This window comes from Puma concolor, chromosome E4 (genome assembly GCF_028749965.1).
Source record: "Puma concolor isolate L17-30 chromosome E4, mPumCon1.1.hap2, whole genome shotgun sequence".
Lineage (NCBI taxonomy): Eukaryota > Metazoa > Chordata > Mammalia > Carnivora > Felidae > Puma > Puma concolor.
In genome coordinates this window covers 21635383-21736678 of record NC_141683.1, presented here as the reverse complement: position 1 = coordinate 21736678, position 101296 = coordinate 21635383, and the positions used below count along the sequence as shown (strand labels likewise).

Here is a 101296-nt window from a genome sequence, read left to right as displayed (position 1 = left end):
TGAAATCAGACGTTTAACAGACTGAGCCACCCAGGCACCCCCGTCTATTTAATTTTTCATGTTACGATATGAAAAATAAACTGTTTGCTGTAGCCTACCAATATTAAAAACATGGGCCATTTGTTTATCATTTTATCACTGATCAATTTATACTTGAATCAACAACATAGCTACTAGGGAAGCTGGAAAGCTGTTAAAAAAAAGGGGTATTTTGTCTTAATGTATCTGGATTGTTTACTAATATAAAAATTAGCATTTGAACAATATTTTTTAAGTCATGTCTTCTTGATAAGGTTTAATATTGCTAATTCTTAAGTCTAGTTTTCTCATCTGTGAAGACATGTATAACTTGCGATCTTTCTTCATATAATGACAGTCATCTTGAAATAGAGAACTATAAAGTCAACAAAAATGTCCAAATTCTTCGTAGGTGCATTCTGATGTAACTTACTCTTTGCATAACCTACAGCTCAGATCTTAGCAGAAGTTTTATGGGAATTCAGAGAAAAAATATATGTCTGCATTGGCACTAAAACAAACTTTTTGCTGGCATAATTGATTTTTGGTGTTAACATCACTTTTCCCAAAGGTAACTCTGAGTAATTTTTTCACGAAATAAAACTATTTTAAAACTCCTTTAGAATGTGCATTTTGGTTAAATCCAGGGATCTACAAAAGAATCCTCAACCACATGTATCTTAAATATAATTATATACAATTAGAGGCATTATAAAGCCAGTGTTAATTATCAAACTTTAACTTCATCTTATTCAAGTATTATAACATTACTAAGTGCCTTAGCTTTTATAAGACATATAACCTTAAAATTCTTAGTTCGTTGAAGAAATAAAGACAATTATTTGAGGTGCATAGAGTTTATTTGGTGTGTCTATCAATTTCTACAATACAGTTGACTAGAAACCGTTCCCGCAGTGTGTGTCTGTACCCCATGTCTAAAATGATGTATTCAGTATGGCATTTTGCAAGGCTAGAAAAGGAGAGAAAGTCAAAATTTCACAGTATTGGTGAAAACTTTTATCATGAAATAAATTTAATTCTTTAGTATTTCATCCATTTTCTATCAGAAAAACAGCAAAATTACATTGTTAGGTATATTATTTACAGTGAAAACCTGGAAGACTCAACAAAGCATCAGTAAGTTTATCAACAGAGCTAAGAACCCTCCCACCCCCCTTTCCAGGGTCCCTTCCTTTGAAATGAAACTTGTATAAATCAAACTTTGTATCCTTAAGCACCAGCTTGACGATTTAAAGTTTTCTTTCAATTTTATAAAATATTCCTGCTTTGAAAGGCAAAGTGAATGTAAAAATGTGAATGTAATTAAACAAATCACTGGCCTGGATGCTCTTTATTGCAACAATTGCAATGTTTTACAACTGTATTCACTTCTTTGAATGAATTTGCTTATAGGCTTGAAACAGTATTTGCCTTTTGTTTTCAAAAATTCCCTCAAAAAATTAATCATTTTTGAAACTGTACACCTGTATTTTTCATTCATGGTGTTTAAATATGCAGCTTGGTCCTTGGAGATTATGTTACATAAAGTCCAGCTTCTTGGATAGTTTGTTATACCAAACAATAAAAAACCTTAAACTACCACAAAATATTAGTGATGTTAACAGTCATGTATGTAGAACTTATCAGTGTACCCAGATTATCCTATTAATAGGTGCTTAAACTACTAATGTACAATCAGGTTATGAAACTCAACCGTTAAATTTCCATTCATTATGCAATGAAAGCTCTAAAGACCCTCAGAGTTCCTGTACTTCAGAAACACTAACACTATTAAGGCATTACTTAATGAACAGACCCTATGGAAAGTAACTAATATGCCTGTTGGAGAGCTAGTCATATTTTAAGGCAGTCAGAAGATTCATTTTTTTCACTTTAAGGCTCTTACATACTTAAATGTTATTCTATGCAGGCATTATTCTGTGTAATTTAAATAGTAAGTGGTCATTTATGGAAATCAAAGCCTTTATATAAAGCAAATGGACAGTTTCGAACTAGATTATAACACCCTTCCCCCAACCAATTTTTTTTAAAAAGAGGATTTCAATCCCTTTGGAGAATTTCTTCATTATCAGAAGCTGGCAATAAAGTTAGAAAATGTAACTCAAATGCATTACAAAAGCTTTGTTTAGTCATACCAAGACACATTACGTATAGTCCATATTTAAAATAGAGCAACAGAAACATTTTTGATTACTATTCATTGTATAATATTTTAAACTTAATTTGGCTGTATATAGATTCTAAAGTTTACATTGCAAATAAAGCCTAATAAGTATTTTAAACATAAGTTTCAATATTCATCAATTTTATGTGGTAATAATACATAAAATAGCAAGGTTTTACCTCATTTACTACCTCAACCATCCAAGTGTTCATTAAGTGAAACCAGCAGAAATGTAGTTAACTTACCATTTGTTTTGTTCAGTTTTCTTACTGAACTTCTAAAAGTACAGAAATCTAAATATATTTTAAAATTAAGTATCAATTGTGTTCATAAAGTTAATATGATACATGGTGGTGCTAAATTAAATAGAAGCAAAGGGAAAAATCTCTTTAGGCTCAGAAACAGCTCTTGTGTATTTCCATTGTATTTACAAAATTCATAATCATTGAAAATAAATGCCTTAATTGTAGTAATAGGATGTTGCAATGTAACTCCTTCAGTTTATTTTTCTACCAATTTCCAATATAATTTGACACTTTCAGGGTTTAGGAAAATGTGTCACATTATAATTTTATTCAAACAGTATGCTTAACTACATTAAATTTCTACATGAAAAAATATTACCATAGAATTTTAAATTAACTTCCTAATTTTTCAAAAGCAAATAAACTTACCAATTAAAGAAATGTTAAATGTGAATACAAGTTATTTACAAGATCTTTTATGCTACAAAAGATGTATATATAAGCTCAGTGAAGTACTTAGATGAAAGATTTGAAAGTGATCATTATATGGAAATATGAGCATGGAGATGTGCTCAGAGTATTCAGTTAATTATTTTTCTAAGAGCAAATTAGATCTATAATTGCAAACAATGGCTGAATAATCTTACCCAAAGGCCACAAAATTTCTGCAAACATCTAACACAAAGGATATACAATGTAACTTGATTTGGGGAGAAAACATACTAATCCAATTATTGTTCCTAGAGACCTGCCCATTATTAATTTGAAAAAATATGATCTTAAATCTATATTGAGCAAATGGAGATCTGCAAAAAGATTCATCCCAAACCTAACTATGTGTGATTTTTGTGTCATTCATTTTATTACCCAGGTGAGAGCAGGATGAGAGAGGACACAAATGTGAGAATAAAGTAATTTTAAAAGAAAAAATGAGGTATAAAAGTAATTTTCCAACAAATAAGATTAGGGAGCAGATAATAGGAAAATACTAAATAAAATCTGTACAGTAAATACAACTAAATTCATAGTGTTATCTTTTTTTTTTCTTTCTAATTCTTCCTTGTGTATGTTTACCATGAGCTCGTATGACATTTCTCTAGAGAGGATACTGCCTTAACCAGTCACCCCAAACCTGTGGTATACAAGAACAGAAATTCATTTTTGGTAACTTACTGTAAGGGCATCACTTTTTAAGACATTTTTCTTTGTGGGTATGAGATCTTTAGGTCAAATTACGGCACTTCCAGTAAGTGATCACAATAATTTCCCTTCAATTACGGTTTAGATGTACTTTTAAAAATGTTCTGCACTGAAATGTCAGATCCTCTGACTCATTCAGGAATTGTGCCTTAAATTTCCAGAACGATCTTATATTATTTCTGCAAAATCTCATAAAATGAGGGGAAAAGCCTGATGAAATTATATTCTATCATTTGTGGATTTACCTGTTAAAAGATTAATCAAATGCTTATTAATAGTTTCTTCACTTAGACTATAAGTTTTTCTTCTAGGTCTATCCAGGCGGATCTGAGACTCGGAATATGTTCTTTTCTCCTGACCAGAAAATACTGACTTCTTAGTCAACACTCACCTTCACTATAATAAACGTTTTTCTTTCACATTTTCCCATTCAGAACAGGAAATTTGTTAAAATGACAAATTACTGAGCCTACTGAATATTTTTCTAAACATTTGTTCAAAATATGTTAACTCCTGTGAAGAATGCTTTTAATTAAAAAAATTTCTAATTTGTATTGCAAGCCCTCCTCCTAATTTAAACTTCTATATAGATATTAAATAGTTGATTCTTCTAAGATCCAATCATCATGTAGGTTACATTTTAAAGATAACAAAATTGGTAAGTTAAATTGGTTGTCTACATTCACATAGTAAGTTAGATAAAGCAAGAGGTTCTAAAGAGGTAACACTAAATTCCACTCACTGGCATCTTCCTCACTAATGTTCCCATAAAACTAAACTAAACAATATATAATAGTGTTAATGGAATTTTCAGGAGGTTTCAACTAATAAGGAATGGTAGGATTTTAAGATTAGTTTTAGTTTCACTAATTACAACTATATCCTGAAAATATTTACATATTTTCTAGGAAATAAAGTTTAGTTGTTTTTCTTAGGATTGATTTTAAAAGCAACATTTCCATAAATGTTAATGTAGCAATAATCCTAAAAGTAACTCAGAAAATAAAACTTCTTTATCACTTGAGTACATTTTACTCATAATGAGGTAAAGTTTTAAATTTTTTTCTATAGGACTATGTTATATATAGCAACACAAGTTATTAATTAAGACATTAATTGTGCTTGAGAGTTACTATGAACTATAAAAGTATACATGTTCACAATTTGTGTTTCTACTACTAAACCAATCATATATATACATTATTTCCTAATACCTAAAAAGATAAAAGTCTTGAATAATTTTATGTCACCCATTTTGTAGGGAGATGAATTCTGGAATGGGAATGAAGAGCCCAGATTGCTAGATTTAGTGCTCCAAAGCCATACTCTCTTAGACCTTGGATCCCTAGGCTACAGATAAAAATTAACTTTTAAAAATTTCTAAGGTTTCTTCCAGCTCTAAAACTTCATGATTTGAAAATAAAGTTACCTTCTATAATGGCCTCCTTTATATTTTTTTTCTTCCCTAAATCTTACCCTAATCCAGTTAATTGTATGTATCTAAATATTTCAAAAAGGTGACATCTAATCTTCTCTGATGGACTGAATATTACTGTTAGCTTGTGAACACCTAAAAGCACTATATGACCAGTACATAACTGAAGGAAAGAAACTTTTATGCTTTATTCCAGTTAACATTTCTATTAGGAATAAAGTTAGATCATGTTGTCATTTTTAATTTAAGATCTTGGGTTTACTTTGAAACTCCAAATACTATTATATAATAGGCTCTTTAAACTTTAAATTCAATCTGAACATATATTTTAATGTATCAAATGTAGCTAACACCTTACATCCAATGCTTGGCAGAGTGACACCAGAAGCAAAGTATAGAGGTGGTGGTGGGGTGTGTGCACTACTTTGCTGACCAAAAAAAATCTCAGATAAATCATACTTGCAAACTGCTACCAGCGGAATGGCTACGTAATAGAGCCAGCATTAGTATGTCAAGTAAGTTTGAAAGGGACCATTTTCTTGTCACTTCCAGAGCCCAAATTTCTTATAAAACAGAAGATCTCTTCACAAATTCTAACACTACTAAAGTTTCCCCTTGGTGCTCCAAACAAAACCTGTAATTCCTAAGTACACAAAAGGCCATAATTTACATTTACTAGTCTGACTTTCCCATCACAGTGAGAAGAGCATTATAAATCCTCAATAAATCATTATTATGAAAAGTACATAAATATTGAAGTTTTATGTTCTCTTAAACAACCATGATATAATTCTGAGCAGAGATATTGGCATTTCAATAGGTTAAACCACCCCAGAAAGAAGGGACATTTGCTTAAGAAAATAATGCACTTTAGTGTAGTGAAAAGGTTTATACACAAATAAAATAGAAAAAAATTTTCTTACAGACTAGAGATAATGTTACTCAAAAGTTGACTTTCAAACCTGAAAGACCTAGCTTGCTTTATTATTTTTTTTACACTGTCAAAAAAGAATGTTTTGTCACAAATGAATGGACAAAAAGATATGTCACTGACATGTTTACAATTAGGAAATATCTAAAACCCATTTACAATTGGCTAAAAAAATAAAGGTAATTAGAATGATATTTATTTTAAAGGAAAAAGCTAATCTGGTTATAGTTGAGAGTCTAATGGTCATACTTTCAGATTTATGAGTGGGAGAGTTAAATGATTAAAACATTGTATGTCCTTTTCATTTAAGAGTGTGAGAAAAAAGTGTGATTACATGTGGATATGTTACATTTTAGCAAAAATTGTGAAGTCATGCCCCGCTCACAGCAATAAAATGCACCAAAACAAACAAAACGTAAACCAGATAGACCCTCACCTGACACAAACTTTATAGTCTCTTCTCAGGGGTCTCCACCATGTTTCTTGTTAATGTTAACAATCCTACAAGTGTAAAAATATCAGATTCAAAGTATCTTTTTCATTGAGTATGAAAGCTGCTATTTATGTGATCTTAGAAAACTCCAAGGAATCTGTAAAACTCATTCATAATTTAATCAAATGTCTTTTTTTTTTTTAAAACCCCTTGGTATAAAAATTTACAGATGAATTTCATATTCCATCACAGTTACATGGTCCAGTGCATTTCAGAGTATTTGGACATTACCAAAGCTGTCCTTTTCCAATGCAAACATTGAAGAAAATTTTAAGCACTTCTCAAACAAGTGACATGATGTGGAACTACTTACACTTTTGGCTCTTACTTCTTTTAAGTATAAATGTAATTATTAACCACAGCAAAACTGTTTGACTATTTTATGGTATCTATCAATAAGAAGTTCTCTGTTAGACAGAAGGAGCTACAGTGTATGCTGAAGCTATTTCCCAAGAGCTAGTTTAGTAGACAGAACTTTGGGCTCATCTTATTTTTCCTTCCTTTTTGTTTTTGTTTTTTGGTAACATACGCACATCCTATACTATCATCTTATCATCACTGGATTAAGTAAGATCAGTTGGGAAGTAGCTACATATTTTTAGCGAGATCACTGATGGCAATGGACCTCTTAGATCATGCTGGTGCTTATGGTTAAATCACATCTAATGTGAAATTTCGAATTACATCCAGAGCTCCAGTATCAAAGCCACACATATCCAACATGCCTCTATCATCTGGGTCTGCAATGGTAAAACCATTTGATGTCATTCCACAAACAATCAATTTAGCTGGAATGTCCATTTTCTGTAGGAAGATCAAAATACATATTAAAAAATTGTATGCAAGCAAAAGCAAATAACCTCCAAAGTTAAAACACTTCAAATTCTATCTAGCTTTTCATTACAAAGTCAATCTTTTTTTTTCTCCATAAAATCTGTTCATCTTTCAGTCAGACTCTGTGATTTCAGAAAAACAAAAAATAAAGTTGTGTGAACAATCTGCCTGAAATTCCTGCTTCTGTTCTGTGGGCCAGAGTACATTCCTGAGCAGCCTAGAGACTTTCTACTTATGAAACCTGTCAGGATTACTTGGGGGCATCAGATATTTTTACCAACATATCAAACAGTGGGGCCAATGTGTGTGGGTATATGTAAAGAGGTATTTCCTGATGATTAACAATGTTAGATCTATGATTTTATTATATATATAACATACACATGTCACATGTAAGACCCTGTTTTCTATAGCTATAACTTAAGGTTAAAATAATTGATTTTTGGAGAAAGCCCAACAATCACTGAGTATGCACTATGTCAGAAACTATAATTAGCTCTTTAAGTAATTTATCTAATTGTTTTAACAACTCTAAAAGGTAAGTAGTACTACTTTTTTTAAAAGTTTATTTATTTTGTGGGGGGAGGGGTAGAGACAGATGGAGAGAGAGAATCCCAAGAAGGCTTCACACTGTCAGCACTGAGCCTGACGCGGAGCTCGAACCCACAACTATGAGATCATGACCTGAGCCGTAGTCAAGAGTCAGATGCTTAACCGACTGGGCCACCCAGGCACTCTGGTGAGTAGTACTATTAACTACTAAGACCTATACTATAGTAGTAATATACTACAATGACATACATCAGTTAAATAATTTGCTTAGATCCACAATGGGTAAAAGAGACTCAAAACCCAGGCTGCCTTGACTCCAAATTCTCTTCTCTCACTTGTTCTCATACTTATACATCAGAATCCCTAGGAGAGTTTTGTTAAAACACAGTCTGACTCTCCAGTTTCTGATTCAGCAGGTCTCCTATAGGGTCCAGGAATTTGCATTTCTAACAAGATCCCGGGCCAAGCTGCTGGTAGGAAAAACACCTTTCGAGAACCGGAGCTCTTCAGCAATTTGTTTCTTTTTCCAGTCACATTAGCCATAATTCAAGTGCTCAACAGCCACATGTGACTAGTAGCTACCACAATGGATACTGGAGATAACATTTCCATGATTTCAGAGAGCTCAGTTGGAGAGCACTGATTAGAACAAAGAAGCAACCATAAAACTTAAAACAGAGATTATAGCTTTGCTTTAATTTTATGTCATCCTTTAACAAAACTCACAAATGATACTTTATTTTGATTGTTACCAAAAGCAGTTTAAAGAGGATGTTTTTAGTAATGTATAGAATTGGAATTAGTTGAAATAAATCATGTATGTATAGCCAATACTTTTTATTTCAAGAGCTGCTGCATTCAGAACTGGCGTGTATTCCTATACAAAGCTATAGACTTATCTTTGGTATCAGTTTTTGGAAAAACAGTGAATATTTGAGAACTGTGTCTTATTTTGGGATGAAAGAATACTTAAAATGTTACCTTTCGATACTCCCTCAGAGCAACAGCAGGATGGACACTTCCAGCAAAGGTCTCATTATCAGTGAAGACAATGAAGACATCAGCAGCTGTGTTTGTCATTTGAGCCCAGATCATCGGAAGAGAGCAATCAGTTCCACCTGCTGGGATCTAATGCAAAACAAAAACATGGATTAGAATAAAAGTGCCCTAGTTTCCATACTGAGATGTCTGAAATAATTAAATATTTAAAAATACTATTTTTTACATTATCACTTTACTTAGAGCCAATACACAGACCTTCTCAAAGTGTGTATTTTTATTTTGTGCTCATGAGAAATTGAGATGAAACAATTTGTTCTCATGAATTTACTAGTATCAGTCACGACATCAATATAAGGTTATTATATAACACATGTTAAGTAAACTTAACCAAACTGTTCTTTACCTGATTCATAGCCATTAAAACCTGTTGTAATGTCATATCTGTAGTCACTGGACAAGGTACCATTTCATCTGAAAAAGCAACTACATAAGAATCTTTTTCTGTTCGTGTGACAACCTGAAAAATTCAAAGGTGGTAAATTTTAGCAGATTAGGGTAAAACAAATACAGTATCTTGAATTTCTTAAAATTCATCTTTGAAAGCTTTATAAATATACCTACATTACCATATGCATACAGTATACTCAAAACTTTATTTTTAATTATATTTAGATATGAAGTATTTAACTGAAATAAAAATGTGCCAGATAAAATGGAATGACAGAAACAAATGAAAATATAATCCTTGATCATTATCTACCTTCACAGTTTTGTCCCACATTAAACATTTTTTAGGGTGGCAAAAATCCTGAAATGGCCTTAGGGGTTCTCACCATACACATTGCTGCTGCAACTGTGCTAGCGTTGAGCACACTGCCCAAAACTCTTTGGTTCATCGATGCACTGACGTCGACAGCCAGCAAGAAACGCTTTCCAGTAGGCTCCACTGTCTAAAGAAAACCAAAACAAATAATCATGAAAAACAACCATAGAAATTAAAATTAAATTTCTAAAACTCGCATTTACTTATCTTTCACTCAGACTTCTAAGATAACAGGTCTTATTTTTGATTTACCAATTGACAAGTATTTGAAAATGTCTGGCCTTTTTTTTTTTTTTTCTTTATTTATTTTTGAGAGAGAGCAAGAGGGAGACAGAATCCGGAGCAGGCTGCAGGTTCTGAGCTGTCAGCACAGAGCCTATTGTGGGGCTCGAACTCACAAACTGTGAGATCATGACCTGAGCTGAGATCAAGAGTCAGATGCTTAACCGACTGAGCCACCCAGATGCCCCTAGTTGCTACTATTTTGCTGAATGGCCAGAATATTTTAAAACCAAAAATTTTAACTTATGGCTTTAATGTAGGATTTTCAGTCCTAAAAAAAAAAAATCACTTCCCATAAAGACAGAAGAGATGCCCTACTGATTAACAGAATGACAGAGGACCAAGTCAAAGGACTCTACAGGAATAAAAAAATTTAAATTTGGTATTTCAAAACTTATCAAAATGATAAGATAATTGGGTATCATCCAAAGGTGAGGAGAAATTCTTAAGCTTACAATGTTAACTATATATCCACATTTACATGAACTATGGAAAAACACATGAATATCTAATCAAAAAAGGTTAAACTGTAAGTATCATCTTTAAAATGTGCTTTTATAAAATATATGAAGTCCAAATTGGGTCATTTGTTATGAAATGAAAAGTCAAACCATTACCTTAAATGTTTTATAAAAAGCAGTATCCAGAGCTTTTAAAATTTCTTCATCAGGGAGCCACTTCAGTTTTCCTCTGAGCCCATGACCTGTTTTATAAGTTTCTGATGCAATTAAAACATGAAATGGATGTATGCGAGCCTAGAAACAAGACAGAGACAAAAAGAAAATCAAAAATCAAATGAAAAATACCCATTATGTCTTTAGGTTTTGTTATTGTAGCTAATAAATAAGTTTCATAAAGAAAAAATGAGGACATATTAATCTTAGATTTCAAAGTCAAAATGAAATTTGGTATGATAAGTTTCAGAACACCTAAAACTCTACTGACTACAGTTCCAAAACTTAGGTGCTGACTTTTTCAATTAGTAGTAGCTAACAAAGGCAATACTTACCTTTTTTAACAACTTTTCATTACACAGTTTTTCACATACTAAAGATACTTCTGAATTTCCTGGTTCAAGCACTGAATTAGCAGTCATCTTTCCTAGATTCCTTAGTAATGCAGTAAGAGGCATTTCTTGTAACAAAGCCTTCCATACCTATTGCAGTAACATAGATTGAAATGTAAGGAATTGAGAGGAAATGAATCAATATGTTAACTGTATAATATTAAGAATATATTCTTTAAGGTTTTCTTATGGGGTTCAAAGTATTTCTAAAATAAAAATTTGTGTGCATTGGTCAAAGACTTATCAAATTAACTTGCTCTTCACTAGAGTAAGAAAGTGAAGTCTATTTTACGAAGGAATCACATAGAAGAATTTTATTTCTTTTTAATTAACAAGGCAAATTAACCAGCCTTTCTGAAGCAGAAATAACACTTAACAGAATGCAAACTCCATCTGGACATTGTATTAAGTGTTTTAAATAAATATTAATCTCAAGATGTATTTTAGATTTTTGTTAAAAAGAACTGAATGTATAGTTATCCATATAAATCACATGTCATAAATTATTTTTATAAATAGCATAAATTATAATACCTGATACATATCAAATTACTCATGCTTAATCACATGCATACTATAAGCCACTTACCTCTTTAGACTTTAAATGATTTGTTAGAAGATGTTCCCTAACTAATCGATGCTCTTCTATTAGATGAATGACTTCCAGTTCATCTTTTGTGCGTTTCACTTTCTCTACAGCCTCCAGATACTTTAATAATTTTTCAGTCTCCACAGAAAGTGCTTTTTCTTTATACAATTCATGGACTTCTTTCCAGCCCTTTGTAATATATTTGGTTACAATAGCAAGTCCTTTAAGAAAATAAAGAAGTCAAACAGCATGAGAATATGGTATGGGATATACATAACTAGACACAGAGGAGCTTAACCTTTTAAGCTGTGAGGCTGCTTTCTGTGATATAACAAACACATTCAAGCCAATGGAGTCAAATGATTTTGCTTATCCATCATAATTGTTTTAAAAGTAGCTCTGGAGAAAAGTCTCTTATACCATTAGTCATTTTATGATAAACCTTTTTTTTTCTTTTTGAGACACCAGCACTAGAAACTTGGGTAGACAATACCTATCTCAGGTTCACAATCTCAGAAAATTCACAAAAGTACAGATCTGTCTCAGTTAATCTCCTTTCACTTGTCCCTTTCTGCTGCTAAATAAATAAGCATTTATAAATAGCAGAGGTAAGTGGAAGTGGACAGTTAGGTAGGTAATTTGTAATTTTTTAAAGATAAAGTATTACAGTCCAAATTAAAAAAAGGAAAACAATGTGTTCATTTCTTCTATAAATTCTTAAAAAAAATTTTTTTTAATGTTTATTTTTGAGAGAGAGAGACAGCGTGAGTTGTGGAGAGGCAGAGAGAGAGGGAGACACAGAATTGGAAGCAGGCTCCAGGCTCTGAGCTGTCAGCACAGAGCCCGACGCAGGACTCGAACCCATGAGCTGTGAGATCGTGACCTGAGCTGATGCTTAACTGACTGAGCCACCCAGGCGCCCCATCTTCTATAATTTTTTTTTTTTCAAATTTTATTTTGTTTCCATTTTCTGATTTTTATAAATTTTTTTTTTAACGTTTATTTATTTTTGAGACAGAGAGAGACAGAGCATGAATGGGGAGGGGCAGAGAGAGAGAGAGGGAGACACAGAATCGGAAGCAGGCTCCAGGATCTGAGCCATCAGCCCAGAGCCCGACGTGGGGCTCGAACTCACGGACCGCGAGATCGTGACCTGAGCTGAAGTCGGACGCTTAACTGACTGAGCCACCCAGGCGCCCCTATAATTTCTTTTAATAGTTGAAAGAGTTCTTGATTGCGGGGCTGAGGAAATTTGGGTTCTAGCCTACATTCTGCCAATAGATGGCTGTGTGATCATTCCAGGTCTTAGGTTTTACTTCTGTAAAATGTGGAAGGGGAGATTTGAGTTATCACACTCAAAAAGGTCTATGGGGTAAATGTTGGTAAAATAAACAAATGGAACAGGTTATATAATAAAGAGTGGTTAAGACTATGGGACTAGAGGGGTGTCTGGGTGGCTCGGTCAGTTAAGCGTCCAACTGCTGGTTTCCACTCAGGTCATGATCTCTTGGTTTGTGAGTTCGAGTCCCACATGGACTGATAGCACGGAGCCTGCTTGGGATTCTCTCCCTCTCTCTCTACCCCTCCCCTGCTCACGCATGCTCTCGCTCTCTTTCTCAAAATTAATACATAAACTCAAAAAAAGAAAAAAGACCGTGGGACTAGTGAGTATGCCCTACAAATGTTTTAGTGAAGTTTTGGCTTAGTGCTGCCAAAAAGGGTATTTTCAAAAGTATCCAGGATAGGTATTTTTATGTATCTTCTGATTTTTTAAAAGTGATATTAGCAAAGAACTCATTTTTTTTCAACGTTTATTTATTTTTGGGACAGAGAGAGACAGAGCATGAATGGGGGAGGGGCAGAGAGAGAGGGAGACACAGAATCGGAAACAGGCTCCAGGCTCTGAGCCATCAGCCCAGAGCCTGACGCGGGGCTCGAACTCACGGACCGCGAGATCGTGAACTGGCTGAAGTCGGAGGCTTAACCGACTGCGCCACCCAGGCGTCCCTCATTTTTTTTTCTAAAATATTGTGCAGGCCAAGTAAAATCCATCTCTAAGGCAGATTGAGCTTATGTGTTGTCCCTAGTCTCTAATTTAAATAATTTGATCAAAAGTCAACATTAGTATGTAGAAACTTGTAAAGTACTGTGACTTGTTACCTTCCAGATTTTAGTACAAAATCTTATATTGCCTTAAATTACTAAATGTTTCATATGTAAGCATGTCTTCTATTTTGTCTTTCCAACTAAAATAAAACTTTCTTAAAGGCAGTCTTCTTATTTTTATCATACCCAAATTCTATGGTGGCCACACAGTTAAGTACACAATAAATACCTGATTAATTAAATCATATTTTGACTTGTTTTATCTGTTTTAAATACACATTTCGGTCAAAATATTAAAATTTTACTTATTTGGGGGGCGCCTGGGTGGCTCAGTTGGTTAAGTGTCCGACTCTTGGTTTTGGGTTGGGTCACGATCTTGTATTTCCGGAGTTCAAGCCCATCCATGTCAGGCTCTGTGCTGATAGTGTGGAGCTGGCTTGGGATTCTCTCTCACCCTCTCTCTTTGCCCCTCCCCTGCTCACTCTCTCTCAAAATGAATAAACTAAAACTTTTTTTTTAAAATAAAATATTACTTACTTGGTGGCTTAGAGTTTGATTCTAAATTCTTTTCACTCTGAGAAGCCTAGGGATCTCTTATGCCTGAACATTCTGTTATGACCGCCAGATTTTAAGTATGAGTTCTGCCCTCAAAAAATTTAGAATTAAAGAATACTGTCTGTGGGAACAAGTTTAGGAAACATTTACTAATTCTTCAATTTATCAACCAAGAATTCAAAACCCAGTATAACCATTTGCACAAATTCAGAAACCAATTTTTCCAATTAGAACTAGCACTTAGGTCCACACCACCATCTCGTGTCTCAACAGACAAATAAAGCTGGATCCCTACATTCTTCTCATACTGAATCAAAAATTTAAAAGTAAAAAATTAAAGCATGAATATTTTAAGGAAAAAAACACAGGTAAATATTTTTATGACTTTATGTTGGAAAAGGCTGCTCTAAATCTAACAGAAAACAAAAATCTATGAATAAAAACACGTAAGTTTCATTACATTAAAATTCCAAACTTTAGTGTGCCAGAAACCCCAATCAAAAAAATTGACAAAGAAAAAAAGGGGGAAAAGTGCATGATAACATGTTATTAATTCCTAAGTGTCCCAAGTTCTTAGAACAGTGCCCATCCATAGTAGGTGCTCAATAAACATTTGTTGAATGAATAGTGACTATCAATATTAAGAACAGCAACTCAATGGGTAAAAGGGCAAAGATACAATATGCTCTGCAACAAATTACAAATCAGCAGCAGCACATGGAAAGATAAACTTTTGCCCACAAACACAAATTCAAGTAAGGTATAATTTTTCACCTATCCTATTGGCAAAGATTAAAAACCACTGGTAATAGTCACTGTTCAAATGTCAGGAAACTGGCCACTTCTACATACTCTTTGTGGGTTTAGTCTTTATAAAAATATTTACGTTATACACATTTTTTCTCTGTATTTTTGTAATAGTATGAAAACCCAGAAGCTACTTAACTGTCTTCAAATAAATTATAGCGTATTCATTCAATGGTATATTTGCAACTATTTCTACTGACTTGAAGAAATACCAATCTGCTTTTAACTGAAACAAGGTCTAGGGGCACCTGGGTGGCTCAGTCGGTTAAGCATCTGACTCTTGATTTCGGCTGAGGTCATGATCTCACAGTTTGCGGGTTCAAGGCCCACACTGGGCTCTGTGCAAACAGTGCAGAGCCTGCTTGGGATTCTGTCTCCCTCTCTCTATGGCCCTCCCCTCCACCTCAAAATAAATAAACATTAAAAACAAAACAAACAAAAAAACCCAAAGGAGGTCTATAAAAAAATTTTAAATAAAACAACGTATTTTAGGAAAAATCTGGAGTAATATACAATGTATATAGTAATTTCTTTTGAGAGGCAGGATTCTACTTTCTGTATTATATTTTTATGTATTATCCAGCTATTTAAAACAAGCATGTAATTTCTAATAAAAAAAACAAAACATCCAGGTGTTTGTATATGTAAATATTCGCAACAATTTACTGCTTAAATTTCATTTTAAAAAGTCCACTCATAATAAGAAATGATAAATTAGGAATTCATGAGGAGCTGTCTTTTCAAGTTTCATTTCTGGTATTAAAAAAAGCAAATTTTGGACATGTTGATTTTTGTGGATGCTTATACTTTACATTCTTCTTGCCCAAAAGTTTTTATTTCCCTTCTAAGAAGGACTAAGTAATTACTGTACATCCAACTAACTTCTCAAAAGTCTCTTCCCATAGACATAGAAAACTGCCCCAAGTTACCATGTCCCCTGGCTGACTGCTTGGAGACAATTAACATCCTGAATTGTTAAGTTCAGCACTATTTCAGGCAGCCTTTAGGTTCCATGGAACATATGTCCTAGGAAGACAGGGAGGGAAAGAAAAATCTTAAGGGGCTGGAACAGTACAGCCTGGCTATCTGCTGTCTACTGGCTAGGAGCCGCTTTGCTTCCTACAGCTTTCATCACGTCCATGCTGCTGTCATAGTCCGTAATCACTTGGGTAAGCATGCTAGCTAGCACAGTGACACTGTGAGATCTAGAATATTAAATTAATGTGTAAATCTGTCATTTGATTCTTGATTAGTAATGTCCAGATTGCCTGTGGTAGGTGTTTAATTCCAAGGTAGTATTAAACATTTGAATTAGTCAACCAATGTGTTTTGAGAATGAAACACAGGCTTTTAAATGAAAGCCTGTTTCAAATAAAATTGTTCTATTTATCGGTATTTGCAACTTCCCCCAACCCAAAGGTTGTTATGCTTACCTTCATTGGAAGGTTTAAGATGTGACAATCTTAATAGATCTTTGTGAGACCAGCCATTTCTTTGTTTATACTTTGTAACTGCCAGAGCAAGGGCCATGCCCCCCTTTTCATTGTACCAGTCTGCTATAGCCTTCCGGAGGGCACGACCCCACATGCCACATTTCATGCTTTCCTTTAGATCTTTCTTAAACTGGATAAAAGTAAACAGATGTGTAGGAATGCGACAAACTTCAGAAACAGCTTTGAATGCCGCTTGTTTTGTGCTTATGTCGGAACACTGGGAACAAATGGCAAGTGCGAAGAGCATAGGCTCTTGCTTTGCCGTTCTGCCTTCTTGACTAAATGACTTTATTTCCTGTATCACTTCACATCCTCTGCCGTCTTCAATCAATCTAATTAAAGCTTCAGCATTTTCAAGGCCCAACTTTTGTTCTTTGATATAATAAGTCCCACCTTCAGAACCAAAACATAAGAACCGGTGTAGTCGATTCATATCAGTGACTTGCCATACATATCCATCTTCAGAATTGGTTATCTGCTTCTCATTCAGTGGTTGCATTTGGTTCACTGATTCCTCCATTCTTCTGTCTTTTAAGAAACCTATCAAAAAGCAAAATGTTATTATAGTTAGAAAGAAACAATAAAATTATAAGAAGGAATACATTTATTTTTATTTATTTTTGAAAACATTTATTAATGTATATTTTTTGAAATCTGTTACAAAGTCTATTAACTTAAAAGCATTTTTTAGGCTCATTAAGTGGTAGTACGATAACCAGAAACAACAAAGAGGTTATATTTTGGAGGTATAAGTTTGTTGCGTCAGAGACTAAGCAGGCAATTTAGCATGCAGTCTGAAGGCCCAGAGAGAAAATAAAAAGGGGTAGGGAGAGCAGCTGTGATAGCTGAGGCTAAGAAAGGTCTTACTCCCTGAACAACTGCATACACAGTTTTGGTTGCATATCCAACATCCGTTCCTTCCCTCCCCTCTCTTCCTGGCAGTAATGTCCTTTAGGGGAGGCTAGACCTTTTGCCAGACCGATGGGATGAATCTTGATTTACTCTAAGCCAGTGGTTCTCAAACTCTGTGTGCATCCAAAGTAACTGAATTGCTACTTAACATGCAGAATTGTGTGTTCCACCCACCACTCCCAAAGTTTCTTTCTTAATTTAGTTTATGTCTGGGGTGAGGCCTACACATTTGTACTGATCACAAATTCTCACTCAGGTAATGCTCGCATTTCTTTTGCCATGTGACAAGTATAGGGGATGGGCATCTAACTGGCCAGTGTGCAGTAAGTCTGCAGAGAATACTTCTGAGGTTTTCTTCACTCTTAAAAGTGGGCTTGGGCTCTTACTAAGAACGCTCCCTTTCTACCCTGAGACATTCATTTAAAGTGATGCTTGGAGTGTGGCAACTATCTTGAGCCACAGGGGAGCCAGTTTAGGAAGACACGCTCATTTATAAGGATGGTAGCACAGAAAAAATATTAGAAGGAATCTGGGTCCATGGTATCATCGAGCAACCTGGAAATGCCTTACTTAGAAATTCTGTATCCTTGCATCTTTACTTGGAAATTTTGTATAGCTAAGCCGTTTGCAAGTTTTCTGTTACCTGTAGTTGAGAACATACTGATTAACATCCTATTAACTGTGCTCATGTGTAATTTATGTGATCAACTACCTGTACTTTCTTCCTTCCATTATCTCTAAAGCTACTAGCTGTATGGCAACAATATCGTTTTTTATCCTCCTAATGGAACAACCACAATGTCCACTACTTTATCAGTCCACTGCTACTCTAACTATAGTACAGCTGCCTATCTAGATGCCCCAAGTCTCCTGTCTATACCACTATAGTGCACTAGGTTTCTCCCCATGACAAACAAAACAACACGACCAGAAAATAAACCTCAACCAGCATTTATTGCATATTAGATGTAAGACATGAAAGAGAGCCCTGTTCCACTAAAAGGATTTTTTTTAAGTGTTTAAGAAAAAGAGTGTGTGTGTGTGTGTGTGTGTGTGTGTGTGTGCGCGCACATGTGCATGTGGGGGAGGGACAGAGAAAGGGGGTGGAGGAGGGAGAGACAGAATCCCAAGCAGGTTCCATGCTCAGTGCAGAGCCTGAAGAAGGGCTCAATCTCACGACCCTGAGATCAGGACCTGAGCCAATATCAAGAGTCGGATACCACAGAGCCTGCTTGGGATTCTTTGTCTCCCTTTCTTTCTGCCTGCCCCCTCGCACCCCCCCCACCCACTATCTCTCTCAAAATAATAAACATAAGAAAAAAAAAAAGAGTCAAACACCTAACTGACTAAGCCATCCAGGTGTCCCTAAAAATATTTTTTTTTAATGTTTTTCCCTGCCCTCAAAAAAAACCCACATTCTAGTCAGTGAGGTAGAAATATACATATAATACAAAGCAAACTGTAATTAAGTGCTCTAACAGAAGTGTACTGAGAGTCAGCAGAGAATAAAATAATGTTGTCTCAATAATACAGGAAGACTTGTGCAGAATAGGCAAACTGAAAAACTGGTATATAAAGTTCTGGAATGTATTCCAGAAAGGGATTTCTGAAATCTTGCTGTCTTTAGATTTTAGAAAAAGAACTAAGTATATTGACACAGCTGTAACGTAATGTTAACTGATAAGGTAGTAGTAGCTTAAAGGGCAACACAAGATAAAAGAAATTCTGTATTTCTTGTACATCATCATAAAGATGATACAAGCTTAAGCACGTTTATATATTGTAGGGAAGGCTTAAGATGGAATCCTCGTGAATATTAACAATTAAGAGCTAGTGAGAAAAGGGCCCTTTAAAGGAGAAAGAGAAGGTGGGGTACATAGACTTAAAGTGAACCAGGGGCAGTGGTATCACGGACCACAGGGAAGAGAATTTCAAGGAGTCCATAGCTGTAATGTCAAATGCTCACAGATGAAGTAAAGTCTGGAAAATGACTACTGGATTTAGCAAACAGGAGTGAATGAAGAAGGGCAATTGTTGTAGAATCCTGCAAGAAGGAGCCTGAACAAAGTGAGATTAGGAGGGGCGCAAGGGTCGCTCAGTAGGTTAAGCATCGGAGTCTTGCTTTTGGCTCAGGTCATGATCTCACAGCTGTGAGATCAAGCCCAGCAATGAGCCCAATGCTGGGCTCTGCGCTGGGTAGGGAGCCTGCTCAAGATTCTCTCTCTCTATCCCTCCCCCCACTCACACGCCCTCTCTAAAAATAAGTAAGTGAGATTAGGAGTATGCAATGAGGGAGGCTTCACAAGTGGACTACTCTTTTACAGAAGCATAAAGGGAAGGTAAGAGAGATGAGAAGACATTGAGGTGAAGTGGAATGATTCAATTTGGAGTGGAAGACAGTAAAGGATGTAACCAAGGGGATGAGATCACTAAAAGAAGTCAAACAGAATAAGCTTTAGAGCATCCAGGTTGAGACTGGCCTACTGACAGCAAGAGAGACATCTCTTTCACTAAGGGTGTAGACAGATTTGAGAAAAGAGAGGAATAAGGAGATTGAGGGAAGTCTGGCAGGTAAGGGAGCCATGAGGTTGGGTCTCAGAGAGGGGAACACATCATGATATGGGGATAAATGCATGGGAGAATGGAAAGCCTCACATTTTGAAGGTGACTGGGGGCAGGGGACAGTAATTTGAATTGTGTTGGAAATAATCAGTGTCATTATGAGGCCTAGGCCTCAGATGGTGTCACCGTGTAATGATCATATTATATTAGTCATTAGGGACTGATTTACTGAGTGCAGCATAGGCTGAAACTCCTGCTGCAGTAATGATGCTTCTGCTATTTATTCTTACCCCCTCTTTAACATGGCTGTTTAGCTGCCTTTTAATCCAAAAAACTTTTGAGAAGGATAAGAGGCTTCTCAAAGACTGACACCTTAACTGCTAATTCCAGTAGAAAATTTTCTATTATTTTGACCTTTGCACTGCATTTGATATTGCTAGCCCCATCTTTAGCTTTTACAAAAATACCCTTGGGTAGTACTTTCACCTGGCTATTGCTGCTTATTAGTTGAATAATATAGAAATGATATTCAGTATCAAATTATGCTAATACAACAGCTTTCCTGAACCAAAGCCCAAGAAGTGTGATTTAAAGGTCCCAGTTCAAATCTCAAAGTTCTTTCCCTTATTATTTTTTTGTCAGCATGTCTGGCTGGTATCTTTAGTTCCACTAAGAGCAGGGACCGGGTCTTAGTTGTGTATCCCTTCTCTGAACCTAGGATATCACTCTTAAGTAATTAGTAATATATATTTAAGAATAACAGAGCAATATTAAAGTAATTTTCTGAACCATCTAAGAATTATGTATGATTGCCTTTTCTTTCCTCTAACATTTTTAAAAATAAGTCTCAACATGTGCAATTAAAAATATAATTCCAGCCTTTAAGATAAATTCTGTAATTAGAAAAAAAGGACTATATGCAGTAAATGGATATACAATAAAAAATAATACATGAGAAGTTATGAAGAGGAAGTAATGAATACTAAGTAGAACTGTCTTTTGAGAATAGTATTTCTTTGAAAGTTTTTCTAACGCATTTAGTATCAGGTATAAGTATCTTGTTGAGCAAGCAGCAAAATGAACTTTTAAATCTAGGGAAGATGCCTAAGAAAAATCCCTAAATGTAATCCTTGTAATTTCTACCATAAGAAATGTAGTTACTTATTCATAGCTGTGTCAATGGAATCTTATCCTTGCATGTATTAATGACAACCATAAAGACATACCCTTTCAACATTTTTACAGGAAAAAATGCCCAGCTTTTCACATGGTTCTAGGACTATTCTTTCCAGGATGAAACATAAAACAGTAGGACAGATTGCATGAATGGCCCCTCTCTACTTGCTTGTGTAAATTTATCAGACTCAAAAATTTAAAGTTAAATATGAAAAGCAGAATGGCACTACTTCTAAGCTACTCTCCTGGTACCTGACTGCTGATATATAAATTAACTTTAAAATTGTCTAGGTGGTAAGACAGCGGTATAATAAAGAATAGATCTAGTTTTTTTCTTGGCAGAGCTTCAAAAATGCTAGGAATTTCCAGATTGATAAGTCTTTTTGTTATGCTAATGTGGTGATTCATTCTGGGCTTCAGGATGGGGGCTGGTCACCAAAAAGACTAATCATTTGATTAGAGGGTTGGCATTTTGGGCCAGATCAAACTCCCAGGAGGGCTGTAGGGCCCAAAATTGGGCTCAACCACACAGTCAACCAATCATAACCAATCATGCCTAGTAATAAAATCCCATATACAAACTGTGAATATCAAAGTTCACTGGTGCTTCCTAACTGGTAAACAAACTGATGTGCTGGGAGTGTGACCAGCCAGGATTCCACACAGAGGGTATCCCTCTCCTGCCTCCAGACTTTGGCTTATAGGTGGCTTCCATTTGGCTGGTCCTCAGGCATATCATTTAACTGTAATCATTAGGATAGTGTTTTTAGAGAGTTATGCGAGTCATTCTAGTGAATTATTGACCCTGAGGGGGTTGTGCGAAGCCCTGAATTTATAGTTGGTTGCGTAGACTAGAGACCCTACTTATAACAGGTGTCTCAAGAAAGGGTAGTCTTGTTGGGGATCTTGCCCTTTAACTTGTGGTGATGTAGGAAACAAAGGCAGAAGAATAAAAGATTAAATTTCCTTATAACTTACAGGCCATTGACAAGTCCTCAAGACAGGCAGATTGACATTCCTCTGGGAGCTCAGCTGCCTCGATGTTGACTTTGCTAAGGGCAAAAGGCAATCTTATTAGCCTGACCCCCCCAGAATCGTATGTCTACTTAACATATAAAAACTCCTTTGGAAACTTCCTTTACCTCTACTACCCGCCACCCCCCCCCCCCCCAAGATATATCTTGGCAATCATACTCCAAGCTTATGGTCCCCTGATAGATATCTGAAGGGTCTCATTACTGAGTTTTTACTAAACAGTAATAAATGACCTTTTCCTAACAGCAGCTAGCCTCTCAAGGTCCTGGAAACCTTGTTTCCAAAATACCTTCGAGACTAGACCCCTCCTCCCCTGAAGATATATAATCAGTCACCCATCGCAACCCCAGTGCAGCTCTTTCTGTCCATGGGTCCAGTCCCGCGTTTTAATAAAACCACCTTTTTGCATTGAAAACATCTCAATAATTCTTTCTTGGTTGTTGGCTCTGAACCCCAACACTTAAAACCGCATCAGTGGGATCTTAAGCTAACTCTGGAACTGAACTGAACTGAACTGCGGAACACTGAGTTTGTGTCAGAGAACTGGGTCAAAACAGACACCAAAGGCACAGGGACAGTAGGAAAAAAAAAGATAAACTGCACTTCACCAATATTTAAAATCTGTGTTTCCTCAAGAAAGTGAAAAGAGATCCCAGAGAATGGGAGAAAATAACACGCAAATCATACCATAAGGAACTTGTATCTAGAATTTATAAAAAACTCATAACTCAATAATAAGATAATAACCCAATTAAAAAACAGGCAAAGCATCTGAGCAGGCACTTCTTCAAAGATGTACAAATGGCCAATAAATATATAAAAAGATGCTGAATATCATTACTCATCAGGAAAATGCACAACAAAACTGAAATGAGATCCCACTTCACGTTCACTAGGATGGCTACAATCAAAATGACAATAATAAGAAGTGTTGGTGAGAAGCTGGAGAAATTAAGACCCACATACATTGTAAAACGAAGGATCATATGGTAACTCTATATTTAACCTTTTGAAGAATTGCCAAAGTGGTGCGGGGTTTCTTTACGGGGTGATGAAGATGTTCTGAAATTAGACAATGGTGAACGCTCACACTGAGATACAGAAACTAAAGTGACTCCATAAACTGTGTTTTTGCTCCTTTTCCTGCTTCTACACTTGCTAGGACCTGCACCCCACCTTACACATGTTTTACACTTCTAGTACAAAAAATGTATTCCCTTTCTGTAAGGGTCAAGGAGCTAATGATTTCTTTGGAGTCTTCCAGCACAGATCGGAGTGAAAGAGCAAGGTTGCAGACACTGACTCCAGGCACACTGCCGCCAGATCCCTGGCTCCAGGGCACAAGTGACTTATGGCGGACACCTGAGCACTCCTCGTTCTGACCAGTTTCTGGATGCCTGAGAAGACATATGGACCAGACCACAATCCTTAATAAAAGCACCAGAGCCCAAACAAAACTGAGACTACTCTACTCTTCTTTCTGAGTCTCTCAGATACTCTGTATCTGTCACCTTTCTGTATCTTCAATAAACTCTGCTCTCACTTGATGTCTATCCTTCCTAAGGCCAAGGATCCTCTTGGCTGGTCCTGCAGGACTCCTTCTGCGTCCATGGACCCAGTCTGCCTATGTCAACACAAGTCTGTGAATATACTAAAATTCACTGTATTGCATACTTAAAATAGTGAATTTCATGACACGTCAATTCTATCTCCAAAATCTGTCATTAAACGAAAACTAAAAATTGACTATATTTGGGAAGTTATTTAAATAGACATTCAAATGATATTTAACTATCTAACTATTTATCTATTTATTTATCTACTTAACTATTTATTTATAGGTATTTCCTAGATTTGTCTTTAGAAAGCAATTTGAGATACACACAGATATATACAGTATCTTAATTTCTCCTCTCCCCAACTCCAATCATCTCCCCCCTCGGAGCTTAAGCTCCACTGTCAGTGATTTAGAAGGCAGTTGGGCAGTGAGTGAGGTCAGAGCCTGGTCATCAATTAATCCACTCCTGAATAATCAAGTGTTGTAAATCCAGATTAACAATTAAAAAAAAAAAAAAGACAGTTAATTCTTTGGGTTGGCCTGTCCTATCCAGAGCTCTTAAAGCACACCATTCTAAAGACTCTAATATAGCTGAAGTTATTTTAAACTTCTGTAAATTAAAATTTGGGGAAGAATTAAACAGGTCACAGTATTTTTAAAGGCATAGCCACAATTTGGAAGTTGGTTGTGGACATTTTATACATTGCCCACTTCTTTCTTTCTTAATATTGACTGCCAAATCAGTGAATGCCAGTAATTAATATACAAAATGTATATTGTATATTACAATATACATATTGCCTTGGGCACTGTTGTATGTATGTAACAGCAGTTCTTTCTGCTTTGTATTCATTAGAACAACGTTTACTGTTATCTTTTAACAGTACTAATAATACAGTGTTTTTGAGGATTCCTGTTTTTCTTGAATGTACACATCTGAATATCTTTGCAAACTCTGTTGACCGTTTATTACTTGAAAATGTTTCTTCCCATGAGGTCGAACAAGTTTTGCAGCTTAACCGTTTTTAAATGAGGTCAAAGCTGATGTACACCTATGAGAGTGCCAGACAACTTAAAAGAAACAATACTGCAAAAACTGGGGCCACAAAGTCAAACAACTATCATTCAGACTGCTGGTGTACCTGAGTTGATCATGTCATGTGGGATGCAACAAAAAGTGGTGAGGACCTGTTGCAAACATGACAGCATGCCATCCCGAAGGCGTGCATCTTCAGCCAAGTGGTAGCCATGTAGTATGCATTTTGTATTACCAAATCTTCTCATTTTCCTCAAAGACCCAGAAATCTGGATTTTTTATGCAAATTTAGGATTAAATGTGAAAATAAGTGAAAAAAAATTTAAACTCCCTTTCTGGTTACTTCTAGGCTGTGTAAAGGGCTAATTTTTCAGTTAGGGGGGGTCTTTCTACCACAGCCACCAAGTTCATAAATAAATGTTAGTTATGATGTATTTATTCAGCACAGAAAACACTTTCAAGTTCATGGCAATATCATAGATTAAAAAATAACACACATTATCACAAACAGCTATGGACTCCAATGACACTCATTCTAGGTATGGCTCATTAAGGAAATACAGCTAGACTCCTGTGCCTCACAAACTTTTTCCTGTCTCCTAGGGACAAACTTCAAAAGTTTCAAATGAAAACAAACAAACAAACATTTTATACAAATTTTGATTTCTACTCCACAATATAGCCAGGCCTTTTTTTTTTTTTTTTTTTAAGTAATCTCTATGCCCAACTTGGGGCTCTAATTTGCAACCAGGAGATCAAGAGTCTGATGCTCTACCGACTGAGCCACCCAGGCGCCCCATAACCATGCTTGCTTCAATATAAAAACTGTTCTGTTGTTTCCCTCAGTAATATTTGTCATGTTAATTTTGTGGCTTCACCTAGTCCATAACACAGGGCTCGCTAACTCCGATGCATAGGACACCTGTTTGTGAAGCAAGGAATCAGTTTTGTCTACTAAAACATTTTTTTTCTGGAAGCCAAAGGCCCTTCTTGGAACTCAGAGCTTTAAGGAGTGATGCATAAATACACATACTCTTAAAGATTTATAATCTTAACAGAGGTCTGCTGAACGAGGGCATTTTCACGGTTTAGCGAAAATAGGCATTTTTGGTTTAACTCCTTTAATCTTAGAAACATTACAAATGTTCGATTAATACATTACGTTTTTTTCAACCTAATTTTCTTTTAGGCATCGCATCCCCTTACACTTGTCTATCGTCCCCACGGATTACAGAACAGATCTCACTCTTCTCGTCATTCCCTCGAGGATAAATTCGCCTTCTGTCTTTGCACCAAAATCCCTCTTCCAAACCCCAGAGCCGGGGCAACGCCTCCCGGCGCAGAAGCCGCGGGAGGGGGAGGAGGAAGAGGAGGAGTAAAGCGGGCACTCCAGACGCTGGCCTGTGGGAAGCTATGGAAGCACAAGCCGGAGCGGTCCGGGATTCGGGAAGGGCCCACCCTGGGGAGCGTCTCAGCCTGGCCAAGCGAGGTTGTGCCCACAGCGATGCTGGTTTCGTTACCCAGCAAGGGCAGGAAGCGGAGGCAGGGCGGTGGAGAACGATGGTTTGGCGAAGTGTTTGCTCCGGCCTCGGTCGCAGGGATGCGGGATAAGGGACATGGAGGATGAGCTAAACCTTGCGCGTCCCCGGGGCCGCTCAGACCGCACAAAGGGCCCCAGTCGGCCTCCCGCAGTTTCCTCACCTGTGCTTGCCGGCCGACCCTCCGAACCCGCAGCGCCACTGGGAGAAGCCCTGCGAGGCGCGGGAAAACGAGTAGAAGCTGCTGCAGCCCGTAGGGCGGTAACTGCTCCAACTCCACTAACGCCGGGGCCTGCAGGTTCGGCTCCCGGGAACGAGCCCCGCCCCTCTACTTTTGCCCCGCCCTCGCTCCAGACTGGCGAGGATCCCGGATGTTACCTCCTCCGGCGTACTGAGTCCCCGCCCTTTCTTCTTAGGCCCCGGCCCCTTCCGAATCCGCTACGGGTCCTGCACGGCCTAGGAAGAGTTTCACTGTCTCTTGGGTGGCTAGAGCGTCCTCCCGCGCTTAGTCGCGCTGCAGGTGACGGCGCCCGGAGGCTGTCGGGAAGTAGGCGGGGTGACGTGGGGTTGACGAGCTCAGCGGCGGGTTTGCAGAGATCAGTGCCCGGCGGCAGCTGGTGCGGGGGGCGGCCAGAGCCTTAGGTGGAGCGGGGCGGTGTGTGGCCGGGGCCATGACGGGCAATGCCGGGGAGTGGTGCCTCATGGAAAGCGACCCCGGGGTCTTCACCGAGCTCATTAAAGGATTCGGTGAGAGCCAAGGGGACCGTCCTGGGCCGGGGGTCACGGGAGGAGGCCCAGGCTGGGCATAGAGTGGTTCTCTGCGGTCACCGCCGCCTCGCGTCTGAAGGGAAGCGACTCTGGAAACCTGGATCGCGGAGGGCTCTCGTCCCCGTTTCAGTCCTGGGCAGTCGCGTTTCCGCAGTGATTCCACATCACGAGGGCAGGGATCGTATCTGCCTTGTGCACTGTCGTATCCTCAGGACTCGGCAGTTACTTGCTTAATTGACTGGAGCGCTTCCCCCCGCCCCCGCCCTTCCGTGTGTATCTTTCCCTCTCTACCATCGCTCTTCTGCGGAGCGCTCCCTATACCCGGCAGGTGTGCCCAGGTGCACGTCTCGGGCCATCAGTTCTGCAAGAAAACCTAGGGTGTGCCTCCTCCACGGTAGGGTATATGGCCCAAGCCGCGCAGGAACCCGAGATTCTAGTTACTCAAAGCCGAACACCTTGAGTGTGTGATTAGTTCTGCGGACGTTCCCACAGGCTCACTGCGTGGGACTGACGAGCCACTTCGCGGTTATTCTCCCTGATCGTTTTTTGGCTTCCGGTAAAGTGGTTTCTTGAGCTAGTGCTCTAGACCAGAGGCCACATGCTTTCCTCAGCTTTTTTTTTTTCTGGCTGTGTTCCTTGTCTTACATCCTAAATAGTCAGCATATTTCACTTTTTATCCTTTCCTGCCCTTCTTGTTCCCATCCTTTTCTTTGGGCAGTAAGTTTATTTTTATGGCTACGTTTTTTTTTTTTCAAGTATTATTAATTCTAGCTATTATGTTAAAACTTGTACTGGAGATGAAAATTAAACGTTGATATAGATACTATCGTACATAGCTGAATGTTTGGAATATAATTTATCAAGAATATGTTTACCTACGTTTGTTTACCTACGTATGTTTACCTATCAAGCGTATGTTCTTAGGCACACTGGGAGGGTTTGGGAATTTTCATTGTGAATGAACCACGAGTGCTCCTCTAAAGATCTGACACTCCAACTAATATGGTGTATTAATTGCTGTGTTAGAGTGTGTACAGAATGTAACGGGAACACAGGTCATGGAAGAGCACAGGCAGAAGGAAAAACATAAACAGTAGTAATGTTAAAGTATATGGCATAGGAAACACCTAGCAAAGTGACTAAAAATGTATGTGACAGACCAGAGGAATATTTCAATCTGAAGTTGAAAACTAAACTGAGGCTAGATTGTTTGCTGAGTTGTATAGTTTGGATTGCCCTGTGGTTACTGGGGACTTAACTGTCAAAGATACTGGAATGCTGAAATGACATTTTTATAATTAAAAAAGGTTTACCAAGTGTAGTGTGCAGGGTGGAGTGGAATGAAGCCAGAGAAGCTAGAAGTCTCTTAAAATGGTTGGAGTCAGGTGATTAGCTTGACATAAACTAATAGGTTAAAGAGGAGGAGGTAATTGCAATAATTTTGCTATATTTAAATCAATAGGACTGCTGACTGACTGGATGTAGGGGAAAAGGGGAAAATGACTCCATAGTTTCTAGCTTGAATGGCAGGTGAAGTATAAGAGAACAAGCTTGATGGATGAGAAAATTCAGTTTTGGACATTGAGTTTGAGATGTCTGTAGGTTTAGCCATAAAACTTACCTTTAAAACCTTAGCTATTATGATATAGTAAAGTTAACTTTAAGAAATACTATACTAGGCAAGTTTGTTTTTAAATTAATCCACTCCATTAACAGTTATTGCTTCAGTCCCATACGTATAGAAAACTTAGAATTGAAAATGATTATAAAAGTCATGCATAAAAGAATATGTAACTGCGTCTTCTTACACTACCACAAATTAAAAGTAATTGCTATTAATGGATTGGCCACATTAGCAGAAAAACGTTGCAAAAAGTTAAATCATGGTAGTTGTATATCATCATCAGATAGTTTCAAGGAGAAAACAAGTGTATTTCAATCATTTCCATTTTTTTTTTAGCCAGTTCTTGGCTTTAAAAAAGTTTTTTGAAGTTCATTCTTTCAAAAGTGGACAATCTTACTGTGTTCTGAATGCAAATGTAAATTTATTTTAAAAGGTAGTTCATTGGAAGGGAAATTATTTGTGGAGTCAGTGAATATATAAATACAAATTTTAGTGGACTATAGCATCATGATAAAACAAAATCCTTATTAAGAAACTGATGGAGCAGACACATACTTTTAATTGGTGTGGCACATACATAATTCATGAATGCACCAAAACAAACTCTGATGGTCTACCAATTAAAAACAGAAGCTATAAACTTCTGTTTCCAGCCAGGATGGAATAGCAGGGACTGCATTTACTTTTCCACAGCAAATCAATGACCCCAGCTTTCATTTCAAGAAACTAGAAAAAAGAGCAAATGAAACCTGAAGTAAGCAGATGAAAGGAAATAATAAAGATCAGAGTTGAAATTAGTGAAACAGAAAAGAGAAAAGTAGTGGAGAAAATCAATGAAACTAAAAGCTGGTTTGTCAAAGATCAATAAAATGGACAAACCCCAAGTCAGCCTGGTCAGAAAAAGAGGAAAAGGGCACCTGACTGGCTCAGTTGGTAGAGCATGAAACTCTTTTAAATATTTATTTATTTTTGGCAGAATGCAAGCCAGGAAGGGGCAGAGAGAGGAGGACAGAGGATCCGAAGTTGGCTCTGTGCTGACAGGTTGACAGCAGCTAGCCCAGTGTGGGGCTTGAACTCACCAACCATGAGATCATGACCTTTAGCTGAAGTCAGACACTCAACCCACTGAGCGACCCAGGTGCCCCAGTAGAGCATGCAACTCATGGTCTCAGGGTTGTAAGTTCAAGCCCCATGTTGGGTATGGAGATTTCTTAAAAATAAAATCTTAAAAAAAAAAAAAAAAAAAAAAAAAAAAAGGGAAAGAAAAAGTAGAGGAGACACAATGACCAATATTAGGAGTAAGATGATACCACTATGGATCCTGTAGATTAAAAAGATAATAAGGGAATATTCTAAACATTATTATGCCAATCAATTTGACAACTTGGGTGAAATGTATAAATATCTTTAAAGACATAAATTACCAAAGCTTATACAAGAAGAAATGGATAACCAGTATAGCCTTACTTTATTAAATAAATTGAAATTGTAACTTAAAATCTTCCCACAAAGAGAACTGTAGCCAAAATTGCTTCACTGGTATATTATTTCAAATATTTAAGGATTAAGTAATACCAATTTTATACAAACTTTTCCCAGAAGAAATGGAGAGGAAGGAATATTTCCCAATATTCTCTGAGGGCCATCATTATCCTAACACCCAATACAGAAAAGACATTACAAGAAAAGGAAACTACAGACCTAACTCCATCATCAACATAAATGCAAAAATTCTTAAAAAAATATGTTTTTTTGATGTTTATTTATTTTTGAGAGAGAGAGAGAGAGACAGATAGAGCATGAGTGGGGAAAGGGAGACCGAATCAGAGCAGGCTCCAGGCTCTGAGGTGTCAGCACAGAGCCGGATGTGGGCTCAAACCCTTGAGGCATGAGATCATGACCTGAGCCAAAGTTGGATGCTTAACTGACTGAACAACTCAGGCGCTCCATAAATGCAAAAATTCTAAACAGAATTTTAGTAAATCAAATCTAATAATCTATTAAATGGACAGTATGTCATGGCTGAGTGGGGTTTATCCTAGGAATTCAGTGTTGGTTTAATATTTGGGATTCAGTGTGATTCACCAAAGTAACACAAAAAAACCCAAAAAACTATATGATTATCTTTTTTTTAAATTTTTTAATGTTTATTTATTTTTGAGAGAGACAGAGACAGAATGCCAGTGGATTAGGGGCAGAGAGAGAGGGAGACACAGAATTGGAAGCAGGCTCCAGGCTCTGAACTGTCAGCACAGAGCCCGACGCGGGGCTTGAACTCACGGACCACAAGATCATGACCTGAGCCAAAGTCGGACGCTCAACCGACTGAGCCACCCAGGCGCCCCTATATGATTATCTTAATAGACACAAAAAGCATTTGATAAAATCCAACATCTGTTAAGAAATATGGACTATTATATTTTACCCTGTTTGCCAGCTAACAAGTTAGCCTGTTTATATTATAAAGGATTGTATTATTGAATATATATTGATAAAGAGATAAAAGACTGTATTATGTATTAGCCTTGGCACAGTAGGCAACAGGAGATTCACATTTGCATTGGATCCCTTGTCCTACAAGTCCATGGGAGTGGCACTAGATAGAGGTGGATGTTGCACACATGGGTCTGTGTCATAGCTAAGGAACCCTGAGTTTAGGGAACTTCCAATTTTATTAAAGAGGCTGCTAGCAAACCTGCTCGGCCTTTGGCTTTAGGAAGATACTATGGACAGCACGTAAGTCTTGTCTTTGCACCAGGGGGAGACATTATCTATCTTTCAAGTCTGTTTATTGAAATAACATCCTTGAAACGATAGTCCAGAACTCCTCCCAGAAGATAAGCAGAAACAGGAGAAACTCATTGAGAGTTGTCTCCCAATAAAATCCATTTTTCCTTTCTACCCCAAACATGCCATCCCTTCAGCTTCTCTGATTAATCTGATCTGACCCACAGAGCTGGTACCGAATCTGTTTAATTTATCTCTTACTGTGTTTACATTAGAAAGCAGTGGCTTTCTCCTTAAGTTTTTGTTTTGACCTTTCATCTTGGCTGAAGGCCATAATTCAGGTATAGGTAGTAATTGCACAGACTCCTCCTGGGCTTGCCAGGAGGGAGTCTTGCAGAATTCCATCATTCACAACAACTCTGGCCCAGGAGTTGAGACAAATCTGAATGACTTGGGGCCAATATAGTGTTTCCTTGACATGAAGCTCTGTTAGGAGTTCTCCTGAGGTACATGTTCCCTTGTTTGGAGGAGAGAGGCAAGTTAATGCTTGGCTTTCATACTTTGACTCATACTTTCATAAGTCAAAGTATACTTATGAGAGTGCATCTAGTATGCTTAGAAGCAAGTATTGCTTATAATTGTTGAGGACCCCAAAATGGAGCCTTCTCATTAGGGATACAAATTCACAGCTCTCCAGTTTGGGGTTCACAAATATTTGAGTCTCGTCCTTGTTTTTGGGGTGATTGTCCACAATGCAGATTTTCCTACTTGGTGACATCACTAAATGACATTTGTCCATACCATTGAATGACATGGTTAGGGATGATATCTGGGACTATTTTTTGTAGGAGGTGTAGAAGCCAGGGCCATGTCTTTACTTCTCGTAGATTTGGTGAGGTTAGGGGAATAACAAATTGTCAAAACTTTTGGAAGATAGCATTACATTTAAATTTAAAGCATTGGCAACAGAGGGCCCTCCCAGAGTTATCTTTCTTCAGGAGAAAAGCTCCAGGTATATTTTAAAGAAAATTATTTTTGAAATTAGTTTTTGAATAGAACTATTTTACAGAGCCACCAGTATCATAATACAAATGTGTTAGTCAATACACAAATATCTCAAACGTTTTCATTTCAGTACTTCCTTTCATTTTGGAGCAGAGTCCTGGTTTGGATGACAAATCCTATGTTAATCCTGTTTAAGACCTAGTTCAACTATCCATGAAAGTTGCTCTGATCAGCAAGGATAGTAATGATCTCTCCTGCTTCTTAACTTCCAGAAGGCTCTCTGGTGTACCTCTCATAGGCATGTTATGCATGCTGCCCTTTGAGTTGTATATACCTGTTTCCTACTGGTTGTGAAGTATTGTTTTGTTTATTTTTATATAAAGTCTACCCACTACGTGGGGCTAGAATTCAGGACCCTGAGATCAATAGTCACATGCTCTACTGACCGAGCCAGCCAGGCTCCCCTTAGTTGTGAAGTTTGTAAGTATTGCAACTATTGTTTATTATTTTCTGTCCATGCCAGGACGTAGTACCATGCTTGGCACATAAAAGGTATTTGTAAAATACCAGCATTTTGTTAACTTTTTAAAGCCTTCTCCCCACACCCACCTTTTTACTTAGTATATGTTAGGGAGTCTGCATTAAGTGATTCATTGTATTTGGTGTTTGATAATGTATACCTCACAAGAATTGTGTGGATTGGATGAAGCAGGAGGTATTCTTGTTTTATACATGAGGAAAGTGAGGCTCTAGGACATTATGTTCTTGCTCAAGTTTAAGAACTTTAAGGCAGTGCTCGGATTGGAACCAGGCCTCTTGAATCATTGCTTCTCTTTCCTATACCATGCATTATTTGAAATTGAATGTACATAAGGGAATTATTAGATACTGAATGTATATAAGGAGATAGGTATTAAGAGTTGTGTAGTATGTCTTTTGTACCCCAAAAGTTGTGTGTTTGTTTAGCTTAAAGTTGTTTAAACAGGCATCATCACTTGAAATTCTACCCGTGCAAAAGATTTGGGGACACTTTTATGCAGTGGACTTTTGTTCTTTTAGTATACTATGTTTTAATGTTTGGCCTTTTTGCAATTGATTTCCAATAGCAGTAACCAGTATTAACAATTGCATTAGTGTCCTTTTGTGCCCTTTTCAATGCTCATAAATACAGGTTTACATTTGTAAGTTCTTTCCCCCCAGCTTCCTATATGTAAATGTCTATCAAGATGTTTTCTACTACAAACAGCCTATAACTCTCCTTGTATGTATATCTTTAATACAAGAGTGAATTCTTAATAGATAGTTGCTGAATATAACAAGTTGAGTCCTGGAATGGTATGAATGCCCAAAGTCATGTAGTTGGTTGACTGAATTTTTTTTGTAACTTCTTTTTTTTTTTTTTTTTTTCCCAGATAGGCCAAAGGCTTCTCTAGCTTTTACTTGACAATAATCTGGAATATTAAAAACTGTCCAGACTTTGGAACCAGATGTGGATTTTAATTAGTTTTTTTTTTTTTTTGTATATACTAGCTGTAGTGAATTTAGGCAAGACACTTAACATCCCTAACCCTCTTCTGTGTAATACTTGCCTTGCAGTGATTAGAGAAAATGCATTTAAAGCACTTTACACATAGAAGGCACTGGTAAATATGGCTGTTTTTTTTGTATTTTGATGGTACTAGCTAACATTTAGTAAACCCTTAGAGTGTGCCAGGCACTGTATTAAATGTATCTCATGCATACAAAATTATCTCATTTATTCCTCACAACAACTCCATGAATATGGGAACAGAGAGGTAGGTTATATAGCTAGTAAATGGAAGAGCTGGGATGCAAACCGTGGCATTTTTGAGGCCAACCTCTTAACCAGTACACTGTTACTCTGATATGTACTACTAGAGCAGGGTGTCTTAGTCTTGGCAGTGTTGACATTTTGGGCGAGATAATTCTTTGCTGTTTGGCTGTCTTGTGCAGTGTAGGATGTTTAGCATCTCTGGCCTCTGTCCACTAGATGCAAGGACTTCCCACTGGTGACAGTTGTGACGAATGTCTCCAGACATTGTAAAACCTTTCTTAGGGAGGCAAGGGACAAGAAAAGTTCCCCTGATTGGGAACCACTGTCCTAAGGAAGGGTATGTTTGGTGGACTCTGAGGTAGTTGAAAATAAAATAAAATTAAATAAATAAATTAAAAAGTATAGAATTGGAATTTAGGGAAAGGGTCAGAGCTAAATATGTGATATGAAAGTCACTGGTAAGTGGTAGTTATTTATTACCACTTAAAAAAAAAAGTGTAAGTAAAAGGGAAACAGCAATTGAGTAGAAAGAGTGGATTGTAAAAGAGACAGATTGAGAGGGACTGAGAAGTCGGGGTGGTGTTTCAGTGAAAATAAACTTGAAACCTCTTTCAATTGTAAAAGTAATATACTCCCATTATAAATAATTAGGAAATAGTAAGGGAATTAAAAGGATTTGTCTGTGAGCTTTATCAGTTTTACCATTTTAATTTGTCATGTCTCATGGCCCCTAAATGTACATTCCTTTCAGTTAGTATTTTATTTAATGGTGAAGGAAAAAATGAGTTATTTTGTTTTCTGAAGAAATAATATCTTATTTCAGGTTGCCGAGGAGCCCAAGTAGAAGAAATATGGAGTTTAGAGCCTGAGAATTTTGAAAAATTAAAGTAAGTATTATCTTAGTTGTGTTAAAAATAATGTCTGTACTTTAAGCAGATTGTTGTCTATTTTACTTGGATTACAGTAGGCTGAATATGTCATCTCCTTAAGTCTTTTTTCCATCTTGTGAGAGAGGTATTATTACTCTCATATCATAATCAAGACCTGAGACTCATATAAGTAACTTGCAAGGGATTACAAACTAAGTCTCTGTAATTCCATATCAAGATGGTTGATTAATTTATTATAATATTCACTTATAGATCAATAGGACTAGAAGACAGAACACATTTTCACATTAAAAATGTGAATACCTGAATATTAGATTAGTCTACAAAGCATATTTAGTACATAACATATATTAATAGTAATTCAGAATTTGTGTGTTATCGCCTTGCTTCTTGGTGAGGTTAAAGTTCAGATTCCAAATGTAGATGCTAGGAAGTTTCTTCCTTTCTCCCATGCTTCTGACTTGTGAGCCTCTTCTTATCCCCAACCTTGTGCCCGTAAGAATGGACCCTGTTTTGCAAATGGAAGACTAGGGAAATTTTCTTTGGAGGGAGAGTTGTTGAATTCTTGGAATATGACGAGGAGTAGGCTTTATTCATCTATATTGGAATTCAATATAGGGTTAACTGCTTCTTTTAGTTTTGCTATGTTCTTATTTTCAGTTTTTAAGAGAGGTGATACAAGGTAGAAGTGAAAATCCAGATTTGAGAATAAACCTTTCATTATAATTCTGTTTTACCTGATGTAATTTTAAGGTTTATTAGCCTTGTCTTAGGCAACATTTTAATGACAATGAATAACAATAGAAATCTTTAAAAAATTTCTCAAACTTACTTCATTTGCAATATATTTGGTAAGTAACTGACTGAAATGTGATGTATTGACTGTGTGTTAAAAAACAAGAAAGGTTTGGTGTCACTAATTTGTACTTTCTTTTGTAGGCCAGTTCATGGGTTAATTTTTCTTTTCAAGTGGCAGCCAGGAGAAGAACCAGCAGGCTCTGTAGTTCAGGACTCCAGACTTGACACAATATTTTTTGCCAAGCAGGTATGGTCCTCAGATACTCTGAAGTCTTGAGAGCAATCCTTTTGATAAAAAGAACTGTATTTCACTTTTGTGTCTTTGGTATAGTAGTCCTCAAACTTTTTTGCCTTAGGATCCCTTTACGTTCTTAAAAATTATTGAGGTCTCCAAGAGCTTCTCTGTTTATATGGATTATATTTATCAATATTTATTATATTAGACATTAAGACTAAGGCATTTGAGAGTTACTTATTAATTGATTTAAAAATGACAAATGCATTACATGATAACATAAATAACACATTTTTTAATGAAATATAATCACATTTACCAAAACAAAATTAGCAAGAAGTTTTACATTTGCATTTTATGTTGTTTTTGCAAATTGTAAATACTGTTTTTGCAAATCTAATGTCTGTCTTAATAGTACATAGCTAGATTCTCCTATCTACTTCTTTATACTCCTACTTGCAGTGTTTTTGTTTTGTTCTGTTTTTGGTTGAAGTATATGAAGAAAAGTCAGTCTCACACATATGTAGTTGGAAAGGGAAGAGCATTTTAATAATCTTTTTCAGAGAATTCTATTCTTTGATATTATATCAAAACTCTAAAAATATTTCTTTTTTAAATGTGAAATCTGAAACAGTATCAGTGAACTTTGTTCTTTGTTATATTAAATTTTTTTTGGTTTATCTTTCTCTGCAAATGGATCTTCTACTCATTCAGCATTCAGCAACGTTGTGCATTGGTCATTTCAAATATTCACCGACTTCTACAGATCTTCTGAATGTTGCCACATTTGTTTACATACCTTATCAACAAGTCACATGTATTAATATTACCATCTGTAGAATTAGAAAAGTTGTTAAGTATCAGGAAACTTTTAAACTCACAATGGAGGATCTAAGTCATACCAAACTCTAGTTTTCACTTGAAAGTTTAAATTTTATCAAGACAATAAATACTGTCAGGTTTTTTTCTTGAAGTTACAGACTCATTTTACACAATTCTGAGAAAAATATCTGCCACATGCCCTGTGTGAAAAACCGTATTTGTCTTCCATTTGTGCTCTCAAGTGAAAATGATGTTCCAGGAAAAAAGCAGCCAACTTAACTCACAACTCAAAACAATCATACCACTGCCCTTCCTTGAAATGATTAGCATGTTTTGGTTTGCAGCAGAAAGTGCTTTAATTTGTGCTACATATTTCATTTGATAGACTATTAAAGACTTGTACTCCAAGGTCAGAATTTAATAAAAATAACTTTTACTGCTTCATTAAAGACAGTCTTCAGTAAAATTGGCTTTTTTTTTTTTTTTTAAACTGTGTATCTGTGTCAGTGAAACAGTTTAATGCCACTGCCTAGATTGGTGCTAAAATACCAGCAGTATTATCTACCATTGGTTGCTATTTTACTATCAGTGCAAATATGAAAGCAGGGAAGTAGGCAAGGACTGTCTTTGAATTACCATAGAAATGATTTTGAGCTCATGAACATCTTGAGAAGGGTCTTAGGAATTCCCAGGGTTCCATGGACCACACTTGACAAGGGCTGTTCCAGGACATACAGTGAAGTGTTTAGTATTAGGTGCCGCCGTATATCTATCTGGTCCATTGTTTGGAAAACAGAGAGTAAGTAAGAGAGGTTTGATATTTAAAACTAAGCTAAGTATAATTGCACTTGTTTGAAAATTGCACTTATTTCTGAGACTCAAAAAATTGCTTAGGATAATCTGTTTAACCTTTAGAAAGGTCGAAAAATAAAAGTGCTAATTCTCATTACTGCACTTTAGCTCAAGGCTTTGCTATTCCACTTAGTAACTTGTTTTCCCTTTTTCTTTTACTGCTTCTTTCCATTTCCCCCCAACTTTTTAAAATTGAGTGTTTTTAGAGAAATTAACACTGTCATGCTTTTACTTTACAGGTTAAGAAAACCTGTGTTTTTTTTTTTTTTTTTTTTTATGATAGAACTTAAACTACAGAAATACATAGTGATAAAAGTGAATATCTTTGTAATCCTACACCCATTTCTACCAACTACTTTTAACGGTTTGACTCATTCATTTAATCAACAAGTCGTTATTGAGCACTTTGTGCTAGGTATTAGGTACTAGGTATATATAATGGTCAACAAGACAAGGCGTGTCTCTTCTTAATAAGAACTATAATAATAACTATGCCAACAGTGGCCAACATTTATCATTCTTATTGGGTAGCAGATATTGTGCTTTAGATATATTGTTTATTTAATCCTTGCAACAACTTAGTGAGGTTGTTATCCTCATGTTACTGATGAAGAAATTCAGATGAAGAAATTGAAGCCTGGAGAAATTAACTTATTTTTCTGAGGTCACATGAGGTTTTTTTTCCCTTAAGTGTTTATTTGTTTGTTTTGACAGAGAGGTAGAGAGAAAGAGAGAGAGAAAGAGAGAGAAAGAGTATGTGTGCAAGCTGAGGGAGGGGCAGAGAGAGGAATAAGAGAATCTCAAAAGGGCTCTGCGCTGACATGGGCTTGAGCCCAGGAATCATGGGATCATGATCTGAGCTGAAATCAAGGGTTGATGCTTTAACCAACTGAGCCATCCAGGTGCCCCAATATGTATTATTTTTTTTTTATTATTAATTTGTTTGTAGTAGTTGATCCTCAATAACACTGTGGTTTTTACAGATTCCTTATTATTTCACAAATGTAGAAACTGAGTCCCAGAGAGATTATGAAACTTGCCCAAGTTAAGCAGCTAGTCATTGGCAGAGCTGATGTGCAAACCTGGGCACTATATCTCTGAAGTGTCTGCTCTCAACCACATCACAACACTGACTCTTTAAAAGTATTCTTGGTAGGGGCGCCTGGGTGGCGCAATCGGTTAAGCGTCCGACTTCAGCCAGGTCACGATCTCGCGGTCCGTGAGTTTGAGCCCCGCGTCAGGCTCCGGGCTGATGGCTCAGAGCCTGGAGCCTGTTTCCGATTCTGTGTCTCACTCTCTCTGCCCCTCCCCCGTTCATGCTCTGTCTCTCTCTGTCCCAAAAATAAATAAACGTTGAAAAAAAAAAATTAAAAAAAAAAAAAAGTATTCTTGGTATAAATGTCCTATAATTTATTTAATCTCTTAGTGATCAATATTTTGAGTTTCTAACTCTTCCCCTAACACAAATAATTTGTATATCATAATATTTGTGTACTTGTGTACTACTAATGTACTAATATTTGTGTGTGACAATTATTATAATTTTAAAACCATTGTTTGGTTTTCAAGATCTAGATAGTAGAGAAAAAGTAGGGGACAGACGATTTTAAAAGTCCTTCAGGTGTTTTTTTCTCCTTTTAAAGACAGTTTTTATTTTTTAAGGTATATAAAAATATGCACTCATTTTATAAAATTGAAGCATTATAAATATATAATATAGAAAATAAAAGTCCCTTTTATAATCCCTGTTTCAGAGATAGCCACTGAAAATCATTTATATTCTTCCAAATTTGTGTGTGTGTGTGTGTGTGTGTGTGTGTGTTTAATTTCTTCCATGCTATATTTCTTCCACACTAAATTGTGAACCTAAGAGTCTGGGATTTTATTTTTGTGTACCGTTCCTGGTACATACTACATATCCAATAAATGTAGACTGAGTTCTTCATCTCTAAGAATATTACAATTAACAGTGGTATTCACTAACAGTAAGATATTAATGATGTCTGATTTATAGAGGTCTAGGTATTTTTAAGGTGAAAGAAAGTGCTCTATAAAGAAAATAAATGTTACTAAAGTTTCAATTTATAATTTCTGGAGTTCCTTGATATTTTTCTAGTTCTGTATTTCTGTTTTAACTGTAATTTAATGGTTTATTTGTATTATACTTGCCATGTTTATTAATGTGTAGGATTAGTGATTTTCTAATAATCCTGGGTGGTTTTTGTTCTATATTATGTCAACAGTTCTTATTGAACTGACCTATCAGTAATTCCCCAGTAATATCTTTTAATTGTAATTCCCCAATAATATCTTTTGGTCTTTTTAGTGTATGCCTCCTATGAGTCTATGCCAGAAACTTTATATTACATAAATAATATAATCCTTAATTCTAGGCTTCAAGAGCTAATAATGATTTTATCCAGGAGTCTCCTATTTTCAGAAATTTTAGAAGTATAATTAAAATTATATTTATTTATGATACGGTCATACATATTAACTAAATACATATTTTTGGTATTTATGGATGGAATTGCATCAATTTAGAAAGGTAATACTAATCCTGGCCGTCTTAAACTAATCATTCATATGCTGTAATTATAGGTGTGCATGTACGTGGTTCACTGAAGAAATAAAGTAGTAATTGTAATTACTAGTAATTATAATTGTGTTTAAGGAATGCCAGGAATGACATTTTGGTAATACTTCTCTACAAAGCATCATTGTCTTGTTACCAATTCACTGATTTACTTGCTAAGATTGTGCCGTAGTGGTACTGGGTTTGTCTGACTCCAGTCTGTTCAGTCTTTCAGGAAAGGATGATTGCTTACTGTGCTAGGTGCTTGGAGAATCATATGCAGTCATGATCCCTGCCCGCAACGTGCTTAGAGTTTAGTGGAAGAGATTGGTCTTAATCAATGAAATGCACAATTATGGTCGTGATAAGTGCTTCCTGGAGTGAAATGAGGACCATATTATATTGCAAAATTTGAGAACAATCTGTGAGACTATGCTCACTCCCAACACTGGCTATGGAGTTCAGGGTCCCCAAACCATCCTCACTTCTGGCAATTGCACATTTAGTTAGGGGGTCCCCAAGACCACCCTCAGTTTCTGTAATTGGCTAGAAAAACTCATAGACCTTATAGAAAACTGTTATGGTTTATGACAGTGAAAAATACAGATTAAATTTAGCCACAGGAAGAGATACATGGCGCAGAGGCTGGGAAAGTCCCTTGCTAAGAGCTTCCAGTTGTCTTCTCCCAGTACTTACAGATGGCACTAACTTTCCTGGCAACGATATATGACAATATGTGCAGAGTATTGTCATCCAGGGAATCTCAACCAATTCTTGGTATCCAGAGTTTTTATTTGGCCTTAGTCACGCAGACCCGGTTGACCACCCACATGGCTGACCTCAGTCTCCCGGCACCCTGGAGGCTGAGCTGATATTGTTGACCCCAGATTCCACCCTAAGTCACAGTGTTAGACTGCCTTTGTGGACCAAATCCCTCAGGTAAACAAAGATGTTCTTACGGGGCCTGGCTTCTCAAGAGCTAAGTATACCTCCCAGGAGCCATGGGCAAAGGCAAGGCCTCTCTTTGGGCAAGATTAAATTTTTTATTATATATAACAATGGGACTTGACCTTTTCAAGGAGATCTGAGAAAGCTCTGCGTGACAATTCAGCTGAAGTCTAAAGTTCAAGTAGGTATTAACTGGGGGAAAGAGGTTGAGGATCATCCCAGATTAATAACAGCTTTATAGCAAAAGGAAGTAATAACTAGTAAAATGTACTAGAAGAAGGTCAGTATAACTGGAGTATAGATAGCAAGAAGGGGAATGGCATATGATATGGAGCTGAGCAGGGCATATGTTAATCGGAATTGGGTATAGTTAGGTGTAGAGATACAATGACTTATAAGAAATAGACGTTTTTCACTTCCAAGAACTGTCAAGATTACAGGCTCTTTTGTTGTTGTTGTTCCTTTGTGTGTGGATTCTATTCCAAAGATTACTTTGTGGCTCAAGATGATTATTGGAGCCTTCGCCATTCTACCTCAATTCTACATTCCAGACAGCAAGAAGGGGACAGCACATTTCTCCTTTAATGAACATTTTCTAGAATTTGTCTATGTCACATGCTTACTTCTCTGGCCAGAACTTAGTCACATTGCTGTTCTTAGCAGCAAAAGAGAGTGGGAAAGTTGTCTTCATTCTGGGTGGCCATGAACCCCGATAAAAATTGGGTTACTTTGTGAATATGGAAGGAGAAGGTGGTTATTAGAGAATAACTATCAGCCTTCTGCCACATATGTTGACAAAATTCAGATCATGTAGGGTATTTTAAGCCATGATTGAGACTTCTGTCTGTATCCTAAGAGTAAAAGAAGGTTATTAAAGTGTTTAAAGAAGGGTGACACAGTCAGATTATTATTTAGAAGAGATCCCTGTAGCCATAGTGTGGAGAATGCATTTGAGGAGAAGGTGGTAGTATAGAATATAAGACTAGTAATCAGGAGGCTTTTGCAGAAGTATATGCAAGAGTAGATAAAAGACTGGTGGTAGAGATGGATGTGAACAGATCTGAATAATACTCAGTGGATAAAGTAGCACCCTTAATGGGTAATGGGTTGGATGTGGAGATGAAGGCAGCAGACATAGTAGGTACGTGGAAGGGGATTATGACATTCCTTGATTGATGACACACACTCATGACTCCTGTCTTTTGTTTGGTTATTGTAAGTAATATAGTAAGCACTGAAGAACTCACTACCCAAACAAACTTCATCTAGTTATTTCTTTCTCTCTCACTGATTATTCAGCAAAACTCTCATCCTCCCTCCCTTCATCCATTGCAATCCTCATGTTGAATTTGGTATATTATTTCTTTGCTTTCCCTTTTATGTATTGTAATACTAAAAAGGGTCTGTGTATATAAAATTTTTAATACATAAAAAGTATCATACTTCTCAACTGAGAAAAGCAGTGCTGAAATAAAAACATTTATTTGGGGTCTCAATTGCAATTCAGGGAGCGTAGATTTGGGTAGCAACCCAAATCGTGTTCCCCTAAGGAATGAAAGCCAAGGGTTTTAAAAAACAAAACTAATGCTTGTTGTGTTGTTTGCAAAGAATTTTGATTGGTGTTGGCTCACAGAAAACTAATCTTGGCTGAATATAATTGGTTGCTAAGACTATCACTAAGCAAATTTTAACTGTAGCAAGTTGCAGGTGTTTGGGCAGAGTCCTTGGAATTTATGCCTTTTGGCCCAGTTCAAAATTCCTGGTTTTATCCCGTGAGGATACCTAAGGCCCATTTCCTTAATGGCCTCCTGGCTCCATTTTATAACCCTTTGACACAAGTGATTGATTTCATTTCATTTCTCACATCTTCTGTGTAATTTTGGGGGACTTACTCTTTTGACTTAATATTCTATCATTAAGTTTCTCCTTTAAGTTGTTAATCATAGTAGTAGTTCCTTAATTTTGCATACTGTTTGATATCAATTACATGAAAATGCTGGGTTTATTTGCTTTCTCTTCCTAGATGGGCATTTGAGTTTTACATTTGAGTTATTGTCAATTGCGTGGCTATAAACATTTTTGTACATGTCTCCTGTTGTAAATGTGCAAATTTCTCTTGTATATAGAAGTAGAGTTGACTACATAAATACATCAAAGCTGCAATTATACTTCCACTAGCAATCTCTGAATTACTATGTAGCCACGTACTCCAATGTGTGGTGTTGTCAGGCCTTTTTAATTTTTGCCGGCCATGTTGTTCTAAAATGGTACTTCATTGTGGTCTTGGTTTACATCTCCCTGGTCACTTAATCATGTTGAAAGCGTTTTCATATCCTTAGTGGCCTTAACTGTTTCTTTTGTGAAATTTCTGTTGAAATTATTTTTATTTTTTATGGGGTTAGTTGTGCTTTTCTTTTTGATTTGTGTGAGTTGTTTATGTATTCTTGATATTACTTCTTTAAGTTAGCGTCTTATTGTTTTATTTTTTCTGGGTGTCTTTTGGTGAATAGAATTTTATATTTTAGAGCCAGTGCTTTTTGTACCTTGTTTAAGAAATTGTTATCTATCTGAGGTTGTAGAAGATATTGACCTGTGTATTTAAATTTTAATTTTTGACATCTATGTCCATAATTCATCAGGAGTTGGGTTTTGGTGTATCATGTGAAGTAGGAGTTCAATTTTATATTTTTCCATATGGATCATCATTTTTTTTCTATCCTCAATTTATGAAACATCTGTTGTCTCCCCTATTTGTCTGACATGCCACATCTGTTGTATATCAGTTCCATACGTGTGTGTGTGTTTTCTGGACTGTACTCTGTTCCATTGATCACTTTGTCTGTCTCTGCCAATATCACTGTCTAAATTTTTTTCACTTCTTCATAAGGTCTGGTATCTAACAGGTCATATCTCCTCTCCTTGCTCTTTTTCAGAAATAGCCTTCTATTCTTCATATAAATTTCAGAGGCATCTTATCAAGTTGTATGAAACATTCTGTTGAAATTTTGACTGGAATAGCATTGAATATAACAATTTGGGGAGAATGTATATCTTCATATTAAGTCATGAACATAGTATGTTATCTATTTAGATCTTTATTATCTTTACCATGTTACATTATTTTCTCTGTAGAGGCCTTTTACATCTAATTCATTTGTTAGATTTATCCTAATTCATTGATATTTCTGTTACAATTATAAATTGTCTTCAGTTACATTTTCTAGGTGTTCAGTGTTGGTGAAATGAAAAGGCAATTCACTTTTATGTTTTAATACTATATTTAGCTATCTTGCTAAACTCTCCTATTATCTCTAATAATTTGTTGGGTTTTTTTTTTTTTTTTTGAGTGGATTCTATCTTAAATTATTATATCAAATAATAACAGTTTTGTTTTTTCCTTTCAAATCATTATGCCTCTAATTTATTTTTCTTTTCTTATTGCATGGCTAAGACCTTCAGTAAAATCATCATGATTTTAAAGGGAATACTTTCACCATTTTCTTGTGCTGGATGATGTTTACTCTAGTTTTTATTTTTATTTTTTAAATGTTCTTTTTCAGGTAAGGATGTTCTGTTATTAATTTAGTAAGTTGTCTTTATTAAATTTTTTCAAATGCTTTTTCTGTACTTATTGAAATAATCATGTTTATTTTCTTTCTGTAGGTTAAATGCAGTCAGTTATGTTAATGACTTTTTAAAATATTAAATCATCCTTCCATATCTGGGATAAACCCATTTGGTCATGATGTATTCTCTTGTTATGCACTGTCAGATTTAATTCAGTAGTATTTGTTTAGCATTTTTGCATTTGTTATTTTCTTTTTTTGTAAAGGCTTTGATTAATTTTAGTATTAGGGATTTGCTGGCTTCATGGCATGAGTTGGAATTACCTCTTTTTTTATTTTTCAAAGAATTTGTATAAAATTTAGATGGGCTGTTTCTTTATATTTTGATAGAATTGGCCTGTACAGCCATCTGGGCCTGATATTTTCTTTGTGAGTATATGTTTTAACTACTGGTTCAATTTAATAGTTAAAAGGCTATTCAGGCTACTTATTTCTTCTTGATTTAGTTCTGGTAAGATTTTTTTTTTTCTTTTGAAATTTCTCCATTTTAACTTAATTTTATGAAAGTGTTTCATATGGTTGTTCTTAGTATTCCATGTTCTTTTTAATCTTACTTTTAGTTGTTTTCCTGACTCCCAGAATTCTGACTAGCATATTTGTGTAATAGAGGTTTTATGTACTCTATTAATCTATCACCTTTTATTTCCTATCTGTAGTAGGGTGGAAGTCCAGCTGATCTTGTTTCTGTTTTCAGCCATCTTGAGTCCTTGCTGTAAATCGTCAAGCTGAATCTTTCATAATAAAAAATCTGTTTTGATTATGTTATTTCAGCATGAAAAATCTCTTATTCCTAGGGCAAACTACTAATTGCACAAGGTCAGTGATTTTCTAGGTAGCAAATATCCTCCTGTGGCGACTACAGCCATACTAATACGAACCGGCGTGCTCCTCTCTTGAAGGCACCATGTATGTCACTTTGTTTCTTTGCTCACACCCTTCTTGCTTCCCTGAATGAATTTCCTTCTCTGTTCCCAAGGTCCTGTCAAGCTTTCAAAGCTCTATTAAAATTTTACATTCATAGAGAAACCTCTGATACTTCAGTTAAAGATTATTTCTTCCTTCATCATTTTGGGTTCTACTCATCTCTTTTTCATGTGTGGGTTTTGTTTTTTTTTTCCCCTAAATTCTCCACAGGCAGGACATTTATTGTACCCTTTCTTTGTTTTGTCTTTTTTCTAGAGTCGTCTTCTCTTTAGGAAGTAACGGTTTTATTCTCAACCTTATTTTTCCTTGACTATAAATAAATATTCAAAATGTATTAATTGGGGCGCCTGGGTGGCGCAGTCGGTTAAGCGTCCGACTTCAGCCAGGTCACGATCTCGCGGTCCGGGAGTTCGAGCCCCGCGTCAGGCTCTGGGTTGATGGCTCGGAGCCTGGAGCCTGTTTCCGATTCTGTGTCTGCCTCTCTCTCTGCCCCTCCCCCGTTCATGCTCTGTCTCTCTCTGTCCCAAAAATAAATAAAAAACGTTGAAACATTCATTTATTTTATAGCTATACCTCAGTGAAGCTTGATGGTAATTTATAATGCGCTATTTCAGGAGCATTTCTCTGAGCATCCACTATATGCTTTTGTAGCAACTCTGAAAACAAGTTATTCTCTGGTCCAGGGGTTGCAGGTCACATGGCTGCAATGTCAGGGTGGCAGCGTGCATGTGTGACTCGGGTCATGTGTAAGAAAAGGGAGTGGAAGAGCCTAGACAAACTAAAGAATATATGTTCTCTCAAAGGAATTCAAACCAAATTCTTCAGGTTCCAGGGGAGCCCTGCTTTGTGACCTCTTACTCTAGCCTCCTTTTACTGTCAAACTCTACTACTCTGTTTGAAAACGTGTTACAAGCCAGAGCACATATTAGAATACCCAGGATAAGATTTAAAAATTAAATATTTAAGAAGTTGGAGACTAAATAATTTATGCTGCAATGAATTTTTTGTGACATGAACTAAAGTTAAAGTTCTCCCAAATAGATGTATGTAAGGTAATTTTTATGGGAGTTTCATGAGGCAAAAAACCTCTTTAAACTGTCTTGTTCACTGTGCATGCCACACTTACCACAATGTCTGACACACTATAGATATTTAGTAAATATTTGAGTGACTGGCATCTTTTTTAAGTTTTTTTTTTTTTTCTTTCCAAAATTTTGGCAGTTCTGTACTATATGTAATATAACCACTTGGTGGCGCTAACCTCATTTTTAAACCCTGAAAGGTATTTTTATACTTCTGCACACCACGATTACTATTCTTCATATACACACGGAATGAGTTGTAATAAATCGTGGACAGTGTGAATCATTATTAACATCGAAGGAGAAATATCATTAACCGCCGGGTTTTTTTACCTTTTAAAAAAAAAAAACCTTGAGATTTGATTGATTATACAAAAAACCACACATTTAATGTATATAATTTGGTGAGTTTGGAAGGAGTTTTGTTTCTGATTCTTTAGAAAATGTTTCTAAAGTGATGAGGGGCGCCTGGGTGGCGCAGTCGGTTAAGCGTCCGACTTCAGCCAGGTCACGATCTCGCGGTCCGTGAGTTTGAGCCCCGCGTCAGGCTCTGGGCTGATGGCTCGGAGCCTGGAGCCTGTTTCCGATTCTGTGTCTCCCTCTTTCTCTGCCCCTCCCCCGTTCATGCTCTGTCTCTCTCTGTCCCAAAAATAAATAAAAAACGTTGAAAAAAAAAATTTATAAAGTGATGGATTACAGATTTCAAGTCCTTAGGTCATAGTAGTAGTTGAGCCTGTCTGTTAGAGCCTCAGCATCTAGCACTGGGTACGTGGTATATCTTTAATGTGTGAATTTGAAAGAATGTGTGAATGAGTATAAATTTTAACTTCTTCTGACTTCACTTCTACCAACCCACTCCCAGATAATTTCACCCCACATAATTTTGGTCCAAGATAAGGGGGAACTGAGTCTTAACAAAGTTTTTAGTTAACCACCTTTATGAAATTTCTTTTAATCATTAAAATTTTTTATCCAAATTTATGAAAGAACTGTGATTCAGAACAAAATACATATTGAAATAAATCAGCAATATTAATTGGATTTTAGATTTCCTGTTACTTTTTTTCTTATTTGTCAATTATGGGATAGTTTTGAGTACAAGATATTATTAGAGAGGAATAACAGAAGCATGGTTGTATCATTATATTTGTTTGAGAATTGGGTGTAAGATTATGTTCCCTAGTGGAGAAAGCAGTCTTACTAAGGAGTTTTTCAAACATACAGGAGGAAAAAATTGAAGAATTGGTGGATTTCGCAAGACCTCAAAAGCCTCTGGCAACATGAAAAGTAGAAGAGTATAAGAATTTAAAAGAGAAGATAATTGAAAGTTTTTCTTCTGAAATCAAGCAGGATGTAAATAGTTTACTAAATTGTAGAATCATAAGTGAATTAGCCTTTTAGAAAGACACTAATTCCAAAATAGCATTTAATCATAGGGGCACCTGGGTGGCTCAGTCAGTTAAGCGTCCAACTATTGATTTTGGCTTAGGTCATGATCTCACTGTCATGAGATTGAGCCCCAAATCAGGCTCCGCAAAGAGTGTGGGGCTTACTTGGATTCTCTCTCTCGCTCTCTGCCTCCCCATCCCGTTTGCGCTTGCTTGAGCATGCACGCACTCTGTCTCAAAATAAACATTAAAAAAAAGAAATAGTATTTAATGATAACATAGTAATAAGGTATAGAAATAGGACTAAGTTGTATTTTTAAAAATAATTTACCAAATTTAGTTCAACTTTACAGTTAATGTTGCTGTGGTATTCACAGTAATCGTCTAAGGTTCTTTCCAGCTCTATAATCTCAACACTGTAGGGGCTAGAGGGAATACGGAAGAAGCCCTTGTCCATAGTGGGTTATAATCTGGTTAGAGAGACCACATGTATGTACAGAGCCAGCCTAACATGGTGGCTAAGTGTACAGATTCTAGAACCAGACTCTGCCTCTTGCTTAGCTCTGTACCCTTTGGGCAAGTTACTTAATTTCTTTGTACCTTAGCTTCCACAAATGTAAAATGAGAATAATATTACTCCTTCTTCATAGGTTGTTGAGAGAATTAAAAGAATTAATACATATGAAGTGCCTAAAAAGTACCTGGCACATAGTAAGGAGCTATCTGAATGTTTTTTCACTCTGATTAGAATGTAAGGTCCACTCATTTTTTTAAATAGTTAACGGCTAAATGACAGCACTGTAAAGACTATATATGACTGAGATGAAAAAATGCGTGGACCATGTATATCCTTTTTAGGAAATCAAAGAAGGGTAGAAATAGCAGTTGTTGGATAATTTCTCTAAAAGCCACATAGGTAAGTTGGAGCTTGTGCTGGGTTCTGAAATATGGGTTAAATTTGGATAGGTAGAAATGAATGTAGGAAGACGTAAATAGGAGGGAAGACAAGTTCTGTTGGTTTCATCAGCTGTGTTTAGATCAGGAAAGATTGGCCTTGCTACCCTAACTGGATTGGTTTCTTGATGTTCTGAGTTTATTTGGTTTCCTAGAATTCTCAACTGCAGAATTGCAGTAAATTCCTAAAAAATATATTAGAATGGAATTAAACATGTTTATTTAAAAAATTTTTTTAAAAATGTTTATTTATTTTTGAAAGAGAGAGAGAGAGAGCAAGCACAGGCAGGGGAGGGGCAGAGAGAGAGGGAGACACAGAATCTGAAGCAGGCTCCAGGCTCTGAGCTGTCAGCACAGAGCCTGACGTGGGGCTCTAACTCAAAAACTGTGAGATCACTATCTGAGCCAAAGTTGGATGCTCAACTGACTGAGCCACCCAGGTGCCTGAATTAGACATGTTTATTATGCTTATGTTAAGACTATATGAAATAAATTTTGAAAACTATTAGCTTTATTCATATTTTGGAGGGCATTGTCATCATTTAAAAGCTGCTTTTTAAACCATAAATTTATAATATTTTGCTTTTATATTTTATAGGTTATTAACAATGCTTGTGCTACCCAAGCTATAGTCAGTGTGTTACTGAACTGTACCCATCAAGATGTCCATTTAGGAGAGACATTGTCAGAGTTTAAAGAATTTTCACAAAGTTTTGATGCAGCTGTGAGTATAATCATATTATTCCTAAAATGCTCCATTTTTGATAGTTTGTGATAATTCTTTTTTTAATAGGCTACTTTAAAAATTATTTTAGATGAAAGGTTTGGCACTGAGCAATTCAGATGTGATTCGACAAGTACACAACAGTTTTGCCAGGTAAAGAGACTTTTTGTTAAATAAACACTTTCTTTCATGCTTGTCTGTGTCTCACTATTTTTTTCTTCACTGTAGACAGCAAATGTTTGAATTTGACGCAAAGACGTCCGCAAAAGAAGAAGATGCTTTTCATTTTGTCAGTTATGTTCCTGTAAACGGAAGATTGTATGAATTAGATGGATTAAGAGAAGGACCGATTGATTTAGGTACTCTGGTTCCTGTTCCTGGTATTTCACTTTTGACAAGGAAAAAAGATTGGGTATTCTCCTTCATTTTAACCACAGTACTGCTTAGATTTTGAAGGGGAAGGTAACTGTGAGGTAGTATAATGTCATCAAAGTCTTAAGTTTTTCATTACTTTATGAAGTTAAATAACACAGGAAGGACATGTTGCTGATCTCTACATTTTCTCTGTTGGCTTCTATCTGGTCACCCATTCTGTATTCCTTAGAGCCTATCAAATATAAAGGAAGTAAAAGATCAAACAGAACAGTCAGTTTTGCTATAAAACTGGTAGCTATGCTAAAACTTAAGATGAAAAAGAGGATTAAAACAACTGGATAAAATTGGTTTTGCATTATGTGTGAATTTCAGTTTTTAATTTATAGTTATTATGGTTGGGAGTCAGGATTATTTTGCTACTAGTACGATGATGATTTTTCTTTGCTCTCAGTTTTATCACTAAAATGGAGGTAGTTATTCTTATTTCACAAAGTTGTGAATTTTAATAGGATAACTTCCTGATTCGTGACTTTTTTGAACAGTTGTTCAGCACTTACTAAGTGACACAATAATGTGGTAATGCAAATTATATTAATGCTTTTTACCCTTACCATTACTAAGAAAATAAGAATTGAAGCTTAACATAGTTAAGCTTATAAGGATAGTTAATCCTAAAAGGATTTTTACCATCCTGAATTTGCCAAAATTTTTATAAAAAGATCTTTTAGACTAACTTTTGAAATAATTTTAATATTGATTTTATTTGATTTAATTGCTTTCAAATTTCTTTCTAGGTGCATGCAATCAAGATGACTGGATCAGCGCAGTGAGGCCAGTCATAGAAAAAAGGATACAAAAGTAAATGCTCAGCTAATCTTACTAGCATAGTATTCTGGGATTTAAACTTGTTTTTTCAACTTTTATTATTATTTTAGCAATGCTTGTTGAACATCTACTTTGGATTGGATTAATGTGTTCAGGAAGAAATCTCTAAATTCTACATAGTAATATGTCATCTTTATAAAAGTTAGACATGCAGATCTCCATTTAGATATTTTGTATAGTTTTGTAGAGTTTTGTTTTTAGGCATCTATTTTTTTTTATTAAATTAAAACTTTTATTTTGAGATAATTATATATTCATATTCAGTTATAACTATACTACAGAGAGATCCCATGCACCCTTAATCCGCAGTGGTAACATCTGGCAAAACTGTAGTCCAGTGTCAACAGCCAGAATATTGACATTGATATAGTCGAGGTATAGAATGATTTAATTACCACAAGGATTTCCTCTTTTAGAGCCACCGATGTTTCCCCCTGCTGCCACTCCTCCTGCCTCCTTAATCCCTAGTTTTATAATTTTTTGTCCGTTAAAGAATGTTGTATAATTGGAATCATACGATATATAAACTTTTTGGACTGGCTTCTTTCACTCAGCACAATTTTCTGAAGATTTATCCAGGTTGTTAAAAGTAGTTCAGTCTTTTCTCTTGATGGGTAATAGCTATGGTATGGATATACCTTTTTTTTTTTTTTTGGTCCATTTACCCATTGAAGGACATGTGGATTGCTTTCAGTTTTTGGCTATTATGAATAAAGCTGCAATAAACCTTTGTACAGATTTTTGTGTGAACATAAGTTCATTTCTGTGGGATAAATGCCCAAGAGTGCCATTGCTGAGTTGTAAATGCATGTTTAATTTTTTTTTTTTTTTAACATTTATTTATTTTTGAGACAGAGAGAGACAGAGCATGAACAGGGGAGGGGCAGAGAGAGAGGGAGACACAGAATCTAAAACAGGCTCCAGGCTCTGAGCTGTCAGCACAGAGCCTGACGCGGGGCTCGAACTCACCGACCGTGAGATCATGACCTGAGCCGAAGTCAGACGCCCAACCGACCAAGCCACCCAGGCGCCCCGCATGTTTAATTTTTTAAGAAACTGCCAAACTCTTTCCCAGAGTGGCTGTACCATTTTACATTCCCACCAGCAATGTATGAGTGATCCAGTTTCTCCGCATCCTTACTAGCATTTGGTTTTGTCAAAACTTTTTATTTTAGCTATTCTAGTAGGTGGATAGTGATGTTTCATTGTGGCTTTGATCTGCATTTCTCTAATGACTAATGATGTTGAAAATCTTTCCATGACTTTTGCCTATTTTGTAATTGGATTGTGTGTGTGTGTTTTTTTTTTTTTTTTGACTGTTGAGCCTTGAGGTTCTTTACATATTCTGGATAGTACTAGTCCTTCATCAGACACATTGCCTGCAAATATTCTCTCCTAGTATGTAACCTGTCCCCTAATTCTCCCACACAGTCTGTCACAGAGCAAAAGCTCTTAATCTCAGTGAAGTTTAATTTATGAATCTTTTCTACTATGAATTGTATTTTTGTTGTCAAGTCTAAGAATTCTTTGTCTAGCCATAGATCCTAAAGATTTTCTCTTGGTCTTTTTTTCTAAAAAGTTTATATTTTAACAGTTTACATTTAAGTCTGTGATCTACTTTGAGTTAATTTTTGTATATGTTGTAAAGTAAGTCTAAGTTCATTTTGTTGCCTGTACATGTCCAGTTGCTCTAGCACCATTTGTTGAAAAGGCTATCCTTCCTGTAGAAATTTGGGTAGAATTGTAAAAAACCAGTTTGAGTATATTTGTGTTGGGTATTTCTGGGTTCACTACTCTGTTCTGTTGACCTATTTGTCTGCTCTTTGCCAGTACTACACAGTCTTTTTTCACCTTTATTTTTAATTTTTTTGAATGTTTATTTTGAGAGAGGCAGAGGGAGTGCAAGCATGAGTGGGGGGGGGGCAGAGTGGGGGGGGTAGAGAGAGAATCCAGGCAGGCTCTGTGCAGAGCCTGTCTGACAGCACAGAGCCCAACATGGGGCTTGATCCCATGAACTGTGAGATCATGACCTGAGCCAGAATTAAGAGTTGGATGCTTAACTGACTAAGCCACCTACATGCCCCTGTACTACACAGTGTTGATTACTCTATAAAGTCTCAAAATCAGATAAACTGACATCTACAACTTTATTCTTTTTCTTCAAAATTGTTTCAGCTATTATAGTTCCTCTGTCTTCTCATATAAATTTTAGTATAATCTTGTTCATATCCATAAAAATTCTTGCTGGGATTTGGTTACGAATTGTGTCAAACATTTATATCCATTTGGGGAGAATTGGCATCTTTTCTATGATGAGTCTTCCAGTCTATGAACATGGTATGTCTCTCTATTAACTTTGATCTTCTCTAATTTATTTCATCAGCATTTTGTAGTTTTCAGCATACACATCCTGTACATGTTTTGTCAGATTTACAGCCAAGCATTTCTTAGTCTTTTGAGTGATTACAAATAATAGGATTTCTTTGATCATTGTTAATATGTAGAAACACAGTTGATTATTTTCTTTCTTTTTCTTGTATCCTTTGACCTTGCTGATCTTACCCACCAGCTTTAGAAGGTTTTTTTATGAGTTCCTTGGCATTTTCTACACAGATAATCATGCCATATGCAAATAAGGGCAGTTATGGATTTGTCTACTTTAAAAAAAATTTTTTTAAATGCTTATTTTTTTTGAGAGAAAGAGAGAGAGAGAGCGTGCACATATACACAAGCTGGGGAGGGACAGAGAGAGAGAGGAAATTCGAAGCTCAGTGCAGAGACTGACATGGGGCTCGATCTCACAGCCGTGAGATCATGACCTGAGCCAAATCAAGAGTCAGATCTTAACTGACTGAGCCATCCAGGTGCCCCAAGGATTTTATCAGCTTTATCAGTTTATCAGCTTTCCTTTACATATTTTGCAGGTCTGTTGTTTGGAGTTATAAACATTTGTTGCCATTTCTTCTTGGTGGATTGATCTTTTTATCATTACATAATGTCCCTTTTTAGTAATTTTCTTTGTTTTGAAATTTACTTTATCTCATAGTAATATAGCCAGTCTTGCTTTTTTATTTTTGATTAGTGTTTTCAGTCAAGTTGAGATTTTCATCATTTTTAATATGACAAGTGATTACAGATTGAAACCTGGACATTTGGGGTTTTATGTAATAAGTGTCTGGACTCTGTATAATAAAACTTCTTGTTAGGCTGGTTTATATGGGCACTGCTCTGGCAGGGTATATCAGGGATGCTACCTCATTACTGCAAGTGGGAGTAGAAATTCAGGTTCCTCACTGTCCCTCCATTGATACCTAAGGTGGGAGGGTTTCCTTGTTATGCTAGGCAGGGATGGGAGTTCAGGCCCCTAAAAGAGTATCTGCTGATACCACCCTGGCTGGGTTTGCCTTGTTACTGCTTGCTATGTGGCTTCACTGTCGCTAAAGTGGGGGAGGCTTCTTCACCACGGTATGGTAGTGACTTCCCACTTGGCTTCCCATTTGGTCTCCTCTGGACACTGCACATAGGTGTCATTACACCCACAGGGATGAAAGTCCTATCTCCCTGCTCAGCCTTTGCTGTTGATAGGGTTGGGGCCACAGTTTTTCCACTGTGTTTAGCTCTGGTAGAGTGGTTATTGTCTAAAGGTGTTCTGTCTCATGAATTGCCCCTTTCCGATTTGGATAAGAAAGAGCAGACTTTTTTTGGTACTTCTTTTTGGTCTGTGCCTGTTGGCATTTCTTGGTTGCTGGCTTCTTCAAGTCTAGGATATACGAAGACAAATGAGATAACTCAAGGAGTGTACCACTGTGTCATTTTTGGGTCCTAGTTCCCTAGCTTGCCTGCCTTCTCTCCACCTTTCAGAATTTTCATTTTTCCTTGCCTTAAAAAAAAAAAAAAATATATATATATATATATATATATGTATGTATATATATGTACATATATGTGTATATATGTATACATATATACATGTATATATTATGTCTAGTATTTTAGTTTGTTATTTTCTTAGTGGGAGGAATAGGGAAATGGAAGTTCCGTAGCAGTTTTATAAACAACATTTGTACGTAGTTCAAAGCACTATAGGTTATATTGGGCCATGTGCTTTCCAGTGGATAGAATTTTGTATGAGAAAATGTTAGAGGTGAATAATGCAAAGACAGGCTTACATTTTCTATATACATCTTGAATAAGCACCATTCATGTAATATTGGCAGTAATTTTTCTACTGTCAATCCCTATCATAAACAAGCTTATATCATTGTGATACTCTGGTATCAGAGTAGCGAAAATAGCATTCGGAAGTTTTACAACAGGATATAATCACATTAATAAAATACATAAATATTTCACAACTTATTTATAATGAAATATAAAGTATAAAGTGAAATTTAAAAATATATTAATTAAAAATAGCAACTATATAATGACTTAGAAAAAAGTGTAAGTTAGGAATGTGGTTAATTACCATAAAAATGCCAGTATAATTAATCTAACAAATGTGAGGTCTTAGTTTAGTTATTTTTTTCTGAGGTCAGAACATTTAAAAGTTTGTGATTAAATTTAGCCAGGTGTTTGTTGTTGTTGTTGTTTTTTTTTACTGCAGTTGTACCCTTTCATATATGAAAGCCTTTTTTAAATGTCTATTTTCATTGTTAGCCGTTGATAGATTTGTGTTTATCCTAGAGAGCCATAGGGTAATCACAATAGATTATTTTAATTGTAGTAGTGTTACAATTCTTTATTACATTATAAACTTTAACTTTTTTGTAGGTACAGTGAAGGTGAAATTCGATTTAACTTAATGGCCATTGTGTCTGACAGAAAAATGATATATGAACAGAAGATAGCAGAGTTACAAAGACAACTTGCTGAGGTTTGTGGCCATGTTTTAAATTTTTTTTTTGTTTGTTAAGCATTTATTTATTTTTGAGGGAGAGACAGAGCATGAGTGGGGGAGGGGCAGAGTGAGGGGGAGACAAAATCTGAAGCAGACTCCAGGCTCTGAGCTGTCAGCACAGAGGCTGATGCGGGGCTTGAACCCACGAACCATGAGATCATGACCTAAGCCGAAGTTGGAGGCTTAACCAACTGAGCCACCCAGGCACCCCTTCTGGCCATGTTTTTAAGTGCAAAGTTCTAGTTTAGTTATTTTAGGGAAAGTATTCTTTATCTCTCTTTCTTGCTCTACTTCCTTTGTTCTCTCTCTCTCTCTCTCTCTTTCCCTCCCTCCCTACCTCCTTCTCTTTCTTCATTCCTTCCTTCCTGATTTAATCAAGTGTCCTGAGTGGTGATTAAGAGAATACACTCTGGAGTCAGGTTGCCTAGATTCAGCTCCTGGCTTTGTCACTTAATGGATGCATGAATTGGAATATTTCTTTGTGCTTCAGTTTCTTAAGGTCAAATGAAAATAGTATTTACCTTATAAGGCTGTTGTGAGGATTAAATGAGATGATATATGTAAGCCACTTAAAACAAATATTAAATGGATATAAGTATTAGCAATTAACTAATTTCATTATATAATTAAGCAAGTTAGAATATATTTCTCAAAGAATTAATTGGGTACATTTAGATACATGTAATCTTTACTAGCCTATATGATTGATTATGTAGTAAATATGATTGGAGAAGATAATTAGTAATAGTACCTTTTTTACATTCTTTGATCCCATATTCTTAAGAACATATTTAAGCATATTTATTTTATAGCTGAACAAAAGATTATAGCAACACAGCATATTGCAGTATAGATTGTTTTTAGTTAAAAATGCATATGTGTTATTGTAGAACATAGAAATATGGATGGTACTACTTAGGGCTTTTGTCCTTTAATATTGCAGTTAGTAGGCTGGAATTCTGTCACCAATATTAAGAGTAAAATTTGGAAATAATTGTACTATGTATATAATTTTAAAATATTTTGGATTCAAGCCTCAATCATTAGGGTATGGTGTTTTTTTTTCTTTACCCTAAGGAGGAACCCATGGATACAGATCAGGGTAATAATATGTTAAGTGCTATTCAGTCAGAGGTTGCCAAAAATCAGATGCTTATTGAAGAAGAAGTACAGAAACTAAAAAGATATAAGGTATGTTTTCCTTTTATTTGTTCCTTTATTGTTTTAATATAGAGTAGTATATTTTAACATGAAAGTATATTGAATACTTGATTGTTTTCCCCCATCAATTACTAGTTTTCAGAATAATGAGTTGATTCCGTGGCACCCCACAAAGGGTAACTCGTGAGATTTCTTTCTTTTTAATTTTTTTTTGAAGTGTTGTTATGAACAGATTTTTAAACTGATTTGATGCTTCAGTTCACTGCAGTTATGGATGATCAGATTATTTCATCTTTGGCCATTAGGATCAACTTCAAGCTGTCTCCTAAGTTCTTTTGATGGGATTCTCTTCATCTCTGATAGTTTCCTTGCTTTCTAGCATGACTAGATGTTTCAGAATCACCTTGTAGATCTCCTGCTTCAGACTTGGATTAGCCATTTTTTCAAGAAACTCTGTGTCCTATTGTTGGGAAATGGTATTTAGAAACCACTCTTTGGGTACACAGTGATACCAATTGGTCATTATGTCTAGGCCTTTTCAGAGCTAAGAAATACATTTTTGTTTACTGCTTGTTTTAGTTTGAAGAGAAAATATAATGTGAATTCAGTATTCAAATTTAGAATTAAAGGACTTGGGGTGCCTGGTTTGCCCAGCTGGTAGAGCATGGGACTCTTGATCTCAGGGTCATGAGTTCAAGACCCATGTTGCATGTGGAGCCTACTTAAAAAAAAAGAAAGAATTAAATGGCTTTATACTTGAAATTAACTATTTGCATCTTCTCCCTCTCTCTTTTTTAAATGCTTATTTTGAGAGAGAGAGAGAGAGAGACAGAGACAGAGACAGAGAGAGAGAAAGCATGTGAGTACATACATGAGTAAGGGAGGGGCAGAGAGAGAATCCCAAGCAGGCTCCACGCTGTCAGCGCAGAGCCCTATGTGGGGCTCCATCCCGTGAATCCTGAGATCATGACCTGAGCCGAAATCAAGACTCGGGTGCTCAACTGACTGAGCCACCCAGGCACCTCACATTTCTCTCTCTTAAGCTGAAAATCTTGATTCCTAACAATATTAACGTAATTACTTATTTGCTTTATGCTGTATATATATAGTATATTCATGTATAAGCAAATAATTACTTGCTTTATGCTCTATATATATAACATGTGCATATATTTGTAAGTATATATAAGTGTATATATATAGAGGTACAGAAACAGCAATAGTAGTAAGTAGCATTAATAACAACTGAAAGTTTTTTCTTAGGATATATCCCATTTTGGATATATAATCAAACTACTATGTTTTTAAAGTTATTTCAGAAAATTTTCTCTTGGTGTGATTCTATCACCAGTTTGGTACACAGTTGGGTTCATTTATTTTATTTTCCTTTTTAATTTTTTAGGGTGTTAAAATTTTTTTTATTTAATTTTAATTATGGCAAACATTTATGTAATTGAAAGGCAAATATAAAGCAATGTGATCTTTAATAATGTCATTCTCCTTCATTTGCAATCTGATAAGCTTTTTTCAGAGACAGTAAAAAGTGTGAAGGGAGCTCTGAATTTTGTGTGAGTTTGGAAATGGTAGTTATATTATTTCTCATGTGTATCATAGTAGGAAAAGCATTGGTTTTCATTTGAATCTCACTTTGAAGGCAAGGATTGTCTTTTTTAAAATTTTTAATTGATCATCACAGTGTTAGCATAGTGCTTTGCATCATATTTAACAGTCTGCAAATAACTGTTAAATAAAATAAGTGAACCTGGAACTAGTAAGATTTCTTTAATTTTTTTTTCAACGTTTATTTATTTTTGGGACAGAGAGAGACAGAGCATGAACGGGGGAGGGGCAGAGAGAGAGGGAGACACAGAATCGGAAACAGGCTCCAGGCTCCGAGCCATCAGCCCAGAGCCTGACGCGGGGCTCAAACTCACGGACCGTGAGATCGTGACCTGGCTGAAGTCGGACGCTTAACCGACTGCGCCACCCAGGCGCCCCAAGATTTCTTTAGTTGGAGGGGCTGGCTCGAGTATTCCAGGCAGGAAAAAGGTGGGCCAAGTTCATGGAGACAGGGAGGTAAGGAATAAAAGCTTGAATGTTTATCTTCCATTTTATGTGGTACACAAAATAACTACCCACCACTTATGCATTCTTATGCAGGATTATTCCACAATTAACCAAGTTTTAATATTAGCCTAAAGTAAAACACACACTTGGTTTTCAGAATCTCTACCTGCTACACTGTTGGAGAATGCTTTGTTCCAAAAGGTAAAAATGATTCTCCTACTGATATAAAATGAGCATATGTTAAGATTTTATTAAATTCATTATTTAATTTGAGGAACCTGTAAGATGTCACAGCTAGTTCAAGTGAGAAGTCAAGAAGCTCAAGTTTATCTGAAGGAATATTGAAATGAATTTACTAAAGATGGAAACTTTTCTCTACGGGAGAAGGGAAATAAATTGCTAGACAGAATATTTAATAGCTTAATGGCAGTGAAAAACTTGAATTGGGTAACTTGGGAGAGGTGTCCTAGACAATGCATAGTTTTCCTTTGAAGTACAGGTCTTTCCCTATAGTCCACCCTATTTTGATTAAAAGTACTTCAGAGAAAAATTATTCTTGATCACAGAATAAAGCTGCTTTCATTAGGCTTTCCTGATTATTTGCATAGTTAATAGTAGCAAATAGCAAGTTAATTTACCACGTGCGCCTTCTTAAGTTTGCTTTCGTAAGTTAAGTTTTCATAAATAATTTTAGACTTTTAAAAGCCTCTGCTATTTGCTAAGCCAAGGGTGGGAAACCATAACCCAAGAAACTCCTCGTATTTTTTATTGTATTAGTCTTTATTCTCAGTGGGGATATAATCTCATTATTTCTAATATTTTTTTCTCATGAGAATGGAAGATTTTTTTCCCATTTCTATTGAGTAGGTTGCAAAAATTACAATATTAGGAACTTAGTAGAAATGTAAAGTTAGTGTGTTTTGATATTTGTTTTACTTTCAGATCGAAAATATCAGAAGGAAGCATAATTATCTGCCTTTCATTATGGAATTATTAAAGACTTTAGCAGAACACCAGCAGTTAATACCACTAGTAGAAAAGGTAAGTTACTGGTGAATACTTATTAGATTTAGATTCCCCCAAAACAGTGTATTGGTTTTTTTTTTTTTTTGGCTTGAGTAGAGGTGAAATTTGTTGAAGGATTTTTATTTTATTTTTTTGGCTTTCTCCTATTGTTTTATATTCTAGATAAGCATTAATTCAACCTGATATTGTAAAATAAAAATAAGGAATTGGCCTACTGCTTAGCCTTCCAGAATCCTTAGTGTTACGAACTCAGAATGTACCTAATATATTAGAATAAAATTTAAAACATTTTCCTTTCTTTAAGCTGAAAGCAACATTAAAAAAATATATATATATATTTTTTTTTATTAAATTTGCTTATTAAAAACAAATTTGTTTATAAATTTTGTTTATTAAATTTGTTTATTAAAAACATTTTTAATGTTTATTTATTTTTGAGAGAGAAAGACAGCGTGTGAGCAGGCGAGGGACAGAGAGAGAGGGAGACACAGAATCTGAAGCAGGCTCCAGGCTCTGAGCTTGTCAGCAGAGCCTGACTCAGGGCTTGAACTCATGAACTGCAAGGTCATGACCTGAGCTGAAGTTGGACGCTTAACTGACTGAGCCACCCAGGTGCCTCTGAAAGCAAATTTTTAGTGTTAATAATTGAGATAATAGATTCTTTGTTCTTTAGTTTAAGAAAAATTTGAATTATCGTAGAATTTAAAACTAGAATGGACATTGAAGGGGGAAAAAATAACCATAGACTAGACTAAGAAATAGGTTTTTTGTATTCATTCCTAAGCTAGTATTCTTTCCGCTGAAGAAAAACTAACAAAGGTTTGTGAAAAATTCTGATTTCTAAGATTTTTATCTTCAGAACAAGGCACTTAAATATTTATTGAATAAATGCAATGCAATTAAATTGTTTTTAAGTTTATACTGTAAATCAGTGTTTCTAAAAGTGACCATCACTGGATACTCTTTAAAATACATGTTACCTGGCCCCTCCCCAGATATTCTGATATAGGGGAAGAAATCTTTAATTAGAGTTACCCCAGGTGACTCTAATGCAGCTTGTTTGTGTACCACGTTTTGAGAAACACTTTGAGAAGACAGTACTAGGCAAATAACATTTTGGATCATTAACTTAAGAGCAGAGCACATGGTAGGTATGTGTTTCTTATTAATTTTAAAGTATGAAGCAAAGAGGGGCGCCTGAGTGGCTCAAGTTGGTTGAGCGTCCAACTTCGGCTCAGGTCATGATCTCACGGTTTGTGAGTTTGAGCCGCGCATCAGGCTCTGTGCTGACAGCTCAGAGCCTGGAGCCTGTTTCAGATTCTGTGTCTCCTTCTCTCTGCCCCTTCCCCGCTCATGCTGTATCTCTCTCTGTCTCTCAAAAATGAATAAACGTTTAAAAAAAAAAAATTGGAGTATGAAGCAAAGATACATTTCAACCCAGCTTTTTTATATCATCATAAATTTTAAATTTTAAACGATACGAAGTGAAAGTTACGGTTTTTGTGTATACCTATTACCCAGATCCTGAAACGTGTGCTTCTGCTTTTAGCACTAAATACACAAATTATTGCAGAAAACTGCTAAGTCTTCCCCTTTTTAAAAAAATGTTTATTGGGGCGCCTGGGTGGCTTGGTCGGTGAAGCGTCCGACTTCGGCTCAGGTCATGATCTCACGGTCCATGGGTTCGAGCCCCGCGTCGGGCTCTGTGCTGATCGCTCAGAGCCTGGAGCCTGTTTTGGATTCTGTGTCTCCCTCTCTCTCTGCCCCTCCTCTGTTCATGCTATATCTCTCTCTGTCTCAAAAATAAATAAACGTTAAAAAATAAAAATTAAAAAAAATGTTTATTTATTTATTTTGAGAGAGAGAGAGGGAGAGGGAATCCCAAGCAGGCTCTGCACTGTCAGCACAGAGCCCATTTCGGGGCTCAATCTCAGGAACCATGAGTTCATGATCTGAGCCAAAACCAAGAGTCGGATACTTAATCGACTGAGCCACCACCTAGGGCGCCCTCAATCTTCTCTTTTCCATATAGGTTTTCTATTCATGTATCCCAGGGTATTAAAGCTATAAAAGTGTAAGATGGGAAACTGATTTTTAGATTTTCAGATTAACAATTAGGATTCTGTGAGTCTCCGAAGTACCTCCATAGTGTGTTCTTTGCATGCAACACTATGAAATATTTCACTATTAAAAATATTAAAATATTAATATGTAGGCTGTTATGTTAAATCATGTTACATCAGATTCTAAATATACATAAGTGTTATTAAAGGCCAGACAAATGTTTATTAGGGAAATTTAATATGTATGTATTTTGCTTCAAAATTGATCTGTGAATAAACTTTTTGGTGCAAATTAGGAAAACGACCATTCTTGTTTGATTTTAATGACCGTATATCCCCAGAGTTTTTTGAAAGTGTAGTTGGAACAGCTTTTCAGCTTTTCCATTGGAACTGTAATTTCTGAGTTGACGTTAGTTTGGACACAGGGTGGCAGTATGAGCGTCTGGTGTTGGTGGAACACCAGCTCAGTGTGTTCTTGTGTTTGCATCTGTTTTTTTGAGGGGGTAGTTATTGATCTTCTACCTCTTGCCTCTTTCTTCCAACTGTTTTTTGATTAATAATATTGCATAAGCAATATTGAGGTTACATTTATTCTTCGTGTATATGCAATATCTGTTATCCCCTAAGGAATTCCCCTAAAGGAATATATCCTTTAAGGAGTATTCCCTAAAGGAATTCAGATGCATTACTTGATAAAAATTTTTGAAATTTTAAAATCATTCATCATTCATCTAGTTGCAGCTTTATTCCTGGACCTCTCTTAAAGTCTAGAGATGTCTTCCCTTTTAAGCAATTCATGATATAGTTGGGGCAAGGAATAAACAACTATAGTATCGTGTTGAATAGAATTGTTCTGATAGGTGCCAGGATAAATTCATGCTGAAGATCAGGAGGGAGCACAGCGGGGCTCCTAAATAGCTATGCCCCTTGAAGTTTCACATCCACAAAATTTTAAATCTGTAGTTAGAATCAAATGTTTATTGTCTACCAATAAGTCCGCTTCCTTAAGCACAAATATATTTTGTTCATCTTATTTGGAAAAAGGAGTTATTGTATCATATTGAATATCACTTTCTGCTAATGTTACAAATGAAAGAATAAAGATGAGATTTTATAATTATATACAAGGGCTTTAATAGTGATAAATGCTTAATGGTAATACTTCTAAGAAAAATTACATGTAGAATTCAGAAATGGATAAGTTGAAGTTAACTAAGAAATTAGTAAGTTGAAATGCTCCTCCCCTCCCCCCCAAACCCCCATGCCAAGGGAAAGTAGAATAAAGGAACAAAGCATAAAAGGGGTAGAAGGAACCAAACAGGAAAGATGAGACTACTCTCGGCAGTGATGCTGAATGCCAAACCTGTCCAGGATCAGATCTCAGAGTAACTGAGACAGTTGCTTATAGCCTGTGATGGCATGAAAGTGTTTGGATTTGGAAATCTTTTTGTTTTACAGAATAATAAAGAAAAGATCAAGACTTTGTTCCAAGGGCATATGGCTATAATGAATTAGGTTAAGGTCTTGGCTTTTAAGTACTTTTGTTACATAAGGCTTCTACTCTTATCTGAGGTGTTGAATATACATTACATAAACACTGCTTAGGATGTAACCTAAAAATACATAGCTATAAAACTTATTTAACTTCTTCTTAATTTTATCTGAATTATATATTTTAATAATTATATGGACACACTCTGCATTATGTCTTTGCTCATTTAATTATGTTATAAAGTTTATGTCATAAACCAGTAAATTTATTTTTGTTAATCCAACTAAACATTCTGTATATTCAGGGGTCAATAAGGAAAAAATATGTATTTTAATTTCAAATTATATCTGAAGTTGAATTGTATTTTCATTATTTGGAAACAGAATTTCTGTTGTAAAAATTGTATACATATCAAATTACAAGTTATGCCTGTTAACTAAAAATGTTCATGCAAGCAGTTTTATTTTACATTTTATTTATTTTTGAGAGAGAGGGAGACAGAGCACAAGAGGGGGAGAAGCAGAGAGAGAGGGAGACATAGAATCTGAAGCAGGGTCCAGGCTCTGAGCTGTCAGCACAGAGCCCGATGTGGAGCTTGAACTCAGAAACCGTGAAATCATGACCTGACCTGAAGTCGGACACTTAACTGACAGAGCCACCCAGGCACCCCAGCAGTTTTATTTTATATGATACACATAACATATTTCCTCTTTTTTTTTTTTTAATTTTTTATTTATTTAAAAATTTTTTTTTTTTTTTTAACGTTTATTTATTTTTGAGACAGACAGAGACAGAGCATGAACGGGGAAGGGGCAGAGAGAGAGGGAGACAAAGAATCGGAAGCAGGCTCCAGGCTCTGAGCCATCAGCTCAGAGCCCGACGCGGGGCTCGAACTCACAGACCGTGAGATCGTGACCTGAGCTGAAGTCCGAGGCTTAACCGACTGAGCCACCCAGGCGCCCCAACATATTTCCTCTTAATATTCTAAGTCATAGCACTCTATTTTATCATAATAAAATACACTATTTGTATAATAATTATACTGCCTAATGCATTATAATTTTTTAAAATGCTTATTGATTTTTGAGAGAGAGAGAGAGAGAGAGAGAGAGAGAGAGAAACAGTGTGAGCAGGGGAGGGGTAGAGAGAGAGGGAGACACAGAATATGAAGCAGGCTCCAGACTCTGAGCTGTCAGCACAGAGCCCCGTCGTGGGGCTCAAACTCATAAACTGTGTGAGATCATGACCTGAACCCAAGTCGGACACTTAACCTATTGAGCCACAAGGGCACCCCTACCTAATGAATTATAAAAAAGATTGTAATTGTCCTAATTACCCTATTTTTAAATCTAAGGATGTTTTTTTCTTAGTTGTATAATAGCAAAACTCTATTCCTTTCTGATTCAAGTGGCATAGTGGAAAGACTATTATATTCTAGTACTCTGAATTATTCTCAAAGTATCATTTGAGGACCAGCAGAATTGGTATCATATGAGAATTTGTTAGAAACTTAGAACCTCAGTTATTTTTTTGAATCAGTTTGTATTATAACAGGGACCCCAGGTTATTGGTATGTACATTGAAAAGCACTGCTCTAGAACAGGTGTCTTTGACCTCTCGAGGTTTTATTTTCTTCTAGCTGTGTGACTTAGGTCAAGTTTGTTATCTGTAAGCTCTGTCTTATTCATCTGCTGAAAATAAAATAGAATTACTGGGTTCAAGCTATATAATTGTTATGAGGATAAATGAAATAAAGTGTGAGAGCATTTTTTGGGTTGTATAAATAAAGTTTATCAATACTACAGATACATAATCCCTTAGTGAGATGTTAAACTCATTTGTTCAAATATGCAGAAACTAATGTAAGATTTTTCTTTTACTCAATTTGAATGAGAAATGGACACATATGTAAATATATTGTTTTGAAATATTTATGAGTGAGTATGATTTTATGGAATTAGTAATTATGTATTTTTAGATCATTATAATAATACATTTTAACTTCAGATAGGAAAGAACTACAAACCAAACATGATCCTTTTTTACTGAGGGTAAAGCATAACTATAATTTGTCTGCAGTAGTTTGTTGTAATTCTCGAGTTATAAAAGATAATGCTCTAGAAATCTTAAAAGTGATGCGTTTCAATCTTTTGAACTTAAGGATACCCTCTTACACAAATTTTAATGTGACCTAAAATGGACTTTTAAGATTTTATAGAATACAATCTTTAACTTCTAGGCAAAAGAAAAACAGAATGCAAAGAAAGCGCAGGAAACCAAATGAAGAAGATGCTTTGGGATGTGTCCACATTTCTGCTTCTGCACTTATTTTCATGGAAACCATTAAGTATAAAGAACTTTGAGCAACATCCTAATTGACTCAATGCACGTTTGGCGTAGTACCAGTCTGTCTTGTCTTTAATGCATGGATTCCTTCCCTACCTGCATCATGTGCATGTGGTGCATATTAAATAAAAGTGATGTTGAGAGTGCTTGCCCAAATCCCATTATTTGACATTGGATCTGAGAACTTCTGTTGGTTCTCTGGATATATACTATCACAATGAACCTAGAAATTGCACAAATGATATTCTCTACCTGTAATTGTTAAAATTAATCTTAGTTCAGTTACAAGCTTAAAATTTATGAATGTCAGATCTTGATTAAACTGGATCTCTTGTTTTCTCTTCATCATGAAAAGAAAATTGGTATATGTCTTTGATATCTAAACATTTTGAGGATTTTAAAGCTGAATTTTATCTTGAGAAAGTATGGTTTTAATGCAGACCATTTGAAAAAGACAAAAGTATAGTTTTTAGTGATTTTCATTGCTGCCAGTAGAAAAAGTAATAAACGTCCAAATTATTTTAGCAGACTTTCTTTAAGTGTTTGGGGTTATTTATTTATGTATTATAGAATTATTTTAGGAAGGTGTGAGTATTATTCTTCAAAACAGAATTTCAGATTAAGAACAAATGATAAATTTTCAAGACTTTCGGTGTTGCTCTCAGTTTGGCAACATTTTTCAAACTGCTAAGCTGTATGTATCTATAAGAAAATCAGAGGTTTGACAATTCAGGCTATCTGCTTTTTAAAAAAATATGATGTCATGGTGGAGGATCCTTCTATGGCAATTTGAATGAAATTGGTGTAGCCAGTAGTTACCAAGAACCATGTATAGTTAGCTGACAATGGATTTTTTAAAATTGCTTTTGGGATTTGCTTTGTTTTTGATTCTATGAAATAATTGTATTCTTGCTCCTAATCTTTTCCAAGTTAAACTTTAAAGGAGATTTTATAAAACTTCTTTTTATAAAGGCAATTATCTACTTTTTTTTTTTTCTAGATACGTTTCTGAAATTGATACATGACTTTTTAACATTTTATTATGGAAAAGTTTAAACATATGTAGGGGGACTGTGTATTCATCTTCTAGCTTCAAACACATGAGTTTTTTAAGGATTGTTTTAAAACTTAACTACATTGTGGTATTATTAAAAAACTAATGTGAGAAAATCTGGTGGGAAATTGAGTAGAAAAGTTAATGAATATTTTTCATACATAATTTCAGTTGAAGGTAATAAAGAAGAATTTGTAGTTTCTCATTTGTTTGTGGGTAAATGTATTTTGCTCTGGATACAATAGTAATTACGGAGTGTTTTCAAAACCATGATACAATTTTTAAAAATGATTTCATAAGGATTATTTTAGGCTCGTCTTGAGATCATTCAATTATTTCAACTTAATTTATATATCCTGGTTTTTTTGTATTTAAGATATTTTAAGTAATCTCTACACCCAATGTGGGGCTTGAACTCATAACCCCAAGATCAAAAGTCGCATGCTCTCCTGACTGAGCCAGCCAGGTGCCCTTATATATCCTGTTTTATAGAAGCCCAAATTTTGTAAAGCAATACAAGGAATATTGTAGTCAGTAGTATCCATTAATCAAGACAGTGTGATTCTAGCATAAAGATTAACAGTTAAATCAGTGGAATACAAGAGAGAGCCTATAAACAAATCCACATTTATATGGTTACTTGATTTTTGACAAAGGTAGCAAAGCAATCTGACAGACAAGGAAAGTCTTTTCAATAGATGAGGCCAAAACAGCTAAACATCCATGTGGAAAAAAATGAACCAAGACGCCCCTCCCCCATTCTTCACAAAAATGAATTTGAGATGGATCATAGGCCTTCGTGTACTAGTTAAAATACAAAGGTTTTTAGGGGTAAACATGGGTGAATATATCTTTGTGACTTGAGGATAGCCACAGGTTTCTTAGGTCACAGAAAACAATAACCATAAAAGATCCAAAATCAGTGTTTATAGGAATTAAAAACTTGTCATTGAAAGATGCTTTTAACAAGAGTGACTAGTATCAAATGATATTTAAAAATAGCTTTATAAAACTGTGTTAATAGGTATAAGGATATTTTCTTATTAATCTAATTCTAATAAAATTCTTTGATAGGAACTTCCATAGCTTAAGAACGATTTATTTTATCTGCTTCTTTGATGACTGTAAATGCTTTGTGATCTGATCCTTCATGGTAATGTCTGCCAGTGAATAAAGAAATATGACTTGCCTTTGTCTGGGTCTTAAGTCATGAAGCTGGTGAGTAGAGAAAATGGACAAATAAAGAGCAATCCAGAAATATATAAATGTTACTTAATGTGGAAAAAAATTTTTTAAAAAGTATTTAAAGTCTTCTTTGTTCATTTCACTTTTGCCCTTTCTTTTCTAAAATCTCATTTAATGCTTCAGTAGGTGAAAGCACTTCCATTCTGTTGTGTGCCTTTTAAAATAGCTAGCCAACTGTAAGCAATATACTTTTGCTATTATAAACAAAGAAAGCTTGCCAACAGCTGCGGTACTGGGTAGTCTCACCTCATATGTTTAGTTCCCAAGATAGCTGCCCTTTTTCTAGCAGAGAGCAGTCAGCTTGACTGTGCCACTAGAATAGACAAATATTTGTTCTGAGATCATGAACCATTGGGACTTGCTCCCCTCTTTAGACCATGATCCATACTTCAGTGTGTATATGGTGTTACATGCAGATTAATAACTTTAGTTAACCTAGTTGCCTAAAACATTTCAAGATGTGTTCAGAAATTACTCCGTTTTTTTCCTTCTCTACAAGAAGATTTTGTGCCTTTTGAGGAAAAACAATGGCTTTTAAGGTTTTTCCTTTAAAAAAAATTCAAGAAAGATAAGCAAAAATACAATTTAAATCACCCATAGTTCTACCATCAGGGATGCCTACATTGACATTTTAGTGTGATCCTTTTTCCCCATATGTGTGCATGTTTTTGTGTGTTAGTCTTGCATGTCCTCCCTGTATTCCAAAATAGATTGATGTCGTATAAATTATTTTTATTTTTTTAACTTAAATTTTAGCCAACATGCCAGTACAATATGTGTTTCAGGAGTAGAGTTCAGTATAAATTATTTTTAGAGCAGATGATATGCAGTTTATCATTTTTGTATCACAACTTACTTGCAGGAAACAGGCCACTCCAGCTATTTGAAGAGGAATGGGGAGTATACTGGGAATTTTGAAACTACTTAGTTTCTTATAAAGTCATTGGAAGGTATGGAGGAACAGGCTCAAGTTTGGGTCTCCAGAAAGGACTCCTAGCAAAACATCTATTCCTCGCCCATATCGGGGGAACTGCTGCATCCGCAGCAGTCCAGGGGGTTCACGATTGGAGTCGCTGATGATAGGACGTGCTGTGGGAGCTGTGGTCCGGCAATGAGGAATGTGGTGCAGCTGTGTGTTGTCACCGAGTGACTAGACACTGGAACTGGAGAAAAATTCAACCTCTCCACGGCTAAGGATGCCACTCAGAATAGGTAAAGCACCAGGTCGGATGGCCTCTGCCTTACTTTTAACTTTCTGCAAGGGAATCTAGGAAATTAGTTTTTAGCTCTCCAGGCTCTGCAGAGTAGGAAGGCATTCTAGGAGGAGGCTGGTAAATCCACTAAAACACACATTATTACATTCTTATACAGTAACAATTTTTCTTTTTACTGAAGTGAGATGTTTATTTTGGAGAAATGAGAAAATGTTAAGAAAAAAATGGTGAAAATCAAAGTCTAATCCTGTTACCCAGAGATAATCAGCACTATTACACTCACATGTGTAATAATACTTTATTTTTATGAAAGCAGGATTACAATTAAATATTTCATTGCATGCTTTTCTCCCCACAAACCTTTCATGTTGAAAAGTAATGCTTGTATTACATCTTTTTAAAATAGCTGCTTAGTATTCCATTATGTAGGTATGCTATATTTAACAGGCTTGCAGTAGTGTGGGGTAAAGCATAGAAATAAAATGGGCAAACTGGATAGTTTGATTTTGGGGGGAGGAATTTAGTTTTTAAACTGATATGAATTCCTAGATCAGTCAAACATGCAGGTTCTTCAGTTTGTTCTTTTCCTTAGCTCGTGGGTAATTGGCCTAAATCTAGTGACTGATAGGTGACGGATTCACCACTTCTAGCATACTAGTACTTCTTTTTATTTTTGACTTGATTATATTAATGTCTTGAGAACTTTCTTTGATAATGTATTCAACATATATCTGAGTTGTTCTAGATGCTGAAGATGTATTGGCGAACAAGATCAAGCCCCTGCCCTTGTGGTGAGACAGGTAATAGGCAAGCCTACTACTACAGGTAGTAGTAAGAACTATAAGAAAAAAAAAAAAACCCTGTAAAAACTAAAAAACTATAAAAAAAGACAAAAAAAACCCCAAAACTGTAAATAAAGCAGCTCAAAAGAATGGAGGGAGCTGAGGTTTAATGGGATGGCCGTGGAAAATGCCTTTGAAGAGATGACATTTAAACAGAGATCTAAATGAAGAGCATTTTCTCTGTAGTACTGACTCAGCACTATGAAAGAGGATTTCATACAACCAACATGCAATAATTTTGAATATTAATTTTTAATAATGTGTGATAGTTAACTGGTTTATAAAAGTTGATTTGTGATGATTGATTTGATTTTCAATATGAAAATAGGTTGAATAAAAATTGCATATAGAAAAGGCTAGGACCACTGGCCTATGTGCTTTTTTAGGCTATCCAGATATTCCCCATAATAAACTTATGTGACACTTTCTTGTAGCATTGTAGTATAATATTACATAAGCCATAAAACCAGTGGGAAAAGTCTCATGCAAGTGTATTTTAAAAACAATTTGATATATACCATGGTTAAAGAAGTAAACATGAAAACTAAAACACTGAAGTTTTTAGAAAAAATATGGGGTAATATTTTATTTGGGGATAGAGAAAAGCTTCCTAAGCAAGAAATAAAACATAAAATCCAGAAGAGAAATACTTGACTGTATAGAAGTTTCTATACACAAAAACTTAAAAGCCAGACAATAAAATTTCATCATAACAAGATGTAAGATATATATTAGAAATATAATTAATACCTAATATACAGAGAGCTTTCACCACCCCCCCCACTCAAAAAAAGGGAAGGAAAGGTAACTCAGGAGAAAAATTGGCAAGTGATATGAACAGGCAATTCATAGAAAACATTAAAATGGCTAGAGGCAATATAAAAGATGGTAAATCTTTTGTGATCAAGTGATCAAGAAAATGCAAATCAAAATATTAAAGGGATGCCTTTTTCCTGTCGGATTATCAAGAAGTTAGAGTGATTGTAAACTCCCACTTTACAGGGTGGGTATAAATAGGCAGGCTCATGAACCAGTTGGTGGAAGTCTTTTTGAAAAGCAGTTTAACTGGTTGCCTGGCTGGTTCAGTCAGTTAAGCATCCGACTCTTGATTTTGGCTCAGGTCATATCTTATAGTTTCATGAGTTTAAGCCCCGCATCAGGCTCAGTGTAGGCAGCATGGAGCCTGCTTGGGATTCTCTGTCTCCCTCTCTTTCTGCCACTTCCCCAAGTGCAGTGCTGTCTCTGTCCCTCTCAAAATAAATAAATAGAACTTTAAAAAAATTAAAAAAAACAGTTCAGCAATTCTCACCTTTAGATGGTACATATCCTTACAGTAATTTCACTTGCATTCACTTGTATTCGCAGAACTATATAAACTATATATAAAGACATATATTTATAAACTATATACAGACGTGTAAGAAAATTCATCATAGGATTATTCTTGATACAAATAATTAGAGACAACCTAAAAGCATAGCAAAAAGGAATGGGAGGATAAGTTATAGTATGTTGTTGGAATACTATGCAAATCACTGAAGATAATGAGATAAATTTCTATGTGTTAACATGGAAGGACGTCTGATATATTTTTGAGGAAAATGGAAGTTGCACTATAGTGGTATAGTATAAATCCATTTTCATTTTCTGAAGAAAAACCTTAAATGTGTATACGTAAGAACAGAAAAATTTTTGAGAGTATCACACCAGATTCTCAACAGTTACTGGCCCAGGGAAGTGGAAGGTTGAAGTGGGGAATTTTTCATTTTAGATTTATAGGGTCCTGAGATGATTGAAATGTTTCCTACCAGAATATATTACTTTTGTATTCTAAACAATAAGTAAATAAACCATATCAGTAAGCTAGCCAATTATTCTTGTGACAAAAGTATTGCTGTAATTTCTTTTAATAAGATGTCCCTAAAATGCAGTTAAACATGAACAAAACATAAATAAATGCAGTATATATATATGTATATGTACATACACATTTGAGCAATACATTTATTGTATAATCTGAGGCATACCTATAATGTCTTCCTAACAATAATAATACTGATGATTACAGGGTACTCCCCACTGGTAGCCATTCTCCTAGCATTTTATTTTTTTAATTATTATTTTTTTTAGTTTCAAGTTTTTATTTAAATTCCAGTTATTAACATATAGTGTAATATTAGTTCAGGAGCAGAATTTAGTGGCTCATCAGTTACATGTAACACCCAGTGCTCATCACAAGTGCCCTCCTTAATCCCCATCATCCGTTTAACCCATCCCCTGCCCACCTCCCCGCTATCAACCCTCAGTTCTATAGTCAAGCCTCTTAGGGTTTGCCTCCCTCTTTTTTTCCCTTCCTCTATTTTCATTTGTTTCTTTCCCTTAAATTCCACATATGAAGGAAATCATATAGTGTTTGTCTTTCCCTAGCTGATTCATTTCACTTAGTATAATACTCTCTAGCTCCATCCCTAGCATTTTGTTTTATTTTTTAATTTAAATCCAAGTTAGTAAACATATAATGTAGTAATGGTTTTAGGAGTAGAATTTAGTGATTGATCACTTATACATAACACCCAGTGCCTAGCATTTTAAATATTTTACTTTGTTCATTTTATTTGTTTATTATTTATTTATTTATTTATTTATTTATTTATTTAGAGTCAAACCGTCTATAACTGGGCTACTTAAAGTGTAGTTCTTAGACCAGCAATGTCAGCATCACCTGGGAACTTGTTGGAAATGCAGAATTCCAGGCGAATGGAATTAGAATCTGCACTTTAACAAGACGCCCAGTTAATTTCTGTGCTCATTCAAACTTAAGCACAGCCTCATTGGTTATTTTTATATTTGTGGAAATGTTTTCATAATCAGTGGGCAGTGTGCTATATTTTCTGCAGTTAAGAACTTGATTTTATTGATTTTAGGATATTTGCAGTTTCAGTAGCAAAATTCAAAAGCATAATGGATTAGAAAATTGATTAGAAATAAAATGCAAGCGGTGCCTGACTGTCTCAGTCAGTGGAGCATGTGACTCTTGATCTCAGGGTTGTAAGTTTGAGCCCCACATTGAGTGCAGAGATTACTTAAGACTCAAATCTTTAAAAAGGGGGGGGGGAGAACCTGCCTGGCTCATTTGGTAGACAACATGATTCTTTAAATTTCCCTTAATGTTTATTTTTGAGAACCAGAGAGAGCGCAAGCGGGGTTAGGGGGAGACACAGAATCCAAAGCAGGCTCCAGGTTCTGAGCTGTGAGCACAGAGCCTGCCATGGGGCTCAAACCCACGAACTGTGAGATCTTGACCTGAGCCAAAGTCAGATGCTCAACTGACAAAGCCACCCAGTTGCCCTGAGTTTATGACTCTTAATCTCAGGGTCATGAATTCAAGCCCCATATTGGGTGTGGAGCCTACTTAAGTAAAAAAAAAAAAGAAAAAAAAAAAAAGAAGGAAAATGCAAAACCATTCACAATGTGCCAGGTACTGTTCTAAGTATTTTTACATATGGTGTAATTCTCATAAGCTGTGAAGTAGATCCTGTTACCCTCATTTTTCATATGAGGACACTAAAGCACTAAAACAGGAAGTAATTTTACTCAAGTTCACACAACTTGTAAGCAGTAAACCTAGGATTCAAACTCAACTAACTGGCTCCTGAGCCCTTTCTCCCTCCCTCCCTTTCTTCCTCCCTACCTTCCCTCCTCCTTTCCTTCTTCTCTCCCTTCCTCTCTCTCCCTATCATCCCCCTTTACCCTACCCTGCCTCCCTGCCTCCTTCCCTCCCTCCCTCCCTCTCTCTCCCTTCCACTCCTCCTCCCTCCTTCGCTCTCTTCTTCCTCCACCCCCCCCCCCCGCATTCTTAGGGGTGAAAGTTGCATTATGGACAGAATCATACAGTGAAAATTTATTAAAAGCTTTATAAGAGACAGTAATTACCTTCGCTGAATTATTAAGGAATACATAGGGTAAGTGGTAATCATGAGCTCTGGGATCCAGGGGCTCTGTGTGGGCTGGTAATTACGATTTTGATTAGAGACTAATAGGCTCCAGGTTGGGCCTCCCAGGGTGTGTCTCCTAGTGAAGTTACCAAAGTCCAGGATCTGCCCTTTCAGCTTATGATTGGAGGCATTGAGTGTACACTCACTGAAGGTGATAAGGACATTGGGTATTAAGAGACAACTTAATAAAACTTGTAGACTAATGTACACCTGAAAGAGACTTCACCAGTTTACTTTACAATTATAACTGCCAAGTGGACCAGACACTCCTATCAATACATTCTCTCCCTGGTAGATAAATTTACCAAGGAAACCAAATTAAGACCAGAAGGTTGGTTAACTGTAGAATTGGTCCAAAGGAAATTATTTATTTTTTAGAGACACTGGCTGTGACCACCTGTGAGATGTTTTGCCAGACAACACACCAGCCAAATGTGCCTCATACACTACACGCACCCTTGGTCACAATGTTACTGCATCCTTCTGTAGGTTGCTACAGGCACAATGACAGAATTTTAACGATCACTTTTCTGGTTGATATTTTCCTATTCCCCTTCTCATATCAACAAATGTTTTTAAAAAATGCTGTAATTTCAGTTTATACTCATTTTATTTCAGTTTTATTTCATGATATTTGGACAGCCTCCGTAATTTAATTTTTTAAACTGTCTCTAAATAAAGGGATGATTTTCTATAACTTGTTTAACACCTGTGTGTGAGGAATCAGTTTCTATTGTAATATCGCCAATACGACCTTTCTTAATATTGCACACCTGAACTAGTTTATAATTAACTTACATATTTGGAATGACCTGCACCCTTACAATGATGGGAAGTGTTTCATTTAGAGCACACAGGATCATTATTGGGGTAGTTGTGTTGCTAATATACTGAATGCCTTGGGTGATGCAGTTACTCTTTCAGATATTAGGCCAAAATCTACTTGAATTAACGCGATAAAAAATAAAGGTGTGTTGGGGCACCTGGGTGACTCAGTCATTTGAGTGTCCAACTCTTGATTTTGACTCCGGTCCTGATCGCACAGTTTGTGGCATCCAGCCCCACATCGGGCTCTGCACTGACAGTGCCGAGCCTGCGTGTGATTCTCTCTCTCTCTCTCTCTCTCTCTCTCTCTCTCTCTCTCTCTCTCCCTCTCTCTGCCCTTCCCCTCACACACACACACTGTCTCTCTCACACTCAAAATAAATAAATAAAAACACAAAACAATGGTGTGTCAACTTAAGTAGCCTCATTATATGTCCCATGAGTGACTTGGTCACTCTAGCCTCTACTACCCATGTAAGAACTTTCTTGAAGTTGGCAACAGTGTCACAAGTGAAACACTGAACTTTCTGCATACCAATTTGTTCTCCAGTTGTAACCTAATGGTGTGGTATGTTGGAGGGCAGACTACCAGACTTGGACTTTGGAGACCTGGGTCTAGTCCTGCTATGCTATTAACCAGTGTATGATCTTGGCCTATGTTCTATTATCTGCAGAAATGTACTTTATCCTTTCTTATATATTTAAGTAGCACTTAAAGAGCAAACATAATTCACATATGTTTATACGACTAACCCCTAAAACAAATACTGCTCTATTAAAGCTTTGTTGGATTAGACACAAACACTTCTGGCCCTTCTTGTGCTCTCTCATGGTTGAGTCTAAACAAAAGAAATCATGCTTATGTGCCTTTCTTTTAAAACACAGATGGTGTTCAGAAAAAGTTTCCTAAGCTTTTATCCCTATGTTTTAGGGACCTCTCTGCCTCCCCACACTGACAACCTTACAAACTCACACATCTAATTTGTATTATTATCTTGAAGCAGTTCTTTTGCTAATTTTAATCTCTAAGATGGTGTGAAGATTGTAAGCTAGTACACATCTTCTCAGCTTATGGTGGGGTTAAGTCCTGATAAACCTATTATTGTAAGTCTAAAATGCATTTAATACACCTAACCTACTAAATATTATAGCTTAGCCTACCCTGAATGTGCTCAGAACAGTTCTATTAGCCTACAGTTGGGCTAGCCTTCGTGATCACGTGGCTGACTGGGAGCAGCCCAGCATCATAAGAGATCATCGTATTGTGTATTAACCAGCCCAAGAAAAGCTGAAAATTCAAAATTTACTGAATGTTTATTGGTTTTGCACCATGGAAGAGTCGAAAACCTGTAAGTTGAATTGATTAGTTGAGGAACATCTGTATAAACTATGTACTCTGACACAGCATCTCCAATTTTAAATCTAATCATTTGTATACACAATCTTTATTCACAAAAGGAAAATCAACTCCTTTCTGGAAACTTATTTAAATAAATGTAGACAATTCTGGGGTCTTATGATAGAATTACCATTTAAGAACTTTGGAATGATATATTTTAGCATCAGTAAATGTCAGGACAGAAGCCCGACTATAAACACCACATGAGAGTGTTATAGTAGAAGAGGCAAGATTGAAGATAGGCTTCAGTGTCTGCTTGTTCATTCATTAATGAGTCAGGTTTAATGCTGGGTTGGGGATACATGGGTGAAATGACATAGTCTTGCTCTTGTGGGTTTAGGCTGGGATTTAGCCTTGTAGGATTATAAATCTCACTGGTGATAACTTCCTCAAAGAGCCGGGACAACATTATGGTAAGTAACTGTTGCCAGGGCGTTAGACAAAACAATCTTAAGTCTGTTTTGCCCCATATACAGTAATAATGTTTGGACAAATATTTATGAGGATTGACTTACACTTGAGATACCAACTTACGAGTATATTTTGTGGTCACAGTATGAATATTCCTGTCAACTTTTTTCTTATTTCACATTCAGTAACAGCTTATTTTGGGAGGAGGAAATGAGGAGAAAATAGAATAGGGGTCTTAGCTGAATTTCAGTTAAAGTTTAAGGTATAGAATAAGTAGCAATTACAACTTTTAAGTTCTGTTAGCATTCGGGGGTTACTGAGGTCCTTCCCAGAAACTTGGGAAGTAGAGAAGATTGTATTCTGAAAGTTAAATTGTAAAGTCATCACGTAACAGAGTATGAATTGGGAAAGTTCCTAGAAGGTGACAGACTGTTCCCAAACCACTTGGATGTGACTGTAACTGAGAGGTCATTAACAACACCTACCTAGCTAGGTGAGTAATATAAAGGAGTGAAGCTGACCAGATATTGGCATACTAACCACAAAGTGATACTCGCCATTTCCACCAGTTATGTGATTTCCTCCATTTTTCGTAACATATAGACCACTCTTTGTCCAATTTACTGTTTTCCTTCATCTGAGAGATAGAACAAGTATTTTATTTTTCTCTCAAGTTTACTCTAAGAGGGAGAAAGAAAGAACATATACAGATAAATAGCAAGGGACAATTGGCCAGGGTGGCAGAGACTCTAGGAAACAGGAGAGTACTCCACTCTAGAGTGTTCCACTCTATCTAAATGGAACAGCTATTCCTCAGCTGTACCTGATTATTTCCAGGTAAAAATAGGGCTAGTATTGCCAAATATTTCTGTTTTTTTGAGAGAGCCAAAAATCTAGGTTTATTGGAGTTTCTTTTCACCATCTGGATGTCTTCTTGGGAGAAGTGTCTATTCATGTCTTTTGCCCATTTCTTCACTGGATTATTTGTCTTCTGGGTGTTGAGTTTGATAAATTCTTTATAGATTTTGGATACTAACCCTTTATCTGATATGTTGTTTGCAAATATCTTCTCCCATTCCGTCAGTTGCCTTTTAGTTTTGCTGATTGTTTCCTTCACTGTGCAGAAGCTTTTTATTTTGATGAGGTCCCAATAGTTCATTTTCGCTTTTGTTTCCCTTGCCTCTAGAGACATGTTGAGTAAGAAGTTGCTGTGGCTGAGGTCAAAGAGGTTTTTGCCTGCTTTCTCTTCAAGGATTTTGATGGCTTCCTATATTACATTTAGGTCTTCCATCCATTTTGAGTTTATTTTTATGTATGGTGTAAGAAAGTGGTCCAGGTTCATTCTTCTGCATGTCGCTGTCCAGTTTTCCCAGCACCACTTGCTGAAGAGACTGTCTTTGTTCCACTGAATATTCTTTCTTGCTTTGTCAAAGATTAGTTGGCCATACGTTTCTGGGCCCATTTCTGGGTTCTCTGTTCTGTTCCATTGATCTGAGAGTCTGTTCTTGTGCCAGTACCGTACTCTTTTGATGATTACAGCTTTGTAGGATATCTTGAAGTCTGGGATTGTGATGCCTCCTGCTTTGGTTTTCTTTTTCAAGATTGCTTTGGCTATTTGGGGTCTTTTCTGGTTTCATCCAAATTTTAGGATTATTCTAGCTCTGTGAAGAATGCTGGTGTTATTTTGATAGGGACTGCATTGAATATATAGATTGCTTTGGGTAGTATTGACATTTTAACAATATTTGTTCTTCCTATTCAGGAGCATGGAATATTTTTCCATTTTTTTGTGTCTTCCATTTCTTTCATAAGCTTTCTATAGTTTTCAGTGTATAGATTTTTCAGCTCTTTGGTTAGATTTATTGCTAGGTATTTTATGGTTTTTGGTGCAATTGTAAATGGGATAGATTCCTTGATTTCCCTTTCTGTTGCTTCATTATTGGTGTATAGGAATGCAACTGACTTCTGTGCATTGATTTTATATCTTGCAACTTTGCTGAATTCATGAATCAGTTCTAGAAGTTTTTTGGTGGAATCTTTTGGGTTTTCCATATAGAGTATCATGTCATCTGCAAAGAGTGAAAGTTTGACTTCTTCCTGGCTGATCTGGATGCCTTTTATTTCTTTGTATTGTCTGATTGCTGAAGCTAAGACTTCAATACTATGTTGAATAACAGTGGTGAGAGTGGACATCCCTATCTTGTTCCTGACCTTAGGGGGAAAGCTCTCAGTTTTTCCCCATTGAGGATGATATTAGCGTTGGGTCTCTTTGTATATGGCTTTTTTTTTTTTAATAAAAAAAATTTTTTTTAATGTTTATTTATTTTTGAGACAGAGAGAGACAGAGCATGAACGGGGGAGGGGCAGAGAGAGAGGGAGACACAGAATCAGAAGCAGGCTCCAGGCTCTGAGCCCTCAGCCCAGAGCCCGACACGGGGCTCGAACTCACGGACCACGAGATCGTGACCTGAGCTGAAGTCAGAAGCTTAACCGACTAAGCCACCCAGGCGCCCCTGTATATAGCTTTTATGATCTCGAAGTATGATCCTTCTTGAGGGTTTTTATCCAGAAAGGATGTTGTATTTTGTCAAATGCTTTCTCTGCATCTATTGAGAGGATCATATGGTTCTTGTCCTTTCTTTTATTGAAGTGATGAATCACATTAATTGTTTTGTGGATATTGAAGCAGCCCTGCATCCCAGGTATTAATCCCACTTGGTCATGGTGAATAATTTTTTTAATGTATTGTTGGATCCAGTTGGCTAATATCTTGTTGAGGATTTTTGCGTCCTTGTTCATCAGGGAAATTGGTCTATAGTTCTCCTTTTTAGTGGGGGTCTCTGTCTCGTTTTGGAATCAAATGCTGGCTTCATAAAAAGAGTTTGGAAGTTTTCCTTCCATGTCTATTTTTTGGAACAGCTTAAAGAGAATAGGTGTTAACTCTTCCTTAAATGTTTGGTAGAATTCCCCACGAAAGCCATCTGGCCCTGGACTCTTGTTTTTTGGGAGATTTTTGATTATAAATTCGATTTCTTTACTGGTTATGGATCTGTTCAAATTTTCTATTTCTTCCTGTTTCAGTTTTGGTAGTGTATATGTTTCTAGGAATTTGTCCATTTCTTCCAGATTGCCCATTTTATTGGCATATAATTGCTCATAATATTCTCTTATTGTTTTTATTTCTGTTGTGTTGGTTGTGATCTCTCCTCTTTCATTCTTAATTTTATTTATTTGGGTCCTTTCCTTTTTCTTTTTGATCAAACTGGCTAGTGGTTTATCAATTTTTTTAATTCTTTTAAAGAACCAGCTTCTGGTTTCATTGATGTGTTCTACTGGATTTTGTTTTGTTTTGTTTTGTTTTTGATAGCATTGATTTCTGCTCTAATCTTTATGATTTCCTGTCTTCTTCTGGTTTTGGGTTTTATTTGTTGTTCTTTTTCCAACTCTTTAAGGCGTAAGGTTAGGTTGTGTATCTGAGATCTTTCTTCCTTTAGAAAGGCCTGGATTGGTATATACTTCCCTCTTATGACCGCCTTTGCTGCGTCCCAGAAGTTTTGGGTTGTGTTGTACCATTTTCATTGGCTTCTATGTACTTTTTAATTTCCTCTTTAACTTCTTGGTTAGCCCATTCATTCTTTAGTAGGATGTTCTTTAGTCTCCAAGTATTTGTTACCTTTCCAAATTTTTTCTTGTGGTTGATTTCGAGTGTCATAGTGTTGTGGTCTGAAAATATGCATGGTATGATCGCGATCTTTTTGTACTTGTTGAGGGCTGATTTGTGTCCCAGTATGTGGTCTATTCTGGAGAACGTTTCATGTGCACTGGAGAAGAATGTATATTCCGCTGCTTTAGGATGAAATGTTCTGAATATATCTGTTAAGTCCATCTGGTCCAGTGTGTCATTCAAAGCCATTGTTTCCTTGTTGATTTTCTGATTAGATGATCAGTCCATTGTTGTAAGTGGGGTGTTGAAGTCCACTACTATTATTGTACTATTATTAACGAGTTTCTTTATGTTTGTGATTAATTGATTTATATATTTGAGTGCTCTCACATTTGGAGCATAAATATTTACAATTGTTAGGTCTTCTTGGTGGATAGACGCCTTAATTATGATATAATGCCCTTCTTCATCTCTTGTTACAGCCTTTATTTTAAAGTCTAGATTGTGTGATATAAGTATGGCTACTCCAGCTTTCTTTTGTTGACCATTATCATGATAGATGGTTCTCCATCCCCTCACTTTCAATTTGAAGATATCTTTAGGTCGAAAGTGGGTCACTTTTTTTTTTTTTTAACGTTTTTTTATTTATTTTTGGGACAGAGAGAAACAGAGCATGAACGGGGGAGGGGCAGAGAGAGAGGGAGACACAGAATCGGAAACAGGCTCCAGGCTCCGAGCCATCAGCCCAGAGCCTGACGCGGGGCTCAAACTCACGGACCGCGAGATCGTGACCTGGCTGAAGTCGGACGCTTAACCGACTGCGCCACCCAGGCGCCCCAAAAGTGGGTCACTTTTAAACAGCATATAGATGGATCTTGTTTTCTTATCCATTCTGTTACCCTATGTCTTTTGATTGGACCATTGAGTCCATTGACATTTAGAGTGAGTACTGAAAGATATGAATTTATTGCCATTATGATGCTTATAGAGTTGGAGTTTCTGGTGGTGTTCTCTGGTCCTTTCTAGTCTTTGTTGCTTTCAGTCTTGTCTTGTCTTGTCTTGTCTTGTCTTTTCTTTCTTTCTTTCTTTCTTTCTTTCTTTCTTTCTTTCTTTCTTTCTTTCTCTTTTTTTCTTTCTTTCTTTTCTTTCATCTTTTCTGCCCTCAGAGAGTCCCCCTTAAAATTTCTTGCAGAGCTGGTTTAGTGGTCATGAACTCCTTTAATTTTTGTTTGGGAAACTTTTAATCTCTCCTTCTATTTTGAATGAAAGCCTTGCTGGATAAGAATTCTTGGTTGCCTATTTTTCTGATTCAGCACATTGAGTGTATCCTGCCACTCCTTTCTGGCCTGCCAAGTTTCTGTGGATAGGTCTGCTGTGAACCTGATTTGTCTTCCCTTGTAGGTTAAGGACTTTTATTCCCTTGCTGCTTTCATGATACTTTCCTTGCCTGAGTATTTTGTGAATTTGACTATGATATGGTTTGTTGGTTGGTTCTTGTTGAATCTAATGGGAGTCCTCTGTGCTTCCTGGATTTTGATGTCTTTGTCTTCCCCGAGGTTAGGAAGGTTTTCTGCTATGATTTGCTCACATAACCCTTCTACCCCTTTTTCTTCTTTTCATTTTCTGGGACCCCTATGATTCTGATGTTATTCCTTTTTAATGAGTCACTTATTTCTCTAATTTTTAAATCGTGCTCTTTTGCCTTAGTCTGCCCCTTTTTTTCTGCTTCATTATTCTCCAGAAGTTTGTCCTCTATATTGCTGATTCTCTGCTCTGCCTCATCCATCCTTGCCACTGTGGCATCCATTAGAGATTGCAGCTGTTATGGCATTTTTTATTTCATTCTGGCTAGGTTTTACTTCTTTTATCTCCGCAGAAAAGGATTCTAATCTATTTTCGACTCCAGCTAGTATTCTTATTTAAGTGATTCTAAATTCTGGTTCAGATATCTTGCTTGTATCTGTGTTAGTTAAGTCTCTGGCTGTCATTTCTTCCTGCTCTTTCTTTTGGGGTGAATTCTTTCGTTTCGTCATTTTATTTATTTATTTATTTTTTTTTTTCAACGTTTTTTTTTATTTATTTTTGGGACAGAGAGAGACAGAGCATGAACGGGGGAGGGGCAGAGAGAGAGGGAGACACAGAATCGGAAACAGGCTCCAGGCTCCGAGCCATCAGCCCAGAGCCTGACGCGGGGCTCGAACTCACGGACCGCGAGATCGTGACCTGGCTGAAGTCGGACGCTTAACCGACTGCGCCACCCAGGCGCCCCTCGTTTCGTCATTTTAAAGGGAGAAAGGAATTATTGAGGTAAAAAAAATTAAAGACGATTAAAATTTAAAAAATTAAAATTCAAAAGTTAAAACAACACACACACACACACACACACAATCAAATCAATGATGCTAGATACTAGGCGTGTTTGGGTCTGGGTGTTGAAAGGGGCTTGATAGATTAGAGAAAAAAGGGGAAAGAAAAAAAAAGAAATCATTTGAAAATTTGAAGAAATGAATACACTGAAATAGAGTAAAATGAAAAGATGAAAGTAAAATAGAATTTGGAAAAATTTACACAGAAGTAAAAAATATAGAAAAAAATGAAAGAAAACTTTTTTTTAAAATTTTTTTTTTTCAACGTTTATTTATTTTTGGGACAGAGAGAGACAGAGCATGAACGGGGGAGGGGCAGAGAGAGAGGGAGACACAGAATCGGAAACAGGCTCCAGGCTCTGAGCCATCAGCCCAGAGCCCGACGCGGGGCTCGAACTCACGGACCGCGAGATCGTGACCTGGCTGAAGTCGGACGCTTAACCGACTGTGCCACCCAGGCGCCCCTGAAAAATATTTTTAATAAAAATTGAAAATAAAATTTTTTTCTCTTTCTGTATTCAAGAAAAAGAAAAGAAATGAAAAAGAGAAAAATAAAAGGAAAAAAATTGATTAGATGGACCAGCGAACAGACTGAAATATGATTGAAATTGCTTTGTTTTCCCCTAGAAGCCAAACTATGAAGCGCTTTATAGTCTGTAAACTAAGCAGGCAGAGAGACTTGGGTTCCTGAAGAGTGAGTTGGGCCCAGTTGGGCGGGGCTTGGTGTAATGGCTCCGTTCTCCATTAGATGGAGCTGCTTAGCTTACTAGGGTGGATTGTTGCGGTGCTTGTGGGTGTGTATGCGCATGCGCGGGAACGGTGAAAATGGCGTCGCCCACCTACCAGTCTCTAGTATCAAACCTCTGTTCTTCCTGACCAGCAATCGCGCACCTGTCCTTTGCCTTCGGCTTCCGTCCACTCCCTGCTTTTACACTGTCGTGACCAAGCCCCAGGCAGCACCTCTCTCCTGAGTTTCGTCTCAGATGCAGCTGTTTTTCCCCCGACCCCTTACTTCTGTGGGACTGCGGCTTTGACCCTTTCTGCCTCTCTGTGGGAGGGTCTCACCGAGCAATGGCTAGCTTCCAGCCGCACCCAGGAACATTCGTGGGACAGTGCTGCTGCTGAGGCCCAGAGACTGCGGCCAGGTGCCAGTCCACCCCAGAAAAAGTTCACACAATCATGTGGCAGCAGCGTTTCAGGGATTATGGCAAATCACAACACGCATCTGGCACCAGGCTTCACCCTCAATGACCTTGTTCCAGCACCAGCGAATGTGGTTGTTCTCCTGGGTCCACTGGCGCCTTTGCATTTGGGGGAGCCACACAGCCTCTACGAGACGTCCTCCCAGCAGGGGAACCGCTTTTCCTCATGTGGCTCGAAGCCCCGGACTTCACTCTGCTCCTGGGGATTTGCCCTTCCCACCAGAGCACCACCAGGTATGGAGCTGTAGAGTTTCAGACTCTGCTTTCCCCTCTGTTTATAGAGTCTTAATGGAATTTAAGCCATCTCCTTTCTCCTTTTTCCCTTTTTAGTTCAGTCCCTGCGGCTGTTTCCACTTTTCCACTTTCTCTCCAGCTGCTTTTGGCCAAGGGAAGGGTGATTTTCCCGTATTCTCCCCCCACCCCCATCTCCATCCTCTCTGGATGCAAAAACAGCTCTCTGCCCTTCGTGGCTTCTCTCTCCCCCAGTTCACCCCTCAGTGCCGCGTACCTGCTGAGTTCTGTGGTTCAGATGTGTGCAGATTGTTGTGTTAATCCTCAGATCAGCTTTCTAGGTGTGCAGGATGGTTTAGAGTTGATCTGGCTGTATTTCATGGATGCGAGACACACAAAAAAACTTTCATGCTGTTCCACCATCTTGGCTCCTCTGTTTTCTTCTCTTTTAAACTGTTCTTTTCTTTTTTCTTTTGGTCTGGTAATTCCTTACTATTTTGTTGGTACTTTGTTCATTTCATCCATTTTTTTAAAATTAGTTAATTAGCTTTAAAGTTACTGTGAGCAGGAGATCTAGGCCACTCCCAGGACAGCATTAGTAGACAAAGAAGTTCCCTCTCTTTTCATTTCTGTATATAAAAACTATCAAGCTTTATTATTTTCAAATAAAAAACTATCAAGCTTTATTAGTTTCAAATAAAAATATAAAAATAACATGTAGTTTTATATCTGTAGTAATGGCATACTTTGTAATTCCATGTTCCTTAATTATTAGTGGAGCTAATAGAAATAGAAATCTATTGATTTCTCCATCAATAGGAAGGAGGAACATTGACATGGATGGCTTAAGGCTAATGATATTTGTGTCATTGTACTGCTGGAGACAATATCTTTTTCAAAAAAAAAATTTAATGTTTATTTATTTTTGAGAGAGAGAGACACACACAGAACGTGAGTGGGGGAGGGGCAGGGAGAGAGGGAGGTACAGAATCTGAAGCAGGCTCCAGGCTCCATGCTGTCAGCACAGAGCCCGATGCAGGGCTCAAACCCACGAACTGTGAGATCATGACCTGAGCCGAAGTTGGCGCTTAACCAACTGAGCCACCCAGGTGTCCCTAGAGACAATGTCTTCTGGATCAAGTCATTTAATAAATATTGATTGAACATGCACTAAGCATCAGGTTAATGAGGTTCTGGGCATGTAATGGTAAAAACAACAGATATTATCTTTGTCCTTATGGGATTTATCTAGTGAGGTTGACAGACATGAACCAGATAATCACAAATACATAATTGTAAACTATTATAAGTGCTATGAAAGCAAAGAGTTCTGTGAGATCATCAAACAGGGGAGCTTGACCTACCTGGGTGAGAGTTCGACCTGAAATCTGAAGGACAAGTGGGAATTAAGTAGACCAAACCTGGGGGTTATGTGGGAAGGGAAGTATTCTAGGCAGAAGGAAGTACAAAGTCTGTGAGATAGGAAAGAGTTTAGAGTGTTTTAGAATATTAAAAAGGCAATGTCGTGACTGGAGTGCACAAAGCAAATGCATGTGTTGAGTCTGGAGAGCTAACAGTGCTTGTGCATATTTTTGTGAATTACAATAAGGAGTTTAGTCTTTATACTAAAATTAGTAGATACCATTAAAGAGATTTAAGAAAGGGAATGATATGGTCAAATTAACATTTGTATAAGATCACACTTGCTGTGATATAGAGAACTGATAAAGACTGTGCAAATGTGGATCTGGAAAAGAATGGGCAAATAAAGCATTGTGCTCACGATGCTCTTTATACCTATTTATGAACCACAAAGCTCCACATACTCCTGCTTCCCTATCCTCCTCGCTGTAATCATCTTTAGATTCTATGTGTCCTTTTGCCACCCTCCCCAACTTCAGAAACCCATAGTGCCCACAGTGTGATTTATGTCATTTGTGTTCTCAATCTGGATTTTCAACATTTCTTGCACGTTCTTTCTCTAATGAAAATGTGACTTTCTCCAGTGCTGAACAGTGGTGGTTATTTCTTCCTTCCACTTGGTCTGGAGATTGAGTAGGTCTTATCTTCCTTGTTCACCATTGACTCTTTTCATTCTCCCTCTTTCCTCCTTGAAACTTGATCTTTTTGAATTTCATGTCATCAAATTATATGACTCATTGTTGCTGTCAACACCCCTCACTTTTTTGTAATTTTAACTCCTGAATCATGTTATTTACTCCTACACAACTCTTGTCTCAATTCTTGATGGTTTCAATGTACAGCAGCCTGGTCACTCAGTGCTTTGAAGTCTTTCCCTTCAGTGGTGTTCTCTATTCTTGCCTTCAAGCCACTCAATGCTGTAATCATACCCTTGATTTTTTTTTTATCACCAATAATTGCATGTCTTTAACCTGAATTTCATGTCCCTCTTTCTCAACACCACCTCTTATCTTCCTTATCTCACTCTTCCAGCATTTTAATTCCAGCAATCTTTTGACTCCACTGGAGTCTTCATTTCCATCAATTCCATAACATTTCCAATTTTCCTTTTTTTTTTTTTGATATCTTTATTCTCTCCTTTCCCAGCCTAAGTTTAATGGTCAGTTATTACATGCCCTCTCTTGCATACATCCTTCATTCTTTTTCCCTTCTCTTTGTGCTATTTTTTTTTTTTTTCTTTTTGGCAAAACTACATTCTGGTTAAGTCCAAATCACTATTTTTCTGAACCTGCATCTGATCCACTGAAGAAAAAAACACTAAACCAAGTTACCTCGGCTCTCTTGAAATTCTGATCATGAACCTCAAGTGGGCCCTTAATTCTATCAGGTAAACATTCTATACATTCCTAGGCTACTTCCTCTCTCTTTTCTAGGTGATTATATGGGAGCTTTCTTCATTTTACTTAAACCTCATCATCCCTCCTGTGCTCAGCTGATGGTCATACTTCATCCTTTACTGAGAAATGGAACCAATCAGAAGAAAATTTTCATAGACTTCCACCACCACATCTACTTACTTAAAAGCATTAACACTTCTGTCTGCCTTCTTACCTGTTCCTGCAGATGAACTCCCCATATTCCAATCTAAAGCTGGCTTCTTTACTTGTCTTTAGATACTATCCCCTCTTGTCTACTCAAGGACAGCATTCCAGAAATTCTCTCCTCTTTCTCCTACATCATTTTTTTTACATTTTTTTTTTACTGGATTATTTCAATTAGCTTATAAAAAAAAGTATCTTGACTCTGTTTCCTCAATAACTAACACTCAGCTTCTTTTCTCCCTTCTGCAGCAAACTTCCTTAAAAGCACTGCCTGTACTGTCATCAATTTCTCTCTTTTCCTTTTCTCTTAAAACCATGGCAACAGATACTTGCCATTACTGCATGGAAACCGTTCTCTTCAAGTTAACTGATGACCTAACCTCAGTGGTTAATATCCAAAATGTATAAAGAACTCACATAACTCAATAGCAGCAGACAAAGCAAGCAACAAACAAACCAAATAATTCAATTAACAAATAGGCAGAGGAGCTGAATAGACATTTTCCCAAAGAATACAGATGGCCAATAGTCACATGGCAAGATGCTCAGCATCACTTATCATTAGGGAAATGCAGATTAAAACCACAATGTGATGTTCCCTCACACATGTTAGAATGGCTATTATCAAAAAGACGAGAAATACGTATTGGTGAGGATGTGGAGAAAAGAGGACAATGGCCTATTGTTGGTGGGAATGTAAAGTGGTACAGCCACTGGGGAACAGTGTATGAAGGTTCCTCAAAACATTAAAAATAGAGCTACCATATGATCCAGAAATTCCACTTCTGGGTATTTATACAAAGAAAATGAAAACACTAATTTGGCAAGGTATATGTACCCTTATGTTAATTGCAGCATTACTTATAATAGCCAAGGCATGGAAACAGCCTAAATATCCATTGATGGATAAATGGATAAAGAAGATGTGGTAATATTCAGCCATAGAAAATAATGAAATCTTGCTATCTGTGACAACATGGATGGACTTTGAAGGTATTATGGTAAGCAAAATAAGTCAGATAGAGAAAGACAAATACTGTATGACTTCACTTATATGTGGAATCTAGAAACAAAAATGAAAAAAAGCAAAACAAAACTCGTAGAGAAGAGCATGGCAAATGCTAGAGGGGAGGGAGGCTGGGGCATGGGTGAAATGGTAAAGGGGATCAAGAGGTATAAGCTTCTGGTTATACAGTAAATAAGTCATGGGATATAATATACAGTATGGTGACTATAGTCTGTAATATTGTAGTACATACTTGAGAGTTGTCAGGAGAGTAAATATTTTTTAAGTTTATTTTTGAGAAAGAGAGAGCTGAGGAGAGGCAGAGACAGAGAGAGGGAGAGAATCCCAAGCAGGTTCTGCACTGTCATTCAGAGTCCAGCACAGGGCTGGATCTCACGAACCATGCAATCGTGACCTGAGCCAAAATCAAGAGTTGGACACTTCACCAACTGAACCACCCAGGCACCCCAAGAGAGTAAATCTTAAAGGTTAGCTCTGTATGGGGACAGATAGGAACTAGATTTATTGTGGTGATCACTTTGCAACATATACAAATATCAAATCAATTTTTGTACACCTGAAGTCAATACAATGTTATATGTCAATTATACCTTTAAAAAATAAAATTAAAAAAACCCAAAGAGATAAGAACCCTTTCTTTAACTTGGACTGCTCTTTAAATTCCTTTCTTTAAATTCCCCTTTAGCTGGGGTGCCTGGGTGGCTCAGTTGAGTGTCCGACTTTGGCTCAGGTCATGATCTTGCAGTTCATGAGTTCAAGCCCTGCCTTGGGCTCTGTGCTGACAGCTCGGAGCCTGGAGCCTGCTTCGGATTCTGTGTCTCCCTCTCTCTCTGCCCCTTCCCCACTCATGCTCTGTCTCTCTCTGTCTCTCAAAGATGAATAAATGTTAAAAAAAAAGTTAAAAAAAAATTCCCCTTTAGCTGATATCATAAGAAGGCCTTGGTATGGGTGGAGCCTCTGACTTAGAAGGGATTCTCTAGCTGTCTATCAGGGTCAAGGTGGAATCTAGTGGGAATGGAGGTATGGATGGACTATTAGGTTGCGTATGCTCAAGACTTTAAGAAAAAACTCTCTTTTCTTTGAGTTGGTCATTCTTCTGTGGAAGGTAGAAGACTTTGATGGCTAACAGTGGGATGTAGGCTTAAAGAAAGGAGCTATGGGGCAACTTTTAGTCTAGGACTTAGGAAAATGGGCAAAGGGACTTCTTATGGCATATACGGCTCAGCCCCCTACAAGGTGTATTAATTTCCTAGGGCTATTGTAACCAAAGTACAACAAACTGGGTGACTTAAAACAATAGGAATTTCTTTTCTCATAGTTTTGGATGCCAGAGGTCTGAAATCACGGGGTTATCAAGGTTGATGTCTTCTGGAGGCTCTGAGGGAGAATCTGTTCCATGCCTCTGTCCCAGCTATTGGTGGTTTCTGGTAATCCTCAGTGTTCTTTGGCATATAGCTACATAACTCCAATATCTGCCTCTGTTGTCACATAGGCTTCTTCCTCATGTGTTGCTCTGTTCTTTTCTTCTGCTCATGTGTCTGTTCTTTTCTTATAAGACCACAGTGATTGGATATAGGTCCCCAACACCATGCTTCAGTATGACCTCATCCTAACTAATTATCTCTGCAAAGACTTTATTTCCAAATAGAATGAACTTCCAAGGTTCTGAGCAGACATGAAGTTTTTGGGGACATTATTCAACCCATTGCATTAAGAGTGAGAGTCTCATAGGAATTTTTAGTCTAAGCCCTATAGAATAAAGTATATATATTTGTAGAGTATCCATTCTGCAAATGTCTCTCACAAATTGATTATGGCAGGAGGTTGTGGGTCTAGAATCCCCCCCAAATTTTTTCTTCTTATTCTCATCATAATAAATTCTTTTTTCTTCTTGCTACCCTCATCATAATGAATACATCTAACTTTGATTGCAACTTCTTAAATTCGTTAAAAAATTTTTTAATGTTAATTTATTTTTGAGAGAGAGAGAGAGAGAGAGAGAGCGAGCAGGGGGAGGGCAGAGAGAAGAAGACACAGAATCCAAAGCAGGCTCCAGGCTCTGAACTGTCAGCACAGAGCCCCAGGCAGGGCTCGAACTCATGAACTGTGAGATCATGACCTGAGCTGAAGTTGGATGCTTTGCCAGCTGAGCCACCCAGGTGCCCCTGGCTTGTTAAATTTCTTAGAGATACCCTTATGTATTTGACTTATCTGATAATGTTCCATTTAAATGTTTTCAACTGACCAAAGTGAATAGTCACATAACAAAATACTAACCAAATGAAAGATTGGAGCAGGTGCATTGAGGTCTCATTAAATATCAATGATGATTATTGAGTCAGGAGAATCAGCCAGGTAACATAAAAGGAGTCTTAGTGCTTTATTCTTGAAATTCAAAACTCACATTTTTCCTGTTTACTACTTAGATATTTCATTAACCCAACCCAAACTCTTTTTCTCTGTAGACCATAATTAACGAAATATCAAGCACTTAAAGTAGTGATTTAAAAAAAAAACAAAAACAACTCAGAAATCAGAATTGCTGGTTTTGTGGCAGTATTTCTTAAAGGGAGCTGGAGAAGGAGGGTGTCACAACCTGACTTTTAGCAGGAGACATTACTGTAAGCTGCATCACGAGTGTCATCTGCAGTGATTTGAAACCATAGAAACAAATCAAAGCTACTGCCGGCGTTTGCATTGAGCTGAGATTGCAGGCGCGTGACTGTTCACACCGCCAAAAATGGTAAGAGTTTTCGCCAGCCAAAAATAGATTCAGGTACGTTTGCCCTGTCTCAATGCATTTATGAACGCTGACTTATTTTGACATTTATGCAGTCATCTCCCTGGTCTCCTGACATGGTTGAGAAAGTGACTGCAGTTGTCTTTTATGGTAATTCAATTTGGGGTGAAGAATAGTATGAGAAGAAATAAGATTGCAAAGCTGAGCTGCAGGGTGACTATTAGCACTATGGTTGTAAAACAAAACCCTGTATAAAATCGTGTAGGAAACATCCACTCTCTTTGAATACTTTTGGCACATAGAGCTAAGAATGCTTAAAAGAGAGGTGGAAAGTAGCCATCTTTGATTCACTGGATAGAACAAAAGTACATTAAATTCCTGCTCAATTCAGTGCCACTTGAGTAGAAATGGACAGGATGATTGAATTGCCTGGTTATTTAAGAATCTTACTGCTGAGGAATATGGGCTATTTTACTTATATTGAGAATCAGTCTTCAAAACATAAAGTTGTTTGGGATAATAATTTAGATAAACTCTTTACAGTTGATATGATATGTGAAATCCATACAAATGAAATAGAACCAAATAGAATTTTTTTTTTAGAAAAGAATTGGATATATGAAAATTTTAAATAAAAAAAATAAAGGATGGAAATGTTTTAGAAAAAAAATTACCAAACTTTAGGCTTCTGCAAATGTTTCTACATTTGAATATTAGAAATTAGACATCTTCAATCTAATTGGTTGAGTCCTCTCAACCAATAGTCAAAGATTGGCAGCCCAAGAGCCAGATCTGGCTCTCCAGTGGTTTTCTTTTTGCTTTTACAGCTAGCTTTCTTTCTTTCTTTCAGTGTATTTATTTTGAGAGAGAGCACAAGAGGGAGAGGGGCAGAGAGCGAGGAAGATAGAGAATCCCAAGCATGCTCCATGCTGCCAGCACAGAGCCTGACTCTGGGCTCTAACTCACAAACCCCAAGATCATTACCTGAGCCGAAATCAAGAGTCCAACGCTTAACTGACTGAGCCACCCAGGTGCCCCTGCTTTTGCAGTTTTCTCAAGCTTGTTTTGAATGTGAATGTCTTTCTCCATTTGGACTGTCATGACAACCTTGCTCTTTGATTTTTCACTTTTTGCTTGACCTCCCTCATGTGTTCAAACACATTTCCTATGTCATTCTTGGATCCATCTGATGCCATTTTCTCTACCTCAGATAATAAGTTTCCACAATTTCCAAACTGATGCTGCTCTTCTTTCTAGATTTCTGAAAATCTGTTTTCTCCATTAAACTTATAATTATTTACACCTTGCTTTTATGTTTTCAGCATGGTTCTCCTAATGCCACCCAGCAAGGTAACATACAACAGAGAAACAAAATACTGACCAAACTCCAGCTGATTTAGTTTCTAGGGACTCCCCACTGTTTAATAATTGACAAGCTGTGCTTCTGCCAGGGCCACCACCTTTATTGATAATTGCTGCCTAGGAGGCATGACTAATGACAAAGACACAGAACAATGAGGAAGGTATGGCACCAGAATCTCCCATCTCTTCTTCCTGATTTTGCTGAAGTATCCAACTCTTCACCATACAACTTAATCCCAAAGAAAAGTTGGCTCCATCTGCCACTCAGGCAAATGCATTCTAATTACCCTAAGCCATTCATAGTAGTTCTGTGTTATCCATTTCAAGCTAAAGAGATATAGGCCTACTGGAGGCTTCTGGAAAAGCTTCTCTGCTTTTAAGTAGGAGACACTAAAGATGTAGACCTTTTCAACAACTTTATCCTGTTGGGATGTGATACTCAGAAAAGTTATAGTCATCTTGCTACCAGCTGAGGAAGAAACAACATATGAAGAAGGGCAGACCCAAGAGAATTGCTAAGAAGCTGAACTGGGGCCCTGAGAAACTATAGCTGAAGTTGTCCTACCTTTATTTTTTTGGATACTCTGAGTCAGGGCTTCCTGGTCCTCACAGCCAAAGGCCTCCTAAGTGACAGTCTCCCAGATTCATTATATCTTTGTTTAATGGGCAAAATACTCTGACTTGCGTAACCCGAAGAACATAAACTCATTTGCTCCTTTGTTGTTCTTTGGAATATCAGCTGCTTGTACATAGGGATTCACTGTCTTGGAAATTTCCTTGTGGAAAAATTAGCTCAATGCTATGCCAGGAACAGTGACTGAACAGCTATTGATGATTACTTTTTTCTTTTAACCACAGTTGTAATTTGGTTATAGATTATACCTCATATTTGCTAAGTGGTTTATAGTTCACCAGAACTATGTATACCTTTATGTGTTATTTTATTTAATTGTAATAACAGCCCTGTAAGATAGAGGAAAAGATGAAGATGCAGAGAATGAAGCTCAGGAAGGTTACGTGATTTGAGCAAGAGCGTAAATCTGGAGTGTCCAGGCCAGGACTTACATCTAGGCTCTCTCACCCGATGTCCAATGCTTTTGCCACCGAATCACACCTAGAGGCTGGAGCAAACCAGTGATTTATGCTGCAGAAACAGCTTATGGAAGGGAGGTAGTAAGGTGGCTCCAGACAAATTGTAAGGAAATGGATCTGCTCGCTCCTGGCTGTGTCATTCACTAGCTGTGAAATCTTAGGTGAAGCATTATACCTCCCTGAGTCTCAGTTTCAAGGAATTATACTAGATGATCTGTTATGTGCTTCCTGATTCTAACATCCTGTGATTCTGTAATGGAGAATTGCTTATGCAAATAGGGTACAAATCATGCTTTATATAAGCTCCATAGTCTCCCCTGTGACTACCAAAGAGATGTCTACTCTGTGTGTTCTGCTTGTGCTTCTATTTGAGCCTCCATATTCATGCTTCTTGAGCACCTATGAAAATGTCAGCAGTTAACAGGTGTGTTGAACATCAACTTAAACTCACTTTATAACCCAAGTCATGAGCTTTTCATTTGTAGAATAATTTTACTCTAGAGCTGCAAAAATCACTTGTTTGATGAGCTAATCTTGTCACTATGATTCTTGAACAGATTTAAAATGGTTTAAAAAGCCAGCACCACAGAGTCTTTGGGATGCTTATGTATTAGGCACTTGAGTGGCAGGTTTCCATAATTAATTGTCCTATGACTGACTTCCCTTCACTATTCTAATGAAGCATGTTATATTTGCTGCCTCAACAGATTGAGGTTTGCAAATTTAGCACTACAGAGGCTATTTTTTTGCTAAGCAATATGTCAGCAGTTGGGAAAAATTGCCATCAGGGAAACCACGGCGCTTTGGTTGCAGTTTCACACTCCAAAAGCTCATTTGCACACAGACAAATTACTAAGAAAATGTAGCACAGCAGGACTTAAGTCTCTTGAACAGAAACTGGTCTGTGCTCAAATATGGGAAATGATTTTTGCTGCAAAATGGTAAAGTAATGCTTTATGAATAAATGTAAGCACCGGCTGACTAAAAATATCAGGTGTTATGGCTGCATAAGGAAAATAGCTAGAGGAGGGTGGAAAAAAGACTGGGAAAGTCTAGTTGAGTATGGAATGCAGTGGCCCTTGCCTTTGTTCTTAGAAAAAAGGTTCTGGAAATTGAGTCCTCAGAGGGATGATTGTGAGTGTAAAGTTGGTGATGTATGGGGTGCCTGGGTGGCTCAATCCATTGAGTGACTTCGGCTCAGGTCATGATCTCATGGTTTGTGGGTTTGAGCACTGTGAGCCTGCTTTGGATTCTGTCTGTCTGTCTCTCTTTCTCTCTCTCTGTGCCTTCCCTGCTTGTTCTCTCTCTCTCTCTCTCTCTCTCTCTCTCTCTCTCTTTCTTTCTCAAAAGTAAATAAATAAACATTAAAAAAAACCTTTGTGTCAGGTGGCTTTTGAAGTGACAAAAACCCAACTCACTTGTCAAGTAAAATAGAATTTATTGGCTTATATAATTGGGAAGTGCAAAAGACAGGCTGGACCCCTCCACCCTCCCCTCTGTAACCAGGGGCTTGAATGATATCATCTTTCAGCTTTGCTTCTCCCTGGGCTTTGGCTTCATTTTGTTGGCAAGATCTTGGCATGTGGAGGAAAAAGTGGCTCAGGAAGGTCCATGGCTACATCCTTTTTCTTTTCTATCATGTGTATATCAATCCCAGGGAAGATTCTCTTTTGCCTTATTTAGTTCATAAACTCACTCTGCTAAGGAGATAGAGTACTCTTATTGCACAGCCCAGATCACTGCTCATGCCTTGGGCTAGAGCAGCATCATGACTGACACCCCATCAGGACCATAAGTTGTAGGGATGGGGAATTTCTCCATAGGAAGGGATGCTGGACAGACAAAATCAGAAGTACACTTGAAGTGTCTCTTGAGATAAAAAAAAAAAAATTCTTCATATTTAACAGTGAAGCTAAAGCTTTGAAACTAAAAACAAAGGTAAGTTATGCACAAGCTTTTTTGAATTATATAGAAATGCTTTGCACTAAAATCAGGACAAATGAAATATTCAGAACTGAATAAAACAAGTCAGTGAGATTTTCTCATCTAATTCATATTTCCTATAAACTCATTATTAAAAGAGCTAAATGTCGGTAAATACAAATTACTAAATGCAAAATGACCAATAATTTGAATGAATATTTAATTATGAATTATGTATTTCTTTCCTAATGGCAGAATCTGCCCTCAATTACTAATTTCTGTTTCCACATTTCAATAGGTCTAATGAATTTCAAGAGATCTATCTAACCCATAAGATATTGAAAATGGAGTGATCATTAAACCTTAGTAGTATTAGTCTTTAGGTTGGGTTCCCTGGGACAACTCAGAGATGAATGGTCGCATGTAGAAGTTTTATAAAAAAGGAAGAGAGAGCAAGAAATTGATCTGCCATGATTTTAGCCCATCCTACAGGAGTTCTGGAACTGGGTGGCCTTCAAAATTGTCCCAATTAAGGCAAGGGGGCCAAGCCTTTGTATCTATTTTGAAGCAGGTTGATCTGGGGTGGGGAGACAAACATGAACATAGTCAAGGCAGCCTCCTCAGCTGAGGCCAGTTCCCTGGGAGGTTCTCAGCTGTGAGCAGACAGCACTGCCAGGAGTTAAGGGAGTGAGTGCCTGAGTCTTGGAGTGAGTGCCTAAGTGGTCACCACAGTTCCCACTACTGAAGGACATTTAATGGCACTATGCAAGTGTTAGATGTATTTTCATTTTGGACTCATTTTATTTCATTTGGACTCATTTCCAGGCAGGAATAGTCTCTTTTAGCCAGAGAACCTTTGAAATGTCTCCCATTGTCACAACAAACAAGAGAACAAAGGGGTCAGATCAAAGAGTGCTAATTCTGCCTAGAGAAGGTAATTTCTCAAGAGAGCACATGTGATAACGAATCAGGTCACTCCAGTGGGAGGAAAACAGAATATTACACAGTCACTTCCAGGGCTAATAAGCAAAGACCAATGTGCAAAGGGTCTCAAAGAAGGATTAAAATATCTCAGAAAAATCTTAACAGAACAGCTTGAGGGAAACCAAAGATCCTCTGAGCCCAGAGTCAGTTCCTTTAACCCAAACCACTTAATTGTGATCACCAGTACCTTGGTGAGTAAGAACTCACCAATCTAGATCATTCAATATAACTGCTATAACTCAGGTGCCAGTTTTTGCTTCTCCTTAAATGTCCTCTTATGCTGGTATATGAGGGTCAAAAAGGAGAGTGTTTTATATCTATTCTCAGGTTTCTGTCCAGCAAATATTCTCCAAATCATGTTCTCCTTCTTGCCATCTCCATTTCTATTACAAGCCAAATTTTGCCTCTTAACCCAATTTTCTAGAGCAGTAGCAGCCCTGTTCCTATGCGTACCAAAAGGTACTCATGAGATGTGTGGCAAATCATACTTTCCTTTACTGCCTTGCCCCTTTGTTCTCTGTTTACCACACAGAAGACTTTGGAGGCATGTTAGATTTTACTGATGAGTTTGGGTGATGAATGGAAATTATAGGGTAGGATGAGAAAAAAACCTTTCTGAATGTGACTTTTCTTCATGTCCAAAGGAAAAGCATGTACAAAATTGAATCTGTCATGGACTAGTTACCTTAGAGTTTGTCATCAACCCTTTTCCCCTCTTTGCAGGAGCATTACCTTCTAAGTCTGCCCATGGTGTTCCATGTACTTTTTTGGGTGTGTGATTTGTGATGTATTTGGAATTATTTCTAATATATATATATACATATATATATATATATATATATATATATATTTAAAGTGCATATTTAGTGTATGCAACTCTATGAGTTTGGGGATAGTATACATTCATGAACCCACAATCACTCTGCATATAGTTTTTAGGTAATTCTGTCTTTAATCATGAGAGTTGACATTCCCCTCAAGATTTACACTTTCCTTCTCAGCAGTATCAATTGGCCAAATCTGAATGGATCCGTTCAGAATAAAATCTGGTAGGACTCATGCAGGACAGTCTTTGGTGGATGTTGGTGCTCTCTAAGTCCCTAGGGCACTTTGGGAGTGATAATGGCTGCATCAGATACCTTAGTACTCCAGGACCCTGAAGAACTGATCAGGTCAGTCTTGAGACTGGTCCTCTTTAAGGTTTCCACCAGTGTGAGTTGTAGTCTTCTCTTTATTCTTTCCCTCGTCTCACAAATAACTGTTGAATCCACTCCTTCCTCCCAAAAAACAAAATGACCCACATGAACCCCTCTAAGACAGACTAAACCTTTAAGAAAGAAGAAAAATATTTTCTTATTATCAAATTTGTGAATTCAAATTATTCTCCAAATGTATAATTCATATTATACATAGAGTATTTCATTTAATCCCACTCTGGTCCCAAGTTTTGAATTGTGCAGATTTGAGTCTGTTAGAAATATAGGTAGATGACCATTTACTGAGTATTTCTTTTTCAGCATACCTCTAGCTACATAATGACAAAATAGAAGTTGGAAAACTACCTTTTTGCAAGGGTTTGATTAAATTATTCTTTAAGGGTCTGTCTTGGGTTAATTAGAGGTCAAAAGTGGGGAAGAAAGGACATAGAGATCTACCTTCACAGATATGTGGTACGAATTTTATATAATACTCATCTTATTTATTTGTTTACTTTTAAAGTGTTTTTATTTATTTATTTTGAGAAAGAGAGAGTGAGGGAGCAGCAGAGAGGGAGAGAGAGAATCCCAATCAGGCTCCAAGCTGTCAGTGCAGAGCCCAATGTGAGGCTCAAACTCATGAACCAGGAGATCATGACCTGAGCTGAAACCAGGGGTTGGACATTTAACTGACTGAGCCACCCAGCCACCCCTACGGTAACTCTTTTTTTTTTTTTTTTCATCTTTTATTTTTTAAATTTATATCCAAGTTTGTTAGCATATAGTGCAATAGTGATTTCAGGAGTAGAATCCAGTGATTTATCCCCTACATATAACACACAGTACTCATCCCAACAAGTGTCCTTCTTAATGCCCTTTGCCCATTTAGACCATCCCTCCACCCACTATCCCCCCAACAACCCTCAGTTTGTTCTCTGTATTTGAGTCTTACGTTTTGTCCCCCTCTCTGTTTTTATCTTCTTTTTGCTTCCCTTCCCTATGTTCATCTGTTTTGTATCTTAAATTCCACATACGAGTGAAATCATATTATATTTTCTTTCTCTGGCTGACTAATTTCACTTAGCATAATACCCTCTAGTTCTATCCGTGTTGTTGCAGATGGCAAGATTTCATTCTTTTTGATTGCTGAGTAATACTTCATTGTATATACATAACACATCTTCTTTATCCATTCATCTGTCAATGGACATTTGGACTCTTTCCATGGTTAGCAGATTTCCAGGATCCTTCCTTGCAATAGCAACTGCCCTCAGTGGAGAGGGAGACAGAAGCTCTTCTCTGGAAGGGGTACTTTCTTCCTTCTTGCTTCCTTCCCTAGGGAGGATATTCTACTTTCTCTGCCTTTGTATGGCCTGGTATGATATTATGATTGGGACAGTATTTTCTGTTTTTATACACTGTGTGTAAGCTCACTGTAAACCTGAATCCAAACAATAACCTTTAAGTTATTTGCAAATCTTGAAAACAGTTCTTTTCAAGGTCTTATGCTTTCAAGTGTTAGAAATGTTGTTGGTTGGGACTTTGTGTGAGTCAGAGCCCATGGCTGCAAGTAATAGAAAGGACTTCCCAAATCAATTTCTTGAAAAAGAGATATTTGTTTGCTCACATACCTGGAAGTCTGGGATACAGTTGACTTCGGGTATAGCTGGGTACAAGGGTTTAAGTGACACTGGCGGCTTCTCTCTGTTTCTTATCTCTGTTCATTTCTATTTATGTTAGCATGTTGGCCTCTTTTTCTTGTAATATAGAAAGATTTCCACCATGTGACTTGGGAAGATGACAGTTAAGCAGGCTGAAATTTAAATCTTCCCATATCTGTGACTCCAAAGACAAAGGGGAATGTGCCTTATTTGAACTAACCTAAGAGGTACATGGAAGGCTCTGATTGGCCCATGGGGGGACTTTATGCTCATCTCTGAATGAATCACTGCTATTAGAGGTATAGGAGACCCTGACTGGTTTGACTTGATCCCTTGCTCCCACCTGGGGCAAAGTCCTGTGATATGGAAGAGATCTTTCTCCAAGAAGAGGGAGTGTGCTGTTACTGCAGGTTTAGCAGATAAAATGACAGTTACCATATTTTGCATTGTGAGAAAGAGAAGAGGGGGTAAATCTGCCTTTGTTTTCATTCTATCCTTGACTTGATCACCATGTTCAATCCTAGCTCCTCAAACACACGGTAGACATTCTTTCAGCCTGTATTGGTTTTTAAGTTAGTGCTTGGCAAGATACATTTGGTTGGCTGTCACACACATACACATACGATATTATGAGAATTCATTGTGAATAATGCTCTTCATTGAGCTGTTCATTCATTCATTCACTCACTCATGAATTCATTCTTACTTCCATAACCCTTTATCAAATACCTAGTATAGGCCATATATAGAAAAAAAGAATCATGGTATTTGCCCTCATCAAATTTATAGGCTGTCAAAAGAGAAAGACAATCAGATCTATACACACACACCATCACACACATACAACTTGAAATTGTTTTAAATGCTCTCAGATTATATAACAAAAATGGACATCTGTGTTATTTTGGTGTATTAGAGAAGCCTCTCATAAGAAGTTAGATGGAGCCTTGAATAATGAGCAGAAATGAACCAGGTAAGAGTATGGGGATGAGCTTCTAAGAGAGAAGAAAAACAGCATGTGTGAAGTGCCTGAATTGGGAAGAAAGTACTGAATGAAATCTGTTGTCTTTGACTGAAGAGAATGAGGGGCCTAACAAGTGAGGCAAAAGATGAAGTTGGGAGATCATGCGACACCTTACAGGCTGGGCTAAGAAGTTAACATTCGTATTACACATACAATGGGGAGTCTCTGAACGGTTTGAAGCAAGCAATGATATAATTTCATTTATGTTGACAGAAATCATTCTGGTTTGTTCATTCATCTGTTTAGTTAGGCTATAGATTATGGATCTATGGAACAGAGACTGCTACACTGCTGGGCTTGAAGTCTAATTCTGCCACGTTCTACTTATATG

General features: G+C 36.8%; 2 protein-coding genes across 5 annotated transcripts; one reads left to right on the top strand and one right to left on the bottom strand.

The window, feature by feature from the left end:
* Positions 1–856: 856 nt before the first annotated feature.
* RO60 (Ro60, Y RNA binding protein) lies at positions 857–26770 on the bottom strand. 3 transcript variants are annotated; one of them, XM_025927808.2, is made up of 10 exons: positions 26597–26736; positions 22245–22318; positions 16557–17156; positions 11656–11876; positions 11010–11156; positions 10618–10755; positions 9729–9845; positions 9299–9412; positions 8875–9021; positions 857–7311 (listed from the first exon to the last, which is right to left on the bottom strand). In XM_025927808.2, the coding sequence occupies exons 2-10, from the start codon at positions 22249–22251 to the stop codon at positions 7159–7161; spliced, it is 1644 nt and encodes a 547-aa protein (XP_025783593.1). In that variant the 5' UTR covers positions 22252–22318; positions 26597–26736; the 3' UTR covers positions 857–7158. The 3 variants fall into 3 exon arrangements, with proteins under 3 accessions (XP_025783593.1, XP_086549675.1, XP_086549676.1); XM_086693549.1 differs by lacking the exon at positions 22245–22318 and having other exon boundaries at positions 26597–26770; XM_086693550.1 differs by lacking the exons at positions 16557–17156; positions 22245–22318; positions 26597–26736 and adding an exon at positions 16053–16435.
* A 213-nt stretch (positions 26771–26983) lies between these two features.
* UCHL5 (ubiquitin C-terminal hydrolase L5) lies at positions 26984–68728 on the top strand. 2 transcript variants are annotated; one of them, XM_025927772.2, is made up of 11 exons: positions 26984–27180; positions 35176–35239; positions 36182–36287; positions 50045–50170; positions 50262–50323; positions 50399–50529; positions 51340–51403; positions 56204–56306; positions 57411–57521; positions 60501–60599; positions 66379–68728. In XM_025927772.2, the coding sequence occupies exons 1-11, from the start codon at positions 27105–27107 to the stop codon at positions 66421–66423; spliced, it is 987 nt and encodes a 328-aa protein (XP_025783557.1). In that variant the 5' UTR covers positions 26984–27104; the 3' UTR covers positions 66424–68728. The 2 variants fall into 2 exon arrangements, with proteins under 2 accessions (XP_025783557.1, XP_025783556.1); XM_025927771.2 differs by having other exon boundaries at positions 57408–57521.
* Positions 68729–101296: the final 32568 nt, after the last annotated feature.

Bases quoted from the DNA above. Each gene is read 5' to 3' on its own strand.
- RO60 (XM_025927808.2), bottom strand. The intron at 11,157-11,655 runs GTAAGTGGCTTA...TTACTGCAATAG, and splicing joins ATCATTTAAAGTCTAAAGAG to GTATGGAAGGCTTTGTTACA. The intron at 9,022-9,298 runs GTAAAGAACAGT...GTTTTGCATTAG, and splicing joins TTTTAATGGCTATGAATCAG to ATCCCAGCAGGTGGAACTGA.
- UCHL5 (XM_025927771.2), top strand. From the start codon at position 27,105: ATGACGGGCAATGCCGGGGAGTGGTGCCTCATGGAAAGCGACCCCGGG. The intron at 36,288-50,044 runs GTATGGTCCTCA...TATATTTTATAG, and splicing joins CAATATTTTTTGCCAAGCAG to GTTATTAACAATGCTTGTGC. The intron at 50,324-50,398 runs GTAAAGAGACTT...TCTTCACTGTAG, and splicing joins GTACACAACAGTTTTGCCAG to ACAGCAAATGTTTGAATTTG.